We start from the raw sequence: 123,242 nt of genomic DNA, 5'->3' as shown, positions 1-123,242 counted from the left end.
ATGGGTATTTAATGTTTTGCTGGCCTCTTTTTCGAGATCATCCTTCGCTGGAGATTCCAGAGCGGATGATGCCTTTTCTTTGGAGGATAGAAGCCACCTCTTCACCAGAGATGTTAGACTCTTTTCATATGGGGTAACCATGATAGGGACTCTCTGATGCTCAGGTGAATGTGGCAGAGGCGTAGACGCTGGAGGCGGAGATGCCGGAGTCGTAGATGCTGGAGGTAGAGTTGCCAGAGTTGCAGATGGTGAAGCATGATGCAAAGATGCATGAGGCGGAGAGACTGAGCGTGGGGGCGAAGGTGCCTGAGACGGAGAGGCTTGGTGCTGGGGCAAAGGTGCCTGAGGTGGAGAGACTAGGCGTGAGGGTGAAGGTGCCTGAGGCAAAGAGGCTTGGTGTTGGGGCAAAGGTGCCTGAGGCAGAGATGCTGGGCGCTGGCGATTGTGATTGCTGACGGATGAAAATGATATCCCGTCTAGGCCACAGAATGAAGTTACTAATAGCCTCATCGAGAATCACGATACCCTCAGGTGTGCTGATGTCTTCAGCGAAATCTGGATACATGGCATCATCGAACTTTCTCCACTGGCTAGCATCAGCGAAGTGTCGAAGCTTAGTTCCATTCTTCTTACGCTTATCAAAATGCCAATGCATCAGTTTAGAGTCCCTAGGGTTCGAATACAAACGCTGCAAATGGGAGATCACTGGTGGGTACCACATCACCATGGAAGGACTTTTTCTCTTCTTCTCCACGCTGGAAGAAGTGTTTTCTTCATCACAACTAGCATTACTCTTCTTCTTCTTTGCGTTGGCAAAAGAATCTTCGTCCTCACAATCATCATTCCTCTTGTACCGACTCGCATTGCATACTGGGCATCTATCCAGGGCTTCATACTCTTTACGGTAGAGGATATAGTGGTTCAGACACACATGTATTTTTTTTCACATCCAATGACAACGGACAGATAAGCTTCTTTGTCTGATAAGTGATGGTGGGTAATGAGTTAGGCTTCGGAAGCATGTTTACCAAGATACTCAATAGATCTAAAAAAACTCTTGTCAGACCATCTATTGCTAGCCTCCAACCTTAGAGTTCAAGCACCGAATGCAACACTGTGAACTCCTTATCACAACTCTTCGATTCCTCATACAAAGGTTCCTTCGATGCCTTCTATAATGCCTCGAAATTATCTAAACCCCTCATGTTCCTTAAAATATACAGTTCTACGTGACGCAACATTTCCGCCATATCGAAATCAACATCATCATCCATCATAACATCATTGTTGCATTCGATACCCTCATCATCACCATCCACTTGATCAACAATAATGTCTTCGTTTGGTTCGCATGTACGTTGTTTGTCGTGTTTGGACCAACATGTGTAATCCTCGACAAAACCTCTCAAGATTAAGTGAGATTTGATTATTCTTGATTTTCCCACAATTTCTGGTTCTTACAATCAGAATATGAACAATATATTTGCTTTATCTTCTTACTCAAAGTGTTATTCTCGGTGACTTCAATAAAAATAGAAAGTCCTTTGATATATATTTCTCTATGTCTTGATGCATCATACATTTATGCTATATTCATCTTTAACATTAACCACAAAATTAGATACATAAATTAATTAATAAGAAAATTATAATAAAAAATGATATTTTTAAAAAATGAGAAAAGTTGGACTTGTTATGATTATAATATGTCTACACAATTGAATCTGCAATGGGAAAAATTAGCTCAAAACAATATAGATTCTTTACTCTTTCTCCCTCTAGATCTATCAAAAAATTCCCATTCATGATAAAACCTCCTAAAGGATATAAACCATCAAATCGAATCTACATTTTTGAAATATAATGCTAGAATCATATGAATCTACACAATTTAATCAATATTGACCACAAATTTTAGCTAATTCGAGAATCTAAATAGCTAGAACCATGAACATTTCTAGATCACATCCAAACTTTAATTAAACCTTAAATCTAAACCTATACTTCAAAAAGATGCTAGCTAAGAATGAGATATCCTTACCTTAGATGGCTCCTCCAAGTAATTCAAAAATAAAACCTTCTCCCCTTTATTTTCAAATCTCGCTGCTGCCACCAAGCTGCTCTGTTCGAACAACGAGCTCTATCTGAATGAAGCTACCCTCGCGGACAGCTACTGTTTATGAAGATATTATCACAAACGGTTCACATAAGGAACCGTATGTGAAAACAAATTTTTCGAGGCGGGAACCGCCTGTGTAAATCCTCCATTTCTACATGCGGTTTACATAAAGAACTGCCTACACAAATTTCTCGAGCGGGAACCGTCTTTGTGAATTCTCTATTTCTACATGCGATTTACATAAGAAACTGCCCGTGGAAATATCGTATTTTTATAGGTGGTTCCTTATGTAAACCGCCTGTGAAAATATACTTCTTTATCATATGCGGTTAACATAAGAAACTACCTATAAAAATATGATTTTTTTGCAGATAGTTCCTTATATAAACCGCTTGTAAAAATAGAGCTATTTCTATAAGCGGTTCATAACCGTATAGGGCCATAGTCTGTATCAGATAATTTATCATATGAAACATCTGTAAAATAAAATTTAGGTGTCTTAAAAAATAATTTTGAAAGTAGTGAGCTGCTAATCCAATCGGTATAACATCTGTTTATTATGGCTGAGATCGTAAGTTGGGTGTCTGTGGAAATATAACCTGCTTAACATGTAGTGCTTGTTTGGTTGGAGACCTAACAAACTGCCTAGTGAACAATGTTGCGTAGAAGTAATCTGTAAATTTGATGATATTTTTCTGTCCAATCAAGTACGGAGATTGAGCGTTTGTTGAAAGCCTGTGCCTGATAAAGCTAAGGAGAGAAAACATGCTACAAAATTGCGCTAGCTGAATGCACAAAACATGAAGATGTATAATATGTGTTTGTTTATTGTATGTATTGTAGAATCATGCATATCTAATAAAACAAATAAATTTCCTTCATACATCGAATAAGTGCTCTCACACTTATCAACTATTTATTTATTTCATTGATTTAATTTAGTATTTTTTTTAAAAAAAGATGTGCAAATTTTTTTTGCAGAAAAGAAGGAAAGAAAAAGAGATAAACAGAGGTTGCGCTCTTCTGATGGTATTTTTCTTGGTGTATTATCTTCATAGTCATGCTTACAGGGTTTTCAATCTTGACATAACATCATTATGGAATCCTACAATGTGACTTTTGATGAGTCAACCATCTGTGCTAGTTCTATTTTTGAGTGTGCAAGTGATCAGGAGATGAGTGAGAATATCTTTGTAAATGATAAACTTCTAACTCTCAGTGTAGTAAATATATGATAAATTGTGCAAGTTTAGACTCTTTTTGAGGCATGGTATGAAATCTGTTGAGCTAGCTTGTATTTTCTAAGAATGAACTTGAAATATGAACGCAATTGCTTGTCACCCTTAAGTATTTGCTTTAGTTTAATCAGTGCTTATATTAAGGCTTGTTCTATGAAAAGTTTGTGCTAGACTGCTTTATTCAGTTCAGCGAATTATGGGTCTTTGATCTTTGTTAATGTAAATATTTAGCCCATGATTAACTCTTGTGAGAGCATGTACCCTTTTATGTCGCAAAGGCGTAACTTTCTTTGGCTTTGTGAAATATTACATATCTTGAATCCTATATCGAGTTAATCAAATAAATGATTGAGTTTTGAGCTAAAAATTGAATCTAATATGATGGCTTAAGGTTTCATATGGTTTGTCAAAGAAGTGAACCCATGGTTGCTTAAGTTCATTTGAGGTTAGTTAAATGATCAACTGTCCAAATTAACTTGTGTTTTGTAATGTTCTAAGAATGTTCTTTTTCATCTTGTGAAACTAAAGCTTGGATTGATATATGAGTGTTTGCATAGTCCGCCGGGTTGAACTTGGTTGTCTAGTTTGAACTTGACATAGCACTAATTTTTCTAATCTTTGCACTGATCATGAAACTGTTGATTCTTTTGAGGTAACATATTTTTTTTATAATTAAACAACATGATCAAAACTTGCTATACTACTGGTAATTGTGACATGAAATCACTTTGAGACTTTATGCCACTGAGTTATATTGTTTCCTTCTCATAGTGCTTTGACATCTCTAGTCCTTGCAAATACTTTGTGATCTATATGTGAAGCTTGGTAGGTTTGAATCGTATTTGCACATCTTTTGCTTTACCCAAGGGGGAGTAAAATGGGTGAAATTGCATAAGAAAGGGGGAGCTTTTGTACTCATATGTACCCTTTTTTGCATTCATGATGAATCCATTGTCAACAAGGGGAGAGAAAAATGATTCAAGAGGGAGAAAATCATATGTCATGAGCTTTGATTGCTTCTTTTTGGCTTCGGGCTTTTCCAAATCCATTTTATGTTAAGTGATCTTGATCTTGATTTTCTTTGGCCTTTGGATCACTTAAATGTGCTTATTGGTTCTCGTGCTTCAACTCTTTCTTTAATCTTCCTGTGTGTTGTCAATGGACTTGTCAAGGGGGGGGGGGATTGAGAAACCAAGTGGGTAAGTGTCTTGTTGATACGTGTGATGAGTCATTGACAATGCTTGAGTTGAGTTGGAGTTGGTTAGCATCTGTTTGTTGATGCTTGTTCTTGTTCATGATTAACTTGAGTTGAAGGAGAATGAAATTGAAATGATTTTCTCTGAGTTCAGGTGATTTGTTCTCACCGGATTATTCGGTGCCTGGGAAATTGGCTTCATGGGATGATCTGGTGTCGTGCTAGTGCTAATGCCGAAAGTTTTTAGTTTGGCGGCAAAATTTGAAATGGGCATCGGATGGTCCGATGTTGGCTACTTGTGTGTACAAGACTATTTTCAGCAGAGAAGGATGCAAACTAGGTTCTGATGAGTGGTACTCACCAGACAGTTTGGTGATAAGCTGTGTAAGTACCAAAGAGTACACCAGAGTTTTTCTTGCAGATATGGTGAAATTGTGAAGTCTAGTCCAATGGTACTCACTGGAAGGTCCAGTGTGTGTAGGGTTGAATACCGGACTAACCACCAGACCATTTCTTACAAAGATATTGGAACAATGTGTTCTAATAGAGACGAAGGCACCGGGTGTTTCGGTGACTAGACAGTGAACACCGAAACAATGCACTAGACCTTTTCTTACAGAGGCGGGATTCTTCAGTGCACAAAGGAGTTGGACTCACCGGATGATCCAATGTTCGGAAGCAAAACACACCGAAACATCCGATATTCATGATTTCTACATGATGTGCTCTCATTTGAGGATTTTTGTTTTGAGCTAACCTTGAGATAATTTGGAGTGTGAGAAAACATGTTTGCTTGTTTCATGGTGTGCAGGTGATGGATGTGACTTGATAGTCGACGATGAGATGATCGGGGCCAAGCAGGAGGCTTGGTGTCGAATGATTAACGAGACCAGGCAGAGTCAAGGGTGATCCTAGTGGTACACGTGGAGGTCAAGCAAAGCATGGATGGAGAAGAGTGAAGATGGTGTGTTGACAAAGTCAAGCGAAAGGGATGCCGGTGCAAGTGACAAGGCGGCCCGAGGGATCAGAAGCAGGAGAGATTTGTCGGTGGTCAAGATTACAAGACGGAATACACGTGTCAATATCAGAGTGCTTGCTTAAGGCAAAGCAAGTGACGGCTAGTCACTCTTTAAGAAGTGTGTTAGAGTTTCACGGTTTGACCACAAAATCGCAGGAGGACTGGAGGATCACATGACATTATCACTAAGCTTGCACGAGGTGAAACTAAGTCGTGGCAATTTGATGGAAGGAGCAAAATCTGAACCAAAATGCCCTGGTGGTAGATAGGAGTGCACTATCTGTGAAGGGTATTTTGGGAACAAGGAAACTTAAGGGCTAAGGAGGCTCCTAAGGGCTATAAATAGAGGGGTAGATATGTGGGAGAGTCTTGAGATAGCCATTTTAAGAGCCTAGTGATTGATTTTGGAGGAGATGAGAGGATAGGCTTAGTTTTTGTAATAGGCTAGAGCTTTTGTGGGAGAAACGACTTTGTAATCTATCGAAAATAGGACCAACCTCTGTGCTTAATGAAGTTTATTTTCTCGCATGAGCTTGTGTTCATCTCCTTCTAGTCTCCTTCTTTTGGTTCTTTTGCATTCGGTGCAAGTTTTTTTGATTTTCTTGTTGATTTTTGTTTTTGCTTTTAAGCTGTGATTTTTCAACATTGGGAAGTTGTTCTTCTTGTTGCTAGAGGCATAAATATTTCTATACTCATATATTTGAGATGGTCTTGAATCCCCTTGCCTCTAGACCATTAACTTGGAGAGTTGTTTCTTTCGGTGTCTGTCTTTTTGCTTTATTTTTTGTTCAAGTTTTAAGCTTTTGTGCTCAAAGACACATGTAATGGTCTTGAATAGAGTATATGGTTCATATTTCATTTGTGAAGTCATATTATCTTAGAACTTTCTTTCTTGCTTTGTCTCTCTAAAGTTTATGTTTACATTTGTGCGTTTTTTAGGAGCGTTGAGTGAACAAGGAGTAAATCATCTATTTCGCAAGAAATTTGTAAGGCGCCTATTCACCCCCCTCAAGTCGCCTATCTCGGTCCTACAAGTAGATGTTACTGCTATAGCGAAGAATGCAATTGTTCCGCACTCTAAGATGTTCTACAACCATTGTTCGCGGAAGGGACACTTGGTAGAGGACTGTCCTATCCCTTTGTATTGCGAGATTTGTGAAAGTAGGTCATATATCACTCATAAGTGCCATCTTCTCCGGGCTGAGAAACCTATAGCCAGTTATTTTGACTTTAGGGTTAAAGGTCTTGGCTTCTTTCATATACCAGCTCCTGAGAAGGATGTTTGAAAGGCTAAGGAGGTTAGTGGGTTTGGGCTCAGTGAAAGGAGGACACATGACTGTGGAACAGGTGATTGGAGAATTGGAAAGGTTGGTACGAAAGCAGTGGACATGGGAGGTCAAGGAACATGGTGAGGATGCCTTTTTAGTCACATTTCCAAATATGGTGGAGCGAGATAGGATGGTTGAGTTTGGGGGGGGGGGGGTTAATGTCAAGAACCGACTTGGGGTCAAGATGGAGTTCAAAGAATGGGGTGCGGATGACGATGACAAATTTCAGCTACCTGAGGTGTGGGTACAAGTTGGGGGAGTTCCTAGGGAGCTTCGAACTTTCATGATTTTATGGGCAGTAGGGACTGTGCTTGGGGCTACCCAAATGGTCGGTATGGTGTTCATAAAGAACAATGATTTGGCATGTATCCAAGTGGCAATGTTGGACCCCAAGCTTATCCCTAAGATTCTTGAGATAGTGTTTGGTAAATGTCTTCACTCCGTCTATTTTATAGTGGAGAAAGATAAGGGAGATGCCTCGGGTTTGAGTACAAAGGTCAATGAGGATAGAGAGGACAAAATGGATGAGGATGATGACTTACTAGGGGAGGAGGAATAGGAGATGGTTCACAGAGAAAACAAGAGAACCAAGAATGCAGCTTAGGATAGTGCTTCAAACCCAAAAACTGATAATCAGGGAGGTAACACAGGTGTCAGTATGCAGCGACCTTTGTATTCTCATGAAATGGAAAATACGAGAATCATGCAGTTATACAAGCAGTTTGGCAGGACAAGAAGGGCCCATGATGCTACAATGCATGCTAGCAAGTTCCTGGAGGAGGAGGCAAAATTGAAAGAATTAGGAATGCTTAGTGCACTCATCGATGTAGAAAATCCAGACATTTCGAGCCAGGTGGAGTCCATTGGGGGTGGGGTGATCCAGTTGACATCGGCGACTCGGGCCAGACAGAGGCCACTGGAGGTGGGTTTAGTGGGCCTTCAGCGACTGCTGACATGGGCCTAGATGGAGTTACCGGTGGAGTGCACAACGCTAACAGGAGTGGGGTTGTAACTGGTGTTTGGGTTGAGCAGGGTGTCGATGGAGATCAGAGCCACATTGCACTTGGCCATGGGCTGACAACACAAGGGGAGGAGCTAGGTGAGATAGTTGGATCGAAAGCTATGCTGATAGTGGGCCAGCTGATCATTGAAAGTTGTGTGCACATAATGGTCGATAACGTCCTGGACAATGTGGTGGAAAAACAGTTTCAGAAGATTGCAAACAAGGTACTGGCTAAAGATGAGGACAATATTGATGCACCTGTAGTGATACTAATACCGTCCAAGCGCCCTATATCTACTACTCCGGTTCGACAGAGCAAGAGAAGGGAGGCAACCGTGGATGAAGACTCACTGGAGAGAGCTAGTAGACTGGTGGCAATAAGGAACTTGGAGGAGCCGCCAATTGGTAATATGTCTAATAATTCGATTCTTTGCATTCCAGATCATAATGCAGTTTCCTATATTAATCAAGTAGGTATCTCCATGGGCACTAGTGATTTTGATAATATTTCTGCTGTTATGGACATTAAGGATTTAGAAGTCTAGCGATTAACAAACCCACCTATGTTTAAAAAAGATATTTGTATACAGGACCAACAAGATATTGAGGAGGAGGAGGAGGAGGATAGGGACTTTGATAATATTGCTCTTGGTCACTTATATAGTGATCTTACTGAGGAGGTCATGGATGAAAATTTAGATCACGTTGGATGTGATTGGAAAATTGTTCAATCCAAGCAAAAAAAGACTACAATTCAAAAGACAAGAGTTAGATTTAAAGGTTCTACTAACAATAAAAAGAAAGTATCCAAATGAAGAGAATCTTCTATAATAGCAGAGGTCTTAGGGACTTGGCTAAGTATAACTTCCTTTATGATACCTTAGTTCAACAAAATCTTGATTTTATTGCTTTGTTAGAGACACGTAGAGGTATTTTTTTTGCCAACATGTTTAGATCGCTTTTGTTGTGGTTGTGAATTTTTAAGGTATTGGACACAACCCCGTCGACAATGGGGGGGGGGGGTCTGTTGGGGGTTAATTTGGCAAGCTTCGCCATTAGTGCAATCTATGAGGGGGATTTCTATGTCAAATTTCATGTTAACAAACAGAGAGGATAATTTCGAATGGATTCTAGTAGATGTTTATGGAACAACGGAAGCAGAATTTAAAGAAGTGTTCCTAACTGAACTAGTACACACATGTAGCAAGGAAACCAAACCTATTATGATTGGGGGGATTTTAATATTAGAGGACACCCTGGGGAAAAGAACACCGACATATATGAGGATAGATGGTGGTTTTTATTTAATGCCATTATTGAAACCTTATGCTTGAGAGACTTGGAGCTCTCAGAGCATAGGTTTACATGGGCAAATTCACGAGATACTCCCACTTTTGAAAAATTGGATCCTGGTGAGCACGAAATGGGAGCATAAATATCCTCTAGCCACTGTTCAGGCTTTAAGTAGAGATATATATGATCATACACCATTACTATTTAACTGTGAAAATGCAACACATCATGGCAACCATCAACTTTTTAAATTTGAGCTTTGTTGGTTGACCCGTGACAATTTCTATGATCAAGTAGCATATATATGGCAAAATGAAAATAAGGGTAGCACTTCAATGGAACAGTGGAAAAATAAGATTAGGAGACTACGTCAATATTTGAGAGGGTGCGCAAGGAATGCCATGGGAAAGAAAGAAAAAAGAAGTCATCACAAAAAAACTAGAGGAATTGGATAAAAAGTTAGAGCATATGTTGCTTCTTCCTCATGAGCTTGATGTTGTACACTGCCTCAAAGAGAGGATTACACGTATGTTGCGGGAAGAGGAGATAGTTTGGTTTCAGCGCTCTAAATCAACTAAATTACTACAGGGGGATCGAAACACGAAATACTTTCAACTAGCTGCAAATGGTAAACACCAAAAAACAAGAATCTTTTAGTTGGAATATAATGACGGAATCATTCATAGGGAGAGTGAGCTAAAGGAACATATAACTACATACTACATAGGTTTATTTGGACCCCCAGTGAGTAATCAGTTTTCGATGATTGAGACTCAACGGGGGGATATTCCTCAAGTTTCTGATGTAGAAAATGTCATTCTTATTGATGAGTTTATAGAGAAGGAGGTTAAGGAAGCTATATTCCAAATGGAACACAATAAAGCTTCGGGGCTAGATGGTTTTCTAGCAGAGTTTTATCAGGTATTCTGGAAAGTCGTTAAACTTGATCTGATGGCACTTTTTACCGACTTCCATAAGAGCGTGCTTCCTTTATTTAGCCTCAACTTTAGAATTATTACGTTGCTACCAAAGAGCCAAGAGGCAACATGTATACAACATTATAGACCCATTTGCCTCTTGAATGTCAATTTTAAGATTTTTACTAAGGTTGCAATGAATAGAAATGGAGCAGTGGTACAGAAGGTAATCATACCCTCTCAGACAGCCTTCATGCCAGTATGGTATATTTTTTAAGGGGTAACAATTTTGCAGGAAACAATCCATGAAATGCATAGGAACAAATTAAATGGGTTGATTTTCAAAATCGATTTTGAGAAGGCTTACGACAAAGTCAAGTGGCTTTTTTTTACAACAGACTTTGAGAATGAAATGTTTCTCCTCAACATGGTGCTCATGGATACAACAGTTTGTCACGGGGGTAGTGTGTTAAAGTTATAATGATGTAGGGAGTCAATTCCAAACTAAAAAAAGGTTTAAGACAAGGGGTCCTCTCTCACCTATCCTCTTTAATATAGTGGTGGATATGTTAGCCATATTCATCGCAAGAGCAAAAGAGGGAGGGAAAATACGGGGTGTTGTCCCACATCTAGTAGATAATGGACTCTCTATCCTATAGTATGCATACGATACTATTATATTTGTGGATCACAATCTTGAGCAAGCCAAAAATATGAAACTTTTGCTTTGTGCATTTGAACAGTTGTATGGCTTAAAGATCAACTTCCATAAGAGTGAGCTATTCTATTATGGAGAGGTTAAAGAATTCATGGAACAATATTCACAGATTTTTGGTTGCGAGATGGGGGCCATCCCTTTAGATATCTCATAATTTCTATGCATCATAAAAGACTAAGTAATAAAGATTGGAAGAACAATAGAGGAGCGCTTTCAAAAGAAATTAAGTAGTTGGAAAAGGAAACTATTGACTGTTGGAAGTCGTTAGTTTTATTTGATTCAGTGCTTAGTAGTCTTGCTATGTACATACTATCTTTTTTTTAGGTTCCTAAGGAGTGCTAAAGAAATTAGATTATTACAGATCACATTTCTTCTGGCAAAGTGATGATCATAAGAAAAAATATAGATTGGTTAAATGAGGAATCTTATGTAGACCCAAAGAACAGAAAGGACTTGGAATCAAGGTCTTAACTATACAAAAATCAATATCTACTAAGTAAGTGGCTTTTTAAGCTTATCAATGAGAATGGGGTTTGGCAAGATATCTTAAGGAGGAAGTACTTAAAAAAGAAAACCATTGGAGAGGTGCAATGGAAACCGGGTGACTCATATTTTTTGTCAGGCCTTATGAAGGCCCGAGATCAATTTTTAAGTTTTGGGACTTTTATTTTGAACAATGGTACTCAAATTCAATTTTGGGAAGACAGGTGGCTCGGCGCCACTCCACTTAAGTATCAATATCTATCTTTATATAACATAGCACAAGAGAAATAGGATACGATAGCACATACCATTGGTTATGAGCCTCTTAATGTATCCTTTCGTAGGACGTTGATGGGGGATAAAATTGTTAAATGGAATGAATTGGTAAAGAGAGTAGCGTTAGTGCATCTTAATGACCAGTCCGATTTTTTCAAATTGATGCTAACTAAGAGTGGCCTATTTTCTGTTTGCTCTATGGATACTGCTCTATTTAATCAAGATATTGCTCCTCCTACTAGCTTCTTATGGAAACTCAAGCTTCCGATGAAAATTTATATTTTTCTATGATACTTGATTAGAGGTGTGATTTTCACAAAGGATAATCTCGTTGAGCGCAATTGGCAAGGTAGTGAACAACGTTGTTTCTGTAGTAAAAAAGGAAACTATCCATCATATTTTTTAATGCCAATTTTCTAAGTTTATTTGGAGAACCATTCAGATTGTTTTTGGGTTATAACCACCAACGAGTATAGCTAATTTGTTTGGAAGTTGGCTACAAAATGTTGACTCAACATGGAGACCTAAATTTTAGTTGGGGCAAGTGCTTTGTGTTGGATGGTATGGTTGAGCAGAAATAACATGGTTTTTTTATGAAGTTCAATCATGATCTTACATGTAGGTAATATTTAGGGGGCGTATTGGATCCGCTTTTGGTCCTTGCTCCAAAAGGAGGATGTGAGAGTGAGGATGAAGTGGGCATGTCATACCTTGGAGACGATAATCATAGAGATATTTGTCAAGCATGGGTGGATATTTACTAATAGGCTATGTCTTTAATGTATTTTCCCTCATGTTTTGAGCGTATGACTCAATGCTATTTGTTGGTATTTTCTTTACTTCCTTTGGAAAGAACTTATAATAATGAATGTTTAGGTGCAAACCTTTTGCAAAGGCCAGAATAAAAACTTCTTTTATCTTTAAAAAAACCAATCACTCCCACTGTAGACCGTTCTACGCTGGAATTCTACAGCAACAGCACCACATGTGCTATTTCGTGAGCCTAGTGCAAGGTGCTTCGGCAGTCATTGAGTCCTACACTCTATTAGTCCATTATATTACCTTAGAAAAAATGGCTAATTAGATTCATACTATTATAAATATCACGGTTTTGAAATATGTCATTACAAATTTGATATTTGGAAACATAGCATTATAAATCTCTTAAAATTGGCTCCATGCCATTACGAATCTCCTGAAATTTGAATTCATGCCATTACAAATCTTCTGAAATTGGATCTATACCATTACAAGATGTGCCTGAATTATAACGACAATGGTATGAATATAATTTCAAGAGATATGTAATGGCATATTTTCAAATAACGGATTTGTAATGTCATATTTCAAAACTGTGATATTTATAATGGCATGAATCAAATTAATAATATGATTGACACTTCATGATTTGCCACCTCCATTGTCATAGACACAGGCGATTCCACATATTAGTCAGATATGGTGGTAACTGAAAGTAACAATCTTAATAGTGACAAATTCTTAAATCTTCCATTAATAGATGGTAAGCTTGATCTTTTTTTAATTAGCAAGTGGCTCATGCTAATATGTGGCTAGCCTCGATGTAATATTTTATCATGATACTATTTGATTAAAAATTAGTCTCTTTTTATTAATAATTTTATTTTTTAACTATTTATTTAGATATTTTGCTTCCCAATCATATGGAATAGACCTGCTAATTTTTTATAATTTTTAATTCTAAATTTAACTAGTTATTAATCGTATTTGATAGGAACTTTTGATTTAGTCTAGGTCGTTAAATGCTCGTAGTAATTTTGTGATCTTAAAAATGAATATGATAGTTCTTTCTCATATTTAAATAATAATATAATAGATGGAATATTTTGACCTGTTCAGTCGGCTATTGCTTAGACTCTGTTGGAATGCAGTAATTTTCTCAACTCTTTAAAAGTTAGACTGTTCAATGCAAAATTTATGTGAAATTTCTGAACTGCAATCCGTGCCTCAACATGGGAACCATATAGGCCAGTACCGTGCCACCTGCTCCATCACCCGTAATTTCCCAACCTGCGTGTACGTTTCGCTCTTCATTTATTTCCCCTCGAAAACGAACTCTTTCACATGAATAATGTTGACCAGGAAAAAGGGAAAAGAAAATTAATTTCGCTCGCTGTTCTAACACGAGCGAAGAAGAAAGAACACGGCGACCGCTGCTTGGTTTTCGTCCGCGCGCTCGGACCCGGTATTAAAATGAATGTCAAAATTTAATAAATTTAGGAGAAAAATAAAATATCTAATTTCAAAATTTTCTCTCACTAACATTTAAAACCCATAAAGATAAAAAATAACCGAATTTTTTATAAAATTTTGCAAATTTCGATCTATTCGCCCAACCAGCCAGCGAGCCGGCGGTCCTACCCCTGTATAAGTGGAGCCCCCAAAAGCTCTGCTCTCCTCAACCTCAACTCCCAGTCTCCTACCAACCACCGAAGAGAAGATCCCCAATTGCGCAACCCCCGAACCCGCGAATTCGGGTGCACGGGTTCCGAGCAGATTCGTGCCGTCCAAGCTTCGAATCAACCGATGGAGGCAGTAGCCGCGGCGCTCAGGTCGCCCGCCGCCGCCGCCGGCCCCTCGCGGCGGCCGGCGTTCCCGGGCGCGAGCTCGCTCCGCTTCGATCGGAGGCGCAACATCGCGTTCGGCTCCATCAAGGTAGGGAGGAGCTTCGGGTTGTCTCTTGCGGCTATAGCTTGTGGTCTCGGGAGTGCATGGTTGTATTAGGAAGAAAAAATTTAGATCTTACCTCTATTTCCTTTTTAGCGTTCTTATTCATTTCCTGGTTTTTTATCCTTTAACTGTTCGAGGAGTGAATGATTTCACTTGTTTGGGTTGCTTGGCTCTTGGTGTGTTTATCCCGCGACTTGTCCATTTTAGTTCTTCAAAAGATTCGGTTGTTGATGTTTAAATTCGTTTGAGCATGGAAATGGATTGGTTTCCTGATACGCGTTCTTGTGCCGGATGCTACCCGCAGGGTCTCGGTCGGCAGCAGCTCACCTCTAGGAGGCGAAGCAGTGTGGTCAGGGCGTCCTGGTCCCCCTCGGAGTCGCTACCGCCGTCCTCGTCGATCGCGCCGCTCCGGATGGAGTCGGCGGCAGGGCAGTTCCTCTCGCAGATTCTGCTCACGCACCCGCACCTGCTGCCCGCCGCCGCCGAGCAGCAGCTCGAGCAGCTCCAGACCGACCGAGAGGTCGAGAAGGAGAAGGGCAAGGAGAACGCCGGCAGCGACAAGCCAGCACCGTCAGGTGGCGACCTCGTGCTGTACAGGTAATTGTGGTTTTTGGTCAATGAATCCATTGCCCTTGTTACTTTCGGTACATCTAGCTGTAAGGGGTAAGATTTTGATAAAGATATTTATTGCGAGTTATCCGATTGCGTATTAAGAGACCACGCATACAGACTGTCACATAGCAATTGTACAACTGTCAAGCTATCAAGGCCAGCAGACATGCTTCATCCAGAGCAAATTAAATATTGTATTTTATGGATCCTTGTTGAGCTACTTAAACATTATGTGAGTTAAAAAAATCTAAAGAAATGTTTGGAGGGATGGCCATGAACTGATTGTCAATTGTGTTATGCATAGAGAAGAAAGTGTGAATAATTCTAGCCTGCTTGCAAACTGAGCTAGTACCTTTAGTAGAGAGGACGGCCACCCGGGCTCGAACCCGGGGCGCTAGTTTGTGGGTACCTCCCAGCGAGTTTCCTATTCAGTCAGGGTTTGGTATTCCCCTACCTTAAATTTAAAAAATGCCTGGGGGAGTCTCTCCATGTAGCCGAGAAAAAATTCTAGCCTGTTTTATTAGGGTGGAGCTATCATATTTCATTGATGAGAAATTGACAGTTGTGGTTTAGAATTGTTTTCCTGAATCATAGCTTCCAATACAGGGGAACTCCGGGTTCCATTTGTACTCCACTGAAAGTTCAATCTTGGTTACTTCTAATAATGAACTAATAGTTTCATCTGAGTTAGAGAAATCTTGGCTAAATTTTCCCTTTTTCTGGATTAATAGGCGGATTGCTGAGGTAAAGGAAAAGGAGCGGAGAAGGACCTTGGAGGAGATACTCTACGCTCTGGTTGTTCAGAAGTTTGTTGAAGCTGGTGTTTCTTTGGTTCCAGCGCTCTCTCACTCCATTGTTTCTTCTGGAAGAGTTGATCAATGGACAGAAACTGTGGAAGAGAGGCTTGAGCGTTTGCACTCGTGTGAGGCCTATGAAATGATCGAGAACCATCTGGCTCTCATTCTGGGGCAAAGGCGAGCTGATGCCACCATTGCAGCCATAAGTAAGCTCCGAGTTGGCCAAGTTTATGCTGCATCTGTGATGTACGGTTATTTCCTCAAGCGAATTGATCAGAGGTTTCAGCTCGAGAAGTCGATGAAGAGCCTCCCTTGGGGATCAGAAGAGGAGGATGATGCCTTGACTCAAGTTATGACGACCGACTCAAGGCCTTCCGCTCAGACTTCTAGCTCTCACCCAGAGATGGCCTCATGGACGTTCCCTAACGTCAACACAGGGGGCCCTAGCCAAGCTGTCAAGCCATGCCGCCTTAGATCATATGTCATGTCATTTGATTCAGACACATTACAGAGGTATGCAACAATTAGGTCAAAGGAAGCCTTTGGCATCGTCGAAAAGCACACAGAGGCGCTATTTGGGAAACCAGAGATTGTGATCACACCTGAAGGCACAGTTGATTCTTCCAAGGATGAACATATTAGGATAAGTTTCGCAGGGTTGAGAAGGCTGATCCTGGAGGCCGTTACTTTTGGATCCTTCCTCTGGGATGTTGAGAGCTTTGTGGATTCCAGATACCACTTTGTGACCAACTAGTTGGGTCCAAAGATTGTCATCCCAGAGACTGAAGATTCATGCTATGTGTATCTGGTCTGATGTCTATGGGCTTCAGTAAAGACTGTTTTACAATGGTGTTACTGTTATGGCACAACGCGCTGTGTGCAGAACTTTCTATGATTTTGCCCAGATTGTGAAGATGAAATATCATTAGCCCAATATTTAGCTAAGAGCATCTCCAAAAGAAGCTTCATGTAACTCTCTATCCTTAAATTTAAGGATTTTGTCTTAAAAACTATCTCCAATAAATGTCCTATATGATTCTCAATATTTAGAGACTATATCGGAACTAGTTAGACTCCCAATTCCACCTGAGCCCATCTACCTACTCCCGCCCACTTCCCAGATGACTTCTGCACGCGGCCTCCCTTGCCTAGCTTCAACGTCCGTGATGCCGCACCATGGCGCTTCGGGCGGGACGGTCTGGCGGGCGCATGGGACGGGTCATAGGAGAGCAGGATGTCGCCGCGCAGCCACTGTGACGCGACGAGGTCCCCCAGGCGAGCCTTCTCGTCAGGGTCAGCTGTGAAGAGGATCTCCAGCGCCCAGTCCAGTAGGGACTTGCGGCTATCACTATTGCTCAATGCCGATGTCGGCCTTCTTCAGCGTCGGCATGTCGTCCACGCCATCACCGGTCATGCTGCAGATGTGCTTTCGGTCATGCAGCCGCTTCATGATCTTGTACTTGTGCTAAGGGAACATCCCGCGCGAAGCCGTCGGCCTTCTCGATGAGCTCGTCAACTAGGAGGCTGCCCATCTCGCTGGACTTGTCGCCGAGCAAGCTGGTGGAGGGGTACATGTTGTTGCCTATACCAAGGCAGCGCGTAGTCTCCTTACCAATGGCTAGCTAGTCACTAGTGATCATCTTGACATTGACACCGAGGTAGAGAGCCTGTAGTCTCTATGCCGTCGTGCCTCGACGGGTCGAACAGCAGTAGGAGGCCAATGAACTACCATAGGTCACCGACGCTCTCCTTGCTTTTCTCGGACACCTGCTGGTACAACACGTCAAGTGAAGAGGAAAGGGGGAGAGAGAAAAAAAAGGGAAAGGAAGAGATGACATGTGAGGTCCACCTGTGGATGACGTAGGAGAGGAAATATAGAGAATAGGTAATAGAAGTATGTTGAAGGGAAAGAAAATTCAGAGAGAGAATATTATTAGAAAGACTACCGATATGAGAATATAAGGGTGAGTTCTAGAGTCTCTAATAGGTTTTGTTAGCATCTGTGCTACCCGGGGCGTTTAGTGTTGTACCTTATGACTGATTCTCCTCTGGAATTTGTAAGAGGAGTCCTAGGCACCTAGCTAGTTCTTTTGCGAAGACATTCTTGATGCTGTCTCAGCCCTGTTATGCTGCTTTGAGTGCATTCCTGGTCTACTTTAGTAAGCAGTGCCAATTCAATGGATAAAGATTTTATAGCTGAAGTTATGACCCAGATCATGAGTCGTAGTACAGAATTTTGGTGTTGGTTCTGTAGGTTCACTATCTTTTGCTGGGTTGGCACATCACACATTTGGTGAGGACTGCCTGACAACCGCGAGAGATATCATTTGATGTTCAATGACTGCGTCCCAGGCAAGTGAACATGTATATTAGTTCAACTTGGAGTAATGAGATGACATATGAACATGCCCAATAACTGAAGCTTACATGTTCGACAGCCAAGAGATAACACTGAAGAGAGAGAGTTGCAACTCTTAAAACATCGTAGTCCTGAAAGGAGGTTTCCCATCACATCCTGTAGCCGCATCTTGAATTAATCATGGAATGCAATTCAAGGCCTCGTAGCCTTCTATAATCTTGATAAAATTCTTGACCATGAGCCTCCCTTCAGTGGTTATAATGCTCTCCGGATGGAACTGCACTCCCTGCATTATAAATTATAAACGTCACAGACGTAGATTCAAAATGTGAGCGTGGCATGCATTACTTTCTCTGTTTTCATTATCTAAAAAATCATTTTGCACATTGCTTGTTTACCAGCGTCAGCGTGTCTACATAAGTGTGTCATGACCATTCAGCGTGATAGGTAAAACTTGAAAAGGTTGATGTAAAAACAATCAAGAAATTCAAAGATTCGCAGAACTTTTACAGTAAATGTCAGCAATAATGTGTTCATGAAAAAAGAAGTCAGCGACAGTGTCGACAGGTATAATTGGCACAACGCTGATAAATGGAGGCACTACTGAAGTTTATGCAAGTTCAATAAATATCGAACAACGATTAACTTCTATATTGACCAGAAGTCTGCTAGTTTTGCCCTGGTTGCCAGAGGACAGCTGAAATCAAGCAGCCTATGCATATCCGCCTCAACAAAAGCCAAAAACCAAAGAAATCTAATATGTTCCCCTTAGTAACTAGCTATTGGAATGTGTGCTGGTTACCGGCCTAGAACTGAGCATGGAAGAAGAGAACTTATGCTGATATTACAAGATAGTAGGATGACATGATTCTAGACGGTAAGCAACTCCAAACACACAGCAAAATATATAACCTTTTGTCTGGATTACATAGTTTGAAGCGATGCTTTGCATTATGTTGTTAAAAAAACATGTAAGCAAACCTGAATATGTTTGTATTTCCTGTGGCGGGCAGCCATGATCAACCCATCATCTGTCCATGCGACAATTTCCAGGGCATCATGCGGAAAGCTATCCTTTTCAATTACGAGGCTATGATATCTTCCGGCTTGGAATGGGCTACAGGACAAATAATAAAATTTTGTATCAAATGATTGGCTTTTCAAAGCAAAAAAGTACTACAAAGTACCATACAATAATAGTGTCTCTAAATGAAGCTCTAGCTAGTTATAACTAAAGTGCTACACTTTGGTCCAATATAGATGTCAGCATGATATTGTGAAGGCAACAACGTTGACCATTAGTATACTCACATGGATTGAGATTAGTAGAATCATTGTCAAAATATTTCTGTGCTATTGCATTCTCGTATGTAACTGATACTAATACATTATGATAAAAAATAGCTGTCAAAGAAACATCTTGAAAAGTTTCCATATGCAAATCCACCTCAACGTAATTCAAAAAACAAAGAAATCTAAACTGTTACCCTTAGTTACTAGCTACTGGATTGTGTGCAGGTGACCAGCCCAGAACTGAGCAATAATAACAAAGCCATTTAGTCCCAAGAAATTTGGGGTAGGCTAAAGAAGCATCTTGAAAACAGTGAATAATCAATAAAAAGTGTCCATTTTGGGCGAAGTTAGTAAAAGTTCCCTCCTGAACTGTTAAGCACGTATGTTAAAAAAAGATAAATGAGATTATATTTTAATTCCAGTAACCTCAAATGGGAGAGAATAAGAAAATCTAGAATATCCTTTTTCTCGGATGAATAAAATTGGCTATCCACAAAGCCTGCATTGCATACTAATTAACTGCTAAGCAAATAAAAATGGCTCAACTGTCTTTTCCTTACAAAGAAACAACTCTGCTTCCGTACTAACATAAATTAGGAAGTTTATGGATGAATATTCCAACAACAGAACTTTGCAAGACAAACCCACCTAAAATCCCTGAGCCCAAATTCTTTGTAAGCTGTTTTATACCACACTGAATGATCGTTTTGTAGTCCTAGATCATGTATCATAACTCCACACGTTGCAGCAACAAAGCCATTTAGTCCCAAGAAAGTTGGGATAGGCTAAAGAAGCATCTTGAAAACAGTGAATAAATAAATAAAAAGTGTCCATTTTGGGCAAAGTTAGTAAAAGTTTCCCTCCTGAACTGTTAAGCGCGTATGTTAAAAAAAAGATAAATGAGATTATATTTTTTAATTCCAGTAACCTCAAATGGGAGAGAATAAGAAAATCTAGAATATCCTTTTTCTCGGATGAATAAAATTGGCTATCCACAAAGCCTGCATTGCATACTAATTAAATGCTAAGCAAATAAAAATGGCTCAACTGTCTTTTCCTTACAAAGAAACAACTCTGCTTCCGTACTAACATAAATTAGGAAGTTTATGGATGAATATTCCAGCAACAGAACTTTGCAAGACAGACCCACCTAAAAATTCCTGAGCCCAAATTCTTTGTAAGCTGTTTTATACCACACTGAATAATCGTTTTGTAGTCCTAGATCATGTATCATAACTCCACACGTTGCACCTAATTTTAACTTGGACGCAAGGCAATGTACTGAGCTTATTGCCAGTGACCCCAATTAGTAGCTTATATGGTGAGCTGGTCCGAACTGGGTAGTTTTGTAGTAGCAAGGAGCATGCTGAAAAATATACTTAAGGCATTCTTTCTAGGCAAATATTAAGAGGGACAAAGGATAGCAAGATGATAGTCAACTTAACAGTCAAGCACCAGATACGGTAAGCTGTGCGTCAATCAAACCCAAAGGGAGGGATGATATAATACATGATCTTACTTTGGAAGACCAGAAAATAATGTTCCATCAAGTTTCTCATCATAATGAACAAGGGAGCCCTTCCCATGCACAACTCCGTAAGGAGAACGGACAACCTTCCCTACATACAAACAACACTCACTAGAACATGTCCATGACAAACAAAAATTAAGAAAGTATTAAAGTCTAAAGATACTACTAGAGTGAAGAACTTGTGTATATACGAACCTCCAAATGCCTCTCCAATGCATTGTAAACCCATGCAAACCCCAAACAAAGGAATAGAGGGCCCAAGCTCTCTAACTGTTTGCAATGATATTCCTGAATCTTGAGGTGTGCCTGCCTTTTCAATTTTAGAAAAAAAAGAAGAAGAATCTTTTGGGACGCATTAACGAATATAAATCAGTAAAGAAAAATGCTGACCGGGGCCTGGGGAGATAAGTATTCCTCTAGGATAAATCCTGTAGAACAAGTAACACGCTGCAGGTAATTTTCTTAAGAAACATCAACATGTTAACATGTGAAAAAAGTTGATAAAAAGGAGCAATCACAAACTTCTTAATCTCTTCCACCGTTATCTCATCATTGCGGTACACCTCAAAATTAGCTCCCACCTCTCCCATGTACTGCATATAGAGAAATATTGGAAATCTCATTGCAATAAGGTAGAGAAGTTGTTTTAATATTTGTGATGGCTTGTTCATTTGCAATACTGCATATTTATTTAAGTTTGCCATCGGACACCCAGTTTTAGCTGTTTATAGCTATGTACTATCGTAGTTTAATGTTAAATTAGTAGTCCCTAGTTTCTGCCCCCAATGATTCAAATGAAAGCTAAGCTATTGTTTTTTTAGGGAAATACAGTAACAGAGGGTAGTGCTATTGTATTTTAATATATAAACATATATAAAGGACAACAATTTACAAGAGGGGAGCTAAATACAAAAAGGGCTAAGAAGCCCCAGACAAAATTAAGATAGAGAATCTAGCCAAGCCATTGCTAAGTTTCTAGCACCTTCTTTAAGCTATTGTTTGATTACTTATGCTGGTTTTGTTGATCATTGTATGGTTCAAACACTCAAATAAAAGGTTTTATTCTAACAGGGGAAAGTCAAATTTGCCTGATCAACTTAAACTGAATAAACTCATAGAAGATAGAAGTACTATGGCATGATTTGGTCCCTAATACTAACGCATTAATTATATCATCAGCCATATAAATTATATTTGAATTTACCATAATGTGGGGAGGAAAATAAGCAACAAAGTATTGCTTTTACCTGGCATATATTATATGTGAAGCTATCGTTTTACCTGGCATAAATTATATGTGAAGCTATCATAGTTGTCGATCACTATAATTGGTCTAATATTTTGCTTTACTCCATCAAATACTTTTCCACCTTCCACCACAGAGACAGCACATTTAGCACCAAACTTCTGCTTTTGAATTGTTGTGGATCCACTTAGAGTTCCTGCATGGGGCAGTTAAAATAGGTATTGCAGTTACAAAAAAAGAAGAAAAAAAGTAGTCTGCAAATTCTGGTTTTCTCAATTTTGTTATGGAAACAACAACATAGTAATTTCAAGCAATACTCATATAGCACTGCTTGCTATAAAATAACTTGCACTTCTTCTTTAATCAACACACGACTAAACAGTGAACAAGAATCTAGTTTGCTTCACTAAACAGGGGGAAAAATAAAAGATATCTAGTTGTTTCACCATTCCCAAGGCCCAGATTACCACTGCTGAGATATAAAAAAAAAAAAAGACAGGTCATTGTGGGGTAGCTAAGATAGAAACAGAACGGAGAGCCAGCCAGCTTGACCGAGTATACAGGGCGGTTCCGCCGGCGGCCGGCGCCCACAGCCGCAGCCAATAGGCTGCTCTTATCAATCGATTGATCTCGGCCTCGTCTGGATCGGGACAACATAGGTATACAAGAAACCCCGATCGCATCGAACGACACAGCAATAAACACACGCGTGACGCCAGCTCACTCACCCACGCGGAGGCTGGAGGGGCGACGCGGGTCCGATCTCGGCGTCGCGCCGGGGGAGGCGACAGCTTGGATCTTGGGGCGGAGGCGAGCGGCGTAGGCCATTGGACCGGAGCGAGGGGACGGGGCGGCGGCGGCAGGGGCGGCCGGGGGTGGGAGAGGGGGATGAGAAATGCTGTGCTCGGAAGCCGATCACCTACCTCGCGCTTGGTGGGAGTGTGGACTTTTCGCTTCTGATTCTGTCTTATGTTTCCCGTCTCCGTTGGCGTAATCATTAAATTGTCGCTCGACGATTGTGAAAGATGCTACCCTTTGTTTGTTTGGGCTCCTAAACTCTTGAAATTATAGAATCTCAAACTGAATAACCAAAACCATCTATTATTAATCCTCAACTCATCATCTTTTTAGGCATTCGTTTTTTACCAACGGAAGTGGTAATTACTTATTTATCATTATATCCCACGTGTATAGATTCAGTGGCTCGCGTGTCGTTCTCAACAGTAATTGTCACTTTTTTATAGCGATAATTGAGCAATTATCCCAATATATAAGCCATTCCGGTTTTAGATGCATAGCATTCTCAATATAATGATGTGGCCTATCATTTAGCAGTCATTCAGGAGTTACTATACTACTAACACGCATAATAATAATCGTGAATAAAACAATACCATGAAAATATCAGAAGTTATACTTGTGCAATTTGCAAAATTGTTTTCCATCTAGCTTCTCTTTTCTAGTATAAGAGGGTTTGAATCTCTTCTGTCTCAACCATGGCTTAGAGGAGAGGTGGCTCGGACATTATTGAATTATTGCTTTCTTGGGTGTCATTTCAAACTTTATATAGGCATAACGTATGTTTTTGTAGATACATAGCCACCAAATTCAGAACTTTATATTAGGCATAACAAATGTTTTACAGATAAATAGCCACCCAATTCTTTTACATGACTCACGCCCTTTGTTTTCCATTCCTACTTTTTTTATTTGACATTTTGTCATCCTTCGAAACTAAAGAACTTGAGATGCATTCCATTTGTATGACCACTTGACTCCTTTCACGATGTGCTCATCTTTGACCGGTTGCCATAGCCACCCACCCTCTTCTCATGCATATTCGTCACCTTGATATGTTCTTACTAACGTTGACATCTTTTATTCAAATTTATTGACTTCCCCACTAGCCAATTGATTATTTTCACCGTACAAGTCATATGATAAACTTGTCCCATTTTAGGTGGACCGAGGCTAGCCTCAAACTAATTTTTGCATCGAATGAACATTCATTTAGGACCTATTTGGTTGCTTGGCCGAGCGCTCGGCCAGATCGAGCCAATTGCTAGGTCCAATCGAGCAAAATTGTTGTCTGAGCCTGTCATTGTGTTTCTGGTGAGCCAGGCTGAGCGGATGCCAGAACTCGTGTATTGTACGTGTATATATTTTTATTTAACTCTTAATTTTATCTAAGATTATAATAGTGGTCTAAAAATTATAAATATTTTTACGAGCAAACTAGAGCTCACTAGCAACCTATTTTAATTAGTTTGATCTAAAAAGATTAAACCAATATTTAATTAAAATTCTCGAAAGAAACCTACTTTTATAATTTCTAGTAATTTTTTATGCATCAAATAAATTTCTTAAAATTAGGAAAAAACACTAATATTTTTATCACGCGATGTACTAATTTGGTGAAAATTTGAGTTCATTTATATGATATTCTTATACAAACAATCAAACACAATCTTTTCTCAGCTAATCTAAGCACGTACAGTCAATTAAACAGATCCTATTGCATTTTACTAGCCTGATTAAACTCAACTTGGCTCACTAGATAGGAGCCAAGCTGAGCTATGTGAGCAACCAAACAAACCTTTAGTTCACACTTTAGATCTTATGATAGAAATAATGGTAACCTTATTCCTTCCATTTACAAATGCCTATATACTTTAACCAGAGTAATGCTTTTGCCACCTTATTTTTTGTTTCCAGCGTCCGCCACAGGAAAAATACAAAGCATTCCTTGGACAATGTTAGCTAAAATGCCTCTTAATAATATTAGACACAGAAACAACGAGGTACCGAATAGACAATAAATGATGAGCGAATTAGAAAAATACCATCACCAAACTAGTCATTTATGGACTTTCTTTCTTCTCAATGGCCAAGAACGGCTGCAAGGGAGAGGAAATCTAACAGCAATGGATTTTCCACTGCTCTGTACTGTTCACAATGGTATTTTGCAACTCACAACCTTTGTGATGGTGATGGTATTTTCCTCTCTTTGCGATGGTATTTTTCTAATTCACTCGTAAATGATAGGTCTTATAGGGTATTTGATGAAAATTTTATCTAAAAATCATGAAGCAACAGAAGTATTTGTAAATATACGAAGTGGTAAAGAAATAACCAATATAGCGATAACATGTACTGATTTCAAAATCCCTAGTATTTTTTTAAATGCTAATATAATATACAGACATACGCATACACTCACATCACCACATGTACGCACTGATACAACTTCTTGGAGATTGACTAAGTCACCGCACCCCTCGCTGTCAACAATTATTTTGGTGAGGAAAAAGTCCATATTTACTTCCTCAACTATTGTTTGAGTCTGTTTATCCCCCTCCGCTCAAAACCACAAAACTAGATATTCCACTAGTGGTGGAGCTTGGGCCGAAATTCAAAGAGGCGGTGAATCCAATTGGGTTCTAATTGGGTCACATGAGGGCCGAATCAATGAAATATGAGAAATTATGCCCAAAATACATTACAAAATGCAGAAAAATTATTGGGCTAGGGGCCATAGCCCACCTTGGCTATCACAATGCTTCACCCCTTATCCCACCTCCTCTAACTATTCAAACTGATGTAATTTACCTTCTTAACTAGTTTTGGTAGTGATTTCATCTTACGTGACGACAACGCAGTTTATCCTGTTTGCAGCTTTCCGCTAAAGTAGTATAAAAAAATTCATAAAATTTATAAAAATTTCTAAAAATGATAGACAGAATTATAAGACCTTATGTTTAAAAAATTCAAAAATAATGTCATTTTCATCATATTTCATGGAGAGAAAGCTTAGGAAAGAAAAAAGAAAAGGCATGCTTTAAAAAGCGTGCAGATCATTTATTAACTCATGTTAAGAAAAATATTAACATGCAAACACATTTTTTTTTTGTTTGTAGGGTATACCTAAGAGTATCTATAAAATTAGTTTTACACATTTAGAGTTCTATTAATTTCTCTATAATTTTTACAAAGTTCACAAAGATAAAGTGAACATGTTGGTTTTTTATTTCCTTGTAAAATTGATAAGTAATTCATCTGAGCTTTAAATTAAGTGAAATAAATTTTGTCGGTTTTCTTGTAGCATGATCTACATGATAAAAGTATTTATACTTATGAAAAAATTCTATATTTTTTGTGAGAAAATTTATTTTCTAAACCTAGTTAAATGCCAAGTTAATTATTTGCTAATCCAAAAATCATGAAACTATTTTTTTAGTCCTATTATATGATTCCATATCTTCTAATAATACATGAAATCATGAAATAGTTATTATAACGTGCATGATTGATTAAATGTATTGCAACTAGATTAATTCATAACTAATCTGTCACACCTCCAAGTTAGTGAAACCACCTTTATTAGTTTAATTAAACAATAATTTGTGTAAGAAAAATAATGGTAAACATGATAAAGTTAATTACAATGATTTTTCTTAACATGTTCACCTTATGCTGGTGAACTTTTTAAAAATCATGAAGAAATTAATAAAACTCTAAATGAAGTGAAACTAATTTTATAGATCATCTTAAGGTACACCCTATATAAAAAAAATGTGTTTGCATGTTAATATTTTTCTTGAAGTGATTTAATAAATGAGCTGAACGTTTTTTAAAACATGTTTTTCTTTTTTTTTAAGCTTCCTCTCCATAAAATATGATGCAAATGATGTTATTTTTGAAAAAATTTCACATAAGGTCTTAGAATTGTCTCTAGTATTTTTAGATTTTTTTTATGATTTTTTAATTCTTTGAATTTTTTGATATCATGTTAGCAAAATGTTGCCAACAAGGCAGGCTGAGTTATCGCCACGTAGGATAAAACTACCATCAAAACTAATTAATAAGATAAATTGCGCCGATTTAAATAGTTAAAGAAGTTAGAATATCTAGTTTGGAAGAATCAACAGATTCAAGCAATAATTGAGGAAAGCAATATAAACTTTTTTCGTTTTGGTGATAGCAGAACCTCTTCAATCTGAACTTTCAAAGTGGCAAGTTATGCAAGCGCCAGGCTAGACCTGCCAGGGCAGTCTTCCGCAAAAGTGCCGAACCATCCACTAAAACCATGTAGAACGAAACCATCATCAAAACCAGTTAATAAGATAAATTATACCGGTTTGAATAATTAGAGAATGTGGGATATCTGGTTTGAGGTTTGAGAAGATAAATAGATTTGAGAAATAGTTGAGGACAAAAATATAAACTTTTTTCCTTTTACTAGTTATCTGCCCGTGCTTTGCAACGGGCGTCAAAAAAATGTTAGACAAAAGTAATGTAACACACGTACAACCATGTAAGGATTATTATTTCAATTGATCTTGCATAATATGTAAGTTGTTTATGCTAGTTTCAACTCACTTATGATGTTTCTGCAGCGTGAGCATTAAGAATCAAATAGGGAGGTTGAAAAATCAAAACAAGAAGCTTGAATCACTGTGTCAATCACTACAGGCAGACCCCTCCAACAGTATTCTTGATGTCATTTCTAAACAAGTAGATCTGATAATGGATCGTGAAGGATCATAGTGCTTATATGCTTCATGTTGTGCATGCCAAAATACCATTGGTGCCGCCTACAGCTTGCCGAGATTTCTGAAGCATGAGAAACGGATATGTCATCCATGTAGATCCCAGTATACAAATGGTGGGAAAACAATTAACAGCACAAAGGGATTTAATACTCTTTTATTTCTAAGGGCATCCAACAAAAAACATGTATCCACACACTTCATGATTTGTGTAGTCATCCAAACATAGCTTTAGAAAAGCTCAAAGATGACAGAACAACCTTATTCATCTAGAGCCCATGTAAGCTGGAAAACTACATCCAAAATTCTATATCATCCAAAGGTGTAGAACATTTGGCCCAACATCTATCTAACACATCCCATGTCATCCAAAACTACTGAAGTTGGCTTTGTTGGCTTGTCTGAACCATCATTCCTCGGTATTTTTGTGGTTCATCAAAAGGCTAAGATGCTTGCTCTCCTTTATCATCACCCAAAGGTCACCACCAGATGGTAATGGACGGAAGGATGGATGAGAATGAGCTTCCAAAAGATATCAGGCCTCCTCCCATACTTTGAGGCTTTGAGGTCTCCCATTTCTAGAAATACTGAAAGACATACACATCAATTTTGATACATGTCAGGCTCGGCTTATTAGTTCTCCTTATGTCAGGCCAATTGACATTTAAAAGACAAATCAGTATGCATGGAGAGGCAGCTTTGCCTGCTAGAAAATATTATCAAATTTCCTACATGAGAAGCTAATGCATGTTGCCAGTCTATTGGACATCATTAGTATATATACCTTTGTGACTATACAAATTTATGTCCAAACAACAACAACATAGCCTTTTATCCTGAGTATATTGGCCCAAAGCTCACATGTCCGGATAATCTATATCCAAACTCCAGACTCCAGAATGATTTAAATTTTAACCACTCACGTCTTAAGTGTTAGAACTAATAAACCAATCTCCACAGAAACATACTGACACGAGCTAATCCTACGCACGACCTTGTGCAAAGTTTCGAACAATTCACAAAACTAAAAACATTCAAAGTTGCCAAGGCCAACCACATAACATTCCAGAACCTTCCAAAGTATCCTTACTCCCTTTCCCACGATCCAAGAACATCAGCCTAAGTACTGATACACAAAACCATCAAGAATAGCATTCTGCTGGAATGTCATCAATACGGTCTCTCGTGCACCTAGAAACACAGTAAAAATCTAATGAAATCTGCTTCCACACATTTTAATTCCCAAAGAGTCAAAGTCATTCTAGACAAGCCAGTGTTCACAATTCTGATGGGAACCGTCAGGTTCACAGTTATCACAGAGTAGGATAAGATTCAGAATTCCAACCAATTTGGGATTAAAATTTGAGTGATATAAGTGATTGGATAAATTAACTTTATGTAGTATACTAGTGGAATTTAACTTAAACACATATGATATATGCTCAATATCTGACACATGACAGTATGACACCCATGTAGCTCTTGTTTGGTTATTCCATACTGCCATGCAACATGTAGGCATATATCCTCAGTCCTAAAAGAAACTTAGCTCTACTATGCCTAGCTAAATGTTTTCCATATACAAAGTTACAAACACCTCAAAATTTAATGTAAGCACATGCAGGGAGGAATATCTAGTGTAGATTATCTCCCAAAGAGCACAAGGTCAATGATGAATTTTTTTTTCTATTGTTTCTCCTAACATAACCAACATTTATTAACATTACTTTTGACCCCAAAAAATGTGTGACTCACCCAAAATTCCAATAGGATACTAAAAGGCAACTGGATCGAAAGAAGCTACCATTGTATTAGTAGATCTATGATGCAAAATAGTACCTTAGTAGATATAGGGATGCAAAATTTAACAATTGACAGAATCTAGCATCTTGATATGTTCATCTTCGTAAGACATGAGAGTAATCAAAAACCTGAAGCAACGAAAATTCAAGCAAATAGATCGATCTGGTAACTCAATTTACTTTCAGATCGGGCATGGGAAAGAACCCCCTGCCTACCGCGGCCACCGCACGTGGTGGTGCGAAGCCGAGCAGCTTCTGGAGGTTGGTGCAGATGCTCATGGAGTAGAGGAAGACCATGGAATGGGGTCGTTCTCGAGCAGGCCGCGGTGGCTCATCCGCTGGATGAGCGAGACAGGCACGAAGGGCAGATTGGCGATGGCACGTCCCTCGAAGAGCAAGTTGAGCAAGCTGAAGACGACGAAGAGCATGGCGGCGACAACGACGCCTAACTTGAGCTTGGAGAGCGAGAGCTCCCGCGTGGCGTCCTTGAGGCTGGTCTCGACGTGGTCCATCTTATTGGCCCGCGATGAGGCAGGCTGTGCGGAGGAGGAGGAGGTGGCGCCGGAGGAGGCGGAGGAGTTAGAGTTGGACTTCATGGCGTCGAGCTTGCAGGAGTGGCGCTTGATGGAGGCGCGGAGCGAGTTGTAGGTGGCGGTGCAGTAGATGAGGAGCCACGAGATGGCCTCGCAGAGCACGGGCGTCGCGGCGAAACTGGCCATCACCGAGATGTTGTCATCGTAGCGCAGGGAGGATAGTGCCGAGGCCATCTCTTCTTTGGTCCTTTGGCTCCGCCCGATGTGATGCGCTGACGAGGCTAGGCGGGGTGGGATTCGGCACGCGATGATGGGAGAGATGAGAGATCTCGATTTGGCTGCAGAGAAATCGGGAGGGACGGAACGTGGGAGCGGAGAAATCGGGAGGGACGGAACGTGGGAGCGGAGAAATCGGGAGGCGATTTCGGGAGCGGGGTGAAGGAGCGGTGGGATTACTGCACAATGCGCGCGGGCGGGCGAAGGAGCAATCGGACGGACGCACGCATAGGCGATCGACCGAGGAACCATAGGAGGCAGTGGAATATTCTAATAAATTAACATATTCTTTTTTAAATAGGATAGATGATAGCAAAACCTCTTCAACCTGAACTTTCAAAGTGGGGCCAGGCCTGCCAGGCAGCCTTTTCCTCAAACGTGCCGGCCCATCCACCGGAACCTCCCTCCACGCGCCCCTCCGGACCGGACCACGCCGCGCCGTGCGTTGCTGTCCGCACGCACGGCACGTCGGGAAGGCCACTGGCGAGTGGGAGGCCACGGTGTTTTTCCCGAGGAAACGCACCGGGTCGTGGGGCGCGCGCGTGGGGCCAGGGTCGTCGCTCTCCGGGGCGCCGAGCACGGCCGTCCGCTCGCGCAGCGCCAGCGCGAGCCCCGCGGGGGCGGCTATACATACACCCCTACCTCCCAACCCTACCGCACCATCACCACCCGCCTCGCCCTCCGACTCCCCCGCCGTGAGCAGCAGCTGCTCGTCTCGCCCCTCCTCGCCGCAGATCCCGGGCTCCTCCGGTAACCATCTCGCCCTCCGCCCCGATCTCTGTAGAATTTCTTGGACGCGATTCTCCCCAGATCCGCCTCGCATTGCTCGCTCGCTCGGTCCGTGGCAGGCCGATCCGATCTCGCATTTGCGCTCTCCCGCTGCGGATCCGACCGGATCTTGTGGAAACGGGGCGCGCGTTCCTTTGTAATGGTGTAGATCTGCGATCCGCACCGCGTTTCAGCGCGTGATCCATTGCGGGCGCTTCGGGTGGTGAAATGCCCCTATCCGTGGCGTGGTGGGAGAATGCCATGTTTTCTGTTCGATAATTGCTAGTTTGGGAGAAGTTTTTATATCTTAGCAAAAAGCAGAAAAAGGATTTCAATTGGTGCCTTTTAGGACAAATTTTGTAGAGCAAATCTGGGAAACAAATCCTTCCATTTGTGCCGGCCCTTAATCGATCGGTGTGCAGTTTGCTTGTTTGTTCCTTTAATTCCATCTTAATGTAACAAGTGTGGCCTCGTCCGAGCTTTGCTGTAGGTAGAAAATGGCTGACGCCGAGGACATCCAGCCCCTCGTCTGCGACAATGGAACTGGTATGGTCAAGGTAAGCCGCCGACTTGATCTCTGAAACGCTTGTTCTGCGAAATGCAGGGTTTTTGGTAACTGTGGAGGCCCTAACAACAACAATGTGTGTGCTCTTGATGGCAGGCTGGGTTCGCGGGAGACGACGCGCCAAGGGCCGTCTTCCCCAGCATCGTGGGGCGCCCGCGCCACACCGGCGTCATGGTCGGGATGGGCCAGAAGGACGCCTACGTCGGTGACGAGGCGCAGTCCAAGAGGGGTATCCTGACTCTCAAGTACCCCATTGAACACGGTATCGTCAGCAACTGGGACGACATGGAGAAGATCTGGCATCACACCTTCTACAACGAGCTCCGTGTTGCCCCCGAGGAGCACCCGGTCCTCCTCACCGAGGCGCCCCTCAACCCCAAGGCTAACCGTGAGAAGATGACCCAGATCATGTTCGAGACCTTCAACACCCCCGCTATGTACGTCGCCATCCAGGCCGTCCTTTCACTGTACGCCAGTGGTCGTACCACAGGTGAGCTGAATTCTCTACTGAACTGTAGCCTTTAGGATTAGAGTTCTTGGAAATGTTCATATGTAGATGAAGTTGATTTGAAAACCTTGAACAAATTATGGTGAAGCAACATAATTTAGTTTGCGATAAAAACATTTTGCAAAGAAATCTGCTAGGCAGTTTTCATACAGTGGATACACCTGCATGAACATGCTCACTATGTTGCTCTGGATCAGCACTTCCCAAATCTCTGCATTATGATTTACTCCAACCTGAATATACACTCTGCTTCTCAGGTATTGTGCTCGACTCTGGAGATGGTGTCAGCCACACCGTCCCCATCTACGAAGGATATGCTCTCCCCCATGCTATCCTTCGTCTTGACCTGGCTGGCCGTGATCTCACTGACTACCTCATGAAGATCCTGACTGAACGTGGCTACTCATTCACCACCACTGCTGAGCGGGAAATTGTGAGGGACATGAAGGAGAAGCTTGCCTACATTGCCCTGGACTACGACCAGGAGATGGAGACCGCTAAGACCAGCTCTTCCGTGGAGAAGAGCTACGAGCTTCCTGATGGACAAGTTATCACCATTGGTGCTGAGCGTTTCCGCTGCCCTGAGGTCCTCTACCAGCCATCCTTCATCGGAATGGAAGCTGCTGGTATCCATGAGACTACCTACAACTCCATCATGAAGTGCGACGTGGATATTAGGAAGGATCTATATGGCAACATTGTCCTCAGTGGTGGTACTACTATGTTCCCTGGAATTGCTGACAGGATGAGCAAGGAAATAACTGCCTTGGCTCCTAGCAGCATGAAGATCAAGGTGGTTGCTCCTCCAGAGAGGAAGTACAGTGTCTGGATTGGAGGATCCATCTTGGCATCCCTCAGCACATTCCAGCAGGTAAAGAAACATTGCAGCAATGTAGTGCATTTCATTTCCATGGTATTAATCAATTCACTAACATTTTGCTTGCTAATGCAGATGTGGATTGCAAAGGCTGAATACGATGAATCCGGCCCCTCCATCGTGCACAGGAAATGCTTCTAATTCTTTGGGACCCAAGAATGCAAGCCAAGAGGAGCCATTATCGCCGCCCTCCTGCCCTGTTTCTTTCTCATTTTGTTGCTTCATTAGCGTGGACAGTTTTCAGCCGGTCTATCTGTTATCGTTTTCTTCTATTCAAGACTGTAATATTTATTGCTACCTGTGATTCTCACTTGTGATTTTGGACACATGTTGGGTTTATTCAAATTTAATGAGATGCCTGATGAAGGTACTAGCAAAATACATCTGATATTCTGATTGTCTATGGTTATAGATGTCCTATGAAATGAATGAACAATATCAAATTTGAGCTCTCGATACCTGTATTCATTTGTTACATTGAAGATACCAGCAGTTTTGCAAGCAGCATTGAGCTGATGAGTCCCTGATTAGACGTTTTTATCCTGTCAGTTGCTAACCTCGCGGATAACTTCATAGGATGCTTTCTGTTGTGGATTTTGATGGATTTGAGATTCTAAAACTTGTTGTGGATTTTGATGGATTTGACATTCTTTAACTTGTGCGCCTTTGTTCCGTCTGTTTGTTGATTGATGGATTCCCAGTTCCATCAGATTCCTTCTGTCTTGGATGGTGTGTTCTATCAGAATAATTCTGTTGTCCAGGCTTTAGTAGCGGATGAGCACGCCTTGCTGCTGAAAGCTGTCCTGATCACACATCCTTGTTGGGATGAGGAATTTTCTCTTCAAACAAATCGCGAGGGAATCTGGAATCATGTGATGCTTTGGCTGTCGTCTTTTATTTTTTTTGACACGGTACATTAGGATATTTTGGGAGATCTCAGCTATTCCAAATGGGATGATGGCATGCAAATGCCATCTCTTTCAGATAGGATGAGCCTTCACTTGATCTGGTTGCATGCCATCTCTTTCAGATAGGATGAGCCTTCACTTGATCTGGTCAACGTAGGAGCTTGCACGTCCTTGTGTTCAAAGAATGTGACTTATGTTAGACCTTTGCTTTATGTGTGCTCCACATGTTCATGCTGGATAGTTTTACTTTGTTTTTTTAAAGCTGTTTCGAGATTATCATAAATAGGCTAGACAAAAGTAACTATGCAGCGTTGCAATCATGGCAACAAATATGCCGTAATACATGTAGAATCTGCGTTCGTACTTGGTAGTCAATGTATAGATGGCTTAAACGTTACACAAATGCGGCCAGGCCATACATAGGACTAAAGAACAGACCTGCAAATTTTACAGTATTCAGATAGACAAGAAAAATCATGTCGCTTTCTAAGGTTTGAGTGTCGTGTCAGCTCTTTCACGTAAGAAAATAGAGTGCCGATTTTTTATCTAGGGGTTCCAGCGTACCCATTAGCAAATTCAGCATGTTGCAATGTTTCAAAAATTCATAAAAAACTCAGGTATATAGTACAGCTAAAGTTAAGTAAACCTGCAAAAATTCAGTTTCAAACTCATTCTAAATGTTAAGAAACAAAATAGACAAGCAGTCAATCTGGCATTGTTCATCATGTGCTATCAGTACACCTGTTTTTTGAATCTCGATATCAAAGAATTTGAAATTGAATTTTTGCAAGTTTACTTTATGTATACTACATAAATAAGTTTTTATGGAATTTTTGACGCATTGCAACAGGTTGGATTCATCATATTTTCACTGAAGGGGGCGCCGGATCCCCTGGTCACCAACCAATTTCCCAAGAAAATAAAAGATGCCAAATCATGCTTTAAATTACCCACTTCTCAACTTTCTAGTTCATATGAGGCTTAGGTAGACAGTATTCAACTTTGTCCATAACCTGTAATTTTCATCTTCAAAATTGGCTATTGTACATCCATCATCTTTCAACTTATCCAACTGTCATCACAAGATAATTGTGTTTACCATGTATATGATCTTGAGGTTTTGGCTTGCTACTTGAAGCACCAAATGGACATATAGACGGTGTTAAGGAATGAAACGACAGCAAATTGAGTTTGATGGTGAAATCATCTTTAGCTACACACATATGGTACATTGAAGCAGGAATTCACACGAACTTTCTTCAAGACAAACTGGGTACTGAAAGAGCTATTCTTTAACTCAATTACTGCAGAAGAATGTATACACTGTAGTGCCATGTTCATCGCGCTGTACATCGACCAACGATTTGTTGTTTCAAGTGAACAACCTCAGAAAAAGCAATCTGAAGAGTTTTCTGTGCAAAGGTGAAAACCTCCCCAGATGTTGATCCTTCCCTGGCATATCTAAGGGCATCGCGGTGCAGCTCACTATAATACAAACATTCCTCCAGCACAAAACCATTCTTAGCTTCTTTCGTCCACCGTTTCAATATGTAAAACTCTGGTATGGCACGCGCATCAAGAGCTAAGAATAATCTAAGTATATGCCGGCACAAGATACCAGAACTCTCAAACTTATAGCAACTACATTGAGCTCTCTTGCCAGTGGTGTCATAGCAGATAGTGAATGTGGTTTTGTTGTCCTCCTTTGTGACTTTATACACAGCAACCAGCCCATCATCGTTAACACTGGAAATGTAATAACCTAGTGATTCAATGAATTCCTCCTCAAATATGTTGAAGACTGTTCTTGTGTATATTTCTGACACCTGTTTCAACATGTTTGAGGGAGTTCTTAGAACAGGTCTGGTAAAAGATGTGGCTAGATCTTCCAGAGCTTCCTTTTCTGCCCAACCTGCCATCACATGATCAAACAATGAAATGAAGACTGGCAAAGCTATTCTTTTGTTGAAGTATTTCTCGAAGAAGCCCGTAAAGCTTTCAAGTCTCTGAGTTGCTGAAAGATCAGCAGTAAAAACATCTCTGAAGTACACAGGAACCCATCTTCGCCGAATTCTGTAGAGAGACTGGAGCCATAGGCTGTCTTCCAAATCATACTTATCAAGGATTTTCTTCCAGCTTGACTCAAACATTTCAGTTGTTTCGGGCTCATTGACACATACACAAAATTCCTCTTCAAAATAAGCACATCCAGAATATACATTCGCCAAATTTTCCTTGCATCTTTTTAATATCTGAGAAGTACAATACAGATGGTGTGTCTGTGGAAATACTTTTGCTACTGCTGAACCAATGGTTTCATTATAACAAGTAGTTAATGATGTAGGATGGTGTGAACCCATTGCTGTGATCCAGTTCTGAAAGAGCCAAATGTAGGAAGCCTCTGTGAAATCAGTTAGTAACGCACAACCGAACATTACACTTTGCAAGTGATGGTTGATACCCGTTAACATAACTAACGGCAAAAAGTCCTCATTATCTACAAAAGAAGTCTCAAGCGTTACAGCATCCCCAAAATAGTAGTACGATGTTCTAACTTTGGCATCAGCCCAGAAGGCGTGTGTCAAGCAACCATTTTTGTCAACTTGAAATGCATATGAAAATGTAGGATTCTCAGCATTCAGCCGCTTGAAGTGTCCAAGAAGCTTTTGGGTATCATCCACCCCAAAAGCAGTACGGCAAGGTTCTATTATTTCTTGATCATTTGGAGTCTGGTTTTCAAATTTTGTCCCCAATTCTCCTACCTGCGGATTCAAGGTCGGAGCAATCGAATTCTCTCGAATAACACTAGTTTTTGCAAGAACGACAACCTCACTGTTTGACTGAATATAGTGCACTTTGTCTGGTACAGCAGCCAACTCATGTGTATGTGCCAAGAAAAGCTTGGAAACAACCCATTGATCTTGGTCCTTCTTTACTATCTCAAACGCTGCCTGGCAACCTTCCCTTAGAGCAGCTCGATTTCTCTTTCTCCTGTTTTCATTATTATTTTCTTCACAAGGGGTAGACCCTTCCTTGGTGCAAACAAAGCGTCGCATTACAAATGTATTATCCTTTGGTGAACGACGGGATAATCTGATACGTACTTCAAAGCCCATACGGCTAGCATAGGCATAATAGAATGTCTGGGCAGCTTCGTGCGAAGGGAACTCCATTCCTACAAATGGTTCCAACTGTGCATATTCCTCAGGTGCAACGTATCTCACTATGCTTGGAGTGGCTAAGACGTGATTGTGTTCCTTGATCAGCTTGGCCACAACCCACCGCCCATAGTACTTCTGAGTAACTTCAATCATTGCATGGCAACCCTCCCTAATTGTTTCACGCCTTCTCTTTCTCTTGCCTGTGTCATGGTTTTGCTTCTTCTGATGGAAACCCTCTTTCGAACACACAAAACGCCGCATGATAATAGACTCGTCATTCCTTGAGCGACGGGACTTGCTAATGCGCATAGAGAAACCTACCCGACTGGCATAAGCCATGTAGAACACCTTTGCAGCCTCCTCCGATTCAAACTCCATGCCAACAAAAGGTTCACTATTTAAAGGTTCGCTATTTTTCAGATTCTCTTTGCTGGAACTGTTATTCGTCTCAATAAGCTGACAGCTGACATCAAATGACATATAGTTTTCAGTGTGATCATCATTAAGATCAACATTTTGGTCCCTCAATGGATCATCACTCGAGGCACCCTCCATCACAAGAACTCAATGATACCTAAGCATAGATTAATCAGGAGGGTGTATTTTAAGAACTCTGAGTCGTATACTCTGCAAAAAATGAACACAGATCAAACTCAGTTCACCAGTAAAACTACATATACAAATGTGTAACACGAAAAAAGGGTAGACCTAGATAATATTCCAAATGGAAGAAAAAATACCTTTTAAACTATATGCAATATGTTTATAGTCCGTTGGAAGCCTCAAACTGCACACTAAATGTTTAAATATACATAACCAAGATTAGTAGGATGCTATAACAGAATAAAACATTAGTATGGCTCTCATCAAGACACCCTCCAAGCGTTTTGCTGTTTATTGTCTTCAAATACACTATTGCCAAAGAGACAAGCATAAAGATCCATGTTTTCTCTAGTTAAAGATCACGGAAGTCAATATTCTATTCACATGGAAGAAAGGGTATCATACTATAGAAATGAAACTATGAAAAGGGAAAATATTTGGAGGAAACAATCTCTTCAGTGGAATCATGAAAACCCCTCCCAAAAATGTGTCTAGACGTTTTGAAAAACACATGTCAAGAAACCATATATTGTACCCATTTTTAAAAGTGCTGTGTTATTATATATCTAATTACCATTTAAAATTCTAATTTAGACACCTTGAAGCAGTTATATTTATAATATGGCATCATCAAGATCTTCTAAATATTTGTCTTCTACAGTATGGTTTGAACCCTTGCAGATTAGGGATCAAATCATATTAGATTAGTTAGAGATAAGATATCTTAGTTAATCTTATACATAAGATTTGTTAGTTTAAATTGTAAGGGTCAGCTCCTACGTAAGGGAGGACACAACATCCATTGTAATCAAGCAAAGAAGAATTAATCTAAGTCTTCCCAATCTATAGTCTAATCTCTCTTAGCAGCCGACACCGCCCGACTATCCTCCTGATGGGTGTTTATCCTACCATTTGGTATCAGAGATGCCAGTTATGACTCTAGCAAGGGCGCTAGCTCTCAGGCCATGGACACCTTGGCCAAGGTGTTAGCTGACCTGTAGGATTGCATGCAACAACAAATTGGCGATTTGGCGCAGCAGGTGACCGCCCTGTCCTCCCAGATGACCGTCATGTCTTCGCAGCTAGCGGTGGTCAACAAGCGTTTGTTGGACACTGCAAGCCAGCTAATCGTGTTGCTAAGCCACACGCCCTACGGTACAACAACCCTGTAACAACCCAAATTCTTAAAACCAAGGAAATTAAAAACTTTTTCAAAGAAAATAAAAGGGTTTGTAAAAAAACTGAATAAAATCCTAAGTGTGTATGTGTACTTTTATGCATATACACATATGTGAGTATGTGTGCTATATGTATAAATATATATATACATTGAGGGCTATGTTCCTTATAAAAGAATATCCATATATATGTGTATATATAATTGATTGTTTAATGATTGTTGATTGACTGTTTATGCGAGCCAATATAAGATACACCGAGAAGAGTATATGTTGTACAAGTATATGTACATGTGTATACTAGTATAGGTGTGAGAGAATAGAAATAGAAAAGGAAAAAGAAAAAGCTTTTAGAGTAAAAGGGCTGAAACCCTCCAATCTAGCCAAGCAGTCCAGTCCAACCCTCCCTCTTCTCTCCTCGCCTGTTCTCTAGGCCGCACCACAGCCCAGCTTCGCTCCCCCCCTTTGTTGTTGACCACCCAGGCCCACTCGTTGGCGTCGTCCCTCACCTCCAGCTAAGCCCCGTACACCCCCGAAACCGAGTCGGCTACCACGCAAGACCGCCCAAGTCCGAACGGAATCCAAAGGAGAAGCTTCCGGAGGATCAACTAAGAGATAAACCTCGAGTTCCACAATCCCTTGCTCCCTAGTTAAACAAGGAGTTCGAGCCAAGCTTGGAGCACCGCTGTTGAAACCTAGTCGACTCGACACGCCGCTACGTGAATCCAGCCCGAGCCCGAGTTGCCGTCACCCTAGCATGATCCCCAAGTCAAGTCGCCCCTACAAATAGAGCCTGGGACGCCCTATTTTACCCACACCCCAACGCAAAACCTAGCCCGCCGCCATCGCTGCCATTGTCGAGCTCCAATCAAGCTCATCGATCTCGCTGCCTAGGCCACGCCGACGTCCACCTGCTCGTCCACACCTTCACAGTGACCTAAGTGTGCCGCCTCTGTCGCCTTTGCCTCCTAATCGCCAGAGCAGCACCGACAACGAGTCCTGAGCTCGCTGTTACTACACACCGCTGCCAGCTCATCTCACCGTTTCTCCAAAGTCACTTAAGCTTGAGGTAAGATCACCACCCTCTTGTGATGCTCCCCTGCCGCTCGCCGTCAAGTCCTGAGGCCGGCGACGAGGTTTTCACCGAAGTCCGATGAGTTCGCCGACGTGCCCAAGCCCCTTCGTCGTCGTTCTCTCCCTGTTGCAGGTGCCAAATCTCCTCATCCGTCGAATCCAATCTAAACGGGCTAGATTAAAAGGATCACATACCCCTTCGTTGGCCAATAGCAAAGCGCCGTGTGTCATACTTGATCCCAGTCAGCAAAAGAGCTCAGTCAGCCGCCACCTCACCTTGCCACGTCAGCAAATCTGCTGATGTGTGATGCCACATCAGCCAAATAGCCCAGTCAACGTTCTTTTTCTTTTATTGTTGTGATGACATCATAATGCATAATTATTACACAATAAATGAATTTCCAGTGCAATAATAATTCTGAAAAATAACAACAAATAGGAAATTAATTTTCTAATAATGTTTTATAGGTTTATTCTGTTTAATAGTTTCATATATAGTTTTATAATTCTTATAATGATCCCTTAGACGAATAAATCCAACAAAATATATTCTCCATAATAAAAATAATTCTAAAATTAGGATAATGTTTTGTAAAATAGTTTTCATGATGCTTATAGTGTTTTTGTTTCATGTTCCATATTTCAAATAAATGTTTGCTAATTCTATTTAATGTTTTTCTTTCTATGGTTTAAATGATGTTTGCTAGAAATAAAAATAATTCCGTAAATAGGATAAAATCTGAAATAGTTTTAGTAATTTTAATAATGTTATTTAATTATGTTTAATGTTTTAATAATTAGAGTAATGCTAGTAAATTTCAGAAAAATCCTAGAAAGTCTTAGAAAATAATAGATGACTTTGGAAAATTCTAGAAAATTCTTAGCAACATAATTTCATCGGTAGGTAATCTTTTTAGTCTTGTTTTGATCTTTAGAAAATCATAACTTGTTAATTGTAGCTCTGTTTTGACCCGTTCTTTCGTCGGATTGTCCAGAAAAGTGATCTTGTATGTGATGATGTTTGTTGCGTGATATTTGGTTCTTTTTGGATCTTGGTGTTTATTGGTGTGTTGCCTTTTCGCTTATGTTCGCGAGTAGACGCTAACGTTCTAGAGGAGTTAGAAGGACTTCAAGACCAAGACTTCGCTGAAGACCCAACTGAGTCGAGTGAAAGCAAGTTGTATTCTTGATCATATTTATCTTAGTTTTATAAATATTTTGTTTTTATAAACATGCATGTTAATAATTTATTGGGAATCCCAAGTGTTATGCTTTACCCTAGTTTTTCTTTATCATCCTTGTCGGCTTAGTATGGTTTTGAGTTATAAAATGGTAGATGATGCTTAGCCTTGCTTTGGGATGGTAATCACGATAATTGTTCCACGAACTTGATAATGGTCCTATGCAACAATGATAAAATATGATGTAATAATTTTTGTAGCAGTATAGGGATTTGAGCAGGTGGTATGATGAGATGTATAGTTGGGAAAGTGGTAGTCTTGCTCAAATCTAAGGACCGGATCGTATGATGATCTTTTTATGTTTACAATACAATCACAAACCTGGTATGGAACGGATATAGCCAAGTAATTTGTTTGCTCTCAGTATAGTGTATACCAAGCAGAAAAGCGATGAATGGACGATGTCTTGAGATTCGAAAGACACAAGAAAGGGCTTCTGTTGTTGAGGTGGAATCACGCAGCAGTGAAATCTTAGTGGGTAGACATGTACTGAGAGGGGCATTGTAAAGATTTTGTAGTGATCTCCTAGCCACACACCTCGGTAGTGTGCAGTGTGCCTGATCAGCACGGGCAAAATGGAGACTTAGTCACCCGCTTGCGGGTAATGAAATCACAACTTGCGGGTAAAGTACAACCTCTGCAGACTGAATATTTAGCCGTGCTCACGGTCATGAGCAGCACAGAAATCCTACCATGATTATAATTTGATGGTTTAGTTAATATGGTCAACTGTAATGGTTGGACTCCATAGTTGAGGTGTGGTTCAGTCACGATGGTGGGAATGGTGGTTGAGGTAGTTTGTCTGTAGTTCAACTTTCGCGGTGGGAGTCATGGTTGAGGTGTTTATTGTTCAACCTTGGTGGTAAGAACCTTGGTTAAGGTGATCAATTGGTTAGATCAAGAGAGATGGAATCTTGAGGTGGTTTGTTATTCACTCAATTATTATCGCTTTTCAAATTATTTTACTTAAATGTTGTTGTATGCAAAAGAGCCATTTAGCCATATTCTTGTTAAAGCCTTCGTATACATACTATTTTATTCACAACTTGCTGAGTACGATATGTACTCATACTTTCTATAATCAAATATTCGGTTGAGAAAGAATTAAAAGACTTTAAGGAGGTGAAATCTAGAGAGGTGTTCTACATCGATTTTTCCTTGTGGAGTTATCAGTGAAGATGAAGACTACGCTTAGGATCTGCTGCAGAGTTTTATTTGGTTCTTCGACCTTTGGAGATCTTTTGTAAGACAATTTGTCGATTAAGGTATGAATATTGTAATGATTATCATCAACAAAGTCATTATGTGTTGGGATTAATTCCTGAGCTCAGCACATAGATGAGATTGGTCAGTTTCTTTAGACCGGTCTTGACAAGCCCCTTCACAGGCGGCAACCCAACAGCAACAGCAGATGGTCAATATGTCTTTTTGCCTCACGACGGTGGAGAAGGTCGTCCAGTCGCCACTGCTGCCTGCTGGCTTTCTCAAGCCCAAGCATGACTAACACGAGTTTGTCAAGGCTCTCAACACTGTTCCACAATCGAAGTAAGAGATGTCGCCCGTGCAGCAGCCGTCGCCACAATAGAAGCAGGAGGTGGTGTTCGCGCAGCAGCCATCGTCGTCACGGGCGCAGCAAGAGATGGTGTTCATGGTGGTGTCCGGTCTACTTGCGGTAGCCGTGGTGTCACACTGGGTGATCCTATCCACGAAGGGTGCCATGGCGATGCCCAATGTGGCAGCAGCAGCACCCCACTCGATTCTGGCAAGTCCAAATGTCGCAGTAACATGGGGATGCCAAAGGATACAACCATGGTTGCCACCACTGCTCGAGGTGGAGCTGTCTTGGAAGGAGGGGAGAAGTGTTATGTGTAGGAATTATTGTTCATGTGCGTGAGCAATAACCGTGGCACTGTAACATGTGATCAGATTGGTTAGAGATAAAATTAGTTAAATTGGTTGCTAGGGATCATATCAGATTAGATTAATTAGAGATAAGATCTACTAGTTAGTCTTAGAAATAAGATTTGTTAGTTTAGATTGTTAGGGTTGGCTCCTATATAAATGAGGGCACAACATCCATTGTAATCGAGCAAAGAAGAATTAATCTATGTATCCCCAATCTATAGTATAATCTCTACCCTAGCAGCTGATGCCGTCCGGCTATCCTACCGGCAGGTGTTTATCCTAACAATAACCTTTAAATTTACGGCCCAAACATCCCCTGCCGTATTGAAGGCTAACAGCTGTTGAGAATACCCGTCTAGCCAACCAGCCCTTAGGCCACCCCTAGAATTTGAGAACCCCACAAACCTTAACAAGTTGGTAAACTAGTTCGCAATGTAAATATGTCGAAATCGCAATGCCCAATTATATCTATGTTGTACGGAGAGAAGATTCCTGATGAGCTAACCAGCTGGGAGCTACAGGGGCTCCGGGGTGTAGAGTTTGCTACTTCAGTGCCGCTGATTTACATTCTTGTTTCTCCGTTCCCTGAGCAATTACCAACCACCCGCATCTCCCAATAATAAATCCTTTCAAGATTCCAAAACCAAGGGCATGGAAGCCAAGACCAATTCTTGGCGTTGTCCACCATTATACACCATCCAAAATTAAGCTAACTCGAGAACTCTGCAACAGGAACAGCCCCAGCGGCACCCATGACAGTGCAAAGGAACCACCTTTTCCGCGACAGGGGTCACACAGAGCAGACTAAAATCCATCTTTCCAGGCCACTAAGCTCGCCCATTTGATCAGAGAAGCTGCAGTGAGCAATCCTCGCGCAGGCTAGACGGGACGCAATCAGAGCTACAGGAGCACCGAGAGGGAGAGGGATGGGTCACCTTCGAGCTGCCGGCGGGCGGCGCGGACCACCCCGGCGGCTGGGGGCGGCGCTCCACTGCTCGCTAGAAGCTAGGGCTAGGGCACCACCCGTCCACCACCGCGCACCACCTCCTCCGCTTCCCCTTTGCTTGCTCAGCCTGGTCGGCTGACCTGCCTGTCCTGTGCGTGTGCGAACGAACAGCCGGCGGTGGGCCTGGGCCTCTGGAGATGTGATCCACTAGGTGAAGGAGTCAAGGCCCAACTAGTCCGGTTCGGTCCCAAATTGAAAAGGCTCAAATTACAGAAATCTTTTTATTTTATACATTTTTATTTTTAAAAATAGCAGAAATATGCGCCAGTTTCAAAAGATTGCAAAACTAGTTATTTGTCGCCTGCTTATAACCCATTCAGCGGGCAATCTATACGTATCACCCGTACACTTGATGATTTATTTAAAAATTATAAAAATACCGCGTTATGATACTTTCAAACATTCAAAATATTATCTAAATAGTCAAGAAAATTTATAAAAAAAATAATAGTGTATAATTTGCTACCATCTAGATCTCCATAAAATTTTAGATAAAAATATGACTTATAAGATGAGGAAAAAAGATAAATTTTAGTAATTATTTGTCATTGTACAAGTAATTATTTGAGTTAAAATTTGTGCAGCACTAGATGATAGCATTCCCCACATCATATTCTTTCATAATTGCTTCATGGGTCTCTTCCCAGCGGAGGATAAGCACCTATATTTTGTAATATTTTGAAACAAACGTATATTTCTTTTATTTTAAAAAAGAATAAATTTTATAAATAAAAATCTGAATTGCAACGAGAGAATCAAGGCCTCATGGAGCTTCATTTGGTACAAATTGGGCCATGGAGAAGTGTTCCCCATTTTTGTGTTGGTGAGGAGGCCCACATTAGTGCACCAACGCTCACTCAGGTCCTACAACAGCATTGGCACACACTCCTCCCCAGGGCAGACCCACCCTAGAGGCAAGCAGGGGCGGTCTCCCTGGGTCCCTGGGCGATACCTAGGGTACCCTGCCCAGTGCCCACCGTCCAGTTCATGTCTATTAGCCCGGATGTTCGGTGCCTAGCTGATAGCACGTAACAACACAGGCCCCAGGCCTAGTTCGCTCGTGGCCTCGTGGGTGATGGCCTAGCATGTAACGTGTGTGCGCTTTGTCTTCCTTCTATGGTCCACATTCTCATGAGAGCCCAATTTGCTGAGTGGCGAGAGCAGTCCTGAGCGCGAGTAGGATAGTAGGTTGTGACGGCGCGGCGACGACCGATGCCCACCCGTGGTCCGCCCGAGCCTCGAGCAGCGGTCCACCAAGTGCCCAACAGCTAACGACAAAGCCACAACTCCCAAGCCCGCAATGAATCAGTGACAGAGAGGAGCTCAGATATTGTGCCGCTCTATCCCATGTGTCCAATGTCTCGTCATCCCTCGTCGGCGCCAATGTCGATAAGTTCCCCAAAATCCAAATCACAATCGTTGTGTTGAGTACATAGAGCTGCGGACTGTAGTGCAGTAGTGATCTAGATGTAAGATGCCTGAGCTTCTCTCAACCTTCTTCGAGCAGGAGGACAGGACACAGTTGCGTTATCGTTGGCCGTCATTGGTACGTGCGATTCCACGCCCAGCACAGATTTCTCGTACGTGTGTCTCTCTACCACGCCTTGTTTGATACACCCTCCGTCTAAAAATATAGGACGTATTGAGATTTAAAAAAGTTTTGAAAGTTTATTTTGACTATTAATTTATATTTGCAATATATTATTAATTTTTATAAAATTAATATCATATTAAAAGATCTATGAAAGTCGGATATGTAAATATAACTTCTGTATTTTATATACGTATAATTTGACTATTTGCTAGTCAAAATTTATAAAGTTGGACTTTTTCAAACTATAATAGGTTCTAATTTTAAGACGGAGCGTTTTTTTTAGCACTCCCCTTGTTTGATCTGGTGCTGTCCTAGGTAACAAATTTGGCTCATGAGCGAACATACGGGTGACATTTGGGAGCTCTTCAGTTCAGCGAGGCTCAGCGGAGTAAATAATCTGCCCTTGCTTTGCTCAAATTTGGTGTTATGTTTCGAAGCACAAGTTAATATATTATCGGTTAATGTGTGTTACTTTGCGTTACAAGGTTAGCATGATTTTTCAGTTTGAATCATGCATTCATACCACTCTGTTATTTGCCGGTAAATAAGTAAGTAATTTTTCTATTACAGATATCCTGTACTTTAACAAGCAGCAGTTTTTGGCCAGTACGAACATTGGTATGGAAATTAGATGGTCGTTGTTGCCACGGACAAATTCTGTGTTAGGATTTTTGAAAATTTCGTCCTAAGAAGATGGTGGTTCAAGCGATTCATTCATGATTTACGTACTTCTGAAAAAAGGATATTCTTTTCAGAAAAAAAATAAATACCCGTATTATGCTTACAGTTCAATTAAAAATAGGAGGCAAAACTTTGGCTAATAAGCTGGAGCTCACATAAAAGCGCGTAGAAAATATGGGGGCAAAAGAAAAAAAGAAAGGACGCTACCAACAGCTCAGTTAAAAAGAACATCCAGCGGCTAGCAATTAGAGATGATAACGGGTATGCCCGTCGGGTTTTGCTGAAATGGATCTAAATCCAAAACCCAACTTGTCAAATTCGATTGGATCCGAAATCAATATCAGGTGCAAAACTATTCCACCCCCGACCCCGACGGGGACCCGAAACCCGACAGTGAAAGAGCGGCGCGGGCGAGCAGGACAGGCGCGGCACAGCGGGCGATCTTGGCAGGGCGGGCGAGCACGGGTGCTAGGTGGGCGGGATTTTGAGTGACACCTGCGGGTAAAAAAACAAATCCAAATCCAACCCGAGTTGAGGTCCCGATCCGATAGCTTCACAAGGCTATTTTTCCACCGAATTCGCCCCCGTTATATCTGAAGCCCGTGGGGACCCGACATGATAGAGAAAACTGCCATCCCTACTGGCAATTGTACGTCCGCAGGCCACCAAATTATCATTAACATTTTCTATCCGTTTTGAAAAATACACGGATCCAATACTCGGTATCATACAAATTCTTAGCCTACATCCATTCAAATTCTCGAATTTCTCTACAGGTAGCCTATCATCCTTCTAACAGGAGCCATGAGTGTAAAATTACAAAATTTAAAAACAGACATATGTATTTGTAATTTTAAATTTAAATTAAAAAATAGAAAAAATCGTCAAGGCTGAACGGCAGAAGTGGTCATATGGAGTAGTACGTACAGCTTGGCATAATCTATGGCCCATTCCAAGTTTCCAAGTGGATGTGCCGAGAATTTGGACGCCTAGTTCCTGGACCATTCGACATGAATTGGCTAAGAATTTAGTTCAGATTATAGGCCCATCCAATTGGAATGGGCCAGGCCATCAAACTGACCATCAAGGGAAAATGATCTATGACACCGCGGCATGATTAGGTTACACTCTTCATTTCCTCTATAAAAAGAAAAAGGTTACACTCTTCATTGAAGTAATTTATGCAACTACAAAGTTATAAGGTACAAAGAGGAAGTCAAGCTAGCATGCAAGGTCATAATACTTCTCTAGGGCGGACAATCAGGAGTGGACACAGACGAAAATTATAGGGGGAGAGGGCTGAACATACTACGCTAATATAAGTTCAAATATATCTCAGGCATAAAATTGGCAGGTTTCTTTGTTCAAGGTAATTTCATATGCAAACATAAATGATGAGGGAAAAATATATAAGGAATAAAAGATGGATAGGCAATATGTTCGTACCAAATCCACAGACAACATGTGACGATAGCTCATTAATCTTCGTGAGAAGTGATCTATAAAAAAAAAAATTAGTGATAAATAATGACTTTCAAATAGTTATGAACATTAGAGGAGAAATAGAGAATGGAGCATACCACTAAATTATTACATCACATCTTGATGCTTTGCAAGTAAGACATTATTTCACAAACATGCACAAGCAAAATACAATTTATTCTAAGTTAGTACGTACATAAAATCTGAAATTATAAAAAACAATAAAAATACAAAGTAAAGTACCGACTACTAACCTCAAAATCGTAGTCATTTGCTCCTTTATTGTTATATCTCGAGACTCCTCAATAAGCACAAAGAAGTTTCTATCTCCAATCTCATCGATAATCACCATCATGACTCGTCGTGCACAAGCTTTTGTAAGGTCCTTCTGAATATGATAAGATATCATTTGACATCGCATAGAACCTTTCTCATATGCATCCATCTATGAGGCAATGTAATAATGTATGATTAACCGGTTGAGTTGGACCACTTAAAGAATATGCCCTCTTTACTTGATCTCTAATTTCAAATGTATGTGATCAATTGGTTTGTAATTCGCTGGATCGCCAACTATGTCCGAGAAACTAAACTCTACCCTAGGCTTCTTTGGTTCATTTGTGCTCTCATCGATGTGTGGAGTACTACTAGTATTAGCATTGCTAGAACTTGCATAATATGTGAGTAATGTTCTTTTTGACATGTTGCAGCTTGCAAATCTACAAATTTAATCTACAAATTTATCACAAATATTGAACCATTTTTTTTTCCAAAGAGGAGGTCCACACTCACACAGCTGCATAGGAGCTATGTGTGCGCCTCCGGGGGGAGCGCCGAGGCTCGAACTCGGATCGCTCCCCCGAGAGCTGCCTCTAAAAACCAGTTGGTTCAGTAGCCATCATAAATTGAACCATTAATCACATATTCACATGCTAATTGCTAAAAGCATAGTTATTATAAATACTGACCTACTCAGTTGCTCGCTTGCTCTGGTGCCGCGCCCTGCCTGGGTCCAAGCCAAGCCTCGCCCTGCTTGCTGGTGCCACACCTGGCCGTGCTCACGACCTGTAGCGCTGCGCCGCACTACACCCAGAGCTGTTGCGCCCCCTGCTTCGTGTCACGCCCTGCCGCACCACCACCGCGCCCTGCCGCATCGCGCCACCGCCACACGCAAGCCCTCACGCTGGAGTCAGTCAGTCGAGTAGGGCAGGGACGAGAGCAGGCCACTGGATTTGGGGGTGGTGTTGGCCTGTTGGAGGATTTGGGCCTACGGCTTGCCATGGGGTATTGGGCTATTTGAAAGTGCCTAGAGGGGGGGGGGGATGAATAGGCTTTTTATGGTCCGGAGTATCCTGTCTAGTCTAGAGTCTCCGGTCTATACAGGAATTTTAGAACAACTACGAATTAAAGCTAATAGCTAGAATCTAAGGTTGAAGCTAGGTCTACTGGATATCACAGAGCTAGAATAACACTTAACACTAGCAAGATGATCACTAGAGCAATTTATATGACAAATCATAAAATTCACACAATAAAGCAAATAGCACAAATACGAACACGAGAGATTATCCCGGAGTTCGGCCACCTCACAAAGAAGTGCCTACGTCTCCGTTGAGGAGCTCACAAAGAGCCGGGTCTTTTCCAACCCTATCCTCTTCTAGCGACCACCAAGATCAAGCTAGAAATTCTTACTCAATTCGAAGATGTTTACAAACTTCCCATGGCACTCCACAAGTTTTGGGTGCTCTACGGGCGACGCCTTGCCGTCTAGAAGCACAAAGCTTCAAGAGAAATGATCGCAGTGAATACTCGATGAAGAACTCAATACTCAAGTGGCTTGAACTCTCTCCGAACACAAACTCTCTAAAAATTTGCAAACTTTGCACTAGAGGTGGTTGGAGGGTCTTTGAATGCTCTTAAAGTGCTCAAGAGGTCTAAAGTTCACTAGCAACAGCAAGCTCTAAATGTCATGGGGTGTGGGAGTATTTATAGCCCTCTCTAAAAAACTAGCCGTTACTGTTTTGTCAGAACTGACCGGAGTATCCGGCCCTAAATCCAAAAACGGCGTTAGAACGGTCACAGAACGTGTCAGAACTAGCCGTTACAGTTCTGTTAAATTACCGGAGTCTCCGGTCCTGACAGTGCTTCCAAAAACGTTAAGTTCGGAGACTAGCCGAACCCTCCGGTCTCTCCAGGTACCGGAGTATCCAGTGCACACCTGAGACTCCGATCTCTCTTTTCTTTTTATCAAAAATATTAAGAGCTAACCGAGAGTCTCTGCCGGAGTCTACCTCGGAGACTCCGGGCTAAATACTGAGTACCGGAGTAACCGGTGAACACCGGAGTATCCAGACTCAGTGAATTTTTTCAGAATAAACTCGGTGTCCGTGAGTGATTGTGTCTCTCAACTAGTTGGTTCTAAGGGATATCTTGAGCATTGAGACAATAACCAAGCAATCAAATGCAACCCTCTTAATAGAGCGGCTATCCTAGACTCAATTTCAAAAATAAAAGAATTTAAATCCTATTAAGTACTCTTCGTTGATTCTCCATTTGTTTTGACGGGCATCAAATGTCACTTATCTTTACAACTAATGCTTAAACCTATTCATAACTTAGAAAAGCATGTTAGTTCCTTAATCGTTTTGTCATCAATAAGCCAAAACTCACTTAGGGGGCCTAGATGCACTTTTACTATTGCCTATTGGGTTCGATGTCCCTTGTTGGGCTCAAATACGCAATGGCCCAGTTCTTGTGGTTGTAGCCCAACTCACGCTGGTCGGCCCATTGTCACACCCTTGAGTTGTCTTCAACCTCCAGCCACATCTCCAATCACTTCTCTCTTCCATGCCCCTAAAACTGGAGGGGGGAGGGGGGCTCCATGGTTCGACGGACGGTAGGGGGCTCAAGCCCCCTGCTGCCCGTTAAATCTGCCACTGGTAACAGTAGCACTACTAATGTACATATGAGATGTGGCGAGAAGTGCCATGTCAACAGTGCTAGTTGCATTGCTTCGAAGAGGATTGATTCACGTAGGATCATTACTATAGAAATGGTCATCAGTGCTAACTCAAAAACGTCATCAGTGGTGGTTTTTGAACCGACACTGATTACTTGACATGGATAGTCACGAACTATCAGTGTCAATTTTTGAATCAGCACTGATAATGGGTATCAGTGCTGGCTCTTTGTTATAAATCGGTAGATTATCAGTGCTGGTTCTTTATTATATAACCGACACTGATAATCAGTATCGGTTTTTTGTTATGAACCGACACTGATACTGATTATTAGTACTTGTTTCAGTTCCTATTTATCCAGGAAACAACATAGATAATAAGCACATATACATATATTTCACTCACAATTCAATCCATTAATTCAACATAGATAACAAGCACATATATAGATATTTCACTCATAAACAGATATTTCAGTCATGATAAACACTAATACATTAATTCAAACTACAAGCATTTCTAAAATTACATCAAAGACCATTGCGTGCATAGTTCATATCTAAAATTTCAACTCCAAATATTATATCAAAATGGTTCAGTGCATGAATGACCGCACTAGCTGTTGCTTCAAACTGAAGTTCCATTAGACTTCCGTAGATAACAAAACCATTGCTATCGTACTGAAACTCAAGGTGTGACTAATACTTTCCTTCATGAACCTTCCTGCATTGTGGGCCAAATATTGTGTACCCCAAGTGTTGTGCAAGAACATGTAAGATTGAAGCCAAGCTACGATATGTGCGTATCCGGGTATTCCAGTAAAAATCCTACAGGCAAAGAACAACAACATAGAGGAAAAACTTAATATTATTAAAATAATCCTAGCTACAAGCTACAGGTTCATATCACCAATTGTTTCAGTTGCATGTAACCGCGAGAGCCTAGGAGTCATTACAAGCACATCCTCATTCTGTTCAAGTGCTTTCAATTTGAAATAGTTATAATCTGGAAGCATGTATCCAAATTCCAGGTCAGCCGATTGTAGAAGCGCATAGATAACAGATCTTTCATCTATAAACCTTTGGTCTATTTTGGAGCTAGATGTTGTTAAAGTGATATATCCTTCTTTAGGTACTGCAACCTCGAAAGAGACATCGATCTTCATTTCATTGTTATCAACCAATATGGTCATCACCACATGTGGGGTGCCACCAATGTCTGTAATAATATCATATAGCCATTGTAGTTGAGGAAGCATCCATATCAATTGGCATACCACTTTCTGAACTTAATCGTGTCAAAATTTATTAACTGTAACCTACAATATTAACTGATCTTCTTATAATTTCTAGCAAAGGAATTTTTATCACTGAGCATACAGATGTACCTAGGACAAGTCACAGGTACATCTACATACCCAGAGAAAAAAAACACCAATACCAAATCAATCGGCTCATTTGAAGTTTAAGTCAAAATTGACCTCAGATAATGACTACTACATAGGTTTATGATTAGTAACTCAAATTTGATAAAAAAAAATGGTGTAACAACATGTGGATAATGACTCAATGATGGTCTTCAGCATCTTTGAATTAACATTAGCCACATATTGTTGCACCATCTTTAAGAACCCAAAACCCTATGAAATATCTCACAAATCGTCATCATTGTATAAGAACAAGACGATACAACTTTGAATTGCCATTAGCCACATGTGGATAATGACTCAATGATAGTCTTTGATATCTTTGAATTACCATTAGCCACATGTTGTCGCACCATCTTTGAGAACCCAAAACCCTATGAAACATCTCATAAATTATCATCATTGGTATAAGAACAAGACAATGGCTTTGAATTACCATTAGCCACATGTTGTTATTTCACAATCTTTAAGAACCCAAAACCCTAGAAAACATCTCTATGAACAAGACAACACAACTAAATTGCTAATACAAATTTTAGGACCTAAATTGGGTAACTAAAATTGCTAACTACAATTTGCTAACTAAAATTGCTAACTGTAATTGGAGACCTAGAATTTGAGAACTAGCCCAGGTGTTTTGTGGCCCTTCCGGGTAGGGCATGGATACTCCATCGAGGATCTGGAGGCCGGGAGTGCGAGGGAGGTCACCCGGACCCGGATGGCTGGATAGGATGCAATGGTCGCCTCCACGCTGCCTGGAACTACGCTCTCCACCTTCACTGTCGCTGCTGCTCGCCATGGGGACGTCGACGATGCGACGAGGAGCAGGAGGCAGTGGTCCAGCGCGTGAAGAGGAGGGGGAGGCGGCAGCCCAGTGTGCGATGAGGACGGGGTGGCAGGCCAATGTGCGAAGAGGACGAGGAGGCGACGACAGCCCATCGCATGACGATGAGGCGTCGGTGGGCCAGCGCACAATAAGGAAGAGGCGTCAAGGAGGAGGTGCCGGGCCAGTGCACGAAGAGGACGAGGAGGCGGTGGTCCAACACGCGACGATCCTGGGCATGTGACGAGGAGGAGGTAGTGGGCAGGGGCACGATGGGGAGAGAAAAAGAGTGAAGGCGTGGAGATAGCTAAGGGGTAGTGATATGTAGGAAGTAATATCAGTGCCGGCTGATACCTACAACCGACACTGATAAAAAATATTAGTGCCAACTGATATATACAACCAACACTGATAAACAGTGTAAGTGCCGATTCATGATTAACAGCCAGCACTGAAGTATCAATGCCGATTTTTCCTAAGAGCCGATATTGATACTGAGTATCAGTATCGGTTCGACCCCGGCTCAATCATTGAATGAGCATGGGAAGTTACAAACCGGCATTAATATTTCATCAGTGTCGATTATAGTTTAGCAAACACTGATAATCTAATTCGGATGACTAGTCCTGTTGTAGTGAATAGAGATACCATGTCAGCAGGAAACAGACTTTGGTTCTATCGATGCAATGAATATTACGAGGATTATCATCCCTCTTTACCGGTCGAGAATCAAGGTGCAGCTCGATGGTGGTTACCACGATACATGTTAGTGCTAAATGCTCTCAAGTTGCGTTTGTCGTTGAAGGAATATAACTGTCTATCGAGTGTACGTGAAATGCCGACAGCAATCGTATGTTCTCAACAAGTTCTACATGTAATAGCCTAGCTGCACGAGACACCAAGGATTTTTTATGATAATAATTTTCTAGAGCTAACTAGTGATGTGCCCTGGTGGGGCTACGAGAACTGCATCCAAGTACATTGCTCAATTCCTCCTATTAATAATCTCGACAGAATCTAAGCTACTTATCAGATCTGCAGTGCACATAACATTTTAAGTGGATACTAGTATAAGATATCGGCTAAAAAAGAGTCACGGGACACTTGCCTGGCTTTGTGAATCCTAGATATGATATTTTTCCAGGCTTCCAAAAGCTCTAGCTAGTAGAAAGATATCAGTATTTTTCATTCTTTGATTCGTTGGCACATCAATTTTGCAGATTAGTTAGGTAGCGAAACAGAGTACGTGACGATATGCAACCATGCGTGCATGGCGCTAACCACAACATTCTTGAGTCGATCGTGCATCGTGTTGAGATCCATACACTACACTACATATATGTACGACTGTGCCGACGTAGTGGCGTGCACGAACGTTCTGCCCCCTATTGAGAGTTTGAGACCACACACCTGTGCGTAAAATCACTTGTGTGTTTTCAATACTACTAGAATCTCAAGTTTGCGTGAACGATAATAATGTTATCTATTACGTACCGGGCTAGCTAGCTTGTCACATTCGAACCGCTCCGAATAAGAAGCTTAAAAGTAACACTGGGTCAGATCGACGGCACCAGCTAACCTGATTGCATGTTATTGTCAAACGGAAGGCGTTTTGTCCTGTAACCAGTTTAACCAATGGCGGATGCAAAATGGACTGTCAGAGGACTCATTTTTTTCTTCCTTTGGTAGCCTCTCCTCTTCTTATTCCTCTCACTCTTCTTCTCCCTCCTATCTCTTTCGCCCCAATAAAGATCCACCCCTACCTGTAACCACATGAATGAATTTATATAAGCCACAATATCACGTCTTCTTGACTCACAGTTTGAGCCGAAATTAAGGGGGTGTTTGGCTCCTTTGCTTGCACAGACTAGCTAAGCAAGAATTGTCTAACCTTATTCAGCAAAACTAGACAATGAGAGTTGATGTTATTTGGTTGTTTTGGCCATAGATCAAGCTTTTATTTGCTACAACTAAATACATATCCTTGTCCAGCAAGAAGACAAAAGGGCGCTTGCGCTACTGGCCTACTGCAGCCCTTATCGAACCCTCTCTGTGGAGCACCTTTCCAGCTTTGCAAAGGATCCTGGCGCAAGCCCACAACGGGAGCGTGAATGCGTGATAGGATCAGACAAGACAGTTCGTGACGCCCCCAACACGGCCGAGTGCAACGCACCTCCCCTTGCGCGGCGCGGGTGGGCTCTCCGGCCGTGGCCTGCCGCGACGACGGGGGTCGCCCTCGCAGGGGAGCTTCGGGCCGATGGGTTGGTGTGCCCGGGCGGTCAGTTCGTGCATGGCGTGAGGAAGATCCGCCCCCATCCCTCCATGCGCATCGCGCGGCCGCCGCAACGCCCAGGTCCTCGTCGGCTCGTACGTGAGGGCGCGCCTCGGCCGTATGAGCCCATGTGCCACCATGCCAACCCGTCGTCCGTGCACGGTCCACGCGCAGGGGTTTGGACTTTGGACGACGTGAAACGGGGCCCGGGGAGCATGCGGATATGGGGAAGGGAGAGGACGGTGTCAGGGCCGTCAAGCTCGGCGTCGGCGACGTGGTGCGGAGATAGTGTTGAGTTGTTTGCTGGTCAGCTGGTGAGTGCCGACTGGTGTGAGCTGCTGCGCACTGTTGGTGGGTTTGTCGGCGTGCGGGCTGGACTCACTCTCTGGCAGGCAGACCCCTCTACCTCGCTCTAGCCAGGGGAGGGACGGGTGCAACGTCTAGTTTGAAACGCCAACGCTGTTTCAAAGCGGGCAATTTGCTGGATATTCATTTCAAAGGTCACAACTCTATCTATGTTCAAATCCGACTTAATTATACTAGTGAAAAATCCAAAAATATATAGGCAAAACAACTGGGGAGATGAGATCTAACTACCTACCATCTCTTGTTGTTTCCTCTCTTTTTTTTCGAAGCACGAGCACCAACTCGTGCTTCGAACAAGACCTATGGTTCTTTTCTATCCCCGGAATTGCAGTGTGATACGTGGAGTAGCACGCAAGCAGCGAAGGATCGACCACGTCGATAAATGAAGTACCCTGAATAAGTACCACATGTTTCTCTATACTCCCATTAAAATAAGCCAAGCTAATCTCTTGAGGACAAAAGACCAAACTATTGGAACTGGCTGCACTCTTTACTACTCAATTTCCGATGCAGATTAGTTATTTAAACATCTGTCCTATTTGATTAATATCCCTTAATCTGTACACCGGATCCAAGGGCTTAAAATAGCATATGCAGGAGGCGCCTACCCACCCCATTTATTTGTCCATGAGCGAGCTACCAGATTATTCCTCATTCGGCAAGGTCCCATATGAGGTAGAGCCGTACGCTACATACTAAACAGGCATGAGGTAGAGCCAATGATCTTGTAGTCATAAGAATGTACAAGCTACAAAAGTCTAAGGAGTTCCTTGAAACAGGAAGGAGAGGTCCCCCCCCCCCCCTCAAAAAATTAACATCATGGAATGTTCCGATTGGTAATACAGTAACACTGAAAAGAAAATTTAGTAGGGCCCCTGGGGAAAGGTTAACAAAGGCATCACATATTTCAGTATTCAAGCATACAAGATCAATGAACTTTCAAGTTCATCTTCAGGGATTAACATGGTAATATTTAGGGCCATGCATACTGTTAGAAATCTGTTGAATTTACATTGAGAACCAGATACAGAACGAAGGTACTCGTATTTAACACAATATTTTCTTTTTTGCTTTGTTTGCAAGGATAGGTAACATTGATATGCAAACAACTATGAATCTATGATCAAGAAGTTAGGTTTGTAGTCAATGTTTATCCGTTTGCCACGATACCTTAAGGCAAGTTTCACCGGCATCGAACCAGTAACTAAGTTAGCTAGTGTTTGTTTTTTTTTTCTCCTATCAATTGCTTACACGGATCAAACTTTTTCGTACTAGATCTCACCATCCTAAACATAAAGAGGGCCGGGTTGTGGAAAAAGATTTCTTTTGACAAGTATGATTGTGATGCCATATAGGTTTAACAAATCGTTTAAACAAAAAAACCAATTCTCGACAAAAGAAGCAAAGAAAATGCTGGCCATGCAAGTTCGGACATTGTCATTTGTCAATCCTAGAACCGAACATGCCGTAGATCTCGAAAGATATGGCTCAAAAACATTGCACTACCAAGTACCAACTCTTCAGCCTTCCCAGAAAAGCCATGAAAGAAAGTCAACCAGTACTTTGCCTGTGGCCTGTGCTGCATGTTCCTTTGCTGTGCTCTGGTCCTAAATCACAGTCCAGATTACAGAGATCGCAAGAACAGCCCAGCATTCAACCATGCGAATCTCGACGTGCCCCTAACTGCCAACCCACAACATTTCATCACCACATGCACTACTACAGTACGGGCTGCTAATCATATTAGGCCTTCTGCATCCCGGCAAGGAACTGAAAGATATTACAGCTCACATGTCCCCGGCCTAGATCTCTCTCCTCTCGAGCTCCCCACGTAGCATGCATTGAACAGCTGCCGCTCAAGGAACAACATCTAGTTGTAGTAGACTAGTCTAGTAGTGAGCGAGTAAGTGAGTGAGAGAGAGAGAGAGAGAGAGAGAGAGAGAGAGAGCAGAAGAAGCAACCAAGAAAAGAAGAAGGCAGAAGGAGGAGGAGAGCGCGCAAATGGAGCAGCAGCAGCAGCAGGAGCGGGCGCGGGAGGTGTACCGCGAGTGCATGCGCAACCACGCGGCGAAGCTGGGCACCTACGCCTCCGACGGCTGCTGCGAGTACACCCCCGACGACGCCCACCCCGCCGCAATGCTCTGCGCAGCCTGCGGCTGCCACCGCAACTTCCACCGGAAGGCGTTCCTCGACGCCGTTGCGGGGGCGACCGGCGCTGCCAGCCCGCACGCGCCGCCAATGCTGCCCTCCCCCGGTGCGCCGCCGGGCTACGGCATGCACATGGCGATGGCTTCTGGCATGGGCAGCGGCGACGGCGGCGCGCACTGCGGCCTCGGCTCCGGGAGCAGGCGGCGGACGCGGACCAAGTTCACGGAGGAGCAGAAGGCGCGCATGGCGCGTTTCGCGGAGCGGCTGGGGTGGCGGATGCCCAAGCGGGAGCCCGGCCGCGCGCCAGGGGACGACGACGTGGCGCGCTTCTGCCGGGAGATCGGGGTCACCAGGCAGGTCTTCAAGGTCTGGATGCACAACCACAAGGCCGGCGGCGCCAGCGGGGGCGTCGGCGGAGGAGGCGCCGCTCAGACATCGTCATCGACGACGCGTGGCGATGGAGGTGGAGGTCACGGAGGGAGCATGTCGCCAGCGATGGGCGGCGACGGCGAGGACGACGAGGAGGTGAGGGGCAGCGAGATGTGCATGTAGCCGCAGTACGTACGTGGCGCGCGGTGGCATGGCTAGGCTGGGATCGATGCATGGATGATTAACCCCTCCTTTGCTGCTAATCTCTTTTGGTAATTTTACTTCGATGAGTTTATGATTCTTGATGATGAGAGATTGATTGTTTTAACGCCTGTGCTAATGCTGTGTTATTGTGATCACATTCATTGATATGTTCATTATCTCTTGCTTTCCTGTCTTACTACCTATTTCACCATGAAATTTAAGTTCAGTTACATAATGAACTACTAGTAGCTCAAGATAGAGTCCATGCTTTAATTACTTCACTAGAAAATCCCCGTTCAGTTCACATATCTAGCAGGCATGCGAGTTTATGCATGCAAGCTGGAGGCCTGTAGCTTGTAGGGTAGATGAACTCGCCTCAAAACTCAAAATGGATTTGCTTCTTTCTGTAATTACGTTTAATTTTACTCCATTCTACAGAAACATTCAATATGCCCTAAAAAAGACAGGAAAAATGCTTGAGAGGCCTACCAAAGTGTCCTAGTCATAGCTAAAATTCACATCGGTACATGTATGTATGCAATTTTCGGGGAATTTGATGAGGAAGTGCCTCTGAGAAAATTCATGAAATGCCAATCAGATTATGAAGAATGCCGTGAAATACCGTACAGAAAATTCGTGAAATGCCATCTCGAATCCGAAGGACTAGCGGGGTGCCCCGCACAATTGTGCGGTTTATTGTCACTCGCTCATAAAAATGACACAAACCATACTCTTCTCCGACCGCAAGTTTGGCTCAATCTTGCCTCCTCAAGGTTGCACTGTCATGATCCACAGCTTCATCGGTGTCTCTTATCGTCGTTTTAGGTTGTGGCTACACCATCTACTATCTATGTGTTGTGCCTTGTCCCATCCTGCAAGGTGAAACGAACTTATACGTTAATAAAATTTTGTTGTCTTTTTTACCGGCACTTGGCTTTAATTTTTTAATAATGGTATATGTGAGTAATAGAGAAGCATGTATATGGAACTTTGGATTAATTTTTTCGTGATATCGCGTGTGGGGAATTTATAGATAAGTATATGTACACTTTGCTCTCTTTTCTTTTTGATTAACTTGGTAATTTGTAGAACTTGAGAGAGTGAAGGAGGAATCCTTTTTTTTTTCTTGGCCAATTAGTAAGATAATAGATGATGTATCGTCACTGAAGTACTATTCCTAATATATAGTTCAATTATCTCACAGTGCTATTATTCAATTTTTTCCCTGATGTTTGCTTACCTCCTTTTTTTTTCTCCCTTGAGATGACTTATATGCTCCCGCGGTTGTACTTTTGATGAAATGTCTTCTTTTTTATGTTGCCATACTTATTTGGAAATAATCCAAATCAGGGGGCAGCACAAATTAACTGAACTAAAAGAACTACTCCATCCGATCCTAAATGTAAGTCCATTAATTTAGATTTGTGCACAAGAATTAAGGTGAGGGGTATAATGATCATCATATTGTCTATCAATTATTGCTTAGCTAATATGAGTGTCAAATTTACTGCATTGATTGTGGTATATTTAAGTAGGAACGGACATGGAAGAATGAAAGAAAAATGTACATTATTAGAGTTTTAATGGACTTTATATATATTTGGTTCATATGGGAGAAAGCTATATAAATTTATATTTATGATTGGAGGGAGTAAATTAGGATTTCTAAGAAGAGAAACTAAATCAAAATTAACAAAATATTAGATTGAAGGATTTCCAAAATAATTGTTCAGTGCTATGATATGAATGTTACATAGAATGTATGAGAATTTAGTGAGATCTTACATGAATTATAGTTTTGGTAAGTACTGTATCAGCACACAGTTTTATGAACAGATAGGTTTATAGTGCGTGAACCACTTATGGTGTGTTTGGTTCTAGGAGTAAGGTGGTGATGGATCATCTCACTTCTAATTTTCGTGTTTGGTTTGAGAAATTGGATGTGTTGATCCATCTGCACCTTGTTCCTTATAAGCACATGATTAGTATAAATATAAGTAATACAGTCATCTCACCTAAATTCATCTAGCACACAATTAATAAAACCTGCAGCATATCAACCTCCAGAGACATGTTCTTATAGTATTATCGTATTATGGGTTAATTACGATAGGATGTAGGTTTTTCTTTCGGATGAAAATTAGGATGTAGGTTCACGTGGTTGCCAATGAAATCTCATAGTTGTTTGTTCGAAGGAAATGAAATCTCTCGTAAATTTAGATCAATTTTGAACAAAAGTTTTGAAGTCTTTCTAAAATACTGCACTAGCAAAGGAAATTTTCATGAGCATTTTACACCGTGAAAATTGTAAGACCATCTCCAACCGTTTTTCGTCAGGGTTCAGAATCCCTCCACAAAAGGATTTTCGTTCCCTTCAGTGTTCCAACGGTTTCCATCGCGAAAGGATTCCCTCTCTTCTTTCCCTTTAAGATGGGATTCTCTCTTCTTTCCTTTCATGAATCCTTTCGAAGATAGGTTGTTGGAGATGAGAAAAAATAAATGAAATATGAACAAAGAAGAGAATGAAATGAAAGAAATTTAGTTGAAGATGGTCTAACAATGTGTAAAAAATGCGAAGGGCAAACACTTGCCGTTGTCTCAGGCCTTAACCCCACCGTATTAGGGTCTTTCTTTTCTGGGGAGCTTCTCCTCTTGCTTGGAGAAAGAACCAAAATCCACACATGATCGTCGCCCGCTTACGGGTACGCTTCATCAGCTAGCTGCCACCTCTTACACCACGGGCGGGGACATGAAGAGGAGGCTCGGGTACATTGTACGTACCTTGCCGTCAGTCTTGCAACCGCGTGCGACCTATTGACTTGTCCCTAATCCACATGGAATCTGAAACGTGACAGCACGAATCCAAAGCTCATCACGCATGCCGTGTGAGTTTCACGGACGGATATATCCCTGCAACCATAATCAACGGAGACGTGCTCGGTTGATCGTGGGTGTAGTCGTGCAGACGATGTACGTGTAAACCATCAAGTTCGAATTCTTTTAACGTGAATTTGAGTTCTTTTTTTAAAAAGATAGCTGTTGTACTTCCGTTATTAAAAAATACTTCATTCGATCATAAATACTTGTCGCTTTTAACTTTTCACCGTCTTCAACGTGCAACTTACACTATTATTTTATATTAGAATATTATTATAATATATATTAAAAATATAGTATTATCAAAGTATTTTTTTAAGATAAATCTACAACTGTTATTTTTATGTTTTCAAATTAAATATTTCGAGAGCTATTGATGGTCAAAGTTTTAAAAATTTGATCGGATCGTAGTCAAAGCAACAAGTATTTATGGCTGAAGGGAGTAATAGTTATACCTACAGCAGGGAGAGAGCTGCATGGTGCGTGACGTGTAACGTCGATGGGATATCGGATGGCTGAGGGTCAACTCTGTGGTAAAGAAATGTATAGTATTCGATCAACTCATGCAGTCAGTTATGAAAGTAAATTTTATAGTATCACGCTTACAAAATACCTTCTTTCGCACGTATTCTTTTTCTCCCTACTCTTTAGTTCAATCGTTACATTAGAGAATATATGAATAAATTAGAATCCCTTAAAAATCTTTTATAAAAAGTCCTATAAAATTTGATTAGTTAGTACCGCTCTTGACTCGGGGTCCGAACCCCTGCAGCTCCATGGGGCCCGCACACGACATGACACGCACGTACTCATGACATATTGACATGGGGCCATGGGAGCAGCGATGGCGATGCAGGGCTGCAAATGCTAGGGGGCCTGCTCTCAGTGGTACGCTACGATCCGGCCGCTAGCCGCCACCGCTGTGCCAGGGTAGCCTATAACGGTGTCAGGACTCAGGAACGAGGGGACGATGCCGCTGCGCCGGTTTCAGTGGGTTCATGCTGTTCCGCGGCTGGGTTTCCCTAAGATGCGTTGGGTTCCGGGAAGCGGTTTGCTTGTTTAGTCACCCTTGAAGATGCGTTGGGTTCGGTTTCCCTAAGTGCGAGTATGTATGTGATAGGATCATCTCCGTTTTTTAATTGGTTAATCTAATTTTTTATTTTGTTTGATGTATGAGATGACTTAGTTTTTTTTCAGTTGATGAAATTAGAGTGAATGGGCTATTTTGGTTATGATGACCTTTTAGTGAAATTACTTCTTAATTGTGCAACATTTGGATAAATTTGTGCATATTTGAATATGTTTGAAGTAAAAAGATAATATCACATGAAATAATAAAAATACATATAAATAGAGCATTACAAATGAACTCACTTTTTTACCAAATAACTTAGGGTTGAAAATATTTTTATAAATTAGTAAATCACATGAGAAGAATATTAGTGAATTTTTCCTAATTTTTGAAAAATTATTTGAGATATTAAAAATTGCTAGAAGTCATACAAGTAGCCTTATTTTGAAGAGTTTCCAACTTGGCTTAATTAAATATTAGCTTAGGCTTTTCAATCAAACATATTAAAATGGGTTGCTAGTGAGCTCTAATATACTCATAAAAACATTTAAAATTCTTAGACTATTTTTATACTTTCAAATAAAATTAAAAGTTAAATAAAAATACAACACACGCTAGGTATGAACACGAACTAGCCAGCTAAACCTGGATCACTCGTCCGATCATTTTGGCCGAATCATCCGATCCAACATCTTCAACGAATCTTATCTCCTAGCCACCCCATATATCCATCTATCCAACCAAACATTAAAAAAAAGTAGGATGCTCTATCCCATCTAATATTATCTCATGAACTAAACACATCCTTAGAGTAGTAGAAAACTAATCGAGTGAAGTCATATTTGTGAAAAAAATATTTAGTTGGTTGTATCTGTTTGGATATACTGAGCTGAATTTTCTATTTAGTTGTGTGAATATGAGGCTACATGAGCGAATATAAAAGCTGAGATTATGATTAATTACTCGTATGAAGATGATTTTATGATACTAATAAATAGACTCGGTTACATATAGCTAGGTTGTAAAATTAAGCTAGAATATAAGCTTCGCTCACAGATCATAATGAAGCTATATATTTACACCAATCAAATTAAACTGTAATAGTAAATACAAATAATTAAACAAATTTCTTTTTAAGATTATTCACTAGTCTATAACGGGAGAGATGTGGGTAACCAAAACACACCTTAGTGATTCCAATTCGTCGCGCTATGCTCTCCAACTTCCCATGCCGTGGGCGGGGCAAGTAAAACGCGATCGCTACGGCGGATAGTCTGTCCTCACCCCACGCCTGGCACTCACGGCCGAACAGTGCCGCTGCGCGAGCAAATAAAGAAACCAGCGCGCACCGTGCGGTTGCGGGCCGGAGCGTGTCAGCTACACACGCGAGCTTGACGAAATTTCACAAATCCTATAAAAAAATATAGTTTATGACTGATCATCTATGTTATTAACTTCATCGTACAAAGATGATGATCTCAGTAATCTTCTCGACTGCTCCGCCCCTGACCAGCTGTGTGCCTGTGTCAACGTGCGCCAGCGCGGGTGCGCAGACGACCATTGCCTGCAACCCGGCGCTGTCTCCCTACAGCCGTCGGAGCAACAGGAAGGAGGGACCAAGGACCAGGACCACCGATTCCGAACGAACCGACTGCTCCGTAAGATTTGGGAGATCTTTGTGGTCATCGCTCGCTCAGAAACGAGTCCAGACGCGACGGCGGCATAGCTGGTGGTTTAGCCCATTTCGATGGAGGAAAATCGAATGGGACAGATGATTAGCGCATCTCTAATTATTGCAAGCTCCCATTTTTGCCCAGTACACATTCGTTTTAGGGTGGTCTCCCAAGCTTCAAGCTGCCATTTGCAGCTTTGTACGGCTGTACTAGTACCAATGCTTTCGACAACTACTAGAGAGGAGCCAGGTGTTGGGACCACTGGCTCGAATGGTCTCTGTGTCTTGGATGAGTTTTTGAAACACATTTTGCAGCCATACGAATCAAAATCTGAAAGAGTCCAAGCACCCCAGTTCAGTTTGAACACAAAATTCGATTGGGCGGTCCACATGATTTGAGAAGACACTGCCCTCCACCAAACGGCAGAGGATCCTCGATATTCCTCACCCTCCCACACGACAACAAGTTCAAGGTACGGGAGTGGTCTGATGATCTGACATAACGAAGGCTGAAGGGCCAAATTCAGTACCAGTGGGGCGGCCTTGTTTTGCTTTCGCAGCTGGCTGGCAGGCCTTCTGTCTTGTTATGCAAACCGCTTCGTTTGTCCGGTTTCAAAAAAGTTTACCACATTTGATTGCATTTACTTGCCAAATTTGATTTCGACTCTTCGAGATTTAACCAAACACATTTTTTAAATGTATAATTATGCAGTATAAAGGTGTTAATGTTAGATTTCTAATTGAAAGTATTTTACTAACATTCTATATTTAGAACGATTCCCTTTCGTTGCTTAAAATGTAACGGTCAAAGTTCAATTAGTAAAAATAAAGAGAGGGGAATCCAGATCACTGCTTCCCTTAATCCTTATTCCCGAGTCATGGTGAAATGTCATCGCTTCAATCCAGCAGGATTCTTCAAATAAAGCGGGAAAAAACCTGTTTTGATTGCGTTGGGTACATAGTACAGTGTTGCAGTTTATTTGCAAAATTTTGCACAAGCTCATGTGAACTAACTACACAAATAAACAAGTTTTTCCCTTAGTGTCAGTTTGCAGCACACAGATTGATTAAGTGTTATAATAGAACATGTGTTATTGCTCAGTTCAAAATCTTGCTACAACTAACTATCGTTCACCTTGAAGAATGTATAGGAAAGAACTATATTGTTCACCCCGTCCATTTTGGGGTCTGTCTCAAACTCAGGATCGATGTAGAAGAATACCTGAATTTTTTTTCATGCATAGTTATAGCAGTGTGCAGTATTAACAGTAGACAGTCGTACATACGTACACAATATTAAAGTGCAAACTGAACTTACTGGATGTCAATCTGCTCCCCAGGAAGAAGTGTTTGCTCCTCAAAGCAAAAACATTGTATCTTATTAAAGTAAATCGCAGCCTGTAGGATAGAGAAAATACTTGCAAACTCGAAAGAGCAGGAGTCAGGACTTCTCTTAGCTAATGCTAGCTCAGATTTATTTAGTTTAGCAACATAAATAGCCTGACAAGTGACAGGTCAGTCACATGAGTCCTTGATGGCTTAACACCAAAGCAGAGATTTTGCATTAAACGATTTCTGATCAACTTTTGATGTTTTCTCAGTTTTGCAATGTGGAGGCATGTTTCTGACATCTCGTTTGGACCTACTTTATACAATATGTTTCCACTAGTTTAGGCTACCACAAGCAAACTGGATATCCATGATAACCTCCCAATACCATTCCCATGCTTCTCCTGCAATTCTTGCTTCCCAGGACATGATACATGCTTTAGTGCCTGTTTCGATAGGGGGTATTTCAATGGAAAGTTTGGGATCTTAGTTCAAATTTGAACTAGACACAATACTGTCCAACGAAATACCACTAATAAAAACACCCCCTTAGGGTGAAAAGTTGTGCTCCATTACAAACAAGCTTCTTTAGCTTGATAAGGAATATTTCCACTAGTTTAGGCTAACACAAGCAAACTGGATATCCATGATAACCTCCCAACACCATTCCCATGCTTCTCCTGCAATTCTTGCTTCCCAGGACATGATACATGCTTTAGTGCCTGTTTCGATAGGGGGTATTTCAATGGAAAGTTTGGGATCTTAGTTCAAATTTGAACTAGACACAATACTGTCCAACGAAATACCACTAATAAAAACACCCCCTTAGGGTGAAAAGTTGTGCTCCATTACAAACAAGCTTCTTTAGCTTGATAAGGAATGTGGTCTTTTTCATATTGAAATTTTAGGCAAACAGGGATGTGCGACCAGATGGGAATCAAAACATTCCCTCACACGGCATGTAGACTGTGACTTTAGACCAAATTGAATGAGACAGATCATAGGTACCATTGAGCCATTTTAGATTAAGTATTCAAAACTCCTGCAGCCTGTATAACCTTCAAGGAAAGAAGGATGTATACCTAAACTCATATCCAGAAAACAGTACGGAGTTCGTTACATGCATTTTCAAACTAACTACAAAATGTCATGCTGTGCATTTTACACCCTTTATTACTCTCACGTACGAAAGTGGACTCTGAATTGTTCCATAGGAAAGGGCTCTTATGAAAGGAGAATATTACACCTATCATTTATTGGCAATAAACATGGAAAATATTGCCAGAAGAAATTATGCTACATTATTGAACAACCCACAGTGGTAATAAAATTGTTGCACTAAAGAGAACTATCTATTTCACAAAGATGACACCAACGATTTCTTTCAAAAAATGGCAAAACTGGACCAATGAGAATGTATTTAGCTTTGAAGAAGAAGCATCGGGGGCATGTGAATTGTGTTAATTGTAGTTAATGAAACACAGAAATTTCAGTTTCATACCTTCATGGGAGCAACATTGTATGTGCACACACCAGTAATTGGAGCTGAACTACGATTTTCAGCAGTATAAAATGCAAGAGCACTTTCACCAGGTTTAACCCTGACCTACGACAAATGGAATAGGTCCAGAATAAGTATACTAAGAAAGGGCTCAAAATTGTGCACCTTGAGTTCCAAAGGACTACCTCTCTCTGTGTAGGTATGAACTTCCATGGCATTCCATCAGCAACATCGGCATTAAATTGGACAATTATCTCTCTGTAAACAAAAAATGACTGCCTTGATTTTTAAAAGCATTAGAATAGGTCCAAGCACAAAGGCTGAAGACAACCATACTTGGTGCACAATATCATGGCAGGTAAAACAAAAATAACATTTTACTATGTAATTTATGAGAAAACCGAAATGTTCTACTCAAGCTCTGCAACAATTAGTGTACAGTTGTAGCATGATATAATGTAGGTATGCAGTGGCTGTCAAGGCTGTACATAGTTAACCTTTAATGCAACATGTTTCATAGATATTTCACCTAATCTAGCAACACATGCATCGTCATATAAGTGTCACATGCCGTGTGCCTAACTAGATGACCCTGGACCCAAGCAGCGTGGCCTCGCAGGAAGGCAGCAACAGCACCACAAGGGCAGGGATAGAAGAAGGGACTGGAAAGATAGATTGATATTCTTCTTGCTTGCCTCTCTAAGAGATGCTGGCTGCCTAATGTAAGGGATAGAGGCCACAACTCCTAACAAATTGCTATCAAACTGTGGCTTATCTACCTATCTTATCTAGATAATCCTATCTAATCAGCTCAATTGCTGCTGCTGCCGTCCCTGTTTGGTGCCACCCTGTGCATGGCCGCCCCTTTCTTGGCCCACTGTCATGAGCCCATGACATCACACCCCCCTCTTGGACTACATGTGGCGGCCACAGAAGTAGACCAAGAAGGCAAGAATGATGCGAGGTTGCAGTGCCGAGAGCCCCATGCCATGCCCGCCCTGTTCTGAATGATGTGAGGGCTGATCCTGGAAACCCATGGTTCTGTCTCTATTGTCAGACTGACGTCGCGGCACCATCCCTTTGCTGCTCCTGGATGTTTCTTGGCTTCCCCTGGAACTGCTGTTGTACGTGGAGTGAGGTGCTGTATTGCAGTTGTTCCAGTTATACCTTGCATCTCCTCTACTCCTCTTCCTTCCTCCCTTCTACACAGCTCGTCCTCGAGCTGGGGTGGAGGCCATGGCGACAGTCATTGGTAGCACCACAGTGACAAGCACAGGTGGGCAGTCCTCAATGGAATTATGACGACCCTTGACAACCCATCTACGCCTCCCGCAAGCTACAACCTTGTTGAAGCTGCCGCTGCCCCCCCCCCCCACCCATGCGTACACTAGAGCAGGGCATTGCACACCAGAGGTAGGATGGAGCAGTAGCACCTTGTCGACCAACCATGGCAAGGAGGCGCTTTGTTCTGGTGGTCGGTCCGGTGAAAGATGGTGAAGGAGAGACGTTTGTTGCATATCCGCTTATGGTTGAGTGGCACCGGATTTAGGCTGAGATGGAAAACGCAGCGGAGACGACTGATGCGCGACGCAGGCTGGACGCGCGGCTCCGGCGGGGCCGGCAGAGATCTGTGGCGGCACGGCGCACCATTGGTGAGGCAGGTCGCGACGAAAACCATGGCGCAACAGCTTGGTGTGGAGGTGACACCTGCAGCAGCCTTCTCAGTAGAAGCGGTCGAGAGGTGTTGGAGCGCGAACGCTGCTGTAGTCTTCCGCGGTGCGCCAGTTGTGGGATCCATGTCTGGGCCATAGGCCACTCGAGGAGGCTCGAGGTACGCGAGGGCGGCGGCTGACAGGACGACGCGAAGGGGCTTGACGACCTCGTTCGGGGAGCGCTGCAAGAGGTTTCGCCTTGCCTCACCATCTCCCTCACAATCGGGAACAGGCTCAAGAAGCAGCTCCCAAGTCGTGAAGATGCCGACCGAAGGTGATGGATCGTCAGCGGCATCGATCTAGTCGCCCAACGCAGAAGGCGAGCGTGAGTGGCAGGGATCCGATGCTCCGATGTGAGAGACGAGCGTTGGTGGAGTTTGAGGCGAACCGGAGAGGGAGCAGGTAGGGCTCGCGACGGGCGGCTCGCGAAGTCAGCCTTGTGTCACAGGGCCGCCGGCAACGAGCCATGGTGCAGCCAGTGCGCGAATTGCCGCGGGGTCTCCCGTGTCCCAACTCCTAGCTCCCTATTCCTCCAAGTGTAGTAGTGGAGTTGTTGGTGAAAATTTTGCCGGTGTGAGGACGAGATAGATGAGGCCACCAGCGAGGCAACAGCTGCACGTTGCAGTCTCTTCTCTTCTTCTCTCTCGTTGCACTAGGCCTCGAGCATCTCCAATCTAGCCTGCAGGATCCGCATCTCCTCCTCAAACTTGGGTGTTGTTGGAAAATCGAACTTCATGGGAGAAGCTATGGCTTGCCACGCCATGGTTTTCCTCGGTGGCGTCGCCCATGGGGATGACGATGGCGATGGCGAGAGCAACAAAGGTGTGACGAAATTGGCAACAGAAGCCATGGGAAGGGATCGATTGTCTCTGATGCCAAAGATTTCACATGCCGTGTGCCTAACTAGATGACCCTGGACCCAAGCAGTGCGGTCTTGTAGGAAGGCGGCAACCGCACCATAAGGGCAGGGATAGAAGAAGGGACTGGGAAGATAGATTGATATTCTTCTTGCTTGCCTCCCTAAGAGATGCCAGTTGCCTATTATAAGGGATAGGGGCCATAGCTCCTAACAAATTGCTAACAAATTGTGGCTTATGTAACTAACCTATCTTTTCTAGATAATCTTATCTAACCAGCTCAATTGCTGCTACTGCTGTCCTTGCCTGGTGCCACACTGTGCACGGCTGCCCCTTTCTTGGCCCACTGTCATGAGCCCATGACAATAAGCTTAATTTTTAACATGGAGGTATTTGAAATCATGAGCATTGGTAAGCAGACACTGGCACAAGGAACTCATACTCCCATCTTAGAGACAAGTAAATTAAAGTTTTATGCAACTCGCAGCTAGCCAGCAACATAAGGCACTATTTAGTGTTTAAACAAAACTAAGGCCCAGTTTCAACTTTCAGCTCACATTGCAGCAGGCTCATTGATAAGATATGATCAGCATAATAGAAGAATTACTACCCACTTACTGTGAGTTGATAAGATATGATCTCCCCTCAACCCCCAAACACACACACAACCAACACACCCTAGTGTAACACTCCCCACTTTTTACAGACCAGATTTGTGCCAAAAATTTTTATCGGATCCTTAGATCAATATGCATGTTCCAGTGAATGATAGTTTAATACTTCAGTGTTACTGTAAGAATAGGATCTAAACAATAAGCATAAACTTGGTATTTCCATGTTTAGCAAGGCTCACCTTGATGTTGTAGTTCCATCTTGAGCATGCCGTGAGATCTTCTCTTCCACACTTTGCAGAGCCAAAAAAAAGTTCAAGACCATTTCATGAATCAAGACTTAATATTATATCTTTTCAATGGGGTTATCTATTTATAGACCAAAGGCTTTTATTGAAAGCGTAACAAACGTAGCAAGGGATGATGCTGTCTATTTGTAAGGTGACTTCTGGTTTCTTTTCTGTAGGTTACATTCTGAACCGTTGGATCAAAGTCAGAATTAAATACGGATATATCTCACAGCTAATATAGTAGACAAGAAAAAATGACTCAACAAGAAAATGGGGGCAGCTTACAAGCAGCAGAACTGATTTTCATTTCCGATCATTTTCTTAAAAGTGCCAACTACCCTATTGCAACATTGTCTAATTATACCATGACAAGTGCTAGCCTTCAGCCAGAAACGAACTAGAAACAATAGTGTTGCTTGAAGGACATGCACGGACTCAACAAGCACATAGTGAGAAAGTGAGGAATTTTTTTTTTTTTAGGAAAATCGTGAATTTTCCATGCCCTTTGCCACCATTCTAGGATTTGCCACCTTTTCGTTTTCTTCGAGGATTTCCCACTGTGTTCGTGAAAATAGTCAAAATTTGTCAGTTCCCACAAGTTCAAAAATTTTAAATAAAAAGGGGATGCAAGTCCGTTATGCATCTTGGCTTGGACCGTTGTGCCATGGCCTGGCTAGCATCGAAAGCACTGTCAACTCCTGAACAGCAAGCATAAAAATTCGACGAAACCAATAGCACAGGTAGGAGCCCATCTGGCTACCAGCTGCCACCTTTCTGGCCAAGCCTCCTTGCACCACCTCCACCGAGCTCCTCCCAAATGGGCGACGCAACTCCAAGTTATCTAGGGGGTGGGTTCTGGGTCTGCGGTGGTGCAGCTCAGCTCAGTGGGTTCGCGGTGCTAGGCTGGGTTTGTTGTAGCACAAAAGCTCTCATTTGCACCTCTGCTCTATATCCCCTCCAGGTGCCTACTTGTTCTCTCAGATCAGAGAAATGAAGGACTCTCCATTCCGTGTTTTAATTTAAGAAAAGCGAAAATAGCATAATGCTTCGGAAGTGGCAATTGGCAAGTCCCTATTATTTTCATGAACACAACGACAAAGGAATGACATAATCCACAATTTCCCCCTTCTCCACAGGATACTAATGTCAGCCGGAAAGACTAAAAACAGATGATCACTTCAGGTACTGGACGCGAACTGGAGAGAGAGTATTTTGAGCTACTTACTAGCGCTTCATTTTCTGTTCACTTACATAACCAAAGGAAAGGCAGGGCTTGGTCTTCAGCCCCTGCATGCGCGCGCCACGACCGCTTCTTGTGCGCCATCCCGCACACGGATCGTGCCGCGCGCCACGGCCGCAGCGTGAACGCGCACGCTTCTGGCCACGACGCGCCCAGTGCGGGTAGGCCGCAGCCGGGCTCTGCTATGTCGAAACAGAAACGAGGAAGAACAAAACAAAGACCATAAACGTGTACATGAGCTGGACACAAGTTTACTAGATTACTAATATTTCACCCCCTAAACTTGATGTTCCTTGCCGACCTTCGTGACTCCAAGTTGGCCACGCAGTTCGTGTCGCGCCCAAGTGGTTTCGTCAGAACGTCAGCAAGCTGCCTCTCAGTGCAGACATGCTCAACGTCCATCTTCCCATCTCCGATGCATTCACGGATGAAATGAAATCGGGTGTCTATGTGCTTACTTCTATCATGAAAAACGGGATTCTTACTGAGAGCGATTGCCGATTGGCTGTCCATCTTCAGAGTGAACTTCTTGCGCTCCTCACTCCGCAGATTTGAGAGAAGCTGTGCCAACCAGATGCCTTGGCACGCTGCCGTTGTTGCTGCAATATACTCCGCCTCGCATGATGACAAAGCGACTACCTTCTGCTTCTGCGATTGCCAGCTCACCGGACAGGATCCGAGGAAGAAGAGTACCCCGGTTGTGCTCTTGCGGGTGTCGATGTCACCGGCCATGTCAGTGCCGCTGTACCCGAGCAGCTTCACGTCCCCCTCCGATCTCCTGTAGTGGCAGCCAAGATCAAGTGTTCCCGCAATGTAGCGAAGGATTTGCTTGACCGCGCCCAGGTGTTCCGTTGTGGGTTGCTCCATGAATCGACTGACGTAGCCTACGGCAAACACGATGTCGGGTCTGGTATGCACTAGGTACCTGAGAGACCCGACGAGCCCTCTGTACTCCGTGGCGTCGACAGGTGGGGACGAGCTCACCTTGCTCAGCTTGAGCCTTGGCTCCATGGGCGTGTGACTGGGGTTGCAGCCAGTCATCTCGGCCCGGTCGAGGATCTTGCATGCGTACGCCGCCTGGCTGAGGGTGATACAGTTGCCCTTCTGCTCCACTTCTATTCCAAGGTAGAAACTGAGCAAGCCAAGGTCGCTCATGTTGAACTGAGATTGCATCTCCTGCTTGAATTTGTCAATCTCGGTGGGGTTGTTCCCGGTGATGACAAGATCATTGACGTAGACTCCCACCAAGAGACGAGACGCGCCAAGGCCACGCGTGTACACAACGTGTTCGGACGCGCTGTGTTGGAAGCCGAGCTCCTGCATCGTCCGATCCAGCTTGGCGTTCCAGGCTCTTGGCGCTTGGCGCAACCCATATAGTGCCTTGTCCAGGCGCAGAACCTTGTCTTCCTGACCGTTGACGATGAAGCCGGGCGGCTAGGTGACGTAGACTTCCTCCCGCAGCTCCCCATTGAGAAATACCGATTTCACGTCCATATGGTGCACAATCCACCCCTCTTGAGTGGCGAGAGCGAGCAACAGCCTCACCAATTCAAGGCGAGCCACTGGGGAGAACACCTCGTCGTAGTCCACCCCCGGCTGCTGGACGTACCCCTTCGCAACGAGCCTTGCCTTGTGCTTTACAACCTCACCATCGGTGTTCTTCTTCACCTTGTACACCCACTTTAGCCCGATCGGACGATAGCCGGCCAGCAAGGTCACAAGGCGCCAAGTACCGTTGCTCTCGATGGAGTCCATTTCCTCGATCATGGCACGACGCCACGCCTGGTGTCGTTCTGCTTCAGCAAATGAGCCGGTCTCTTCTCCGATCTGCAGATACAACTCAGCCTCCAGGTTCCGCGGTGCCAGCCTAGGTGGCGAGGCAGGTCCGATGACGTCTTCAATCGCGCGGTACCAAGGTGTGATGTCATCATTGTCGGCATCGAGGAACTCGCTGGCGTTTGGCGGTGGCGAGATGAACGCGGGTCGATGCGAAGACGTTGGACTTGGTGCAGGGGCCGGCGACGGAGATGCAGTTGCAGAGGTAGTCTCAGGGCTAGCCTCTGCCCCTTGGGTGAAGGGATGGAACTCAGTGCCCGAGTTCTCCATCGGTTCCTCCTCTAGGCGCTCGACGTTGAACTTGGTGTCGACTGACCCGGCCGACTGCTCCTTGGCCCAGTCCCACGACACATGTTCATCGAACACGACGTCGCGGGATATAAGCGCTCGGCGGGCAGCCGGGTCGTAGAAGCGCCACGCCTTGGTGCCGGGCTCGTACCTGATGAAGACCGTTGACATCCCTCTGTCGTCTAGCTTCTTGAGGTGTGCCTTGGGGTTCTTGACGTAGGCCACACAGCCGAACGCGCGCAGGAAGTGCACGTCTGGCTTTCGCCTGTGCCAGGCTTCGAAAGGTGTCATGTCGTCGACACCTTTCGTGAGCGTGCGGTTCAGCAGAAAGACTGCGGTTGTCATCGCCTCGCCCCAGAACATGGCCGGCAAGTTGCGCCCCTTCAGCAGGCTCCGCGCCATGGTCACCACCAACTGGTTCCTCTGTTCGACCACCCCATTTTGCTGCGGGGCGTACGGGGCCTTGTGCTGCCGCTGGATGCCGTGCTCCGCGCAGTACTCCTCGAACGCCACCGAGGTGAACTCCCCTCCATGATCGGTGCGCAACACACATAGACGACGCCCCGACTCCACCTCCACCTTAGCTTGGAACTGACGCACTGCCGCTAGCGCGTCACTCTTGGCTGCAAGGAGTGAGAGCCACATGTACCTGCTCCGATCGTCGACTAGGAGCAGGAAGAAGCGCTTGGGTCCGCAGAGGTCTCCATGTACGAGGTCCAAGAGACCCTCTGCTCGCCGCTTCGCCTGTGCTGGGAACGGACGCCGCTTGAGTTTGTTGGTGACGCAGTCCGCGCACAGCTGATGGACGTGTTCCACCTCTGGGAGACCCCGCACCATCTCCTGCCGGGAGAGCTTGCGCAGGGCGTCGAAATGGAGATGCTCGTAGCGCTCGTGCCAGAGCCAGGCGCTATCGTCGCGGCGTGCAGCCAGGCAGAGGGGACGGGCCACCGAGACTCGCAGCATGTACAGCCGATTTGATGACCGCCGCACACGCGCGAGCAAAACGACTCCTTTCATCACGGACCCGAAGCACGCCCTCCTTGATGTGGACATCGCAGCCTCCCTCGTCGAGTTGACCGAGGTTGACGATGTTGGAGGTAAGCCTCGGGATGAAGTACACCCCCGTGAGGGGAGTGTGTTCGCCGGTATTACCCTGGAACACGACGGTGCAGGTGCCCTCGATGGTGACCTCAGATCCGTCTCCGAATTTGACGGACCCGCAGATCTGCGTGTCGAGGTTGAGGAAGGCGCCACGGCACCCTGACATGTGGTTTGTGGCGCCACTGTCCAGGTACCACAGCCCCTCATCGCGGCTCCCCTCTGCATCCAGCTGCGCGAAGACTTTTGCTTCAACAAGGCGGAGCGGCAAGCGGGGCGCCGGCGGTGGGACAGCAGAACGTGGGGGCAGCGGTGGCGCGTTGGGGAAGACCGACGCGTGAGCCATCAGTAGAGTAGGCTCTGAGTCCTCTTCACCCTACGCAATGTGGGCCTCGACCCGTTTCGGCCTGCTTCGATAGTCCTTGGCCCAGTGGCCCATTTTACCGCAATTCTTGCAGCGGTTCGCCGAGCGCCCCTGGGCTGGGCCTCCAGCGGACAGCACTTTGCCATCGCGGCTACTGTTGGTGCGGCCGCCACTGCCGCGGCCACGCCCTCGCCCGCCGCGCTTCTTGCCAGTGCCGCTGCTACCGCCCTTCTCGCCATCGGCCTCACGCAGCTGCAGCTTGGCCATCCACTCTTCCTCCGTGAGAAGGAGGCGTCCCTGGTGGTCGACCGTTGGTGGCAGCTTGCGACGCTGCTCCACGGCACGGAGGCGCCCGGTCACCTCTTCGATGGTGATCGAGTCCAGGTCGAGGAGAGTTTCGATGGAGATCGCTACCTGCGAGAGATGCTCGGGGACGACCTGCAACATCTTCCTCACAACTTCCGCGTCGGTGATGTTGTCACCGTGGATTCGAGGATTGTTGGCGAGGCTGGTGATGCGGATGGAGAAGTCCTCCGCGGTCTCGCCTTCCTTCCATGCCAGCGCGGCGAACTCACGACGGAGCTGCTGGGCGTTGGATTCGCGTACCCGCTGGACGTCGACGCGGATCGTTTTCATCACCTCCCACGCAACTTGCGCCGTGCGCTTCCCACGGAGAGTGCTCAGCATCTCCGGTGGCACGGAGCGCAGGATGGCCGCCATCGCCAGGCGGTCGTCGCGGTACTCGATGATGTCACCCTCCTCTGGCTCGATCGCGTGCCAGATGCCCTGCGCCTCCATATTGACCTGCATCAACATCGCCCATTCCTGATAGTTGGTGCGAGTGAGCGTCGAGTACTGGACGGAGGCGCCGGTCTCCTTGATTGTGCGCTGAATGATCACTTCAGGCACACGTCGACCACGGCGCGGCATGGGCGAGAGCGAGGGGCGACAACGGCGTGGCGGTGTGGATGATCTCCCACCGCGCGGCTCCGATCTCCCGGACATCAGGTCCTGTTGAACGCTTAGCTCTGAGGCCAAATGTCAGCGGGAAAGACTAAAAATACTCTCTCTCCAGTTCGCGTCCAGTACCTGAAGTGATCATCTGTTTTTAGTCTTTCCGGCTGACAACTCAACCTTCTAATAAGAAAATTCTAACAACTCAAGCGAAATCCCTATTCCTCCTCGTAAACCATACGAAAGAGAAGCAAATGGTTGAACTGTCAGAGAAACGGCCATGGTAACTATGAACTCGATAATATAGCCTTGAAATGGCACCTATTTCCACAAGCAGCATAGCAGACAATATGCCTTTCGAACTATAAACCTACCAGTAATGAAGCCGAGCAATTAGCATAGACCAAATCAAGAACCTATTTCTAATATCCGCACAATGAGCATCGTACATCTCCATCCGCAACACCGGGATCAAAACCAAATCGAATGGCGAGGGTGAGGAGGAAGGAGGGGAGGCAGACCTTGCGGTGCTGGACGGTGCCGCCGTATCCAGTGGCTTGGCAGAAGCGGTGGTAGAGCGGGACGGCGGCGTAGGAGGCGCCGACCATCGCGATCGCCACGCCGAGCAGATACCCCAGCGTCCGCCTCGAGCTCCTCTCCCGGCCCGCCGCAGCGGCGGCAGAGGAGGACGACGAAGAGGCGAGCCCGCGGCAGAGGAAGGCAACGTCGGCAACGGAGCATCGCGGCGGGAGCGGTGATGTCGTCGCCGCGTTGCGCTCTCTCTCTCTCTCTCTCTCTCTTCGGCGCGATTAGAGCTTGTGTGGTATAATTTTCTCTGATCTAAATTCTTTTCGAGAAGTAATTTTATAAAAAAGTAATTCTATATTTGAAAAAGTAATTCTACGTTTGAAAGGGATTCTATAGTAATTTTTAAAATAAAATATATGAAGAGAGTGCTTTTGTACGGGAAGCAAATTAGGAAAAAATGCTTTTTAGCTTCCCAACTTCTAGTTCATTTTAGAGAATCACTTGTACAGATTTCACTCAAAAAGCTAAAAGCTAAAAACTACTATTTAACAAAACTTTCCTGATTTCAGTCGAGAAGCTGCTCCAAAAATTCTATCAAACAGATCTAGAACTAAATCGGATTTCTCACCAACGGACTCTTTTGGATGGACCAGGATCGACAGTGCAGAGATATTCACGAATTTCTTCTTTTTATATTTTAATTTTCAAATTTAATAATTTTAGATGTCCATTTAAAAACAAATACAATTTTTTTTATTTCTATAGTTATTATTTTTCAAACGGTTAGCTAAGTTGCTAAATTTGAAAAATTACAATTAAAAATTCAATATTCGTGGCTATAAAAACTACTCCAGCTCCTTCGGACACATTAGGCTGAGCCACGAGAGGAAATTGCCAGCACAATACACTCCTTCCCATGCTTTTCAACCCGACATCTCTCACAAAAGCTTAACCTATTGCCCTCTTTCAAGAAGTGAGGTAATTTAGGAAATTTGCAATACTTGCTTTGTGCCAGCCAAATAATTTTTCAATGACTTGCAATGAAATCCCGTGTGCCAATCGGCTCAGTCGTGAGAATTTGTGTTGATCGGCTAGGATTAACAAATTATGGCATCTATAAATGTTCATGGCATAGGCTGGAATTTTTTCCATTGTCCCAGAAAAGAAGGATGATCATGAAATGAGCTGGTAGTCTGATACAATGTGCCGGGACTGCCAAGAAAGCATATTTTCAGGTCTCCTATTTCGGGGTTGATCTATAGTTCGCATGCCTGCGAGAATATTTATTAGTCATATTCTTATTTCTCAAATGGAAACATTCATGGTTGATTAAAATGTTCATAGCATGAAATTCATCACGCTGAAGAGTTTACTAAAATATTTGTACATAAAAATATTTCTTGTTTTGTTTAACACATTTGTGGTTTGTGCAGAAAACTCAACTCATGGTGACAAGGTGTTCTAAATTACTCAGAAGTCATTTGATAAAGTAGAAATAAGTAAATTTATTGTTACATAATATGGTAAACAACACAAAGCGGATTTTGACTATTAAACAGTTGCCTGGCTTCTCTAATTTTTTACATCCATTTCAATCATTAGATCCAAATCCAATCGCTTCATTCTCTCCTCATCTCATATGTATATTTCAATATCCATCACAAACCGTGGCGGATCCAGCCCATGTTAGGGTGGGGTGCTGGGCTTTTTGCTCTTAAGCTTTTTGGGTTGGGCCCGTGCTATGTGAGAGGGATTTTTTAGATTTTTTCTGGATTTTCTCCTTTATTCCTCCTGGGCTTCGTGGGCTGGGCCCGTGCTGTAGCCCTCCCCCCAGCACGGGCTCTGGATCTACCCCTGATCACAAACCCTAATCTCCCACATTCCCTCGGCCGCCTCCTCCTTTCTCAACCCTCCTGCCGCCTCACTAGCGGCGAGCCATGTCTACTACTGCTTTCCTCTTTCTTCTATGCCTCTGACGCTGGCCTACCCTTCATCCATCGTCCCTACGGCACCCCCCCCCCCGTTAATTGAGCCTCCTTTCTATTGATTTGTCGTCATTGGATCCTCTCTCATCGCCTCCCATCGCACCTAATATCATCATCCTCAAAATCGTCGTCGTTGATATACCTGTCGAACATTTCCTTACAACAGTTGAGACAACATCGTACTCGCCTTTACGCCATCGCCAACACAACCCACCACACCACCTATCCCTTCCTTTTGAATCTGGTTGGGAGCTATGAGCCCCAATCCCTATTTTGAACACCGACCACCCCCTCCCCCCACCCGACCTTGATTTGGCAATGTCACGGTGGTAGCGACAATGTAGTAAAGAAAATCATCAAACATGGATTGAGGTAAGGAAAATCATCAAACACTTTTTAGAATTAGTCTTCTATAATTTTTGGTCATCTGGATTTCAGGGGAAAAAACGAACTCAATGAGCTAGTAATATCTAGATAGTGATCCTTTTTAAAATCTACGGTAAAAGTTTGTGTATGCTAGGGCATAAATCGGGGGACAAAGATGCAGATTCATTGCCATGCCCACTGCAAAAACATCTACATCAGTTTATCTCCATCCTCGGGTACATAACCTCCGCAGGCTAATGGGCCATAAACATAAATGTCCCTAGTCCCTAGTTTTGAGTCGAAGCAGGTGAGGAGTGCCATGGAGTTCACCGGTTTAGGTCTGGCCTGACCCGGGGTGTGGCGCGGCTATAGCCACGATCCATGCAGTTTTTTGTCAATGCACTTGTAGTTCCAGGTGTGGTCATGGACCAATCTGAGCTGTAGCGGTGGTTCTACGAGTCAGCATGAGGCGGTGTATGGCGAGGACAGTAGGGGAAGCCAGTAGAAAGACCTAAGAGTAGCCCGGGCTTCTATCAGTTGCCGCGCCAATCCATTCCAAAGTTTGGTTACCATCCTAGACACGTGTTCTTCAAGGACACGTGTTGGGAGGAAAAACTGAGAGAAGCATTCAAGTTGTTTGACAAGGATCAGAATGGCTATATATCTGCAGCTAACGTAAACCCCTTGTTTCTGCATGCTCCTATCCATTTGATCACTCTACTCTCGACTACTCTCTCTGTTTCGCAGTAATTGTCCGGCCCGCATAGGTATGAGGCATAATAGTTGAGTAGTATTTAGTAGAAGTGGATCAAACCTGCACCCATTAGATAGATCACTTGTATGTCTATCTAATAAGATCAAGAATGGTCCAATTTCATTATGTTTACTTAGCTTTTGTGCCTCCTAAGTATTTGTGCTGGACAAACATTGTGAAATAGATGCAGTATTTTATTTAGAGGAACATCTACTCAACCGTTAAGAAAAAGATCCACGCCAAACGGCTCTGCATCAGACACAACGAAATAATACAGGAATGTACACCAACATGGGAGAACTATCAAATCTCAGCATCAACAAATCCAGTTGGTAGATGCTACTTACCATATACCCCTATCTTCCTGAAAACTTCGGATGGGTGAAGCCCAGGTGACTTAGGTCCTGTTTGTTTCAGATTGTAAAAGCTGGATTGTGATTAAAATCCAAAAGCTGAAACAAACAGCTGGATTGTAAAAGCTGAATTGTGATCATAATCTAAAAGCTGAAACAAACAGCTTGTTGAAAAAGCTGGGTGTTGAATTGTAACAATCCAGCAATCTGTCTTCTACCAGATTATAACAATCCACAATCTAGCTTTTACAATTCAGATTTTACAATCCAACTTCTTACAATCCACAATCTACAAGCTACTTTTCACAATCTTCAGCTCAAACAAACAGACCCTTAGAAAACAAAAACTAGGCTCGTCAGCTGCTAACAAGAGCAACCACACTGCATGTTAGTTAGTCTGACACTACAGCATCAGGTGCTACAACATGGTGCTTCTTCTACTTATTTGCCCAGCATCTTTCGCTTGAACTCCTCATAGCTCACAATGCCGTCACCATCCGTGTCCGCCTCCCGTATCATCTTCTCGACTTCCTCATCAGCCAGTTTCTCTCCGAGGTTCGCCATCACGTGACGCGGCCGCAGAGTTAGACACCAGGGTTTTAACGAAATGATAGCTGATGCCAAGAGTTCATCGTTTTGAAGTCTTGAGTAGATGTTCCTCTAAAAAAGGAATCTAGAGTAGACTGATCAGAACGATAAGAACAAGAAGAAATGAGGGGTTCACCTCAGCTGCTGAAATATAGCCATTTTAATCTGTGTCATCTAGCTTGAATGCCTCTCTCAGTTCTTCCTCCGAATCAGTGTCCTTCAAGACCATAAATCAGGTGAATTAGTAAAAAACAAGCACAGAACAAACATAAACAGTATTATGTATAGCTAAGAGTGCAGAAAGATATATGGTTAACTCAAACTTCTTCTAGTGTTACGTGGAACCAAGATCATATCTGAGGCCACTATTGACACTGAAATCAATACTGTACTTTCAGTACCAGTGTATGCTTCAATCTTTATCAAGAAACTTCAATGGCTCATAACTTACTATTGACATAGGAATTCTAGAAAGAGCACGCAGGCTGTTATGCATAAAGCGCATTACATTAGCATGATATCTGATTTACATACATTCAATCCTAATAAAAAAACTCTAGTATGCTTTTAAGAAGTTTCTTTTTCATTGTCACGTCGCTTCCCCTATTCGCGCTAGATTCAATTTCACAACACAACCAGCATTAGCATGTTTCACTTAAAGCAAACCAAAGTAATGGGTGCAGGGCATGTTTGCTATGATTGTTGTATCAGTTGGCACAGATAGCTAGATTGTTCAATTGCCACTGATCATCTGTGTGCATAAATCGCACCTTATGCTGCGGTGCACTACAAAGACAAAAACACATCCTATGCAAATTTCAGTACATTCAAAGACTACAATAGGCCATTATTGATCCAATACAGATCAGTTTGTTGCCAAAAAGAAAAACTCATTACCAAGCATACGACCGATATGACAGTAGTATCTGCTAGCTCTTTATCCAGATGTAAATAAATTCAGATTAGCTACTTAGAACAAAGGTGAAAAGGTAATAGATGAACTTTCACAACAGCATACGAATACAGATTTGATACTACATGTGCCATATATTGAACTAGAGTAAATCAATTCGCATATAAGGATCGTGTTGGATTATTAACTCAGTGGTATAAGACCATCTCCAATCATATTCCTTTCATTTCGTTCCCCTCTTTATTCCTATTCCCTTTATTTTCTCTTATCTCCAACAACTTCCCTTCAAAGGGATTCGTGAAGGGAAAGTAGAGAGAATCCCGTTCTAAAAGGAATGACCTTAGGAATACTTTCGTGATGAAAACCATGAAAGGAAACCGTTGGAGTGCTAAAGGGAACGCAAATCCCTTCATGAAGGGAATTTGGTCCCTGACGGAAATCACTTGGAGATGTTCTAAGGGAGACTTAGTGGCGAGAGGTTCAAAAATAATGTAGGGAACAGTAAAGCAGTTATCTGAATTTGTCATAGAAATATCACTTGCCAAACACTGAATTGAAATGCTCAGTTTCATTCCAAGGATTTAACATGCAAGTGTGCAGTGTGCACTGCGTTCTTTCATAAGAGAAACAACTTCTTCTCAATAGAGGGAAGTACTGTGTGCAAACCAGCTATGTTTGACATTAAACCAAATACTCTGTAACTGACAACATAAAAATGATCCCTAACCCCTGATTTCATAACACAGTATGGAAATTATATGAATCAGACTAAACTAAATTTAAATGTACAATCACTCTGTACTATGGAAACATTGCAACTAAGGGGCATTACTCTTGAGAGGAATATCTCGTAGCCTTGTCAAGGTTTGATTATGCTAGGAAACATATACACCATAAGTTCGAAGTACAACATGAACTATAGAACATCAGGCACCCCTAGGATAATATAAGAAAAAAGGACATGGCATACTTTTCATTTGTGTGCCATCAAGTTCAAGAATTCAGGAAATCCAATGGTTCCGTTTCCATTAGCATCAACCACCTTGATCATATCCTGCAGTTCAGATTCAGTGAGGTTCTGACCCAAGGAGCCGATCACAGTTCCCAGTTCATTGCTGGTGATGCAGCCTGCATACATGAAAGTTCAAAGTAACATTAGATCTTCTCGGTGAGTCCATTTTGCTGAAACATCTGTTAAGGAACAAAAACGTAAGCCATATATTGCCCAAGCTTGGTAGCACACAATCAATACCATGAAAGTGGGAGTCACTGTGCTGTGTAGATTTCATTACATTTCCCCTCGATTCTGAAAAATGATTACTGTTAGCGTGCACGATTCCTATGGAGCTCAACAGTCCGCAAGTCCTCAAGACCTATTCTTCCTCAGCCCCCAAGACTTGTATAAATATGTGTACAGTCTCAATGAATACAACAACAATCCTATACTTCACTCTTTCATGGTATCAACAACAATCCTATACTTCACCCATTCTGGAGTTCATCTCTCGCCTTCATGAGTTCCGGCGAAGCCACTTCTGCTGCCTCCTCCACGGCTCCTGCGCCTGTCCTTGAATCCTCCACACTGATGGCGTCACCATCCTCTTCTTCCAATTCCCAGTCCCTCCTCTCTCAGGCAATCCACACCATCAACATCAAATCGCTGTTGCCTTTTACTCTTGATACACAGGCCAACAATTACTACCGCTGGCGCACTCTTTCTCATCGTTCTCAGACGCTATGCGCTTCAGTCCCATGTCTTCGATGTTGATCCTCGCCATGAAGATCACGATTGGGTTCGCGAGAACCTCACTGTTCTGATGTGGATTTACGCTACTATCTCGAGGAGCTCTTGGACTTGGTTATGCATCAATCAGCCACAACCTTTGGCATCTGGTCCCATCTCCAATCCATCTTCTCCGGCAGAAAACCAAGCCGTGCCATTCATCTGGAGGCTGAACTCTATGGCCTTCGCCAGGGTGATATCTCCATCGCCGCGTACCGCCACAAGCTCCAATCGCTTGCCACAGCTCTCGCTGACTGTGATCAGCCGGTGTATGATCGTGCCCTAGTGCATCTACTCATCCGTGGTCTGAACCCAAAATTTCAAGTGCTTCAGCAGCTCTTGCTCGCACACACTCCCAACCTTCCCCACCTTCTAGCAAGCCTGTGACCACTTCACTATTGAAGAGCTTTCTCAGGCCAACTCCTCCTCCACCACGTCTGACACCACTCTGGTCTCCACCGGTGCCACCCAGAACTCATCGCACTCCACCACGCCCCGTTCTGACCACTCAGGCTTTGCCTCTGATCGCTGTCGTGTGCGTCGTGGACATGGACACGACCGTGGTGGTCGTGCCAATTCCACCAACTCCAACAATGTTGGTCGCGGCACGCAGCAACCCTCGATGCCCTACTACAACACTGGCTATACATTATGGGGGCCGCCTCCTGGCATCTTCTGGCGCGCGCCTTGGACGGGCATCACTGGCCCTGGTATCCTTGGTACTCGACCACCTGCATCGATGCCACCGCAAGCCTATCCCGCACTGCAACATGCCACGTATGCCCCTCCTTCCGACGTTGTTCCGTCATGGGATGTTAATGGCCTTGTCCAAGCTCTTCAGGCCATCTCGCTTAGCCAACCAACCCACGACGGTGAATTGTACATGGACACTGGGGCTGCCTCGCACATGACTGGTGATTGTGGTAATCTTACCTCTTATAGCCAATCTTTCCCCTCTCATTCATCTCACATTATGGTTGAATGGTACTTCTTGTCGGATTTCTCGAGTTGGGAAAGTTTTTGGAGTCGATTTTTCTGAGTTTTTTAGTTTTTCTTGATGCTTGATTGCATAACCTTCTTCTAAACTTTGGGATGTGACATAAGAGGCTAGGGTACATGAGTTTTGATTTGCTCTCGCATTTGAGTGCCCTTGGCTTGATTTGAGGATTGCCCAAGCTCACATTTGAGAAGAACCTTGTTTGTACTCCTTGTCAGTATGATAAGATAGTTGCCATCTCTCACCCACTAGTTAATCTGGTGATGACTGAACGACCGGGAGAACTTCTTTATATGGACACTATTGGTCCTTCTTGAGTTCGTTCGACGGGTGGAAAGTGGTATGTACTTATCATTGTTGATGACCACTCTCGCTACTCTTTGGTGTTCTTTCTTGTGAGTAAGGATGATGTATTTTCACACTTTTAGAGCTTAGCTTTGAGATTGATCAAGGAACTCCCTAGTGTATTGAAAGTAATTCATAGTGATAATGATATCGAGTTCAAGAACTATCCCTTTAATGCTTTCTGTCTTGAACATGACATTGAGCATCAATTTTTTGCCCCGTGTGTTCCTCGGCAGAATTACGTGGTTGAAAGGAAGAACAGAACTTTGGTTGAGATGGCTAGGATAATGCTTGATGAACATAGGACTCCTAAGAAATTTTGGGCAGAAGCTATTAGCACAACTTGTTATATCTCAAATCAGATTTTCTTACGCTCTGTATTGAATTTGAGTTCTTATGAGTTGCGCTATGGGAGGAAGCTGAATGTTTTACATTTGAGAGTCTTTGTCTATCGTTGCTTCATCCTAAAGCATGACAATCTTGGTAGGTTCGGATCACGTTCTTTTGATAGTATTTTCTTAGGGTATTATCTTCATATTCATGCTTACAGGATTTATAATCTTGACACTAACACTATCATAGAGTCCTGTGATATAGCCTTTAATGAATCAACCCCTTGTGTTAGCCATGTTCTTAAGTGTGCAGGTGATCAAGATATTAGTGGAAGAATCTTTGTAGATGACGATCTTCTAGCTCTCAATAATGATGAGAATGATCTACTACTTTCTGCTATCACACCTGCTCCTGAGTTGGCTCATGCATCTTCGACACTGGCAGAGGGTCATGCAGCCTCTACTTCCACTTCAACAGCTTTTTAGTCTGCACCAGTAGTGCTTGAGGGGGATATATACTCACAGTGTGTGGCCTCACAACACATTCAACAGAGACACCCTCCCCAGATGATGATTGGTGATCTCAATGAAAGGGTAACAAGGTCAAAGTTTGCACAACATGCTCATTTTACTAATTTTGTATTTTTTTGCTTCTTTTGAGCCCCATGATGTTGGGCATGCTCTTTCTGATTTAAATTGGATTAATGCCATACATGAAAAACTTGAGAACTTTCAGAGAAAACAAATTTGGGTTCTTGTAGATCCACCTCCAAATATTCATACCAGATGCACAAAATGGATTTTAAAAAACACACAGGGGGAGGATGGGTCTGTAGTAAGAAACAAAGCACATCTTGTGACCCAAGGTTTCACTTAGATAGAGGGGATATATTTTGGAGAGACCTTTACACCAATAACTAGATTAAAAGCCATTATGATCCTCCTTGCATTTTCGGAATCCAAGAGTTTTAAGTTGTATTAAATGGATATCAAAAGTACATTACTAAATAGGTTTATACAGGAAGAGGTCTATGTTAAACAACCTTCTGGTTTTGAGCACCTCAAATATCCATAGAGTATACAAGCTTTAGAAGGCTTTATATAGGCTTAAGCAGACGCCTAGGGCTTGGTGTGATAGGTTTAAGTCCTTCTTGTTAGAGCATGTGTATGTGATAGGGTCGATGGATAAAACTTTATTTACCTTCAAACATGACAATGATTTCCTACTTGTTCAGATATATATGGATGATATCCTTTTTATGGCTCTTCTCATGCTCTTGTGGCCAAGTTTGTAGAAATAATGAGTAGGGAATTTGAGATGTCGATGATGAGCGAGCTCAACTTCTTCCTTGGGCTTCAAATCAAGCAATATAAGCAAGGTGCATTCGTCCACCAGATGAAGTACGCCAAGAATCTTCTGAAGAAGTTTGATACGAGCGATGTGAAGCCCTTAGCGACACTAATGGCTACCTCAACCACGCTTGATTCGAATGAAAATGGTGAGGCGATAGACTAGCGGGAGTACATAAGCATGATCGGCTCCCTCTTGTGCCTAACGATGACAAGACCTGATATCCACTTTGTCGTTTGCTTGTGTACCAAATTCTAAGCATCACTAGGGATATCTCACCGCCAAGCGGTGAATCACATCTTGAGGTATCTCAAACACACCCTTAAGTATGATGTTTGGTTTCCTTCATCCTCTTTGCTTTCTTGTCAAGGTTTTTCGGATGCCGACTTTGCTAGTTGTAGAATTGATAGAAAGAGTACAACAGGTATTTGTCATTTCTTGGGTACTTCTCTTGTTTGTTAGTCTTCTCGCAAGTAGTCTAGTGTTGCACAGTCAACTACTGAAGCTGAATATGTTGCTGCCGCTAACTGTTGTTCTCAGGTTTTATGCATGGTTGCTATTTTGAGAGATTTTGGGTTAGATTTTAAGAGTGTGCCACTTTTGTGTAACAACACCAGTGCCATAAGCTTAGTCAATAACCTAGTCCAATACTCCAGAACTAAACACATGGATGTGAGATTTCACTTCTTGAGAGACCACAATGAGAAGAGAGACATTGACTTGCGATACATAGATACCCAACACCAGCTTGCTGACATTTTTACCAAACTTCTAGATGCAACCAGGTTTGCTTTTCTGAGGTGGAGAGCTTGGAGTGTGTCATCCTTATAGCATTGTATGAGGGGGAGTTATCATTGTACATACTATATCTTATTTTTTGTTGCATTTGCATTGCATAGCATTCTGTAAGATAATCATAGTAGTTGAGCTTTGACTTGTATGTCTTTAGCATTTTCAGTTATTGGTCTTGAATTTTGACTAAGTTGAGTAGTTGTGCAGAGCAATCTTTTAACCTTAGCATCCTCTTGATGCTTCGACATGAAACATTGCGAGCAAGCTAGCTTTCCTAAAGATAACATTTGAAAATTTTATGAATCATGTAGACTATGAAATACTACATTATTGATCATCATATTCGTAATTGTTTTTGCTTAGTCAATACTTGTGTTAAGGCTAGTTTGATGAATATCTTGCTCTAAGCTTCTTGGTTCAAGACTGTGGATTTAGGAACATTGCACTATATTTTATATCATTGTCAAATATTTAGCTCATGATAAAACCTTGGGGGAACTTGGTTTCCTGGTGTCGCAAAGACACTACTTGACTTGATCTCGTGAAAACTTGGTAATTTATAAAATTTGAATAATCTTGAGCAATCAAAGTTACATCACGAGGACGAAAATCGAAGTGCTTAAATTGTTCATCCAAGATGATTGTGAGAATCAATGACGTCCTAAGAGGAGGGAGGGTGAATTAGCACACTTAGAAACTAATGGATCCAAAACTTCACAAGATAAACCCATCTCAAATTATATCTAAATGTACTCTAGATTAATCTAGTGTATCTACTCTACCGCTCAAAAGAGTTTTGTAACTTATAGCCAATCCTAGCCAACTACTTAGGAAGATAAATGCGCAATAGTACATTGCAAGTATGTAAATGTGGAAACGTAAATAAGGTAGAGAAAGCAAACTCAGCATAAGTGATTTTTATCCTATGGTATCGATGATATGAATACCACCCCTAGTTCACATTGGAGCTCCACCAAGGATATGCTCCCGGTCAGCACCTGTTCATGACTCTTGAGCCATCAAGCCACTAAGGTAATGCCTTAAGCTGGATGAGCTACCAAGCCACCAAGGCAAGATCTCACCACTAGCCTTTCTTCCGGTCACTTGTGAAAGTGCATCTAGCCCTTATGTGTGATTTTTGTAATTAATGACAATACCTATAGACTAACAATGTTATTGAGAATTGTTAGTATGTTGTTTCATAGGTGATGCATGGAGGAGAGATACACATGAGCTCTATGTAAATGGGGAAATTGAGGGGAAGGATCAAGATGAATGAGCTCTTAGTGATGCTAGGTGATGCTCATGAGTGGAAGGAGAAGCTAAATAAGATTGACAATATGCATAAAGACTAATAAGTTACTTGTGGGGATCAAGTAGCTTAAGGTATAAAGTTATCAATTGAGTTTTATGGACTAACCCATGTGCTTTGTACTTGAGAGTGAGTTAGGGTTAGGATTCATAAGAAGGCATGATTTAAGTTGAGATATTCTATATACCAAGAGTGAAGAACAAGATTAGACTCCATATATGATGAAGTAAATTTATTGAAGATGTCGAATACAAAGTGGTTTTCTATGGCAAGACGGTGAAGGGCAAGCAAAACTTAGCTGTAATGGACCATCCGGTGGTGAAGGGCAAACATGTTTTATCTTTGAAATTGAGTATAGGTATACCGTACCATTAAGATGGATGCAACATGAGCTATTTGTTGTGTCTCAGTGTTCAAGAATTCTCTAACCAACCCAAAGTGAGAGTTAGCTTAAGTAACCCGGTGCGGAAAGTGTAAAAGTGTCTGAATTTGGTTTTGGAGTGTTCCTAGTTTGATCCAATGAGTTTAAGTTTATGAATTCAGTTAGGATGTGTATCCCTCTGAATAAACTTTCCATAGAGTTCAAAATCATTGAAATCGGACTTCGGGATCAAAAGTTATCGCCGTTTTTTAGAGGGCTAGCTGTGCTGAACTCCGAGTGAGGTTCCGAGCCGAGTGGTTTGTTAGGGCCTAAGTGTTTCATCTGGATACTCTAGGTTCTGGACCTTCCAAGTTGTACTCTGGCTAGGGCTCTCGGTTACGTGTTGTAGTGCCAACTCGAAGACTTCGGGTTGACCCGGATACTCCAGGTCATTACAAAAAGGTGTGTAACGGCTAGTTTTGGGGGGTTGGGTATATATCCCCTCTCATCTCCATTCTTTGTTGATGCTTCTTGGGCACGAAATAAAAAAATTCTAGAGCCAAAAGAACTCTCTCCCACTCTAATCTAGGGTGTGATTTGAGAAGAAAAGTGAGTTGGATTGAGAGATTGCAAGTTTAAATGCAAGTGAGTGTATCTCCCATCTTGAGCACTCGAGTTCATCGGCAAGAAGTTCTTCATTGCGTTTGTTACTCTTGGAGCTTTGAGCTACTAGGTGGCTAGGCGTCGCCGGCGAGCACCCAAGATTGTGGTGTGCCGCGGAAGTTTGTGAAGCCTTTGATTTCGCCTCTGCAAGGGAAGAAATTAAGAGTGGAAGCCAAGTTCAAGTGTGACCGAGTTTAGAGAAGAAAAAAGTTGAGAGAGACCCGGCTCAAGTGTGACCGAGCCCCTCAACTGAGATGTAGGAACCTCTAGAGGAGGTGTCCGAACTTTGGAAAATAAATCTTGTGTCTCCTCTCTTGTTTTCATGTTCTTGTGTTCTTATTCAATATTTGTGCATATTGTTCGATCTACTTGCTCGTGTGAAATTGATTATAGGTTCTCCGTGAATATATTTGGAATCATCACTTGGAACACACGACTTCATTTGGTTTGAGTTATAACTCTTTAAGCTTTGTTTAATTTTAGTTTTGAGCTCATTTTCTGCTGATCCCGGAGGTTTCGGATTTAACCCGGATACTCTGTATACTGTACAATTAGTTCTGAACCCGAAGTATCCGGGTTGACCCGGATACTCTGGTGAACAGTATTTTCATCTAAAGTTTTCTTGCATATATTTTGCTAGAATTGTCTAATCTTTGTCACCCCATAATTGTAACCTCCACACTTATTTAGTGTGATTGTGCACTAGTTGAGCCTAACATATTAAGGATGTGAAAAATCCATTAGTTTATTTTCCGCTGTAAGTTTAGACCAACGGTAAAATGGGATGAATTTTTGTAAAAATGCCTATTCACCCCCTCTAGGTGACATCATTGTCCTTTCAACTTGCTGCTGTGATCACTTCGGAGCTCGAGCCACCAAGGTAGGGATCTCCGCATCCATGTAGTCTTGCCGCTGCTTCATACCAAGTTGGAGGGTCAATAAGCTTGAGCAACTCCGACTCAAGTTGTTGGCGAGTCACCAAGACTCCAAGGCGTCGACGTACCACTTGGTACAAGCTAGGATTACTCCTTAATCTCTTCTTCAAGCTACAACACCTAGCTACAACTCACTCTAGGCCTATAAACACTAATCACTCACTAATCTTGTGCTTAATTGCCTTAGGTGACCACTTTAATCACTTTAGTAGCTTAGATGTCTTCTCAAGTGTCTATAGTCTTCTCTAGACTTCAGCAGCATGTTACATCTTCAAATGACTGGGTGAAGGGGTATTTGTAGCCTCAAACCCGCCAACTAGTCGTTTTTCCAACGGCTTAGAAAAGCTGTTAACACTGGATGATCCGGTGAGAACAGTAGTACTAATATTGTATCATCCCGTGAGTACAATCTTAGAAACTAGCTATTGAAACTCCACTCAATGCCTCTGTGAATACCGGATACTCTAGTGTACCTTCAAATCTATCACCGGACCTTCCGGTGAGTTATCTTGAGCCATCTGAGCCTTTGTAGCCTCTCTGTGTAAAATACTCTAGTGCATTCATTTGGTGTTCGTTCTATTCACATCGGACCATCCGGTGAGTTAAACATTATCTTCTTTTCCCTGAAAATGCTCTGGTGCAACTATATCTGTGATCACCAGACTATCTGGTGAGTTGATCTTCATTCTTGAGCACTTGGAATCACCTATGCAAGAAATACTCTGATGCTTTATACCCTTCATCACCGGACTATCCGGTAGCTTCAAATATTTCTACCCTGAGGTAACTTTGTTGCATGAATGCTCTGGTGAGTTTAACACAGAGAGCCTCGAGGTAACTTTGCCTTCACTTTGCCTCTAGACAAAATACTCCGATGAGTTCAACTCCTGAATACCGGACTATCCGTTGTAGTCATTTTGTCCAGAACTCGTCCAATTCAATAAATCTTGAGTTTGGCTGCAGTGGCTTCTTCATGCATTGCATTTATAAGACCTAATAAATATTCTTGACAAACATGTTAGTTCTAATGACTATATTGTTATTAATCATCAAAATCACAATCATGATCTAATAGTGCTATTTTTACTATAGTGATTAAGCATAAGATTTGAGAGTGATTAATGTTTATAGGTTTAGAGAGAAGTGTTGCTAGGTATTGCAACCTAGAGATTAAATCAAGAAGTGATCCAATCATATACCGAGAGGTATGCCAATGCCTTAGTCTTGTTGACTTGTTGATAACTTGTTGACCCTCCGATTTGGTGGAGCGGCGGCAAGAAGATTGTACGGAGATACGGAGACTCTTGTCTTTATGACTAAAGCTCCGAAGTAAAGACGCGCATAAGTGACCGGAAGAGAGGTTGGTGGTGAGACCTCGTCTTGGTGGCTTGATGACTCATTGCTTAAGACCTCGTCTTGTTGACTTAGTATCTTAAAAGCTGTGATCAAAAGAGACTTAGCGATCGAGAGTATATCATTTATGAAACTCTAACGTGAACTAGGAGTGACTTGTGTGCCACCGATAGTATGAGATCAAAATTTTTTATGCTGAGTTTATCTCTCTGCCTTATTTGCATTTTCACATTTATATATTTACACTTTACTTAGAGTAAATTACAATACTCTTGAACGGTAGAGTAAACACACTAAATAAATTTAGAACATATTTAAATAAAAATTAAAATAATTTTATCTTATGAAAATTTTGGAACCATTAATTTTTTAATATTATAATTCATCCCGACGTTACCATTCCTTGCAGCCCCACATGACATCTTGACTCACCGTTGTCCCGGTCAGCATCACTTGCTTTACCATCCCATTCATTTGAACTATCTGCTATCCTAATTATTTATTTAGCAGGGGCGAAGCGCGGCGGTGGTGGAGTTGGTGCGGTCGTGGACTCGCAGTGCAGAACCGCAGATGCTTTGTGCTGCTGTCTTGTCTCGGTTTTTCTTCCTGGCTTGTCGAGCGGTGCGAGATTACAACGCTACCCTATGCTGACGTTTGCCTTTCTTGGATCTATCTGTGCGGTTCCACATTTGATTTAGGGTTAATGACGGATTAAATTCCCAAAAACAATTGGATATAGTCGTAGTTCGATGCGGTCATCCCAGCGAAGAAGTTTCTGTCACGAGCCTGGCACAGGGAGAGCGAAGATTGCGCAAGCCTTCCGTACCACGACCGGAATTTCTTGTCCTGGAACTGGAAGAATCATGCAAGATTTCATGTGTCCATTTCTAATGTAATGGCTTGCAAGCAAACTCTCAAGATCCTGTAGGAACATGACCAATCAACCTCAATTACCACGTCGACACCTCACATTTTACTATTTTAGGTAACAATCACGCACGGTCGTCACAGGTTACAATCAATTACCATCGTTCCTACAGAAATTTTCAACATCCAAACTTGACCGGACGTGGTTCAGGAAACATAAGCAACGATCTTTCCCACCAGTGACAGGACGAAAATATATCATCGGTAAGGCAATGGAATCCCAAGGCAAAAGCATGCTTCAATTATCTTGTACCGTCAACAAACTCTTTGAACTTGTCTTTGTAGAAGTGAGGGGGCAAGAAAATGTGGAACTCGATTTCTCAGCCCATGCAAAGCACAAGCGGAAACCAAATCTAGCGGGGGTGACAAAATGCCCCGACGATTTTCCTGTCAGCATAGTACGTGGGGTCTATCAATGGTGGATAGTATATACTACTAGCTCTCTGAGCCGTGCAGCTTGTTCTTCACCGCAAGGGCTGCAGCACGGTACCATGCAGCTGCAGCCATTGCTCCAGGATCAGGGATTGAAGCCAGGAGGTCAGGAGCAATGTACGATGACCGTCCCGCCTGCAAGTGCAGTTCTGGCGTAACAATCTTACAATTGCAAGAGCTCTACAAAGCTAAAGAACGTGGAGTGTGGCCACTGAGTGCATACCTTTGCTTGCATCTGTTTAGTGGAATCAGCACCAGCTGATGCTGCTTCAGAAGCAGCGATAAAGGCAGTCACAGGATCATCACCAGCCTTAAGCCTCTGCTCAGTATGGTAACATCATCAAATAGCCATGGATAATAATGCATCAAGAGCAAGTGGATGCAAGAAGTAACCAAGAGCAAGTGGATGCAAGAAGTAACCTGCTTCAAGACTGTAGATGCAGGAATTAGAGCATCCAGCATTGTACGGTATCCTGCGCTGGCACCACCATATTTGCTAACAGCAGTAACAGAGGCTTCTAAAGCATCAGACCCTGTAGAAAGCAGCATGTCTGAGTTTGTAAATTTCATGAGAGAAGGTCACAACAACCACAACGTCACATTTCTTACATTCATTCGCGGTAATAGTTTTGCTTTGCTTTAAGCTAGCATATGCAGCCTTGCAGAGTATGTCATACCTAGAGAATATTGGGAAATATGAGTTCACATCCATAGGAACCATATGATCAATAATGAAATAAAGTGCAGACAAGCGAAGATATCGTACAAGATTCCACTTGTTCCACCCATCACCCTTCTTATCGTTGCCCCAATCTCATTTATTGTTCCAGCTGCATCATTCATAGGGTAACTGGCGAAGAGAAAAATGCACTAAAATAGGTAACTTGTATGTGTGACAGAAATAAACTAAATTTATCATAAAATCAGCCAACCAACAATGTACTTGAGTACTAGAAAAATGGCACAGGAAAAGGCACTGGTTAGCAATAGAATGAAATACTACCAATAAGACACTTCCAGTAAGTTTACAAGCGCCACTTGGCTTTGTCATGTGCCATTTCCATAGGACAGGAACCAAAGTTGCAACATAAAGTACATTGAAGATGATAAAGTTGTGTAAAACGTATTTCATAAATAATACTTAATTCTTCTAACTTACTGCTTTTTCATATCTTCAAGAATAGCTGTTGCACCTCTATACATCTGAAAAACATCAGAGAAATATTTCATCTTAGAACCACTAACTTCTAATAAGCATTAAATTGATAGGCCATTATTAGACTCACTGTTGTTCCACAGTCACCGTCACCAACTTTACTGTCCCATTCATTTAGGCTGTCCTTGAGATTGATAATTTCTTTAGCACTTGCTTCAATAGCAGTCTCCAAAATACACCCTTGTGTGCTTAGCTCTTGAGGTTGAGTAAGAATCTGCAAAGCAATAGCTCAATAATCATAATTGAGAAACTGCAAGTGGCAGCTGATGGACATGAGCATGCCAGTAAGATGGAAAAACATCACAAAAGTATTGATAAATTTTCTGTGGGGAAGGACCAATGGCATTAGAGCTCTCTTTTTTGCTCCCAATGTTCCCCATTCCCTCTGGATCTGGCCTCAACTAAGAAAAAGCAATACCAGACAACTGAAAATCTGAAATAGAAACCTTTAACCCCTGCAGCCTGCACGACCAGCAGAATGTGATGTGTGCTTCGTGCACACCTCCACATAAAACCGCAGGCGAACCTAATGTCCTACTCCCAGCTGGATGAGCTTAGAAAAGAGAATAGTAAAAAAAAAATTAATAAGGAATTTGTTTTACCTCGTCATACTTCATTGAAGGTGATGACGGTACAGGAACAGGAAATTTTGCCGGTGGTCGGTTCCCTACAATCAAAATCAAGTTTAGAAAATTGATAATCGGATAAAAAGGTTGTGATATATATATAACTGATAACTGTTTGGTGAGCATGTATGCATACTTTCCCATACAAATGTAGGAAACAGAAGCTAGGAAAAACAAAGAGAAGCCCACCGTATAGGTCCAACCTATACATCAAAGACAAAATAGCTAATAGCTCCCAAACATCACTAGAGAATTACATGGTGAAGAACATTAACTGGGCACACTTTAATTTAGAAATGAAAAGCAAAGTTAACAGTAAAAAGAAAAGGAAAAATTAAGAAGATCCTAACACCTTACTATCCAGTAATTTTGGGATCTAATAGATAATAAGTTAATTAGTCTTCTGTCACCAAGAGCATTACCTTCAGAACCAACAGGCCATGCCGGGGCTTTAGTGGGAGCATCAAGTCTCTGCAAAATGTTTTCATCTGACTTCATAATGGTAATAGAGAATCCTGCAAATGGAAACATAATTTTATCCGGTTACTAAGGAAGGGAGTTGACAAGATAAGGTAACGAAATACCCATAGGTCAACTACTTGCATAGCACATGAAAACGCACAATATATACAGTTTGTGTGCATGTGTAGGGGGTAGAGGTGGTTTGGAAAATTGTGAGTGGTCAAACGGAAAAAATAACAGTAGAGAGAATAAAGCTTATCCGCGTCATTATTTTAAGAACTAACCGGCCATATCAAGTGAAGTCATAAGTGAGCCAGTGTAGACTCTGTCGACAGCAATCCCATACTCCAGTTGTAACTCAGGAACCACTTTTCTTGCTGCAATCATAAGTTCCATGAGAGGAGTAGCACCTAATCTGTACATCAAAGATGGGATTAAATAACAAGTAACACACTGAACAATGCAGATAAAGGAAATAGATACACAGATGAAGTATGTACCTCTTCAAAGATATCGAAGATCATCAGTGGGTTTTAATTTTTAATTTTATGATAAGACTTTGGTAGATAATATGAACATGTTGCGGCAAGCTCATATATACTTTCAGAAAGAGGAAAGTTCATAAACAAGAATTGTCAGAAAGACAAACACTTTTAGAATATGCACACATTGAACTGATGTAGAATGCAGGCCAAAGCAAGATTTGGAGAGCGCACTTCTAATGCTTTATCTGACTCAGTCTTACGAGCCCTTGCAGATATTCCTAGCCTATGTGAGTTGCAGAATGAAGGCTTTACAAGATGCTAGAAGCCACCTTTCAGGACAGATTCTGAAACGGACCCCCCCCCCCACCCCCAAGGAACACAGATTTTCTGTACCACAGGATGAGCTGGGTACAGAGGATATCGATATGGCACCTTTCTAAGCAGGTCCATTTGTTATATGATCAGCATGAAAGGGATCAGAAATCTCTCCCCGAAAGCCCATCATAATGTTTCAACATAAACCAAGACAATGGTTGAAAACTGTGCACCTTAGGTCAGACCAAGATACCACAAGCATTCAAATTACCCGATCATTGCAGACACATACAATTATTCTCATCATAACAGAATTCGTCAGGAAGAACATTTTTTTTGTTTTTGTTTTTGGCAAGTATCATTCAATTGATGCAGCGAGGGAAATGTTCAGATCTGTAATTACCCGTTGATTAGGATAACAGCATTGTTCCCTCTTGTGATAGGAAGATACTGAGTTTCCTGCAACGATGCAAGACCACAACATGAATAATAGAACGCTAGAGCTAGCAGTAGAAGGTTTCCTTTCTACATGTAAGTGTAAGGACTCAGATGTGTATGCACAAGGAAAACCATGGTAGGAGAGGAGGATAAACCCCTTTCCTGTAATTCACCTTTGGCCCCAACATTACTGTTGCCTTTCCTGTAATTCAGCCCATGCCCATTTTTTAATATGGAAATTTCCTACTTTTTTAGGGAGAGAGAGAGGATTTCAAAGCTAAAATAAAACAGTTTTCACCTTTTGAAAATGAGTTATAGCAACCTAAACTGAGCCTGTGTTATAATTCAGGAATAATGGAAAACATGCTGAAATAAAACAAGGATGATGACAAAAAAAACCTATAATTTATGTGCCTGCAGTGCAGGCAAGACAAAATAAAAATGTGCATTCTGTTCAACAAGGAGAATGGAGAAACATAAAGAGGTTAAAGAAATAAATTGCAAATAGAAAACTTACCTGTGATAATATCTGCTTAAGAACATGCTCAACCACTACATCAACTGGCTGGAGATCAACAACAGCAACACCAGGTTCTCCATGCTGGGAAACAAATTAATGCTTCTTATTTGGGGGCAGTGCAAATTTACAGTTCTCAAGTATACTTAAAACAAGCATATATGCACAAAAGCTAACTACATTCAAATATTACAATTGTGTATGTGATATATGGGAATGATAACTGATACGGTTTAAACTTACAATTCCAAGGCCAAGCTCCATTTGCTTTGGACCCAAACGATCAGATGTTACTTGCCCAGGCAATGTGCATACAGAAAGTGCAACTCCCATTGTACCCACAATCTCAGATGCATGTTTTGCTTCTGAGGCAACATCAGCAAGAGATAAACCAGCATCTGCAGCAGCCCCAGCAACCTGTGAAATCAAAATAAACTTATGTCTTCAGAGCACAAGAAGAAATAATTACAAGAAAGCATTCATTCCTTCGAGTTTGAGCATCCATAAAATGTTGATACACCAATAATGAAATAGTATGTTCAGCATGGAAATGTTCCTTAGAAGAAACAATATATCACATAAATTATCATGCATGACATCACTCTTTACAAGTGCAGCTGGAAAAAAGTAGGTTCAATCAAACAAAATTTTTACTCCTACAGAAAGAATCGCATATGCCATTTGGTCCAGATTATTGGAACTAATTCTAATTACTTTTTAGTATTTTCTAATTCCACATCTAGCACCTAACTAAAAAATGTTTTGGGTATTCTCTATTATGGTAACGAGAGGAACAGTGGATACAGGGGGTAAGATAGGGCAGATCGCTCTCTAATCCCGGGCTTCTCCCGTAGACTAGAGGCTTTGATCGATGTCAAGGGAAGATCGCCCTCTAATCATCGGGCTTCTCCCGCCAAGAAGAGGTTCTGATCTAACCATTTTAGCAAAAACCCTTTTCTGAATTCTTCTTGCAAGATTCCCCTCTAACAAGGACTAGGCTACCATTATATGAGAGGTTAGGAAACTAGGAAATAGACAACCACCTAGGACTCTCTAACCTTACCAAATACTAACCAAGTAGATAACTTGCCTAAACTAACTTGACTCTTTCCATAACATTGCACCGCTCGCCAAAGACAGCTCGTCCTTGAGTTGTGGTTGTGGCCACGGCTGCCATCCTTGGTGACGACCTCATGTTGATGAGATGGTGCAACAATGGTGGAACAAGCAATGCTTGGAACAACTGCAGCACGAATAGCATCCCCTTGACATTGCTTGACATCTTCTGGAACACCGTGACATGGCCAACTGGCTTAGAGCAGCAGTAAAATCCTGTTTGCCACAGCTGGCACGGGAACTGGAGGGCAAAACTGAGCGATGGCGGCTTGTATAACAGAGCAGCGACGACGGACTTGGTGCTAACGGCATGAAACCAGAGCAGTGGTGGCGGAATTGATAGTGCATCAGTGGAATTTGGGCAGGGCAGCGGAAATTGGGGGTGGTGAATTGACGTTGCAGCTGGCGAACGATGGTACAGGAAGAGAACGATGGTGTTGATGCATGGGCAGCAGAAATTTGGTTTGAATTTGGGGCTGGCGGAATGGCTGGCGGCGGAAGTTGGGGTGCCTGGATTGACGGCTTTGAGTGAAGCGGTTAGGAAATTTAGCGGATAATAGTTATGGCATTGCAGCTGGCAGTGGTGGAGAAGAAAAAAAGAAACTGTAATCCAAATCAATCTCAATTTGCAGTAGGAAACAAGGAAAGAGCAACAAAATTGGAATGTGCTGGGGGGAAACAGAGGAGCGGAAATTCGGTAATTGATGGCAGAAATTGTGCTGGTGATAATGGAATTTGGTGGAAACAGGACAGGAATAGGACGATGTGTACTCATGGAAACAAGCGGCACAATTTGGAAATTGTCAAATTGGTGAAGCGAATCTGGGCAGCGGGATAATATAGAGCGATATTTTTTCCATTTTTTGCTTTATGGCGAAAATAAAGCAGGTCAGCACAGGTGTTGGCATCGTGGTTTGTGGTAGTGGAAGGAGGTGATGGCGGCAAAATAGAGCAAAGGCGGGCATGGAATAGAGCGGCGACGGTGGACACAGAACAGGCGGCAGGAGCACTGTCTCTTATACAAAATATTGTGGTAACGAGAGGAACAATTGATACAAGGGGTAAGATAGGGCAGATCGCCCTCTAATCCCGGGCTTCTCCCGTAGACTAGAGGCTCTAATCGATGCCAACGGAAGATCGCCCTCTAATCGTCAATCTTCTCTCACCGAGAAGAGGCTCTGACCTAACCATCTGGGTAAAAGATCTTTTCTGAATTCTTCTTGTTTGATTCCCCTCTAACAAGGACTAGGCTACCTTTATACGAGAGGTGCCATCTAGCTAACTTAGGAAACTAGGAAATAGACAACCACCTAGGACTCTCTAACCTTACCTAATACTAACCGACTAGATAACTTGCCTAAACTAACTTCACTCTTTCCATAACATTATCCTAGGAAAGCATTGGGCAGGATGATCAAATCAGATGAAGAAGGTCACCAGCATGAATAAACAGTCGATTGGTTGAAAGGAAAGGGATTTCCTCAGGTCGGCATTGCTCAGTAAACAAACATAGAATGCTAGTAACTAAGACAATGCCTAAGAGAGGAATTATGGAGAATAAATAGCAAAAATAAAATACCTTATGCACAAGAATTGTTCCAGCTAAACCTCTTCTGCCAACTATCCCTCGAGGTGGTGGAAGGGCGCAGTCATCTCCAACAATAACCATCTGCAATTGGTGAATAAATACTGATTAAAATGAATATGATCTGTCACACTAACTTAGTAAGATGTTTGTATGTTTATCAACCTCCATCTTATAGCCTTCAGATTTTGCCTGCTCAGCAGCTAATCCAAAATTAAGTCTATCACCAGTGTAGTTCTGCAAATATTCAATAACTGAAGGTAAGAAGGAATGCAGCATAGCTAAGGTTTGATTGGTGCAATACCTAACACAGATATAACTTGATAGAAATTAGCACTGCAGAATAAACATTGTAAAGAAAATGCCAGTATCACTGCATTAAGCATAAATCAATATCCAAAACAGCACTCAATGAGGCCTCCTTTCCTGAAAAGTCCGTATGTAGTACAGCCTTCATTGAACTAGAGGAGGTGTAAGGCAGTGCCAACATCATAAATAAAAACAACAGTATAAAGTTGCTTTCATCAGATAGTATTTCAAATCTCAAGGCTGATCCCTGGATTCAATTTTAGGTAATTTATCAGAGCTATTTTCTATAAGCAGCAAACAACCTTGAGAAACAGTTTTAGCAGGAGAGGGAACACTGATCTTGAACTACAGAAATGTCATCTAGCGTGGTGGCTATAACCCCAAAAAAAACTAGGACAGAAGATGCACCCCTTTTCTGCCAATGTCTGTGTGTGTATGCACAAACACAGGGCTGAGAAAGTAGTAGTAACATGTGAACTTGGTAATAAATAAACAATGCTCAACCCCAAGCATCAGATAATTCAGATGGCACAATCTTGCAAGCAAGTTTAAGTGCTCCCACTTTACAGAGTACCTTTACTATCAGAAGGCATCCCATGGGGCCCGTCACAGCTCGAATAGCCTACAATGAGAACATGCAGTTAGAATATAAGCTAATGTGATTTAAGCAAGGAAAGCAGCTTGACATGGTTTTACAAAAGACACATACAGCTAAAATAGAATCAACAGGTGGAGACGCAAAGACATCTCCAGAAACAGCAGCAGTCAACATCCCTGGCCCAACAAATCCAGCATGGGCTGGCTCATGGCCACTTCCACCACCTATGAAAAAATCAGCATGCTACAATAAGCAGTTATAATATGGCTCAAACTAATGTAGTATACAGACCAGATTTTATCAAAGCAACGAAAATAATTTCAACAATGCTAAGATTGTCTGAACCTACAGTATTATGGGAAAGCTGCATGTAAACACCAGAACAAACATAACGAATCTTCCCTATGAGGACCATGACGCACCACCATTCACATGGGAAAGCAGCATTTAGTTTATAATGACAATGCCATGGCATTCCCAGTTTACATGTAATACATTGTCATCTACTCCTTTTTTTCCGACAGTAATATCCTTGAAGAATAATCCAAAAGTGCACTTCTATTGTACAATGAACCTCCTATTTGAATATACCACATAACACCGACCAAACACAATTATGGACACCATCATAATACTCTAGAAACCTACATGACCAAAATAGGCCATCCTGATCCTCCATTCATTGTCAGTTTCAAAATTGCATTTAAAATATAGATTATTAGATAAGATTATTCATGTTTGTTTTTTGCCGAAACAATAGACATATTACTTTTAATATGCACAGAAACAAGTCCTGGGATAAACCTACTTATACTATGCTAACATTCAACTGTTATGTGCTGAAACATACGGTTGTTCATGCAATAAGCTCTCACTCAAGACAATATTGATGTAACGCAAAAGCTAAATCCAGTGAATTCTAGTCGAAAGGTAACAAGCACATTGAAGCAATCCTACTAACATCGTAATTATTTAATGAGAAGTGTCATACAGTGACTTAAAAACAGAATTCCAAGCTAGATTGTACCATATACGGTATCCCAAATAAAAAGCAGAGTTCGAGCCAAGGCAGAACAGTACCTGATATGACCGCAACCTTGTCATAGGCACCACGAACGACATCAGCACGAAGAACAACCTTAATCTGCACAAAATTCCGGGGGAATTCGTCATGAAATGGTCGCTAGAACAAGTCCAAACTGTTCACTCTTGCGAAAAATCACCTGAGGGAACCCGTCCAGGTACTGCAGGCCCGGGTAGGTCTCCACCAGCCCCTCGATGAACTCTGTCACCACATCTGCAAAAAGCAAACCACGCCGAAGCCCCGTCGAAAAAAATGACGCGATTAAACCCTAGCAATCGAAGGAAAACTCCCCGAAAGTCAGCGAGAAATGGGGGGAAATGGGCGCGTAGGCGGGTACCGTCGTGGTCGTTGATGAGCTTCTTCCCCTGCAAGGCCATGGCGAGGGGGCTCCCCGCGGCGGCGAGGTCTCCGGCGATTGCCGGCGGCGGGCGGAGAGGGGCGAGAGATTTGGGGGTGAAACGGCGAGGCGAGCAGTACGAAGCAAGTCGCCTCCCTCGTTCCGTGGGCTTTTGCTTGCTCCGGGAGCCTTTCCTTTTATAGAAGCGGATTAGCAGCCCATGGATACTGAGGGAAAAAAAATTGAGTTACCGTAATGCCCCTCTGCATAGTGCCATAATGGATTTAGATCTGATTTATTTTCACTCAAGATTATAATAAGTTAACTTATTTATTTAAAAGATAAATAAATAGTTAGCTTATTTGTTTAGATTATTATGAGCTAAAGTTCAGATTATAACAATCTTATAAGCTATAAAAAAGAGTTTATTTTAGCTTATGATTTGATATTTTTACTATATTACCTATCAAATTTAGAAAAAATTATCTGTCAATGACACCCCTCACCTGAACTCCTAGCCCCAAATCGAGCATGAGTCCTGACTTGTTCCGTCACGTTTAGCCCCCTCTCTCTGTTCTTCTAACCCTAAACCCTTGATTTCTCCCCAAATTCAACAAGCTCTCACGGTGGTCCGGACAAGATGGAGCCAATCAGCGTTGAAGATGCAGAGGAGACCCTCGCCCATGCCCTCTCCTATCGGGATTTGTTGGCTAGGGACTGGACGGCGGTCACACATGGCAGCACCTCCTTGCCTAGCGTGCATGGACTCTCCGGCACGGGTGGCCTCCCTGGCGCATCGGGCCTAGCTATTGCGGGACCGTGCCTGCGCGGCAGCCCCAACGCTCGTGGTCGCACCAGAGGCCTCCCAAGGGCACTGCAGCATGGGAGGCATGGCGCGACTAGACCTGCTGGTGCAGTTGTGCCTGGTTGCACGCTGAGGGAAACAACCCTACATGCCGCCCCGTCTATCCTACGCAGCTGGCAGCCTTGAGGTCAGTGTTACCGAGGGAGTGGCTGGCAGCGAGAATGCTAATGCGCTTGCGCATGTGGCCACCGGTAACATGGTGAGCTTGCACTAAATTTGCTAGTTGCTCCTATCCATGTTTGTGTTCGGTTCATATTGATTTCCATGTCCTTGTTTTAATTTTCAGTTTATATCCATATCCATGTGATAGTTGTTTCAATGAGCATATGTGGATACTTGTTGCATTGTAAATTGAAATTGGACTACAATAGCTTATAAACTGATTCTTTCGTATGTGATACTTAAAACTGAACCTCTATGTCTGTTGTGTTCTACCTAATAGAAGAGGAGTTTAACAAAGTAGATTGGTCTTCCTCGAACATTAGGACTTTTTGTAAAATATGTATTGAAGAAATACGTGCTAGTAATAGGCTTATTGGGGTTATGACTAACAAAGGCTAAAAAACATTGTTGTTAAGTACTTACAAAGGACAGGGTTACATCACTCTAGAACACAATTAAATCGATGGGATTTACTCAAAGACATGTATAGCTTTTGGCTAGGCTTTCTCAAAGATACAAGCCTTGGATGAAATGATGCTAAATGTACGATGGATGCAAGCGATGATTATTGGAAAAAAAAGTCATCAAGGTAATAATTACTTGCTCATGTGCATTGTATGTATTATTGATACTAAATATTTCTTGTCTTCTTTCAAGGATATTCAGAATGGAAGAAGTTGCAGCATTGTTCATCGAAGTGTGAAGAATTGATGAAGGAAATGTTTGGTATTATTGTTGATAATGGTTCTTCTTCTAGTATACCTGGTGAGGTTGTTGGAGAAAGTGTTGGAGGGGTTGTTAGAGAAGGGGTTGGTGAAACACATGCAGAATATGGCTCATTAGAGAGCAATTCAAAGGGTAGAAATTCATTGAAGCTACGTATAAATAGCATTGCTACTAGCTCACAAAAGATAGCAAAGAACCCTATGGTTAAGATAATGAAGCGCATTCATGCCACTTTGAAGAACAATTGTGCTATTGTCAATAAGGTGATGCAACATGACATGAAAGTGTTCAATGACACTTTATATAAATATGCGGCTCAGTTCCCACATCCTCCACATAGTATTGTAATATTTTACCTATTTATTATCTCACTAGATTCAATAATGAAGCTATGTCTCATGGTGTATGTTGATGTTTGTAGAAAAATTTTACCTTGTTGACGCGGGCTATCCAAACCGATCGGGTTTTCTAGCCCCATACAAAAGGACCAAGTATCATTTATCGGAGTTTCAAAATGGCCCGCTTTCTAGTGGCAAGGAGGTATTCAATGACTTGCATTCATCTCTTTGTAATGTGATTGAGTGTTCATTTGATGTTTTGAAGATGAAGTGGAGAATTTTGTTGGACTTACCAAGTTATCCTATGATCAAGCAAACTAAAATAATAAATGCATGTATGACTCTTCATAACTTCATTCGAGATAGTGCTTTGGGTGATGAAAAATTTGACTGGTGTGATCGAGATGGAAACTACATGCCGATGCCTTCATTTCAAGGGAGTACAAATCAATTGGTAGATGAAGAAGGAGGCATGAATGCCTTCTGTGATAATATTGCTAATGTTTTATGCGCTAAGAGAAAGTAATTTGTTTGTGAGAGCATATTTGTATAAACAAAAGTTCAATGATGCATGAATGATTTATCTTTTGACACTTATTTATTTAATTTTGTATTTTACAAATGTTCTATAAATCCGATTGAATGTTAAACATGTCACAAAATGATAAACAAGTTACCTAAAATAGTTGAGAGCATTGCAGATTTTTGCCATCTAAAAATAGCAATCCAGATTCCAATAATCTAAGTTGTCAAACAGCTTATAAATTATTTCACTCTCGCTTATCATAATCCACCATCTATAAGCTGCTTATTATAATCTTAAGCTGAAACAAATAGGGCCCTATATGCACCATTTCCGCTTTCTTTTCCTTAGATTGACTGATAATACATGTAATTTTTTATTTTATGATTTCCATTAATATTATGAGATAAGCATGAAAAAGATACGATCCTTATCAAAAATAAAAACAAATTGATTACATGTAACAATCATTTATTTCTCCCCGGAGAGATGGCTTTCTCAAAAGGGATTATTAATTGCGTAGTATATAGTATGCGAGGCAAAATCATATAATACTCCCTCCATCTATAAGACATAAGAGTGACGTCTAGGTTGTGTGAATCAAATTGTTTAAACATCGGTCATTGATTTCCTTTTAAATAGAACATTTGAAAATAATATAAATATTTGTATGAAACAATAGTTTTATAATTTCACTAAGTACTATATTCTAATAGAAATTTGTGGTCAAAATTTTTTTAGACCATATCAACATCTAAAACATCACATTGTGGTCATGGGATGTAGTATACTAGTATATGTCGAATGTATATATGAACTATCCATAAATGTGCCAAAAAAGTGACTCCAGTACTAGCAAATCCACAGAAAAAGTAAAAGCCACCTCAATTAATAGTTTTCCTTAATACTTCTCAAATTATTTGAGAGAGTTTTGATATATACAATATTACTTTTATCATAAAATGGAATGCTGATGCGTAGAGTCCATAGTCCATATTGCATCACAAGATGTGTTCCCTTATATGTTATCTTAAATATTATAAGAAACTATCTAAATAGTATTATAATTAACCATTAAGTCGGTTATTTTTATAATTATGACTGTAATGATTAACCAGAATGTTATTTCCATAGTTCCAGCATGTATTTTGTGCCTAAGATTAGAACATACTCCTTTCTAACATATATTATCACAACAAAACTTAATAAATAGGGAGTAATAAAATTATATTATAAGTCTTTAAGTATTATCAATTTCTGACAATTTACAATAAAAGAGAGCTAGGAGGACAAAAAAATCATCACCTAACCAAAAGATAAACTACGCAGCGAAAGACAAAATCTATTAACAACAAAGATGGATGGAGCCATATACCCTTAAGTTCCACCCTAAAATAACATCACATAAGTAGTTTGCACTACTCATTCCTACCATCTACATCGGCGGGTGCGAAGTAGCAAAACACTACCTCATCCACATCGGTAGCACCTAAAAAAGCAACGTGAGTACGAAGGTACTCGCAAGACTTAATCTATATTAGGTACATATAAATAACCCGACTCTAAGAATTATGCATTTGAATAAATTAGCAAGGAACGATCATAAGGTTAAGTAAAGCTCATATGCAAAAGCAGTTTTGACATAATTATATGCGCATATATTCTTAACTACATGTACATTTCTACTTTGTATCCTTAACATGAACTTATATGTAACTAGAACTATCATAAATATATCTGTAAAAGAATCATCTCAATCACATACCAACATATCATACCACATTGTCCCATATTTATGACTCTACGACAGCTGCAAATGGACATAAACATGCTTATGGCCAGAGCATGGTAATTCGAATTGATCTTACACCCTGCATGATGATACAACTTTATCCACACGACTCGGATCTATATTTTTGGCCCCCGAGATAACCTTTGTCATACCTAGAACTACCTACTTGCACATGCCCCTATGACACCGGGGTTACCGTGAGCGTGTCCTGAACACCTCTGGCTCCCGCCACATTGCTTCACCTTTTCTTTTTTTCTTATGCTTCATAGGGCCGCAAGGCAAGCATCAAATTGATGTATGATAATCGGCTTATCTTACTATTAGATCGATATGTGGTTAGTACGGAAAGTGCTAAAGCCAACGACATCAACGAACAGTGCTTAACGATACAAATGGTCTATGACATCTGAGTTCCTCTCCCGACCTACCCCTAGCACCACCCATATCTCGTCTCATCCTCATAACTCATCCATCCCAATGTCATTATTATTATCATTGTGAACAATAATTAAATCTATAGCTCGTGGACGATGGAACATTCCACCGCTCGACTTCTATCAAAGACATATGTATTGCTAAGCATCTCATATCAATTTTAAGTAAGACATTCTCATGATTATACCCAGGCTATAAGAATAGAGATCATCAATACAAGATAGAGATAAATACAACAATTACGTGTTACCGATCTCCCGACATCAACTAACTCAACTGGCATAACATACATAGAGTATAATTTATCCATTTAGACTCATATGATCTAAAGTAGTAGGTAAAGTATGTTTAGATGTTTGCCTTGCTGCTCCTGCCCTTACCTGACGCTACCTGTGTAACACTCACAAAACTCTGGAAGTTCGGCGTCGCCTTCACTCACTCGAACCTTCAGCGCGACACTCTCTAAATAAAACAAGAATGCATCACATAAATAAATAAACAACGGAAAAGTATGCACATGATGCATACTCATATAACAATAGGGTGTTGTGTTTCAAAAACATTTGCAAAAGAACGCCAAACGATTAGGGTTTCGAAGGTTCGAACCTCGGATAAGATAACATAAGTTTATAAAATTTTTAGCAGCTGGCAGTCATACCGTTAGACCACTGTCATGCAGAGAGTTTAGGCCCTTAGCGGCCAGATCGCAGGCACGATGGCGGTCAGGCCGGTGGCTGGCGGTCAGACCGGCCTGAGCGGTGGTCAGACAGCTGGAACCTTGCTGGCGGCACCTTTGTGAGATCGCCGACGAAGGCTCTGGTGAGGTTTTCTACCGTGAAGAGTACCAAAATGCTCTAGGACACTAGAGGAGTACTTCTAGGGTGATTTAGACGATATTCACCAAGCTAAACTCAGGAAACTCCATGGACAAGCTCTAGGCTAAGGTCGAGTTTGGGCCTAAACGACATGAGGATCAATTAGAGCCCGAGAATGACAAGAAAACAGTAGGAGACGTCTCACCTTAGTGTCGGGGAACTTCATAGCGGGTTGAAAATCTCCGGGGAAGCTCCGAATTATGGATCAGGCTCTGAAATGGTTGATGAGCTTGAGGTGAAAGGAATGTGTCTTCGGCGAGGGAGAACAGGGGAGGAGCTCAGGGAGGTCCTCTATAAGCTTGGGAAAGTTCCTTCCTTGGATCTCAGGTAGCCACGGACGTTGGGGTGGGTTCTCCCCTTCTCTATTGGTATGGTGGAAGAATGAGTGAGAGTGAGAGTGTGAGAGAGAGATTGAGAGAGAGTTAGTCGATCCCTTTGATTGGGCACCCTGTGCACTGGCGGTCAGATCGTGGGAGCTACGGTTAGACTGCGGAAAGCCCACGTGGCTACTTCTAGCTGTCAGACCGCAGTGAGACTCGGTCAGACCGTGAGAGCGATCTTTTGCTGAATTTTCCTAATTTCCCCTTTCTTCTTCTTCTCCAAAGTATTAAGGGCTTTTATAAAGAGCCATAGACCATCTCCTAAGTACTTTTGAAATATGTTTGAAGCTTAATTTAATACATCAACGTGTAGAAATAATTGCCATGGTGATTATGCATACTTAATTATGTAATTAGCATTTTGGGATGTGGCAAACCTCCCCCTTAAAAAGAATCTCGTCCTGAGATTTGGCAAACTCAGGGAAGGGTGATGACGATGAAGTGGAAGGGATCCTTCCATCAAGGGAAAAGAATTATGCCAAAATTCACCGACGAAATGGGAAGCTAGCCATCGGATCTTTATGTGTCATGGCGGTCAGACCACAGCTAAACTCAGTTAGACCGCAATACGGTTGGACCACTAGTTCGGCAGTTAGACCAAAATCTATATAGAGAGTTTTGGGCTCCTACGGTCAGACCGTGAGCCATGGGCGGTCAGATCACTTGGGAGAGAGGGTTTTGTTGGCTTCGAACGCTTCTGGTGGTCTAACCGGTAGAGGCTGGGTCGCCAGGAGGATGTTCTCCCCATTAGAAAGGTTTATAGGCACGATCCTTCGGGAATAAAATTTTCGACCAACATGAATATGAACTATGGATGTGTGAGATGCTCAACATATGCATAATTGAAACAATACTCACAAGTTTTTAAAAAGTCTAGGGTATTCGAAGCGGATTTTATCTTCATGCTCCCATGTGGCATCATCTTCCGTATGATTTTTCCATTTTACTTTGATGAATTTGATGGATTGGCGTCGAGTTTTGCGTTATGTTTCACCCAATATTCGAATTGGTTGCTTGTAGTAAGTCAGATCAAGTTGCAAGTCTTGGTTTGAAATTTAATGACTTTAGTTGGCAAAGCTCTTTTGCTAGACTTGAACCAATTTAATAGCATTCAATATCTTCGGCCATAGAAAGCTTCAAGAGACATCTCAATGCTTGATTGATAGCTATTGTTGTAGGAGAATTCTGCAAATGATAGGTAAGAACACAAGCTCACAAAATGTCCTCAAGTATTTGATTCACCCTCTCAGTTTGACCATCAATCTGAGGTGGTAGGCGGTGCTATGGAAGAGCTCAGTTCCCATGGCCTCATGAAGGCTCTTCTAGAAATGCGAGGTGAATTGAGTGCCTCGATCAGAGATGATTTTCTTGTAAATCCCATGAAAGCAAACAATCCGAGTGAGGTACAGCTTCGCATAGTCCTTATCACTATATCGAGTCTTCACCGAGAGAAAATGTGCTGACTTGGTCAACTGATCCATAATGACCCAAATCGAGTCATACCCTTGAGAGGTCTTAGTTAATCCGGTAATGAAATTCATATTGATCCCCTCCCACTTCTAGGAGGGAATAGGCAAGGACTGGAGTGTATTGGCCGGCTTGAGGTGTTCGGCCTTTACCCTTTGACAAATATCACACTCGGTGATATAACAAGCAATTTCACGCTTTATGAGGATCCACCGAAATCTTAACTTGAGGTCTTGGCACATCTTGATACTTTCCGGATGAATAGACAATAAAGAATCATGAGCATCATGCAGAATCTTCTTACTCAATGAATCCACCTTCGGAATCACTAGCCTCTTTTCAAACCATAGGATACCTTGATTATCCTCATAAAAACAGGCAATCTTGTCTTCCTTTATTTTATCATGGATTCAATCTATGCCCTTATCATCCTTTTGAGCTCCCTTGATTTGATCCAGGAGGGTGGATTTGATTTTCAAGTTTCCAAGAAATCCCTTCAAAACCATCTCGAGTCGAAGCCTTCGGAAATCATCACAAAGCATGGTGACTCTAGGCTGGAGCGAGAGACAATTGTATTGAGCCTTTCGACTCAGTGCATCGGTGAAACATTCGCCTTGCCTGGGTGATAATGAACTTCCAGCTCATAGTCTTTGATCAACTCGAACTATCTTCTTTGTCACATATTCAGATTAGCTTGAGTGAAGATATATTTGAAGCTCTTGTAATCTGTATAGATATGGCATAGATTGCCCACAGATAATGATGCAAAGTCTTTAGAGCGTGCACAACCGCCATAAGCTCTAAGTCATGAGTTAGGTAGTTCTCTTCATGCCACTTCAATTGGCGTGATGCATAAGCAACAACTCTACCTTCTTTCATGAGGACACATCCGAGGCCTATGCTGGAAGCATCGCAATAGATGTCGAAACCCTTGTCCACTTCAGGCTGAGCAAGAATGGAAGCGGTTGTGAGCAGTTTCTTCAAAGTTTAGAAAGCTGACTCACATTTATTGACCACTCGAATACACTCCCTTACTTCAATAGTTCAGTCATGGGCTTAGAAATCCTTGAGAAATTCTCGATGAACCGGCGGTAATAACCCGCGAATCCGAGAAAACTCCGGATGTCGGTGACATTTTTTGGTTAAACCCAATTGAGAACTTCCTGCACTTTACTCGGGTCAACAGTAACTCCGTTCTCAGACAATACATGACCTAGAAAAGCAACTTTTTGAGCTATAACTCACACTTGCTAAACTTGAAATAGTGTTTGTGATCTCGAAATCGGCTAAGAACAACCCAGAGATGATCCACATGTTCTTCTTCAGTCTTGGAGTAGATGAGACTGTCATCAATGAAAACCACGAGAAACTTATCGAGTTCCTCCATGAAGATCATGTTCATCAAGTACATGAAGAATGCCAGTGCATTGGTCAGGCCGATGGACATAACGTTATACTCACAACACCCATAACTAGAAGAGAAAGCCGTCTTTGGAATATTCTCTAGCCGGATCTTTATTTGGTGATAGCACAAAGTCAATCTTGGACAAAACCCAGGCACCGGCCAATTGATCGAATAAAATATCAATCAGAGGGAGTGGATACTTATTCTTGATAGTGATCTCACTCAACGAACGGTAATCAACACACATCCGCAAGGTAATATCCTTCTTCTTCTTTACAAAGAGCACTGAGCATCCCCAAGGTAAGGAGCTCGGACGAATAAAACCTTTTGAGAGCAGCTCCTGAATATGCTTCTTCAACTCTGCCAATTTATTTGGAGGCATCTAATAAGACCTCTTTAAAATTAGGGTCGTACCGGGCAAAAGCTCAATAGGGAATTCCACTGCTCGGCCGGGTGATATTCCCTGTAGTTCTTCTGTAAAGATATTAGGAAATTCACATAACATAGGAATATCCAGGAGACATGTGGTTGCAACACTTGTCAAAGCATGTAAGTGAAAACCAACCTCTCCAAGGTGAAGAGAAATCCAACACCATTTGGATTTGTGAGGGATACGACCCTCTTGGCGCAATCAATATGAGCACCATACTTGGTTAGCCAATTCATTCCCAGGATGGCATCAACTTCCCTAGTATCCAACACTATCAGGTTTGCAACAAATAAAACTCCTTCATTAAGTACCTTAGCCTTAGGAATAACACGATTGGTTTTTAACTTAGTACCAGGTGCATCAATGTGAAAGGCAGATGGTAAGGTCTCGGTGGCTATATTGTGACTCAAAATATAACCCTCCTGGATAAAAGAATGAGATGCTCTCGAATCAAAAAGAACAACTACAATGTAAGAATTCACAAGTAGCAAACCAACAAGCACGCTGTCGTCCTCCCGAGTTCCTCAGCGGTGATGTGGTTCACTCGGCCATGCTTGGGAACATGCGCTATCTTGAAAGCTTGAAGAGGATATCGGACCGATAGTGAAGGCCTTGGAGTAGTCACCATATCTCCCGGCTTTAGAAAACGACAATCCTGTGCAAAGTGCCTAACACACCCAAAGTTGTAACATGGGCCACTTAGGCCACCTGTCACACTCCCCTGAGATCCTGCAGGTTTTGTAGGATGTCCTTACGATGATAAAGACGGACGTTGCACTATCGACATTGATCATAGACCAGTTGAAGTGATCACGTGCGATGGACAGGTTTGACTCTCTGTACGTGGACGTTGAGAGCTCCTGCCCATGGAAGGCGACGGAACCCTCTTGCTCTTTTTCTCCTACTGGTGGTTCTTCATCTTGAACTTGACTGTGAGGGAGCTGCTCACCAACTTGTTGAAGTTGATGAACTCATGAGCCGATAAGCGGTCTTGCATCTTGGATGCGAGGTCATTCACAAAGCGATATTGCTTCCTCTCATTGGTATTAACCTCTTCCGGTGCATATTGAGCTAGGTGATTGAACACTTGCACATACTCCATAACAGGCTTGCCTCCCTGCTTGAGGTCTAAAAATTCCCGCCTCTTGATTTCCATTATCCCCTTAGAAATGTGATAGTCATAGAAGGCTTGGCAAAACTTGGCCCAAGACACATGGTGATTGGCGATGTGCATGGCGAGGTAGTTGGTCCACAACACGCCAAAGGCACCCTGAAGTTGATGGGTGGCAAAGATAGTCTTCTCGTGGTCCTCGCACCGAAGGACAGTGAGCTTCTGCTAGATGGTGCGAAGCCAATGGTCGGCGTCGAGAGGATCCTTAGCGCGCGTGAAGGTGGGCGGCTAAGTTCAAAGAAAATCTGAGAAGTCATCTCGACGCCCAGCTCCACTTCCTCCTTGAAGGCTCGTATTGCACACGAGAGCCTTGAGGAGAGCCGTCTGAGCTTGACACTTTCATTCAATTTGCATTAAGACATCCGCCATACTCTACGATGGAGGTGGTACGGGGTTATTCTCATTGGAACCCTTAGAAAAATCTCCTAGACTTTGGCGGGTTCTCATCCTATTAAAGACGGCAAAAGAAAAATTAGAAAAGGTTAAACTCTGACTTGATGGAAATGGCATTGATCGGAACAAGGCAAATGATACACACTAGAGCATCATAATATAAGGAGAATGCATGATCAAAAGTGTAGTGTAACATATGCGAAAACGTAGTCTAGCTTACAACTCACAACATTTTATGTGCAAGTGTTAGCAGTCAGACTGCGCCCTGGCTGTCGGACCGCAGTCACCGGCAGCCATACCACTACCTGGTAGTCAAACTGCTAGAAGTCTGGCGCTAGTAGAATCTTCCCTACTTTCCACACACGATGAAACTTTCCAATTACGGAAGTGATTCGATCCAACTACCACTATTGTTATCTAGATACGGCTACGATCATATTTTATACTTAGGGATATAGTGTAGCAAATTCATACATATTAACAAGAGGAGGAACGAAAAGAAAAATTTAGTGGGTTGCTTTAGTGGAGTTGACACATTTCACTAACCAACGTCCTAAGTATTTTTAGATTACTTCATTAAACTAAGCTCTGATACCATGCTGTGACGAACCGCCCAAAGAGTATTCTAACTAATTATTAAGTCAATCATTTTTATAATCATGACTGCAATGATTAACCAGAATACCATTATGATAGTCCTGAAATGTGTTTTGTACCTAAGATTAGAACACACGTCTTTCCAACATATATCATCACAACAAAACTTAATAAAGAGCGAGTAATGAAATTATATTACAAGTATCTAAGTATTAACAATTTCTGATAATTTACAACAAAATAGAGCTAGGAGGACAAAAAAAACATATCATTACCTAGCCAAAAGAGAAACTACACAGTGAAAGACAAAATCTATTAACAAATATGGGTGGAGCTATATGCCCTTAGGTTCCACCTTAAAATAACATCACATAGTTAGTTTGCACTACTCATCCCTTGCACCTACATCAACAGACGCGAAGTAGCGGAACACTACCTCCTTCACGTCGGTAGTACCTGAAAAAGCAACGTGAGTATGAATATACTCGCAAGACTTAATCCATATTGGGAACATATAAATTTTTCAACTCCAAGGATTATGCATTTGGATAAATTATCAAGGAACAACCACAAGGTTAATAAAGTTTATATACAAAAGCAGTTTTGACACAATTATGTGAGCATCTATTATTAACCACATGTACCTTTCTACTTGTAATCATCAACATGAACCTATCTGTAACTGAAACTATCATAAACATATTGGTAACAGAATTATCTCAACCATATCCCAACATATCAAACCACATTATCCCATATTTGTGACTCTACGACTGCTGCAAATGGACAGAAGCATGCTGATGACTGAAAGCGCGATAATTTTAATTATTCTTACATCCTGCAAGAGGTATATCTTTACCTACATGACTCGGGTCCATCCTCTTGGCCCCTAAGACAACTTTTCTCATATTCGAAACTATCCACTTGCACATGCCCCTATAGCACTGGGTAACCATGAGTGTGTCCCGGACACCTTCGACTCCCCGCCACCTTGCTTCTCTTTTTCTTTTTTCTTACGTTTCATAGGGCTACAAGGCAAGCATCAACACAGCGTATGATAATCGGCTTATCTTACCATTAGATTGACATGTGGTTAGAACGGAAAATGCTAAAGCCAACGACACTAACGGACGGTGCTTAAACGATGCAAGTGGCCTATGACATCTGGGTTCCTCTCCCGACCTACCCCTAGCACCGCCCAAATCTCACCTCATCCTCACAACTCATCCATCCCAATGTTATTATTATTATCATTGTGAACAATAATTAAACCTATAGCTTGCGAACGATGGAATATTCCACTGCTCGACTTCTATTGAAGACCTATGCATTGCTAATCATCTCGTATCAATTTTAAGTAAGACATTCTCATGATTATATCCAGGCTACAAAGATAGAGATTGTGAGATCATGTGATGAAAAAATGGTTTTACTGATGAAATTGGCAGAGCAAAGTGATTTAGCATAATGACATTTGGTTGATGTTCATGAGTTGCTAAGATATGATTATGTTAGCATGTTGGTTTTACTTGGAGTTTGTGTGGTGTTGTGTGAACTGATCTTGAGTCAAGTCAGGAAAGACTTGTGCTCGTACTCGATTGTTGTTTGATTTATGTGCAGGTATTGCTCAAAGGCGAACGTGGTCGATGACGGATCGACGAACTAAGTTCAGGGAGAAACTGAGGTTCAGCGACTAGGTTCAGTAGAAACCGGGGTCGTGGTGATCGAGAATGTCATACGGGACGTTCGAGCTGAGAAAACATTGCATATGGAGACAAGGCTTCGCAATAGATGCAGGAGGCGATCTGATCGTGAGAGAACATAAAGACTAATTCATGTTCAAGTCAGAGCAGGCACAAGAGAGTCATGTAGTGACTGGACTTGTGACAAGAGTTAGTGTCAAAGATGGACTCTGAGTTGGTTACGTATATGCATGTATGCATGGGAGATGTGCATGCATGATAACATAAGAGTTGTTGGCTAATTAGCTTAATTAGTGGAAGTTGTTTGTCCTTTTGTGATTAGAAGAGGATAGAGACCAGATTGAATACGACAGGGAGTTGTAGTTCAATTCGGCTACCCTATAAATAGATATGTCTGTTGTATTGGGCTGAAAGGCGCAGAACAGGGTAGCACAACGCAGTAGAGAGATAAAGAAACTCGAGAGAGAGCTATTTTGGGATTTCATAGAAATCCTTGTTGGATGCTTTGAAGAGGCATCTTATAAACTCATCTATGAAATGAAAATCAAGTTTCGTAAGCTGATGAGTTACTGATTCGGAATTTTCTCTCTGTTCTATATTCTGCATGATCGGTTTTGGTTTTTAATTAATTTCATGTCTCTATGAAGTTTCATCTTGGTTTAATCCATCTAAAACCTGGCTAGAATATCTAGTGTTTGATCTGAGAAAATTTTGAATGGATTTGGTTTGTTCTCGAGTAACTTTTTTGTTAACTCGACTAGGTTTTGATCGACTCGATACCTGTTGACACAGTCTGCTTTGACCAGGTATAATTCTTGATCCACATATCCGGTTTACTCAATTCTTATGGGGTTAGTTTCATATTTGAATCTAGTTTCTGCTGACCAAAATTGAGAGCAATCCGACCAGCAGATCTTTCTCCACATTATTTTTACTAGAGCTTGTGCAATCTATTTTGAGTGGAATATCGAGTTTAAATCGAGTTTTGATTTGGGTGAGTTAATCTTTGAATTTGGTTTCCACAATTATTCACCCCCCTTTGATTGGGTATTTTGCGCATATTCGATCCTACAGAGATCATCAATACAAGATAGAGATAAATGCAACAATCTGGTGCTACGCGATTTCCCGACATCAACTAACTCAATATGCTTAACATATATAGAGCAAATTTATCCATTTAGATTCATATGATCCAAAGTAGTAGGTAGAGTATACTTAGATGCTTGTCTTGCTACTCTAGTGCTTTCCTGACGCTACCTGTACATCATTCATAGAACTTCGAAAGTTCGACGTCACCTTTGCTCACTCGAACCACCGATGTGACACTCTCTAAATAAACCAAAAATGCATCGCATAAATAAATAAACGAAGAAAAAGTGTGCATATGATACATGCTCATATAACAATAGGGCGCCATATTTCAAAAATATTCGCAAAAGATCACTAAACGATTAGGATTTTGAAGGTTTGAACCTCGGATATGCTAATCTAAGTTCATAAAGTTTTCAGCAGCTGGCGGTCAGACCGGCATTATAGTGGCAGTCAGACCACTAGTGTGTAGAGAGTCTGGGCCCTTGGCGGCCAGATCGCAGGCACGGTGGCGGTCAGACTGGTGGCTGTCAATCAGAGCGGCCTGAGTGGCAGTCAGAACATTGTAACCCTACTGGCGGCACCTTTGTGAGGTCACAGACGAAGGCTCCGGTGAGGCTTTCTACCATGAAGGGTAACAAAATTCTCTAGAAGACTAGTGGAGTGCTTCTAGGGTGATTTAGACAACATTCATCGAGCCAAATTCGGGAAGCTCTATGGACAAGCTCTAGGCTAGGGTTGAGTTTAAGCCTAAATGACATGAGGATCAATTATAGCCTGTGAACGACAGAAAAACGATAGGAGATGTCTCGCCTTAGTGACGGGGAACTTCCTAGCGGGTTGGAAAGCTCCTGGGAAGCTCTGATTTGCGGATAGGCTCCGGAGTGGTTGATGAGCTCGAGGTGAAAAGAACGTGTCTCCGGTGAGGGAGAATAGGGAAGGAGCTCGAAGAGGTCCTCCGGAAGCTTAGGGAAGTTCCTTCCTTTGATCTCCGGCCGCCACGAACATCGGGGTAGGTTCTCCTCTTCTCTCTTGGTATGCGTGGATGAATGAGTGAGAGTGAGAGTGTGAGAGAGAGATCGAGAGAGAGTTGGTCGATCCCTTTGATTGGGCGCTCTACGCACTAGCGATTGGACCATGGGAGCAACCAGTCAGACCGCTGAAGGCTCACGTGGCTGCTGTTGGTGGTCATATCGCAGTGAGACTCGGTCAGACTGCGAGAGTGATCTTTTGCTAAATTTTCCTAATTTTCCTCTTTCTCCTTTCTTCTTCTCCAAAGTATTTAGGGATTTCCTAAAGAGCCCTAGACCATATCCTAAGTACTTTTGAAACACATTTGAAGTTTAATTTAATACATAAACACGTAGAAACAATTGCCATGGTGGTTATGCATGCTTAATTATGTACTGAGCGTTTTGGGACGTGACAACTATTTTGAGATCTGTATCAAATCATGTATCACAATCAGCTTCCAAGAAGAAGACCCCAGAAACTCATCGACAGTAGAAAAGGTGACAGTGAGGGCGATTTGGTCTTCTCTGGTGTCGATCAATCCGACCCCTCATCTCTGGCGGCCCTCTGGCTCTAGAGGATGAGGGGTTCGGGTGGATTGACGCTGAGAAAACCTTATAGCATACATAGTAGTTGTTAGGGTGTAGATTTGGTCAGTTTGGTAGGGTCTTGATGGTTTCATCAGCAGCGAGGTCTTGCTAGGTTTTGGTCCTCTTAGCTTTCTCTGTTGTGGTTGATGTTGTTAGCGGTGGCTTCGGCGACAATGCCATGGGAAGGTATGTCTACGTCTTGGTGAAGCGAATGGGTGGCAGATTTATTCTCCCCTTTGCTATTTGTAGGTGGTGTAGGGTTGCTGGAGTTGCTTCCGGTGGCGGCCAATCAGTTTGCCAGGCTGTCATTTTTAGTGGTGTTGAAGATGGTGGTGCTAGCGGTGTGTTTCCTATGCCAAGTTCGCCATGGAGGCTGTCAATGGTCTTTCATCAGATCAGATGCACTTGGGCAGAGGTTCTTCGGCGCTGGTCCATGCGGCTGCACAAGATTTAGGCTTCCTTGGTGATCTTGGTAGTAGGGTTGGGTTCAGGCACCACCATTCTACGTGGTTCTATTTTGCCTCGGCAGCAAAATGACTGACAGTGGGTTCATACTCTGAAGAAGATGATGAATAGAGCCTTGATGTATTTCATTGCATTTTCCTTCTCTTCTAAGGTCGTGAATGTAAAAGGGGAAGTACCAATATGCAATTGGTAATACAATCCCCACCATTTTTGCAAAAAAAAAAGTTTTGAGATCTGATGCACTCCTGAAGGTAAAAAAAAGGGAGTTGCTAGCTTTTGTGTCCATAACCAGCGAGGAGTATGAGCAACAAGGATATACGATGGTAAGTATGTAATTTGCGACGATGTACATGGCAAATTGGCAATGACGATAAGAGGCGACACGGAGCTTTCTTGAGAGGGCAAAGTGGCAAACGGCCTGCCGGATTGCGGCGTGGGGTTTCACTGGTTGGTATCACTTGCTGACCTCATCATCGCGGTAGGAAGCATCCGGGCCGTCCGTTGACAGATCGGACGGTAGAAACTCGCGCATCATGAGCGTTTTCTTTTAGGTTTATCTTCTGCGAACGTTCTTGCGTGAAGTCAGGACTCCGAGCTCTCGCCGTCGCGGACACTGCGGACCGTGACGTCCGAACCATTCCCTGAATGGAAAAGGAGCGAGGAACGAACAATACCAAAGCGGAAAATAGAAGCGCGATAAGTTTATTCGTGCTAGATAAGTTTATTCGTGCGATCACAACTCAGCGTTGGAATCGCCAAATCACCGGCCATTTCCTCCATCAAAATTCAAAACCGTAACCCGCTCGCACAACCCGCAACACAGGGGGAGGCAAGCATCGACAAGATGAGCCCACCCACCCGCCAGAGCCGAACTCCACCAATCCAGCAGAACATTCGCAGCACACAGCGCGACTGCGCATTGGCGCAAGGAGAAAAAGGAAAGAGGGTAGCAAATGCGAAACGCAGGCCGGCAGATAGCTGCTTACGAAATTACAGGAAACACAGCCTCAGATCCTGAGGTCCAACCACGCCACGATGTCGTTCATCACCTTCTCCTTCTCGGGCTCGATGGACTTGTCGTAGAGCAGCACGTCGTAGAGCTTGATGGACTTGTCCGGGGACGAGGACTGCTGGTACAGCGCCCGCGAGCCCTCCGGGTCGGTCACCAGGTCGTCAGCGCCGTGCAGCACCAGCATCGGGACGGCGATCCTGTGCAGGTGCTGCTGCAGGTACGACGTCAGGTGGAGGATCTCGTAGCCCGTCCTGACCCGGATGGAGCCGGTGAACACGAGCTGGTCCGAGTATTTGGACCTCAGGGCCTCGAGGTCTCGCGACACCGGTGGCCCGTTCCTGTGGGAACCCGTGAACTGGTACCTCGGTGCGATGAGTGCAAAAACTGGTGCCATGACCTGCAGGGGACAATAGAAACATATTTCTGAGATGGGAGAGGAATGGGCACAAAATTGGTGACAGGAAGGAAGAAACGTTGTTTTCTCTCAAACAAATCAAAACATTGAGAACAGATGAAAACAGGAAGGAAGAAAAGTGTGGAACAATGTAGTACATCCAAAGTTCACTGATCATGTGACTCAAGGATCATATAAATAGACAGAAACCACAAGCAACCATGCTTCTTTTCAGACAGTACTCTGCATTCAGTACTTCTTCTTTAAAAAAAAGGAGAATATTTTGTTTAAGAAAGAACAAAGACATACCCTTACGATTGGGTGGGCAGGCTGAACACGAACAGCTGGTGATGTCAGGACAATACCTCTAATGCTAGTTTCTACCTCAGGACAATACCTCTAATACACCTACACAAGGTCAATGAAACTAGATAATTCAAAATATGTATTTGTTACCGAGATGTTATTGATTCTTGATGTTGGATCAATAATCTTCATACTTGATGTCCTTTTCACAAAAGATGAGAAATATAGTTTGAAAGGAGACTTGATATGAGATGTGCAAGAAAATTCTTCTCAATTGAGCTAAGTCTTCCATACATCTCCAAGTACCTATTTAGCAAATTAGGCACTTTGTAGTACCCAAACCATATTAGACCCTTTAAGGTTAGTCACGAGAGACTTAGGCATCAAAATAGCCTTTACATTGATATGAGGTGAACTAATCACCTTAGCGATACAAGCACCATTCTTAGCATTCCTAAATAAGTATTGATCATTATTGAAAAAGTTAGTCTTAAGAATATTACTTTTGGGGTAATTTTTACTAATATATCTCTTGGTCTGGTAAGTGTAGCAAATACGATGCATGTCCTTGCAAGATGTCTTCTCATCTTGCTTCTTGCTTGCTTTCTTGCCGATGAGCCTCTTTCTTGATAACATAAGGCATTCATTCTTCATGTAGGGGCATGATGCTATTTCATATCCCTTCTCATTGCATCCATAGTATCTCCTCTTTCTTCTTCTTGTTTTCTTCTTTGAAAGTGTGATCTTATCATCAACCTTGTTGGAACACATAGAAGCATAGTGTTCCATGCTTGAGCACTTGAAGCACTTGACATAAGGTATCTTCTTAACTTGGCTCTTGCTAATGTCCTTCTCTTTTCTTTTCAAAGAGTAATTTCTCACATTGTGACCCTCTTTCTTGCACTTAAAGTAAGTGATGAGAGCTTTATTTTTATTTTGTTCTTGCCCCTTGATCTTGGTATTGTTAGACTTGTTCTTCTTGTTAGATTTTGTTTCAAGTCTATAATTCATGTGCTTCTCATTTTTACCTATATGATCCAAGTCACATATAATGCTCGGGGAAATATTTGCTTGAGAGCAACAAGGGTTAGCACAAGGAAATTCAATATGAACTAGTGAGCATGTGCACTTGTGCATGTAAGGTCGGTAGGATTTCACCGTTGTTCCCACAACCTCATGAGCTATTTCTAGCATATCATATGAGTCCATAAGATTTTAATAAGAGCACACAAGCTCATCATAATTTTCTTGAAAAGCCACATGCTTTCTCGTGAGCTCTTCAAGTTAAGTCTTTAGCTTAATATTTTCTTTCTCCAAAGATACTACATAAGAATTAGAGTTAGTAGCACAAGCATTATCAATAGGAGAAATAGCGGACTTACCCTTAGATAAAACATTGCAATTAGAACATGATTTTTCTAAATTTAGAAGAGACATAACATCTAATTTATCAAGCAAAGAAATATGCTTAACTTTAAGATCCCCATAAAGATTAGATAAAGAATTATGTGATTCTTGAAGTTTTTCATATTTCATATTTAAGGCCTTAAGATCTACAATTTTCTCAATGAGACATTCCTTTTGCCTCTCAAGGCTTTCCTCATGGCCTTGTATTATATACATGAGTTTGATCATTTTAGGCATATCCTTTTTGCTCAAAATATTAAACCCAAGCTCATCACTATCACTAACACTAGAACTGACATTAGCATTATTAATCTCACTTATCGATTTCCTTTTACCTTGTGCCATAAGGCACGATGGAGAATCGATGTGAGGGGATGAGCACCTTGGAGAAGTGGACACTTCACTTATAAGTTGAGGATAATCCATGCTATAATGTCCGCTTTGGTGACAAATATAGCAAGCTTGACTTGTTCTTGATCTTCTCCTAGATGAAGCTTTCTTATTGATTTTTGTTGTAGCTTTTCCACCTAGGATTTGTCTCTCATAGACTTCTATTTCCTTCAAAATGTTAGTCTCACAAGTACTAGTGAAAATAGATGCATCGCTATGAGGATAAAGAACCATATCATCATGATAAATAGGCATTTTTACACTAACTGATATGCAAGGGTTAACAACACTACTAATAGAAATCTCATTGCAAGTGTTGTTAAAGTCCAAAAGAGGGATTGGACACTAACTTATCATACTCACCATTTCATTATCTTGCTCGTTGTTAAATGTTGGTGAATTTCTCTTGGACAAAAGAGAAAGTCATTTGGTGCTTTTCATGATGTGAAGATGAAGTAGAGCATTTCTCAAATGACGTCTCCGGAAGAAGTTCTTTTTCATCACATTTGGACTTGTCATATCTTTCTTTAAGAGTAGCCCAAATAAGATGAGCGTCTTCAAGCAGCAAGATGGATTCAACCACATCTATACTCAAAGCATTAAATAAAGCATTAGCGGATTAAGCATTGAGATGTATGCATTTCTCTTCCTCTTCAAATGATAAGAGTATATCACTAGGAGGAGAAATACTCGCATCTACAACTCGCTCTATATGAGGACCCATGGTCCTATAAATATCAAGCATGCGAGTACTCCAATCAAGATAATTAGAATCATCTAATAGGAGTAGTTCTATGTGCACTAATCTACTAATTGACATCTTAACTCTCTAGGCAGTAAAGCTCTAAAAAGAAAGACTTAGCTCTGATACCAATTGAAAGTACAATGATGTCGCATAAAGGGGGCGCGAATAGGTGTTTTGCAAAAATTCTTCTCCTTTTACTGTTGGTCTAAACTTGCAATGAAATATAAACTAACAGATTTTTCACAAGTGAAAAACCTAAATATGGTAGGCTCAACTAATGTACAATTACCCTAAA

At 42.3% G+C, this 123,242-nt stretch overlaps 8 protein-coding genes and 2 pseudogenes across 10 annotated transcripts; 3 read left to right on the top strand and 7 right to left on the bottom strand.

The window, feature by feature from the left end:
• Window positions 1–14,016: 14,016 nt before the first annotated feature.
• On the top strand, window positions 14,017–16,651 carry LOC133915579 (UV-B-induced protein At3g17800, chloroplastic-like). The gene is made up of 3 exons (XM_062358793.1): window positions 14,017–14,282; window positions 14,602–14,894; window positions 15,641–16,651. Exons 1-3 carry the CDS (start codon window positions 14,154–14,156, stop codon window positions 16,458–16,460), a joined length of 1,242 nt encoding a protein of 413 aa, XP_062214777.1. The 5' UTR covers window positions 14,017–14,153; the 3' UTR covers window positions 16,461–16,651.
• A 1,356-nt stretch (window positions 16,652–18,007) lies between these two features.
• LOC133915578 (anthranilate synthase beta subunit 2, chloroplastic) lies at window positions 18,008–23,099 on the bottom strand. The gene is made up of 8 exons (XM_062358792.1): window positions 22,864–23,099; window positions 22,171–22,331; window positions 21,412–21,482; window positions 21,280–21,317; window positions 21,085–21,195; window positions 20,878–20,977; window positions 19,047–19,182; window positions 18,008–18,351 (listed from the first exon to the last, which is right to left on the bottom strand). The coding sequence occupies exons 1-8, from the start codon at window positions 22,961–22,963 to the stop codon at window positions 18,244–18,246; spliced, it is 825 nt and encodes a 274-aa protein (XP_062214776.1). The 5' UTR covers window positions 22,964–23,099; the 3' UTR covers window positions 18,008–18,243.
• Window positions 23,100–29,657: 6,558 nt separating this feature from the next.
• Window positions 29,658–30,253, bottom strand: LOC133914164 (uncharacterized; annotated as a pseudogene).
• A 654-nt stretch (window positions 30,254–30,907) lies between these two features.
• On the top strand, window positions 30,908–33,394 carry LOC133915577 (actin-1-like). The gene is made up of 5 exons (XM_062358791.1): window positions 30,908–31,045; window positions 31,554–31,620; window positions 31,725–32,118; window positions 32,394–33,007; window positions 33,089–33,394. Exons 2-5 carry the CDS (start codon window positions 31,561–31,563, stop codon window positions 33,152–33,154), a joined length of 1,134 nt encoding a protein of 377 aa, XP_062214775.1. The 5' UTR covers window positions 30,908–31,045; window positions 31,554–31,560; the 3' UTR covers window positions 33,155–33,394.
• Window positions 33,395–35,083: 1,689 nt separating this feature from the next.
• On the bottom strand, window positions 35,084–44,179 carry LOC133915576 (protein FAR1-RELATED SEQUENCE 5-like). Of its 3 annotated transcripts, none has more exons than XM_062358788.1 (3): window positions 44,019–44,179; window positions 37,823–37,876; window positions 35,084–37,709 (listed from the first exon to the last, which is right to left on the bottom strand). In XM_062358788.1, exon 3 carries the CDS (start codon window positions 37,635–37,637, stop codon window positions 35,259–35,261), a length of 2,379 nt encoding a protein of 792 aa, XP_062214772.1. In that variant the 5' UTR covers window positions 37,638–37,709; window positions 37,823–37,876; window positions 44,019–44,179; the 3' UTR covers window positions 35,084–35,258. The 3 variants fall into 3 exon arrangements, with proteins under 3 accessions (XP_062214772.1, XP_062214774.1, XP_062214773.1); XM_062358790.1 differs by having other exon boundaries at window positions 37,823–37,869; XM_062358789.1 differs by lacking the exon at window positions 37,823–37,876.
• Window positions 44,180–57,397: 13,218 nt separating this feature from the next.
• On the top strand, window positions 57,398–58,559 carry LOC133914162 (zinc-finger homeodomain protein 11-like). The gene has a single exon (XM_062357303.1). It carries the CDS (start codon window positions 57,695–57,697, stop codon window positions 58,391–58,393), a length of 699 nt encoding a protein of 232 aa, XP_062213287.1. The 5' UTR covers window positions 57,398–57,694; the 3' UTR covers window positions 58,394–58,559.
• A 6,396-nt stretch (window positions 58,560–64,955) lies between these two features.
• On the bottom strand, window positions 64,956–76,860 carry LOC133915575 (cytochrome c oxidase assembly protein COX11, mitochondrial-like). Its single transcript, XM_062358787.1, has 6 exons — window positions 76,637–76,860; window positions 70,288–70,338; window positions 67,051–67,140; window positions 66,866–66,970; window positions 65,354–65,433; window positions 64,956–65,257 (listed from the first exon to the last, which is right to left on the bottom strand). The coding sequence occupies exons 1-6, from the start codon at window positions 76,721–76,723 to the stop codon at window positions 65,203–65,205; spliced, it is 468 nt and encodes a 155-aa protein (XP_062214771.1). The 5' UTR covers window positions 76,724–76,860; the 3' UTR covers window positions 64,956–65,202.
• A 3,682-nt stretch (window positions 76,861–80,542) lies between these two features.
• Window positions 80,543–83,380, bottom strand: LOC133914574 (calmodulin-2/4-like; annotated as a pseudogene).
• Window positions 83,381–92,958: 9,578 nt separating this feature from the next.
• Window positions 92,959–102,456, bottom strand: LOC133915574 (putative 3,4-dihydroxy-2-butanone kinase). The gene is made up of 20 exons (XM_062358785.1): window positions 102,274–102,456; window positions 102,076–102,149; window positions 101,933–101,996; window positions 100,964–101,076; window positions 100,829–100,876; window positions 100,111–100,182; window positions 99,940–100,029; window positions 97,488–97,661; window positions 97,245–97,328; window positions 96,693–96,748; window positions 95,774–95,904; window positions 95,450–95,542; window positions 95,004–95,068; window positions 94,472–94,615; window positions 94,345–94,388; window positions 93,952–94,035; window positions 93,795–93,862; window positions 93,606–93,718; window positions 93,409–93,504; window positions 92,959–93,320 (listed from the first exon to the last, which is right to left on the bottom strand). Exons 1-20 carry the CDS (start codon window positions 102,311–102,313, stop codon window positions 93,189–93,191), a joined length of 1,785 nt encoding a protein of 594 aa, XP_062214769.1. The 5' UTR covers window positions 102,314–102,456; the 3' UTR covers window positions 92,959–93,188.
• A 17,244-nt stretch (window positions 102,457–119,700) lies between these two features.
• On the bottom strand, window positions 119,701–121,059 carry LOC133914573 (uncharacterized). The gene is made up of 3 exons (XM_062357657.1): window positions 120,829–121,059; window positions 120,409–120,498; window positions 119,701–120,102 (listed from the first exon to the last, which is right to left on the bottom strand). Exons 1-3 carry the CDS (start codon window positions 121,057–121,059, stop codon window positions 119,701–119,703), a joined length of 723 nt encoding a protein of 240 aa, XP_062213641.1.
• Window positions 121,060–123,242: the final 2,183 nt, after the last annotated feature.

Source organism: Phragmites australis, chromosome 4 (assembly GCF_958298935.1).
Source record: "Phragmites australis chromosome 4, lpPhrAust1.1, whole genome shotgun sequence".
In the NCBI taxonomy this organism is placed as follows: Eukaryota; Viridiplantae; Streptophyta; class Magnoliopsida; order Poales; family Poaceae; genus Phragmites; species Phragmites australis.
This window is presented reverse-complemented; position numbering and strand designations above follow the sequence as displayed.

Coding starts and splice junctions, on each gene's coding strand:
- LOC133915579 (XM_062358793.1), top strand. CDS start 14,154: ATGGAGGCAGTAGCCGCGGCGCTCAGGTCGCCCGCCGCCGCCGCCGGC. Junction 14,283..14,601: donor TCGCGTTCGGCTCCATCAAG/GTAGGGAGGAGC, acceptor TGCTACCCGCAG/GGTCTCGGTCGGCAGCAGCT. Junction 14,895..15,640: donor GGCGACCTCGTGCTGTACAG/GTAATTGTGGTT, acceptor CTGGATTAATAG/GCGGATTGCTGAGGTAAAGG.
- LOC133915578 (XM_062358792.1), bottom strand. CDS start 22,963: ATGGCCTACGCCGCTCGCCTCCGCCCCAAGATCCAAGCTGTCGCCTCC. Junction 22,332..22,863: donor CCCCTCCAGCCTCCGCGTGG/GTGAGTGAGCTG, acceptor TGCCCCATGCAG/GAACTCTAAGTGGATCCACA. Junction 21,483..22,170: donor TCACATATAATTTATGCCAG/GTAAAACGATAG, acceptor CTCTATATGCAG/TACATGGGAGAGGTGGGAGC.
- LOC133915577 (XM_062358791.1), top strand. CDS start 31,561: ATGGCTGACGCCGAGGACATCCAGCCCCTCGTCTGCGACAATGGAACT. Junction 31,621..31,724: donor ATGGAACTGGTATGGTCAAG/GTAAGCCGCCGA, acceptor TCTTGATGGCAG/GCTGGGTTCGCGGGAGACGA. Junction 32,119..32,393: donor CGCCAGTGGTCGTACCACAG/GTGAGCTGAATT, acceptor TCTGCTTCTCAG/GTATTGTGCTCGACTCTGGA.
- LOC133915576 (XM_062358788.1), bottom strand. CDS start 37,637: ATGGAGGGTGCCTCGAGTGATGATCCATTGAGGGACCAAAATGTTGAT.
- LOC133914162 (XM_062357303.1), top strand. CDS start 57,695: ATGGAGCAGCAGCAGCAGCAGGAGCGGGCGCGGGAGGTGTACCGCGAG.
- LOC133915575 (XM_062358787.1), bottom strand. CDS start 76,723: ATGGTCGGCGCCTCCTACGCCGCCGTCCCGCTCTACCACCGCTTCTGC. Junction 65,434..66,865: donor ACAATGTTGCTCCCATGAAG/GTATGAAACTGA, acceptor TCTATCCTACAG/GCTGCGATTTACTTTAATAA. Junction 65,258..65,353: donor GGGGAGCAGATTGACATCCA/GTAAGTTCAGTT, acceptor AAAAAAATTCAG/GTATTCTTCTACATCGATCC.
- LOC133915574 (XM_062358785.1), bottom strand. CDS start 102,313: ATGGCCTTGCAGGGGAAGAAGCTCATCAACGACCACGACG. Junction 97,329..97,487: donor TGGAGCTTGGCCTTGGAATT/GTAAGTTTAAAC, acceptor TTTGTTTCCCAG/CATGGAGAACCTGGTGTTGC. Junction 94,036..94,344: donor CTTGAAGATATGAAAAAGCA/GTAAGTTAGAAG, acceptor TCTCTTCGCCAG/TTACCCTATGAATGATGCAG.
- LOC133914573 (XM_062357657.1), bottom strand. CDS start 121,059: ATGAAGAATGAATGCCTTATGTTATCAAGAAAGAGGCTCATCGGCAAG. Junction 120,499..120,828: donor ATGGTGCTTGTATCGCTAAG/GTGATTAGTTCA, acceptor TAGGTGTATTAG/AGGTATTGTCCTGAGGTAGA. Junction 120,103..120,408: donor CTGCCCACCCAATCGTAAGG/GTATGTCTTTGT, acceptor TGTCCCCTGCAG/GTCATGGCACCAGTTTTTGC.